At 50.2% G+C, this 143,621-nt stretch overlaps 1 protein-coding gene across 1 annotated transcript; it reads right to left on the minus strand.

The window, feature by feature from the left end:
• Positions 1–30,884: 30,884 nt before the first annotated feature.
• Positions 30,885–107,967, minus strand: RTN4R (reticulon 4 receptor). Its single transcript, XM_086761504.1, has 2 exons — positions 107,727–107,967; positions 30,885–32,927 (listed from the first exon to the last, which is right to left on the minus strand). The coding sequence occupies exons 1-2, from the start codon at positions 107,746–107,748 to the stop codon at positions 31,498–31,500; spliced, it is 1,452 nt and encodes a 483-aa protein (XP_086617630.1). The 5' UTR covers positions 107,749–107,967; the 3' UTR covers positions 30,885–31,497.
• Between the last annotated feature and the right edge of the window lie 35,654 nt (positions 107,968–143,621).

Raw genomic sequence — 143,621 nt, forward strand, 5'->3', positions numbered from 1 at the left:
TCTCCATCAAAATATTGCTTAACTGGGGAAATACTAACCAGCTGTAACAATATTGGATCAGGAGGGAAATAGCTGCAGATAGAATCTTATTTCTTGGAGCTGACTTTTCATCAAAACTCTCAATTTTTTTCCGCCTAAAAATTTCAATTGAAAATGTGATTTTGTATCCTCACAGGAATCAGGTACTTTCTGAAATCATTTGGTTTAGTCAAGAATACAACTTTCCATCCAGAAACAGTTTGGGCGTAAAATGCTTGCCTTTCTATCCACATTTCAAGTGACACACTCTTCCCCTCCCCCCTGGTTTCTTCTGCACATCACAGAAATTGCTCTTGAATTTGTTCTGAAATACCTGTAGTCCCTGAAGAGGTCATTAAGTAGTTCTCGGTCTTTATCCCCTCCTAGCTGTTGTTTTTTTTTTTTTCCCCTCCTTTTAATTTTTTTTTTTCCTTTTTTTTTTTTTTTTCCCCTGAGCACAGTGAAAGTCTTACCTGGGTGGACTGCAGTTAGGCACATGGACTTCCCATATTTACTCAGACTTGGAGCCATAATGAGTATAATAGTCTCTCTCAAATATTGATCGTTATCAAATTAGTTGCATATTAATGGAACAGGCCTGAAGGAACTGGGTTTTTTGCTATAAACCTTTGGGCACTGTTCTGTGTATGGAATAATTGATGGCATGTTATAAATGTTTGATTGGCATGACTTTGCAATGGTGCATTACAATGCATGAGCTGTGCTAGTTATTCCAAGTGAGTTCCTGTTAAACACCAGACCACTTTACTACGGACACCATCAAGAGAGCTGCATAAACAGGTTTTGGGCTTTTCAGAGGTTCCCTGATCCCTGCATCTGAGTCTGTCCCGATTCTCATAATACCCAGGCTGAGTTCCCAAGACACCAAGGTAATGGACAAGGATGCCCTTAGCAGTCCCTAGGAAGAACACACATGGATGCACCACATGCGGCATTTCAGGTTTCCTTAACATCAAAGGGACTGTTTGCTCATTTCTTAATTTGACTTTTTCCAAGAGCAAAATCATCCCCACTTTGTGATGAAAAGGGAGGGAGGTGATGCTGAGGAAAATGTTGACGCTTTCATGCTGCCACCAAAGGCTTTACAAAGAAGTCCTGCCCAAGGCAAAGATCTGGTCAGCTGGGAGTTCCTTGCCCTGCGCAGAGGGTTTTGGCCTCAGGCTTTGTGTTCGGGGGATCCAATATAAATTTATAATTGGAGAGTGTGGTGCCGCGTGACCAAAAAGCAAATAGCTAATGCCTATTTCACAAAGTCTTAAAAGCACTGGAGAGGTGGATTCATATAAAAGATAATGAACCATGGTGTATTTGTTACAAAGCTAAGCAGCTAATCTGACATCCCCACGAAGAGACTGCTGTGTTTGCTTCTGCTGCTGACGGGGTAATGTGCTGTGTTTGCTAATGAGATTCCATATCGGGGTGGTTACCAGGAATCCCATTCAGCACAAGTTCAGTTTGAAGGAGTGTCAGTGTCTGCAAGACCCTCACTACTACAGTAAGTAGAAGCAGTAGCAGTAGTACTGTGTGGTGCCTACGTGCCCTGGCCATGCACCAGGACTGTGGTGGTACATGGAGTACAAAGATACTGGCAGTGGAGAGATCACAATCTGAACATCTCAGCACCTCAGTGCTGGGGTTTGCCCACATGCTCTGGCTTTGATTGCACTGATTGCCACAGCTGCCTGGAGGCTTGAAAAGAAAAATGTCTCTTGGATTTGGAAAGTTGCTCCCCTGCCCTGAGCAATGGGCAATGGCCTTTGGGAAACTACCATTTCCAGGTGACCATCACCTCCCACCCAGTACCCTGGGACTGTAAGATGGATATGCCTGTAAGATCTGTTGGTGATGGAGCCAAAGCGAGAACATGTCTAGTACCTGAAAAACTGGAATTTGCTTGCTTTGCCTTGAAGCAACACAGCTATACCCATGCAGCTGGATCACAGAAGGGGTCCTCCCAGACTGCATGGACTCCAGGGTTGCCACATGGCTGTGGCAGCTGATCCTGCCTGAAGGAAGAGCTGGTGACTCATGTGTCAAAGCTACGTGTCTCCCCTGGCTATGAAGAGTGGTCCTGGATGACCCAGAGACATGTACCTTTACTGGAGATGTCTCCAGGTTGTGAGCTGGAGCCCTTCTTCAGTGCTTGTGTCTCCATGGAAGTTTGGATTTGCCATACTTTCCAGCATGAAAACTCCCAGCACCTCTGCTAAAAAAAAAAAAAAAAACAAACCCACAAAATAAAACATTGAGATGATCATATACAATTTGGACTAACCCTGCCCCAAGAACTCCTGGTGGCAATGAATGTTCCCCATTTGACTTCATCCCCGCTCTACACACAGACATCAAATCCCTTCTTTGTGTAGTTGGAGTATTCTCCACCCATGTGAGAGAGGATTTGTAACCCTGTTCATCCTCGCTGCCCTTTTCTAAACCATTTTTTATTTTTATTCTACTCTCAGAGGTTCTACAACCAGAAAGGTATGCAGCCTTCAGGGTACCAATGCTTCCTGGGTGTTTCACTTCATGCTGCTCTGGTTCTGAGCAGCTCACCAAGCGCCCAGTTTGCTGCGGGTCAGAGTGCACTACTGCCTTCATGGCTGTGTCAAACTCTTCTTGACAAGCAAGAGCTTGTGTAGAGCTCACTGTTGTACTACTGTGGATAGCATTGATTTCCCCCCGTGCTTTCTTTTGGCTGTATCGACACCAGTATGTGCCTCGTAACTCCCAGCCCTTCTCTGTTGGGAAATACTGCTCCATTTCTTCACAGCCAGTATCAGATTTGACTGTTCTCAGTAACAGCACATCATATGCAAATGCTGTCTCCTTTTGATTTGCTCCCCTTTCAGACAGTTTAGGAACATTATACAACCCAAATCTCAGCACAGACCTTTGGGGAACTCTGCTGGCAACTAGTTTCATTTATTGCTGCTCTTTATTCCCCTCCTTTAACCTATGATTCGTTCATCCTTATGCCAAGGCAGCCAGGTCTTGAGGAGCTCCTAATGAGAGAGCATGCAGGATGAATTTGGGAAATCCATGTTCGGTGTATCAACCTGGATCACCCTTCTCTACATGCTTGTCAGCTCCTTCAAAGAGCTCAGACGAATGTCTGAAGCATTTCTTCCCGCTATATGTCCTTGACTACTAATTCATTCTGCACTACAGCTTTTTCCAGTTTTCCCAGTGCAGAAGTCAGACTTACTGCTCGGTGCTTCCCCACCTTCCCCAAGAGCTCGTTTTGAAAACTGGCATCTCATTTGCCACCTCCTATTCCTTTGGCACTGAGGGCAATTTAAGCAACAGGTTACAAGCCATAGTGAGCAGCTCAGCAATTTAATATCTGAGCTCCTTTGCAATGCTTGTGTGAATACCAGCTGGTCCTGACAATTTGTCATTACTCACTTTATCAATTCAGTCTAAAATCCTCCTTACTGACACGTCCGTCTGAGGTTGTTCCTCTGACTTGTCTGTCCCACCACCCAAAGGTCGCAGCTAAGGATTGTCTCCATACGTCAATGCAAAGGATGAACGTGGATTTTCTGCTGTCACTTTACCTTAACGAGCACTTTTTCACACTTGTTGGCTCCTTGAGGTCCTCAGCAGGTTTCCTGATGGCCTCTCCTTATCAGGACTGTGAGGTGCTGAGCAGAACTGGGGATTAGAGAAGGCTTTGCCTCTTCCCGCTTCTTTTCCATGTGAACCCGAATGCCCAGCCAGGTAATAGGATGCTGCATGAGGAATTGTATGAAAACAGTTCCTTCAAGCTGGCCTTTGCAGCCAGCTAGGACAGTCTCAGTCAGCCACGCTTGAAAGAAGCAGGCTGTATCATCTGCCTAGATTTCCTACCAGTCCCTGGTGACCAGGCTTGGAAATGAAGCATATAGCAGACAGGCGCTTTTCAAAGACTTCGAGGAGTCCTACGTAATTGTCTTTTAGTTTTGATGTTTTTCCCCATAAATTCAAAAAAGCCTTAGGGGTAAAATGTAATTTTTCCTCTATTCCCCTTGACATCCCTCCCATGACCGGTCCCTTCCAGCAGAGCCTGGAGTTACCTACCAATCCAAACCAGACATTTTCCTGGCCTCAAAATAGTGTATGTCTCACTCAGATCCAGCTTGTCTGAGGGGCACTGAGGAGGGGAGTGAAGTGTGAGTACACCTTTTAAGCACTACATACACAACCCAGTCTCCATGATGCCACAGGATGCTTGGCCCTCCTCTCCATCACGGTATTTCTGAAAACATCCAAAGTCCTTCAAAGGCTTGGAAAACCTCTCCCCTCTGCCAGATTTCATGTAAAACACAAGTCTGAGCTCCTTTTCCACCCGGGACCATGCCTTTCTAGTGCACAGAAGTCTGCAAGCCACAAATAAATATTAGAGGAGCTTTCTGCATCTGTTTATGAGCACTGAGGAGAAATGACCACTGCTCACCACTTGCCACATCTGTGATTTCACCTCCTGTTCCACGTGAGCCCCTCCAACCCGGGCGCTGAGCACGCTAGACAAAGTCCAGGAACAAAGGCTTTGGACTGGCATGAGCTGCAACAGCTGCACCATGCTGGCATCACATGGATAGCCATCACTCAGGCTTCTCATTAATGTTTAATGGAGAGAAATGCTTACTGAATTGCAACTGGAAAGAAACCACCTGGACTATTACAGACACCGTCCTGAGCCTTCAGCCTGCTCCACTTCTAAGGAGAATGCCAGGGTGAGTGGGCTGCAGCAGCACAGGTAAACCAGGGAGAACCTCCCCACCTTGCAATCACACACATGCACACATCCATGTTCCCAGACACATCCCTCTGGATATGCTTGAACAGCAAAGCTAGGAGCTTGTGGAAGGCCCTGTGGCATGCAGGCAGCACCACGCAGAGACCCAGCATCGTGACGATGTGCAGGCACCAGGATGCTGTCAGTGGACACCACAGCCTGAAGGTCTGGCCATAAAACCTTTGCAGAATGATGCTGAGGAACCTGTGCCTCAGAAGTCAGTGCCTCCCATCTCCTGGGTTTCCAAAGTCATGTCTTTTGCTACCATATCAATTTATTTGTGGGGATGAACTTCCCTTCCTGAGTTATACAACACCACCACCTCTCCCCACAGCATTTGTTCCTTCAGAGGAATTTGCCATCCCTGGCTTAATAAAAGAAACAGTCGGAGCGTTAAATGCAGCCCCAGCAGCATAAGAACCTCCACACAAATTTTAAAATGTCACTTTGGAAGTTAGCACTTCATCTTTTTTAGCTGCGAAGGGTAAAGATCCTCCTCAATGCAAATTAGCACTGCAGCAAAGATGCCAAACCTTCTCTTCCTCCCCCAGTCATGGTAAGATTCAAGATTGCCGCATGATTAAACCCTGGCAGCTTTCCCTCCCCTCCTTTTTCTAAAACAAACATTAAATTATGAAAATACATGTTAAAAATCCCTTATGCTACTGAAATCTGGATGTTACGGATCAAATGGACCGAAGTCAGAATATAGAAAATTAAAAGGTTACAGAGAAATATCAGCTCTTCATCCTTCATTTCACAGACTTTATATCAGTATTAAATGATTGCATTAAGAACGCAGAATATTAGAGAGAGAATTGGCTGAAATTTTGTAGGAATACTTGTACTCAGTGAAAATGCAAATGTGTTAACAACAAAATATTTTGCAAATCCGTGTTTGTTTTGCAGCTTGTGCATTTATTAAAGACACTTGGGCAATGTCATATTCTTTGGTTTCCAATCATTGTGCTTTTTATAGTTCAGGGTTAATTAAAAAAAAAAAAAAAAAAAAAAAAGGGTGTTCCTATTTTAAATTGAAATGTTTGCAGTTTGTCAAACAATTTTTCATTTAATCCAAACCAAATTCTTCTTAGACTTCCTGGTTTTCAAAAAAAAATCATTTTCAGTTTTGCTTTAGCTTGGAATTAAATTGCCTGATTCTATGAAAAAATCTGGGTCTATACATAAACTGGTACAGAGTTAAGGTTTTCACCAGAATCTCTCCTTTTGAATTTCCTAGCTCTTCAATTTGCATCTTAACTTTGGGGAGTTTTTTACTTTTATTACTGCAATCTATTTTAGTAAATATTTAGTCAACAAATTAGGCAAAATCCCTTCTTCTTCCTTTCTTCTTCCTTTCAAGTGCAACGTCCTTTCGTGATGAAATCTACAGTAGTCAGTGCTGGGAACTAAGGGACACATCTAGGGATGTTCTACATACTCAACTACTTAGTCCTGTTTTAAAAGCCTTTGCCAGACTGGAAAATTGCCATGTTTAATATTTTATCATCTGCTACCAATGGACCTCTACATTGCTCTCATTAAGTTCCCAGCATGTTAGTGCTTTCTTAATGGTCACGTTGCTGTCCTCCCTCCCTAAATACATTCGCTGTCTCCATGTGCTTGGGATGGTTGCGATGGACCAGCACTCCACTGGGATGTCCTTGATGAAACCCTTCTTCTGAGATTCATGGGTGCGAAAGGAAGTCCCGGTGGAAAACAGGAGAAATCAGAGATCTTTAAGGACAAAGCCAAATGTGCTGAAGGACACAGAAGGGAATGGACACTGTGAGCCAAAAATACATGGAAGTACTATGCTGTGTGCTGTATACTGACGGAGACCACTGCAACCAGTGTGAAGTTCATGGAAGAAAGGCAGTGGACATCACCACTGGCACTGCTTACTGCATCCCTCACTCCTCTCTCATGGGCAGCTGAGCATCTTGGGTAGGAAGGAGAGACCCCAAACTGTGGAAGACAGTCCCCAAGCAGATGCCTTTACAGTACAGTACAAATCTCATCTCTTCCTATAAGATTTCCATCACACAGGAAGAGTGTTTCCATTTCCTGGACAAATGATAATTTAAAAGAAGGAAGGAAGAGACTAATGATGGATTGGCTAAGCAAAGCTTCTGGAGCTAGTCCTACTTTTATTGTGGGAAGAGGCTAAAACAAATATTTCTGTTCCCCAGGAGCAGACAACCTTATTCATGCTTCCAGTTCTCCTGAAGATCAGGGCTTTCAGGCAGAAAAGCTAACAGCCACAGTGGGATTCAGTGAATCAGTCACCAAGTGGCAGAGGAAGAAGAGGAGCTTCCCAACCATGCCTACAAGTGGGATGTGTTTTGGGACTACAGCTGTCCAGTGCCTTTGCTCTGAATGCCCCACTCCTCTGTCGACCTCGGCTTCACTTTGCACAGCAGAGACAAAGCACAGCCTGCGGGAAGGTGAGATTTCTCACTGTTGACCATAATGGTACTTCTGATGATTACTTGGCTGGAGACATCTCTACCGTGCATCAGCATCCGGGCAGATGAACCCTGCCAGGGTCCCCATCACTCTGACACATGCCCATACACCAGGAGAGAGCACTCTGCCTCACATGATTAATGGTTCAGCATATTGGACGAGTTCAGGAGGATAAAGTCATCTCCTTCTTGCCCCACAGCCTAGCATAGGTTGTGTCCATCAGCCTATAGGTCTCTCTCGAGTCACAGGAGCACTGGGTTTCCATTCCAGCTCCAATGCAAGCCAGGTGAGCATCTGTGGAGTGAAACTCCCTCCTCCTGAAAATCAGATTAAAAACAACTCCCCCAAGATAAAACAATTCACTTCTTGTCAGAGGAAGTGTTTCTTTTGGCATTTTAACCCAATATGAACTCTTTCACTTTACCAAAAACTCTATAAAGTTGTAGTTTCGGATCAACCTCAAACAATTATTTTTTTCTAGATCACTGACCAAATCAAGAAAACAATTACCTGCATATCTCTGCTCATGACAACCAGACAAGGCAGTCTTGCCCTCCATTTGCAAAAACAGCAGAAGCAGGTGAAAGATCTGAGCCATCACGAATGTACATGCAATGTTGCCAGCTCCTGCCTTCCAGGGCCCAGAAAAACAAGTGATTTTACAGGAAGCAGTAAAGTTAATTATTTCTTGAGCTCCTTTCCCTGGAGCAGTGAGGAAGGGATGGAGCTGTGATTCATAGAACGCACGTAGCTTGGAGATTCACAGAAAAGTGTGCTTTGGTGCAGAGAGTAGCGAAGAAAAATGAAATGCAAGCAAAGCCACCCTTCACAACCATCATTGATGTTTCTAGGAAAGTAAGCATAGCCCTCAGAGTAGGCATAAGCTGAATGAGAGCCCAGCACTTCTATCAAGGGTTGTTCCCAATTAGACTTATTATAGAGATGATATAATAATGACTGATTCTAGCCCAAAGCTGTTGATGATTAAATATTTGCCGTTTCTCAGAAATGTCCTAGTGATTTTTTTTAGTATATGCACTGGAGGTCAGCTCAGCTCTTGTTGCTGCCATTTCTTTCAGTAAATGAGTGCACATAAATCACAGAAATTCAGAAAACAGGAAGCAAATGCATTGCAAGTTCAGCCTGCTAAAGGAAAAAATGATTTCCAAGGCTGTTTGCTGCAGGCTCATATCTTCTTCTTCTTCCTAGCAAACCTTCCTGCAAGGGGGTTCATAATTGCAGACAGCACAGAGGATGCACTGTGTCTCTTCAAGCCACTGATCACTTGCAAAGTGCTGATGGAGGATGCCAGGCAGGATGCACGAGAAGTGTGTTTTCTTGGTCACTTGTCGGTGTTAGGATGATTTCCACTGTGGATTCCGCTATGTCCCCTGTTGTCTTTGGTGCATTTTCCTGCTCCATGGAAAGGGACAATCTGTGGAAGAAAATTACCTATGAAAGGCAGGACCGAGACCAGCAATCTTGATCTTCGTTTGCCCTTGACTTTTATATCTAGGGTCAGGAACTGATTTCTCACAGTTTGTGAAATGATGTACAGCAGGCTGCACCCAGTGAGCAGGCAATATTTGGGATTCAGAGTAAGAGAAGCACACCCATACGGGCCAGCCTGACATCCCACACAGCTTGACCTTGCTATTTCTGCCTGAAATGTGAACTTACGGCTTAGCATTTCCTCCTTCTTTGAGCAGACTGAAGGATTAGGGTCCACCAAGGCAACACCCAAGAAAATGTTGGTGTTGGACACACCTCTGGGTGTAATATCGGAGGAGGCATTCTACATTTCAGTCCTAAAATGCCATCTTAGGCTGCTGCCTAAAAAAATATCTGCTACTTTGGACTTTGTGCAGACACGGGGCTCTGGACTTCTGTGCAAGACCCAGCCCTTCCAACCTGGACCCCACAGTGCACAGCTTCAGTGTGTCTAATTTTTTAGTGGTTCTAGCAAAAAGTCCAGCTGTTCTCAAATAGCTAACATTATCATAAATTGCAATCTGTGCGTCATTTTCAGACACAGTCTTCCATGCCTGCAATTTCCTACCACTGGCTCTTGATCTGCCCTTATCTGCAAAATTAGGCGCTGTTTTGCTATCAGTGATCTCCTGCCTATGGGTGGATTTTTATGCTCTGGCTGTTATTCATGAACTTCACTTTAATAAACTGAACGACGGAGCTCCCTCTGTTTGCTACACTCAGGCAGGTTTTCCAAACCTTGACTCATCCTTGCAAGTCTTTGTCTACCTTTTCCGGCTTGACAATATATTTTGACAATGTGAATATCAGATACAGATCCAGCAGTTTATCTTGCTCTCCCTAATATTGTATGCAGAGCTCACACAACCTCTTTCCATCCAGTTAACATTTCCCTATGAATGAATTTTTGGCTCATGTTCACCATCCCCATTTCCTTATCTCAGAGTGAGTTTCCATTAGGTGGTTTTCTCAAATGATGCCCAAGCCATTTGTGGGGTCATGGCTTTACCATTTCTCATATAGCAAATGTGATCTGTGCTGTCTGTGCCTTGATTTAACTCCTTGTGTCCCATGGGTTAAGGTGCACATCATTCACTTGAGCCTGCCTTACCATGCAAACAGGACCGGCCCTTTACTTGCCATCTCTCAGTTTTTCTTTTATTATCATTTATGATTTACACCCAGCTCTTGCTGCTGCAATCTGTCCCCATGGTGCTCACAGAGAGCAACTCTCTTCCTATAGTAAAGTTGTCAGACCCCCAGTGTGGGCTCTCTCTGCTTTCCACCCAAACCAATGTGGATGGGGCCGTTGTGTTTCCCACACCGCCGTGCAGGCGTGAGATTTGGACGCTGTACAGAAAATGTGTTGCACAGCTGGAGAAAGATGCACCAGACGAATTTCTAGCTTTGCTTCGAGATCAGAAACAAGCTTGGATAGTAATTTAATCAAAATTCAATCGCATTAGGAAAGAAATATGCTTTTAAGACAAATACCAACCACAGAGGGAAACAGAAGCTAACTGATTTGCAAAAGACCCCATGGTCAAGACCAAGAACACAACACATGCCCCTGACGGGTCAAGCAGCCGCTATAGGCACAATCCCAGCGGTTTGCTGTTCATCGAATGGGCTCCTCCCGCCTGCAATTTGCCAGTGAATGAAGCGGTTGTACTTCCCTGTTACAAATTCATAACCAGAGGGGACAGTTAGGCTGATCTTTTCTGATCTCCCGCTGCTCACTGAGCAATAGCCATCCAGCCCCTTTTTTATGGCTAAAGAAGAACAGATGCTCCAGGAAGACGTTAAATCTTCACCTAAGTGCTGTATCTGCACAGCATCCCCCGTGTTTAAAGGCTGTGGGATAAACCTTGTACTTTGCTGGAGGGAGCTGCTCCCCTCCTGCCCCTTTCTGCTTTGGGGGCCCTTGCTGTGCCCCCGCAGAGCCCCGCGGAGCTCCACCAGTGCCGGCTTTGCACTGTGCTCTACCACGCAGGGCAAAGATGCCCCAACACCCCCATGGTTTGTGCGGCCAGGCGTATTCTGTGGTGTGCAGGGTACGCAGTGTGATGCCATTCACACTGGGATTTTCTCATGGCCCATGATTTCGAAGTGCTCTTTCTCAAAAAAAAAAAGAAAAAAAAATAAAAGGCAAAAAAAAGTGTTAAGGTGCTACCATAGCTTTCTGCTACCCACCCCTCCCAACACAAATAATACAAGTATCACAAGCGTGTCTAACTCACATTAATAATTTATGCAAAGTAGTAAGTTTCTGACACCAATAAACAGAATAAATACAACTCCCAGAGACCACATTATGAACCAGAATTCATTTTTACACAGAAATAAAACTGTTATGATCAAGTAAGGGGAGAAATAATCTCCATCAATAACACTTCCTTATTTCTTCGTTATTTTATTTGCGCAGTGCTACACCTCTGTACGGGTACAATCCATCCAGCTGTCCTGGGGACACCTGCGAAGCCATTCCAGCAGGTATTGTGTTAATCATTTCTCGTCACCAGACAGACATTGTTGGAGGCTTTTCTTGTTTAGCTTGTAACATTAGATCACTTTCAGCAACAAGCAGAGCAGGATCTAAACGTATTTTCTCCTGCAGATATTGAGACACTGTTTTATTTGCAAAATACATATTTTCTCTGTTAATTTCATGCTGGCATTCACTGCACAAGACATAAAATGCCTTTATCGGACACCAGTAGCATGTCTGAATTCAGGAGCTGAAAGTCAGTGAAAACACTCCGTGCCACTGGCTGTTTATTTTGATTTTTGCAGATCTTTTTTTCCATTCAGGTCCAAGTCATCTTTTCCCATTATTTCCCAGCTTCTACCATTTCGTCATTCACTACAGGATTTGAAAGCTCAACAGAAACATTTTGATGCACCACCTACTTAGCAGCGTTACTTCTATGACTATGTTCTGCAAACAACTCTAATATCCTACCTTTCAAGTAGCCACACTTTCCTTAAAATGGATGGGTGGAAAAATACCTTTACTGGGTAACTACTGCTTTTCCTCACTGCTTACCTTCTTTTCTGAACTGCTTAGCAGCTCTAAAGAGCAGAGGCAGTGCAACAACCACCTAAAATTCCTGTACCTCATTTCTGACAGCAATTTGGGTTGTTCAGTAAATAGGTTAAAATCCTGATTTTAGACTTTTACCTCCAATTTATCCAGCCAGATTACAGCAAGGGCAATATTCATCTGCATTTCCTCAGCAGCACAAATTAGCTCCCTCAGTGGGAATCTCTCTCATGCTCAGCACGGAAAACATCAGGTCCCTTTGGAGGGGAAACACCTACCTCTGCAACTCTTAATTGCAACTGTTAATTATCGGGCTGGAAGTGCTGGCTGGCTTCAAACAGGAGCTGTAGATGATAAAGGGAGGGTGAGAAGGGAAGAAAGGCAGCAGCTAAGTGCAAACCCTGTGTGCTTTGAGGGACAAAGCCGTGGGGACGGGCAGCCTGGGGACACAGCAGGTCGCTGGCAGAAGGGCCAGTCCCAGCAGAATTTGGAAAGGCAGCAGGTTACGTGTGGAAGGACGAGTTTGGAGAAAGAGGGTTGTGTCGGCCGGGGAATGAGCCCAAAGAATCGGTGGGGCTGCGCTTCTTCGACTGCCTGGAACACTCGTGCTTTCGTCTCTTCTCAGACCTCCAAGCTGCAAGCCAAGTCTGGAATCTGCCACAGGCTGAGAGAGCTGGGGCTGTTGAGCCTGGAGAAGAGGAGGCTCCGGGGAGACCTGAGAGCGGCCTCCCAGTGCCTAAAGGGGGCTGCAGGAAAGATGGGGAGGGACTTTTAACAAGGGCATGTAGTGATGGGACAAGAGATAATGGCTTTAAACTGGAGGAGGGTAGATTCAGATTCAACATAAGGAAAATTTTTTTTTATGCTGAGAGTGGTGGAACACTGGAACAGGTTGCCCAGAGAGGTGGTGATGCCCCATCCCTGGAAACGTTCCAGGCCAGGTTGGCCAGGGCTCTGAGCAACCTGATGTGGTTGGAGATGTCCCTGCTCCTGGCAGGGGGGTTGGACTGGGTGGGCTTGAAAGGTCCCTTCCCACCCAAACCCTTCTGTGATTCTATGAAAAGGGTGTTGTGGGAAGGTGAGGAAGAAGCTTGTGGTCTAGCCCAGCTGTCTCAGATACCAGGAGGAATGGTCTGGGGCATGCGTGGAGCTGTAGGCTCAGTCCTGGCAGAGCTGCCGGCACTGCCTGGCCATGTGTGCAGTCAGGTTCTGCTGCACAGGTTACACTCAGGCCACCTTTCCAAGGGTTTAATCGCACCAAGAGAGATAAACGTGTTTTAATGATGAAAGCTGCTGTACCAGGGCAGGCTTTTACTGAAAAGAAAGGATGACATAGCAATTATCTCGGACACCTATCAGAGCACCTACAGCTCTGCCACATTGTGCAGGTGTTGGAAATAAATTTAACTTGGTTTGTCTCCATCACTAGCCTGAGGAAAATCTCCCAATTACCTATTGCTCAGGGTAATAGTTATGCTAAAACAGCTACGAAAACAGAGGATTTTTCTGATTGTTTTTCAATTACTGTATTTTCAGGAAGAGAAATAAAATAAAGTCTTTAGAATTACTTCTTTAGGAAGTATGAGGAAATTCCAGTTTCCCACACAGAGTTTGGGATTTTCCCTCTCATTTGATCTTTGACCAATTCAAAAACATGGGCAAGTGGAGAAGACCTCCTCAGTTTTAAAAGGCAAATCTTTGTTTTTAATTATTCATTATTTCAGAGAGAAGACGACCCTTGGAAAAGGTTTGATTTTATCAGGTGGCATGAGCTGAGAAGTTGAGTTTTCTCCATTCTCACAGGTTTTCCAGTGGTCAAAGAGAAGCAAAATCCACATGCTCAACTAAATGCACTTCCAAGGTCTTGTAAAGAAGCTTTATTTCTCAAACATTTTGATTAAAAATAGAAGCAAGGAATGAAAAAGTAATTGAAAATTAGTGTCACTCCTTCAAAAGCAATTTCCTTCAGAGAAATGCTGTTTCCTGAGTGAAAAAAAGAGATACTTATTTTTGGATTTTTTTCATGCTACTCCAATTAACACCATCTAGACAAATACACTTGTTTCTGAGTATAGGACAAATCTAGACAAATCCACACGTATTTTTTCTTATCACATTCCTATGGCTTTAGGTATGGATCTTTTCTGACCTCTAGCAGATCTAATGTCACAATTTTAAAATCCCAATGGCATTTTCCTGGCTGAAGCATATTTATGACCCACCTCAACACAGAATCCTCTTAGACACTTGCTGGTGCCACTACTTTTCTCTGCATGCTTAGCAGAAATAGGTTTAACAGCTCCTGCCGTGAATCTACCCTCCCTTTATATTTCCTTCTCAGGCCACAGTGAGGACCTTATCTGGTCGGTGACTCTACCACACAGCCCCAGAAGCACAACTGGATGAAGCCTTGGTCCTTACAACATCAGATGGTATTCGTAGTTTGATCTTGGGTTCCTCTATGCTAACTTTGGCATCTGGATACACACTGCCTGAAATCAGTTCTTTTAATCTTAAAATAGGTACTAAGATGGTTTGTATGGGTTGTCCTCTGGAAGTCCCTGGTGCTCTAGGTTCCTCTACAGGGAGCAGCTCAGGTTTGGGTAGCTATCTTTAATTTCGCAGCTGGTCAGCAGCACTGTGAGGCTATCGGTGCTCTGTGTCCCATGCATACCTATTTTAAGTGCAGGATGTGAAGAGGGGACAGTCACTGCCTCTGGACAGTCCTGTCATCTGAACAGGGGTCTCTGCACCCCTGTGAACATCACGCATGCAGTTCCTCCTGGGATTTGGTTTGTGCCAAAATTCAAAGCAGCTTTTCTTGCTCCACAAAAGCACGATCAAAGCCTCCCTCCCTTGAGCTGATTCCAGCAATATTCCTCATGAAAAAGCAAGAGCAAAAAAACCCCATATTTGCCTGTGGTTGTCTTCTAAATAAATTCCCCTATCTCAGGAGGCTTGAGGCTGCTTTCTCACCCCCAATGAGCTTCAGTGCTGCTGGTAAGATTCTTCTTTTCTCTTCATCACCTTTGGAAAAAATCCCCCTATTGTAGGAATTTGAGATGTTTACATCTGCTTACCTTCCTTCTGATCTCAGGATTTGTATAACATTTCAACTCCCTCTTTAGCTGTATCATTAGTTCTGCACAGATCACTGGGAAAAGCCTTCTTGCACATTTTTGCCTCTGAAGCCAGCCCAGCACCAGTGCCCAGTGAGAGCATGTCCACCTTCCTCTCCTCAACTCCCTTTATTTATCTTGATAGCTAGCTCTGTTCCTCCTGCGTCTCTGTGCCTAAGGGAGGTTGCATTGCCCCTAAGGTCTGCATGGGCTGCTCCTGTAAAACACAACGTTTCTACTGCAGTTTCCCCTTCTGAGGCATTTCAACATTTCCTTTCCAGGCAGCCACTTGGCACCTGCCTGTGCTGAAGACCTGCATCCATGACAGTAAATGGCAGGTTTTTTTCCATCCATGTGCTGATCAGGTGGAGATCCATTTCCAACCTCAAAGCTAAGCAAGTTGTGCCTGATAGCACACAAACTCCCTCACGGAACATTTAAAACCTCCCCTGGAGCACAGAGGGACATTTCTAGAGTTGGCTTCATCTACACCATCACACTGGATCATTCCCAACTCCTGCTTGTCCTCACTGATCCCATACTGTTGTCCACTTGGGTCTTGCCCTGATACACACTGTCTTGGGAAAAAAACTCAAATGCAGCTGAGAAACTGTTGTACGTTTGACTTCTGTCTCTTCACCCCATGAGGTCCTGGCACACTAGTAATGACTCCTACAGCTGAGACTGTGTGTCAGACCCAGAGATGGGACGAATGCCCATGGCAGTGTGAGGCTGAGCGCGGTCCTGGTGTGCCCAAAACTGATGGAAGCATGCTTCAGTGGTCCCATGCAAGGCAAGGCCTACCATGGGCATCGCCCTCTGCTTTGTCCAGAGGACAAACACCCATCACCAAACACCCCCTCCATGTCCATCTGGCAAGAATTCAGGGATTGAAGCCACCCTATAATCTCCTGCTTAAGGAGGGCTGCATAACTCTTATAGCATGTGGCCATTGCCTGCCCAGCAGTAACACCAGTTGTGATGCTCAAGGAGACGCCAGTAATCCCACAGCATCGATACTCCTTGGGACTCACTAAGCAGAGAGTATCAAAGGGAGAGCATCTTTCTGCCAGTCCTATCAGTGTCTTATATAAAAGTTAAAATTACCTTCTCTACCCTGTCCTCAATCCTCTTAAATCCCACCCGAATTTGCCAGCCCAGGAATGACAGCCGGCACATTCACCTTCTGCAGATCCCTGCTGGAGCTGGTGCCTTCAACAGTTCGCGTCTGCCCTGCACCAAAACAGCTAACACTCATCTGCCTGTGTGAAAACACATTTTAATTGAGCAGCCCTGCTTACCCAGGAATCTAGCTAAGTCTGTAAAGCTCCTTGCTTTTATCTGTATGCGCCATTCTGCCAGTCTTGATTTTGTCTGCAAATTTTAGATTTATTTTTAGATAATTGATAGAAATGTTGAAAAGTACAAAGGCTTCACTGCTTCCTTGAGATCCCAACAGCAACGTCCCCATTCAGTGACAGTTTTGTGTTGATTACTAGTGTTTTGTAGTCTGTTGTCACTTCCCGACCCATTTAACACGGATTAGGTAATGCCTGATACTAATGTTTAAAAGCAGACTATGATGTCAGATCCCTTGCAAAAGCCTTTTATGGGTTATATCTGTCAGCTCCATGCTGAGGGAGACTTCAGTGCCTTGAAGCCCAGCTATTTTGTCAGCATGACCTGCTTTATTCAATGCTATACACAAAGATCCTTGAGCCTCATGACCAAACAGCACAGAAGCAAAATTCAGACTTCAAGGTCCAGGAACCTGAGTCCAAACAGGAATTTGCTCTGCCCTGAGGACTGGCCGTGATGAAGCAGAGCTCCTGTATTCTCAGCCACTGCTCCTCTTGAAGGCAGTCTTGTGGTACTTCAGCAGCAGCACAGCCTTTCTGCAACTGTTTTCTATGGCGCTGTAGGCACAGTGGGTTATCCATAGGGAGAGAGGAAAGGAGGGATCATGCTCAGCACATCAGCTATTACCTTGCTTCCCAGAGTCACCCTGGCTCTGACTCCCAGAGCGCTGCAGCGTCAAGTGATGCCGGATGCATTCCTGCATCCTGCTGGCCCTACAGTGCCCTGCCCGGTCCCCTGCCGCGGCGCAGCCCGCTTAGAGGGAGCCCAGCAGCTCTGGCTGGCCTGCCCACCCACCAGGATGGAGGGATGAAGGCAGCTCTGACAGGCTCATCTGGCCTCCTTGCAATTAATTCTCCCTGCTGTCCACTGGCTCTTTAAAGGTGCAAACGCTGGGCTGTACCAGTGCTTGGCAGCAGTTCAGGAGCAGCTCGACATGTCAGGATGCAGTACGCACTTGCAGTGGGGATCTTTATTTTGTTTTGTTTTTATTTTTTTTATCATCAAGCTCAGCTACAAACAAACCTTTAATTAATTCCTCCACAAAGTTCTGCTGAATTGGCCTCCAATTCTTCTGGGAGGCTAATTAACCTGATCCTCTCTCTCCATGCTCCTTTCTCAAGATTGTCAGTTTTTACTTGTTGAATCTTAATGCCTTTCGCTGGTGTAACAATCTGCTCTTGTTCACCAGACGCCTCTCACCCCCAGCGCGCAGGCTATATTTCTTTTTTGCCTATATGAGCTCATGCTACAGCTGCTTGAAAAACAGCACAGCTCACACTTCTCTGCAGGAAAAATTGACTTTTTGCAAAATTTCCCCTTAGCATTGAAAAGGAAACCACCCAGGAATTTCAGTTTTCCACTAAAATTTTCAGTTTTCAAAAACTGTTGTTTTTTTTTTTTTTTTCTGTGAAAGCTAAAGTGCTGTGGAATATGTCCCTGTTTCAACACTTTCAGTGAAAATGTGAAAAGAAGAAACCAAACTGATATCTGCACAGATACAGATGTACGCAGGCATTTTGGGCAAAAGCCCATTTTTGGGTGGGAACTATTTCACTCAGCTCTATCTTGATCAAAAGCCCATTGATTTCAGGTGTGAGGCACCCAAGCTGTTTTCGACACGCATCTCCAGCCTTGAAAAACATTCCCTGAAGCTGAGAAAGAGAAGCTCGTAAAAGTAACCGGGATGTTTTGGAGACTGTGCTTTTAGTTGTCTTGTGACTCAGTTCCCTGAGAGGGATGTGGGAGCACTGAGCTTTCCAGAGAGCCCTGGGGAGTGACACTGGGGGCAAAAATGCTTGTGAAGCTTCAAGACACTGATGTGCACCACAGCCAGTGAGCGTGGAAATGCTTAACCATAGAATCATGGAACCATGGCATGGTTTGGGTGGGAAGGGACCATCCAGTCCAACCCCCCTGCAAGGAGCAGGGACATCTCCAACCAGATCAGGTTGCTCAGAGCCTCATCCAACCTGGCCTGGAATGTTTCCAGGGATGGGGCATCCACCGCCTCTCTGGGCAACCTGCTTCAGTGTTCCACCACACTCAGCATAAAAAAATTTTCCTAATGTCTAATCTGAATCCATCTCCCTCTATTTTAAAACCATTACCCCTCATCCTATTACAACAGAAGAGTGGTGAAGAGTTTCTCCCCATCTTTCCTGTAGGCCCCCTTTAGGTACTGGAAGGCTGCTATAGAAGGAGCAGGGGAGATGCCCTGGGACCTTTCTTCCCCTCCAGCATCCTATTCTCCTGCCTGGCCACTGGTGAGATCACTCTCCTTAGGGACAGAAGCAGAGGAGGGATCAGACCAGTGCTCCTTGTCCTCGCCAGCACAACCAGGGCTGGGCTAGTGGGAGAGGAGACAGCCTCCACCGACAGATTCAGTGAGCAGAGCACAGGCTGCTGTTTCCAAGCTTTTGCTTCCACTGTAGAAACCTGAAATATAATCAGTTTAACTGATGGTTTGTTTTTTTTGTTGAACACACAGTTTTCCTCTTTTCAGCCTCCTGAGGGGGGAAAAAAAAAAAAAAAGTGGAAGACACTGACATTTTTGTTGAGTCCAAACTCTTTTGGCCACATAATGCCTCAAAGAATATTTGCATGTTGGGACCATTTATACCACTTCTCATTGGAGATGGCTAGAAATGCTGCCTGGTAGCTAAATGTTTGGGAAGGAAAATAATAGAAATATAACAATTTGGGGCTTTTTGGTTTAGTTTTTGGTTTTTAACCAATGTGGCATCCTCAAAGCAGTCAAATCACAGAAAATTTGCTTGCTAAAAGGGAGGAGGCTGGGAGTGACTTTCTGGCAGTTTGCTGCTCTGACAAGCGAAACGCCATGCGTGTTTTGGGTGGATGAGAGGGCACCAGCACCAAATTCTGCTCTCCAAATGCCCTCCTCTCCAAGCACCTGGAAAGCGCTGTGTTAAAATAATCTCCCTGTTTTACAACAGCCTTGAAAACATCCAGGACCGGCTGGGAAGCACTCAGATACCATAGCAATAAGCACCAGGCCATTTATAGTGCTATATTCAGAGCAGGGCTGGGTGGAAAAGGCCACCGTGAAGCGGTGCCTGGGGAAAGGAGAAGAGAGCAGTCGTTCCACCTCGAGTGCTCTCCAGGCTGAGTGAGGTAAGGCTGTGTGGGAAAACGCTGAGATCATTTAGCATCATCCGAAGGCGTGCTTGCAAGGAGTCTGCACTAAGGCTGCATGGGGAGGCAGCCCTGGTCCTTCCTGCTTCTACAGCTTCTGATTGAGCATCACTCCACCACAAGGTCGCTCTTCAGGCTAGGCTTTCCAGCTACAGCTGTCTATCTTGTGAGGGGGAAATACGCACCTCCGAAATTGACTCAGACCTGCTGAATTCCACTGCTAGTGAAACATGAGACTAAATGCGAAGAAGAACCCATACGTAAGTGAATATCAGTTTTCAGCCGTATTAAGGAAAGATGTTGATTGTTGCTCAGTTAAGGATATAAATTCTCTGCATCATATTTGATGGGGCCTGGATGAAAATGCAGCAGTTTGTGCACAAATCTCACTTCTGCTATCACCCTTCCAAGGGCACCTGGGGCATTTTACCCACTCAGAGCCCCCGTTTCTCCCATCAGTAATCACAACACAGGGCTGAGCCCTTCCTAGAGAGACTGAGGGCTGGGAGAGAAAAGTACTGCATAGGAGCTCTGCCCTTCTGCACAACTCTTGTGACACAGAGGGTCTAGAGACTCCCCTAACCTCTCTGCCTCTGCTAGGTTCTGCTGTTACAGGCTGGGGCAAAGGATGGAGAAGCTCCCAGGCATCCTAACGTAACAGCCTGCTAGCCCAGCAGCGTGGCCCTGGGTCTCAGGGACTGGTCCCTGTTCCCCGGTGAACCTCCTATGGCCAGCACAGGGCCAGGACTTTGTTCCAGCAGATACTCCTCCGGCAGATACTCCTCCTCAGGGCAGGAGCAGCCAAATGGTCCCCCCAGGTACCCTGCACCCCCTCAAAAACAGGAGACAAGCATCTCTGAGTGCTAACATGAGGCAAAACAGACCTGGAGGAGGGAAGAGGGGGTGGACAAACTTAAAATAAGATTGTTAGGGAAAGCAAAAAAAAAAAAAGCCACTACACACCCTCTCAAACTCGCATGCTTTGAAAATGTGTGAGTTTCTCTGAGGCTGCAGAGACAACGAAGGAGCTCCAGGGAACGGGTCTAGGGAGGGGGGCCTCCGTGGAAATAAGAAAGCCCAGTATAACAGCACCGCTTTGCAAAGGCCCCGCAGGGGTGGAGAGGGATGCCAGTTATCCCATCACAGCATATTAGCACACTTTGTTTCTATATTATTATCCTCCTGTTGCTGCAGCCATTAAAAACTGTCTCTAAATAGCGCGGCGTGGTGATGTACTAATTGAGTTAACTTGGCTGCAGTGGCTCTGGTGCTGAAGGATGCGGTTTGTGATTAGATAAGACCCCTTTCAAAATGAAAAACACATTAAGAGGGTTTTCTAGGTCACACGAGACTGCTCAGCACAGCACTCTGCCAAGCGCTGCGCAGCTCGGGGCCCGTGGCCCCAGACCAGGACAGACAGTCATTACAGCTAATGAAGGTCTGTGCTTTCCCTCTCCTTGGAGGAGGCACGGAGCCCAGGAAAAACCCAGGAGCATCTTCAAGCTGGAATCAGTCTCTTCTGCCTCAACGTCCAGGGAAGGCCAGGTGAGGATGCTTGGACTTTCCAGGTCCTGCTGCACAGGTGGTGAGTGAGGGGTCCCGGTGCTGCCAGGGGAGGAACATGCTCAGACCTCCCCACAAGATGAAACCATGATTGTCGACCTCAGTTCAGGGCAGAACAATGCTCTGATGGTCTTTCAGGGCAAAACCCACTGGTCCCTCTCCTGCATTTTTCATACTGTTCTCCCCCAGGCCTGCCAGCACCATGCTGACCCTGGCCCAACCACTTCTTCCAGGAGCAGTAAATGCCAGGTCAGGCTTTTCCTCACTAGGACATACCTCAGATGCATCTCCCAAGTTGTCGAGAGACAGCACCACGGAGGACCTGGCAGTTCCAGTCTGTCCCAGCTTTGCAGCGCCTGAAGAACAGAGGTCCTGGGCTGAGAGCTGATTGAGTTGATGGATCTCATTGCTCTTCCATGCACGTGCCAGTAGTGTTAGATGAGCTAGTTCTTGAGTTCACATCAGGGCCAGCCTCCTTGGTTGTCCACACTCGTCAGCACTGGTGAGCACTTTGCTCAGCTTTGCTGAGTGTTCCCATGGCAGGAAGACACAAGGCTGCATGGGGGTCCATCACAGCAGCCAGTAGCATAACCTAGAAGCAAGTTGTGTGATGCTGAGGTCCCACCAAATCTCAAGAGCTGTATCACTCCATAGAAAGAGTCAGACCAAGGGGTCAATAAGGTGACACCTTACCAGTATGTTCATTTAGGTCTGCCCCAGTGTTTCTCAGAGCCTTATGTCCTCCAGTTCAGTCTGACAAAGAGTCTGAGGCAAACCCTACATTTCTAACATCGCAGAACTCATGACAAAAGGATTCTTCTTCCCTTACACCTTTGCCTGCACCATCGTCCCAAAGGAGCAGCCACCGGGACTACAGGGGACAGGCATGGGGGAAGCAAAGCTGGAAAAGGTCTGGGGACACAACATCAAGAAAAGACTCCTGCAGCCTGGAGCTGTCAGATCTGTGCTGCACGTTTTCCTTGCCACCACAGTGGCCTCAGTGGTGGTCATGCTCCCACCAGTGAGCAGCTCCTGTGTCACACCTGCCTGCACCTGCATCGCTCCACGGCAGTGGCTGAATCTGCCCGGTTCCAAGCACGGAAGGGAGCTGCCACACATCAGAGGAGTCAAGCTGTCCTTGCAGCTCAGGCACTGGCCAGGCGGGTGTACCGGAACACAAAATAAAACCCCATTTAACAAGAAGCCTGAAACTTTTTAAAAAGTGCAGTCATCTCAGATGGAGCCTAGTTCCCCCGTCAGCCAAGAGCTTCAATTGGCAGCCAGAGGAGCACCTGTCAGGGCTGGGCTGGAGTCATTAGCAAGATCAGAGTCCTGGCAGAACAGCAGGAGGCTGGACTCGATGACCTAATTTGTGTCCCTTCTAGCTCAAAAAAGCCTGTGATGTATTTTTAATGAAGCACACACAATAAACTGCTAACATAATATTAGAGGCTCACTTCAAAGCTCAAATAGGCAGTGAAATCAAGGTGAAAGTTTCTGAATTCATCATTATTATGTGTCACTCAGCTTCACTATGACAACCCCTGGGCACACCAGATGCTTCATTTCCAGTTTTTGGTAGATGGTTCAGAACTCACCCTCCTCCTGATTTTTTTTTCAAGCAAACTAAAAAGAACCTGGAAATTACAAAGCTTGACTTGACACCAATTGTACATATATGCATTGTTCCAGCCCCACAAAAGGTTTTGCAAGCAGGAAAAATTAGTGACTTTGGAGAAGGTTAGGGTCATAACTTAGACAAGCTTCAAGCCACCTGGGTTGCCTTTTGTTCTGCTGACCCCTTCTCATCATGGTGTCTGCAAGGTTTATGATTTCATGACATGTGTCAGGGAGCAGCAAGAGCCAACTGCTCCCTCAGGGAAGGCAAGCCATGAGCTAAGCAGGATCCCACAGCTGGAAGGGGCCCAAGCAGCAACAGCCTGTCCTACAGGACCTGAGGGAGGAAACAAGACCAAGAGATAGTGGCCAGGTTCAGCCAAGAGTCTACATCATAAGACAATACGACAGCAGTGAGGCAGGTCCAAGGTGAAGCCAGGAAGTCAATCCACAGGTCATGACCAGGTCCAGTGACCATCAAGCAGGTTCATAGTGATGAGGCAGTTCAAGGTCAAGCCATGAAATCAGCCCATAGCTGGGGTCCAGACCAGCAGAGCTCTGTAACCAGGCAGGAACATGACTATGCTGTAGAGCAGCGCTCCTCTGGCATGGCTCTGGCAGGGACTGAAGGCACCAGGCTGAACTTAAATAGAGCTCCTGGGCCCATGGTTTGGGTGGAGACCCCAAACAAGGATGCTTAGGACCATGAGGACCTATTAGTTAACTCAGGGCCCTGGCAAGATGTATGAGCTGCACCAGTCATATGGAAGCACACAATAGGAAATGGGATGTCCACATGTCCCACTGTTCTCCTTCGCAGAACTATTAACTCACTTTGGCAGGGGAAAACTAATTTTTTCCCCACAAGCCCCCATTGTGTCACTTTCTGGGATGACTCCTGTTTCACCCAGCGGTTGGAACTAATCTCTCCGTTTGTTTAAAGACCACAACTCTGGTGGAAGTAAGTAATATATTCCAAGCCTGGAAACAAACCAGAAGCCAAATGCTCCTCTGACTGCACCTAAATATTCCTGACCTCTCCAGGTTACAAAATTGTCCAAGAATAATCTGGTCAGAAGCCAAAGCACCTCCCAGGTCCAACCAAACCAACAGTGCTGCAAGAACTTACCGACATGGAGTCTGGAGGACCTTGGCATCCAACCCCTCTGGTGAGGTGCCGTTGCTGGAAACACTCCTAGAAGTGACATACAACCTCAAAACATACACAGGAAAATTAAACATCCCAGTGTACTTTCCATCCCCACTCCTAACTCATAGAGATTAGGTGTGCATATGAATGCATTCCCAGACCTCCTTGTTTGGGGACTTCAAGTTGCTTTCCCTTCAACACCCTTCATCCCCACAGTCCCAGCAAGGTCAGTCTGATAGAAAGGGAGGGGCAGTAAAAAGCATTTAGCAAAATACAGAGAATTTAATAGTCTCGGTGGGAAACCTTATTAAAATTTCAACTTTTACTACTCAAAGAAAATGGGAACATTTAGTCCCAACATCTTGAAGTCAACTGGAAATTTGTGCGAACGTCTGACATTGCCAGGTGAGGAGCGTGCCTGCTATCCAGCCTTGCTGCATCGTATTTGAGTTCAGTCTCTAATTGTCATGCAGAGAGGGACTGAGCTTTCCAGGTAACTCGGCGTTAATTTCACTGCGTGGCGGAGGGGAGGATGGAAACAGCTGATGAACGAGCAGAAGTGATTGATTCCTGTCTCAGTGTCAGGACGCTGAACGGCTGTTTGTCAAGAAACAAGAAAATGTCACTGGGATTTGTAAGCGCTTGTAACTATTACATAAAGCACTTTGACTAAGAATGGCTAAGATAACTTTCCGAGACTGCTGCTCTGAGAGTGTGTTAATACAACCACTGGCTCTTCTTGACATTTCTGCAAACAACTTATAAATATTCCATGGGAGCGGCTGCTCCTGCTGCCGCCGTTGTTGCGGTTTGAATGGAAATGTCGAGGGAGAAAAGAGCAGGTCTGCCCTTATTTAGCAAGTGTGCAGCTAAATAAGAGCCCTCAGTCAGCCCACTCCAGGGCTTTGCTCCAGCGAAAACAAAAAGCAGTTGAGGATCCCGCCCTTCTCCTGCTGAAGGAGAAGCTTGGATGTGTGTGAAGACTCAGCCCTGTCTTCAGACCAGCCCCTCCACACCCAGATGGGAGATGGGAAGGAGGTTAAATGACTCACCCATGGTCTCATATTGTGCTTGTGACACTGCTGGAAGCTTTACCCCAAGACTCAGAGGCCAAACACAGAGTTCCTCAAGCAGGACAACGCAGTGATGGGGAGGCTGATGTCCAGGTCTGGGAGAGGCAGCTCCATATGGATTTGGGGACTGTCCATCATGGGTACTGTTAAAGAAAGATGCCATGCCACTCCTCCCAGATACAGACACTTTGGTCCATAACGTGCCTTTCTGCTCACGGGTAGCAGGGACGATCCCCAGCCCACCGGGACGATGGGAGGGATGGTGCAGCAGATCCCTGTTTTGAGGTTGTGTGTCACTTTTAGGAGCGTTTCCAGACCTGATGAGAGATGCTGCTGCGCTCCTGCCTCAGGGACAGGCAGGACCACGTCGTCTGTCCATGCCATGAAGCTCCTGGTCCTTCTCTAGCGATGCAGGATCAAACTGCACTGGAGAGGCTTGTGCAGAAAGCAGAGCAGGGTCTCGCAGCTCAGGCAGCAGCAGCCTCCCATGCAGTGAGCTGCAGTCCACTGACCACAACCAGCCCAATAGGTGCAGCGTCACTGTTTTAAAATGTTATCTGCCCAGTCACATGGAGAAGTCCAGCGCTCTGTCCCCATACCAGCTTTTGCAGTCGTTCCCTTTCTGCTTTAATTCCAAGTGATAACACTCAAAACCAGCCTCAGAACAACACACACAAGTGGGAGCCAGACGCAACCACGCCACCACGAAGGAGCTGAGCCATGAGCAAACCACTGCCAACAGACCCGACCCACAAATAAACCACTGCAGGTGGACCCTGACACAAGTAAACCACTGCAGATGGAGCCACCCACCAGCGAAACGCTGCAACGCAGCCCAGCCTGTGACTCATCCCAGCCTTGCCTGGGATGTCAGTGCTGTGTGGAGCATGGCAGCCTATCAAAAGGTATGATTTCATCCCACGAGACGGTACTGTTTTTATGCTTGATGACAGCTGGGCCGTTTTGGTACCTGCTGACCTAGAACAAGTCTCTCAAACAGTGCTGAAGGTGGGTCATTTCAAGATTTGGAGTGCCTCATCGTTTAGTGCGTGGGCAGCGTATACCTTTGTTTTCATCGTGTCTCTCCTTTGCCAAGTCTACATTATCCCTATTTATAGATGTCCTGGGAAGAAATTTCGTTAAGTCTCACCTGCCTCAGCATTTCCCTGTGTGCTGCCCTAGTTATGGCACAAATCACGGGGTCTCTAATAAGTATTTCTGTCCCCAGCCAGAGTCAAATGTTTGGGCTTGGCTTTATAGGGAAGATCTCTGCACCATTTCACAGATTCCTTACCCTCACCATGGTTGTACCCGGAGTTCATGCTATCTCCAGAGCTCTCCGTCGGCAATCATGACACTGTGGTCCAATATCATCCCTAAGAAATCCTTACCTCTCCTGCCTGTTCTCCTGCCCACTCCCATCTCTCAATGACTTTGGGGTTTTTTATTCTCTTCTGATTTTGAGAAGGAGGCAGAATGACAATAGCTCTTCTCCTCCCTGTCTAATGATAGGGAACTAATCCAGAAATACGGCTTTGAGTTAGAAAACCTTCCAGCCTTTATTATTTCTATGCATCATGTTTGTTTGTAGCAAAACCCAGCAGCTCAGAGAACCTTCTCTGTGTCAGAGCAGAGAGATGAGGAAACACCACTTGGTCACAAGGTTTAGGAGATCCTGTTTAGGAGCAGAGGTCTCAGCCCTGTGCAGTCACCGGCAGCTGGGCGTTTGCCCCATGAGCTAGTGGGGAAGGATGGGGCAGAGACGCCATCTGCCTGCAGCCCTGGGCCAGGGTTACAAGCAAGTCCTTGCCCTCACAGAGTGGTAACTCAGCTCTCAGCACTGTCCTGAGCCTTGCAAGATTTGGTGTTTCTCTGATGATTCCCCAGCTCAGAGGAGGAGTGGGGAGACTTCAGCCTCAGACAAGAAAAGCTTAGAAACATCATCTCCAAAACCAGCACACAGCTAAGCAGAGCTCAGATGAGCTTCATTAAGAAGCCCCATTTCAGCTTGGGGACCTCAGTGATCTCTTTTAGCAGTTGGGGAGTCACAATGCTGCTGTCGGGAGGACCACCTTGGAAACGGGAGTCCCCTGTCTTAGAGGAAGGGCAGGAGAGGCAAAGGCAACTTGCATGAAGTCTGAAGCCAAGAGAGACCACTAGCTCTGCCTGAGCTTGTCTTCCAGATCCCCTGTGTGCAGCAGTGACTGCTCCTGCAGCCCTGTTGGGAACGTGACCTACTGCGTGCAGCGGACAGAGGACAAAGCTGCCAAGGTGCAGTGCCTGGCCGTGGTCAGCTTTGGCTGCTCTTGTCCTGCTCCCAGCCTCCTCTGGTCTTCTGATGGAGTGCTTCCAGCAAGGGTGATCTGGGGGCTATAGTGATGAGGTTTAGACTCAGGCCTGTGAGGGACTTTCAATGCACAGACTGAGACAATTTCATCTTTTGAGGTCTTGGAGAGGAAAGTAAGAAATCCTCAGGACACCACAGCTTACACTAGAACTGCTTGAGCTACAGATGTCAAAGCATCTAAGTCCATTCCAATCAACATCTACGATTTCTTATGAACCACGGGGTTTCTTTCACACTGCATTACCCCTCTCTTCCTCCCTGGCTTTGATCAAAAAGTTTGTATCTATCTCAATGAATCACATTTATCCATTAAAAAAGAAAAAGAAAGCTTTCAAAACCAATTTGATTAAATCACTTTTACATAAGATGTGCCCATGGCAGATGTTGCAACTTGACAGCATGGTAGAGAGATATGGGGAGCTCTGGAGTGAGGTTCACCACACCTGTGTCAGGTACCTCGTTTAGGATGGGACACGTGACCACCTTGGGACACGTGCTTCTGTACTCCGCTTCCCTATCAGTAGGCAGAGGCACAGTCCCATCTCCCTGCCCTCTGCAGGAGGGTGGGAAGATGGAGGGAAGGGGCAGAAGGTAAACACACTTCATGTGTCACCATGACAAGAGGGGGCAGAATTGTCTCCTTGGCTAGCTTGGAGCCCAGCAGTGCTTACAGATGGATCTGAAAACCTGGGAAAAGTGTGACTATTTTGGCACTCTTCCTGCTTGTTGAAAGGACAAGCGTGGAGCTGGCAGCAAAGGACAAGTGTGGCTCTGTGGAGGCAAATTCTGTCAGAGAAGCAAGCATGAACATGATGTCTTTCCACCACCACTGAAGGTCTGTGTTTTTACTGCATCTTCGATAGCGGGCACTGCATTACCAAGGGTGACAGTGCGTAGGGGACACTATGTGCTGAATTGTGCAGCTCTGCGCTCTGTGACGGGGAGCTCAGTCTTCCCAGAGTAGCCTGGACCACATCCCTCATCCATCCAGAGCCATTCTGGCCCCTCGCTGTTGACTTTATTTGATTCCATTCCTGGCATCAAAGACGTGAGCAGAAAATTGACTGTGACTTGCAGAGCGAGAAAGGAAGAGAGAGAAAGTATCATGAAACAAGGAACAGTCAACAAGGTCCTGAGCCCTGCTGGGTGAATCCCACTTAACTGAGTGACACCTGGTCTAAGAATATCTGGAAGACTTGTGCCAACCCCAGTAAAGCACAAAGCAGGAGAAACCACCTTCCTTTGAAGTCCTCAAACCCTCCCTACCCTCACCAACACCAGAGCTCACCCTTTGCCTCTTCCCACCTCCTACCAGTGTTCCTACGGTACACTGCATCCCCTTCCTCCATCATTTATCGTTCAAGTGGCCTTCTAATGCCTGCAAACACAGACATTGGCATCTGGACAGCAGGAAATCTAGGAAATTAGCACAAGGGACTCTTCTGGGCTTATGGCCAATACACAGTCCTAGAAGCCACTGAAAGGGCAGCAGAGTCAAGCTCTAGAAAGCAGGAACAGTGTCACTGAGTTGGCACAGGGTGACCTAGTCCGTTCAGGATAAGTGACAGTGATGCGCTAGTCTGCTTTGTGTTAACCGCAGGGATCCTCAAAGCCAAACTCCCTGGGATACTGATTTAGGAACAGATCTCAGCTCTGTTCAGAGCCCATTTAGTTGCTGTGGGGAAACATCACAACATGTATCTGTTCTCTTTCTTCTTTTTCCTTTATTTTTTTCCAAGTTCATCCCGACTTTTGCCACCTATTCTGGTTTCCTCATGCCCGTAGAGCTATGGGCACTAGTCCAAGCATTTTGACCACAAGATTCACCAACTTCTCTACAAAGGAGGACTGCAGGTCCTTGGAAAATCCTTCAGTGCTGTCACGAAGGGGACAAATCCTAGCAAGTACGGCAGAAAGTAGCTGGTAATGTTCTGATGACTCACCTGTGTGTGTGGATAAGTATGCACACAACCTGGTCGTGCATGCAGGCACCAGGATTGCCAAGGCTGTCTAGCTCACCGAGGCACTGAGGAATCCCAGTGCAGGACACTGACTTCTTGCTTCATGCTTGGGGCCGGACAATGTGTTTGCACTGAAACATGCCTGGCGCCTCTGCAGAAGCTGATGCTGGTCATGGAGCTGGGATGGCAGCAGTCAGATGTGCTGGGACCCCAGGGCCTTGCTGCACAGCATCTGCTGCCCAGTGATACAGCTGGTACTGGCAGATCAGTCCCCAACTCAGTGCTAAGAGTGAGCTGTTTGCTAGTACAGGTCTATGTCACATCATTTTGGCAGCCCCAGTGATTAATTTGGAGGAGACAGATCACAAATGCAGCATTTGGGCATTACCCTCCCTGTCATTCACACAGGCTGTGGCAGAGGTAGAAAGTACCCACCAACACTCCATGAAGTTGTTGCAGGTGGCCCTCAGGTGCTGCCACACTGGCTGCCCAACTTGCAGCATCACAGTCTCTCTGGCCATGAGCCATCCAAGCATCCTCCCCTGCTTCCTCCTGTGGTCACTGGTCCCTTCTCACGAGCCATCAAGCCAAGAGCAAGGCTGGCACCAAGTCATGGCCCTGCTGATGTCCTTCACTCCTGGCTTGCGATGGTCCCTCCCTCCCCACGTGTGGTTGTTCTGTGATGCTGAGCACCAGTCCCAGCGCTGGGAATCCCAACAGTGGCCGGTGCAGCCTGGAGACCCTCGGCCTGACCTGCACGCACAGTCCTCTAGTGCATGTTCTGAGGCCCTTGGTATACCCATGACGCTGCTCTTGCTCTTCTCTGGCCCGCACTACATGCCACCTGTGAGTGACAGCCTGGTCTTGCATGCATAGACCTCAATACCTCAACAGCCTTCCTGAAGAGAGGAGCACAGAAGAAAATCTACAGTTTAATAAGGAAAAGCAACCTCCCGGCAAGCTCTCTGCACAGCCCTGCCATAAGCTGGAGAACATGGAGTGCACAGCGGTCTGTCTGCAGTACAGGGAATACACCGCTAGATTTAGCCAGGTGCTTTACGGCCCACTGTGTGATATGAGGGCACCCAGACACCAATGGTTTTATTTTCATAGCATCCCGAGGTCGAAGATGGGGGTCGTACAGAAGATGAAGCCGCTTGCACAGTGACCCCATGAAGCACTGGTGGCACAGCCAGGAACGGACACCAGCTCTCCAGCACCATCAGCCTTGCCTCAGCCGCAGGGCCAGGAGCTGCGTGTTTGGGGAGATATCCTCTGTTTCATAAATCCAAGCCTGGGACTACCTTCTGGTTCGTTAATCACAGAGCTGAGTCTAGTTATCTGTGCACATGAGAAGAAAAATGGCTCTGCCCGACTTTGTGGGATCACTTACCGACATTTCTCCACCTGCAGCCTGGATCCTCAGCTCCAAGGGGCTGGGCTAACATTTCCTGCTATTCTGAGCATCCTGAAATATGAATTATATTGGGCGAGCGCGTGAGACAGTTTGGAGGGAAACGTGAGCATTAACAGAGTGTGTTTCGTGCAAGGAAACCCTTTGTTGGCACCACTTAAAGACTGCGTAACCACGCCGCGTATGTCTTATTTATTACTGTCGTGTTAAATGCTCAGCCTGCCTTCAGATCAGGGATTACTCAACACTCTTTTAATTTTTCAGCTTTTTAGCTGGTTAGCATTCTTCATCCCTTGCAGACGACAACCATTTAGGAAAAAGAACTTTTTATTTTATATTTTTTTTTGTATACTTGTACACAAGTAAAATAAAATGCATATCTATATATACTGCAATCTTGTGAAGGAAAAGGCAGCATTCTTTAACAAATACTGCCCGTAAACATGGTGTGATGGAATGAATACGGAAAAAATGCAATATTCATAAACATAGGATTAAAACAGCATCAAATTCATTACCTCTGCAGATGGGAACCTGCAATATTGTTCAATGTGATGTCAAGTTACAAACAGATTTTAGACATTCTTTTCAGAGCATTTCTTACACTTTTTTTTTTTTCCTGTAAATAAACCATATTTCTTTACCATTTGCTGTAGCAAAAGCTGCTTTGTGGGCAAGTGCAGTTCCAAAGACCAAAGGTATAGTTCACAGGTTTCAGGACAAATAAATTATGTACATCCTGGTGTTTGTCTTTTTTGTTTTTTGTTTTTGTTTTTTTTTTTTTTAATAAAGGCATCCAGTTAACTTTTGTGTAACAAAGCTTTCTCAGGGTGGATGGTAGTTTTGCTTTTGTTTGCAACATTTATGGAGGTCAGCAAAAGTCTAGTATTAAAGTGTCATCAACCCAGGAAAAAAGTTAATTTCAGCAGAATAACAGTAAGCTCCACACCAAGGGGGGGATCAAAAGGCTTAAGCTGAGTTGTAACGTGGAGCTGTTCCCTTGCTGGGTGAGGCGGCACTGGGCCTTTGATTTGTTCTTTTTAGAGCAGCCCTGCCTCTTTTTGGTTGGGACTGTGGAAGGTTCAATAGGCTCTAGAAATTCTGGTTTCAACTTGGTCAATGGAGGGTCTACAATGCTGGGGAAGGTCCCAAAGGGGGAATCGTTTATCTGCTTGTTGCTGCCATTTTTGGAACGGTCTGTCTCAACGTACTTGGTTTTGGACATGTTCTCCTTATCCTTGAGAGGGTTGTTGGAGGACGGCCGGCTGCTGTGGGAGGAAGGACCTGACTTGCCTTTAGCTTCATAAATAAAAGATTTATCTGTTTCTGGCTGGCAGCACTTCGGGGAGCCGTTGTGGGAACCGAGAGGGGGGATCCCAGTTGGCAGTTTACCGGATCTGGTCTTAGTGCTAAATACACTTGTTCGTATCTGGTTGAAGGAGTCAACGCATCCTTCCAAGTCAGCGCTCTGCAGCCTTTTGAGGTCTCTCCCTGCCAAACGAGGGGGAAGATGGCACTCTAGCTCTGAAGATGATCCTTTAAACTGCTTAAACCAATTCCAGAGAGACCGAGCCTGGCAGTCACAGATCCATTGGTTGCCATTCAAGCGCAGGTACTGGAGGGACACCAGGGGAGCCATGGTCTCCCCTGTGAGCACTGTCAGGTTGTTGTTAAACAGATACAGGGTCATAACTTTCCCAAGGTCGTGAAAAGACCGGCGGTGAACCAGGCTGACTCTGTTCTGATGCAGAAGCAGCCGGTCAAGGTTGATTAGCCCGCGAAAGACGTTCTCTGACAAGCTCTTGATTTTGTTACCATGCAAAAACAGGTAGGTGAGGTTTGCGAGATCTATGAAGGTGTCATCCAGCAGGTTCTGTAGATTATTATCCTGAAGGTAGAGGTATTGCAAGGAGAACAACCCTCGAAAAAGCCCTGTGGAGAGCTCTAGGAGCCCACAGCGATCCAGGTGTAAGGTGTGGAGGTGAACAAGACCCCGGAAAGTGACAGGGTTGATAGATTTCAGGTTTGTGTTGTCGCTGAGATCTAACTCCTCCAGTTTGTTGAGCCCATAGAAGGCTCCTGGCTCAATGAGGCTGATGTTGTTGGAGTGGATCCAAAGAATCGTCATGTTGCGGCAGGAGGTGAAGCTGGTGGACCTCACAAGGGTTATCCTGTTGTTGTGCAAGAAGATGCGCTGGCTCTGGATGGGTATCTCAGTGGGGATTGCTGTCAGTCCTTGCTGCTGACAACTTATGGTAATCTTCGGCTCACTGTAGCATACACACGCCCCGGGGCAAGACTCCACTTCCGACTGGATGTTCAAGCAAAGCACCAAAATCAGCAGTTTGCTTCCTAAAGAATAACAAAAATAGTATGCAAATTAGCCAGGGTCATGGGAGAGCGCTTTTCTTTGCAACTAATAGATGAGCCTGAAAATCACCCTTCTAAGCGCGGTGCCACTAACCACAAACAACACATGCCAGGGGAGCCAAACAATTAAAATGAAGAATTAAAAATGCTCTACCACTCAACACAATAGCTGAAATCAATATACACTCGTAGTGACGGAGTCTGAGCACCTCCTCAGCCTTTCACACTGCAGTGGCGAAGGAGAGTGATCGTTAAATGTATTTGCACCGTGGGTCCTGGATGCAGATCTGACATGAGCCCTGTTCCACAGAGCTTACCTCTGAGCAAAGGGGCTGTCTCCTGGGGGTCGGGGTGGGGGGATTTGTCTCTGCCACAGGCACATTTCCCCCAGTTCAGCCTGTGGAAAAACATCTGCCCAGCTGTAGCTGATGCTTGCGTCCCATTCCGGCCGTGCCACCAGCTCCTTGCTTTTTGGGATCATTGAACACCTCTCCAAAACAAGCAGATGTCCCCACATTACATCCAAAATGTAAGACAGAGATGTGGCTTTTGTGACTTGCCATGAACACTTCGGACTGATCTGGTCTTCCCGTAAGAAATAACTGTGGCGGATTCCCAGAATGACTTACAGGTCAGACCTGCCCCTGTAGAGGTCTTGGGGCCAAGAACATCCATGCCTTCACTATGTCAAGCCTTTGCACCGTATCTTCTTGCTTCCCTTCCTCTCTTCCCTTTTTCCCTTTGACTCTGTGCAGCCACTGAGGAAGAGGAGAATACAGCATGTTTTTCTGCAGAGGGTAGTACTGTTGTTGGAGGAAATGGTGTGCAATGCTTGATTCAAGGAGCCCTCGAATTTTGCAAGGCAGAGGTAGGTTTTGTGTCTCCAAAGCATGCAGGCAGCCCACTGGGGTTGAAGAGCCCCTGAGAGGAACATTTTTTCATGGTGATGACCACCTGCTCCTTCCGGAGCTGGGCTGCACAGGAACGGCAAGGAAGCATTTCGATTCCCTGAATTCACCAGCCCCAGCTGGGCTGCTGGGAAGGAGCCAGGAGGATGGGCAGAGATGGGCAGAGGCTGCGCAGCCAGCGTCATCTTCTCAAAGGGGACCTGGAAGGGAGGGTCAGCTTGAACCTCCAGCTGAGAGACCTGCTGTTTCCTACCCACGGTGGGGAAGATGGGGAGGACAGGCAGTTTCAGCAGTGCTGTTACCAGCAATTAGCAGCAAGTAACGAGATGGCTTCCTCTAAACCACACACCAGAACTAAAATGAACAGGCAGCAGCTGCAGCAGTGGGAGGCTCTGTTTGAGAGATACCATGTGCGAGGGGGGACACGTGTGTCTGCTTCCACCACGGCACCTCTGGCAAAAAACCCAGGATCCTCCCCATCGCTGGGGATCCCCACCCCAGGGACAAACAGCAGCTTTCCCTCTTTGTTCTTGTGGCAGGTTTTTTTCTTCCTTGAGAGGCTGAAAAAGTTCTACAGGCATGCTGATGCCTCATTACACCTTAAGGTAAAATAGCAGAGTTCAAAAAGCCAGGCAGAAAGAGACAGCAATGCAGAATGGGGCAAGCTGGGGAGACTGGGGAGAGTCTGGTCGCTTCCAGCCACGCGTGCACACTGGGTCCCACAGGGAAACATCCTGGAGACAGCAGCTGCATCTCACAGAAAAGCCTGAAAGGCAGTCATGGAGCTAATGAAATCACATCATCTCTGCGTCGAAGCAGCAACTTCAAACCATGATGCTAAAGGAGTAAATCGTATGGAAATCTCACCAAACTGTTTACTGAAGCAATAACAAAGGTTTTGGAGAAGCCGAAGTGGGAACGTTGCTTTTCTGCAATAAGAGGCTGGGATCCTGGGCCTGAGTTTCACTCTAGTCAAAATAATTCACCGTGCACAGCTAATAAATCTGTGGTGATCCAACAGTCCAATATAGGCAGGAGACTCCTATATATCATAGTCCACACGGGAGAAAAAATAACAGCTCAGCATGCAGAGATAATTCGAGTCTGATATTATTAGCCGCTGAGCATCCCTGGAAGGCAGTGTGCTTAGTGCAGTATTATGACACATTCTGGCTGGCTTGTCATGTTTTGACATATCACGTCCCATTGTATGGAGCAAAGTAACATGAGACAACTGAAATCCCCCGCTGGAAACATGTCACACCAGGAGGAGCCTCCTGGGAAATTAAAACAATGCTGGCGACAATCTGACCAGCACGATTCCTCTCCAGCTGACAGTGAAAATCTCTAGTCAGACTTTCTGAATATATATATTTATATATATAAATAAAAAGACAACTTTCTGGAGCCTCCTTCTTCAGTTTTGTGATGAAGGTGACGGGGGCTGAGGTGGCACTGGAGCAACGGGATTCACCTTGCTACGCAACACCACTCGCTGCAGCCAAACAGCCCTCAGTCTGCAGACCCCACTGTAAGGTCCTTGGCTCTTCCAGCCATTCCTCCTGCTTTGGCAGCCTACTTGGGAAAACCCAGCCACCACCCAGATGCATCCCACACGCCTTATAACGCAGTGAGATGCCGACAGCGGAGGGAATGCAAAGAGCCATTCCTGTGGGAGCGGAATCACAATGACAGCACGCTGGTTCTAGCTCCAGCCCGGGGAGGCGAGTGCGTCATAAATACATGTATACATGGGAGAGAAAGAGAGAACATGAAGCAATCAGCAGAAAACAAGCCATGCATATGAATACACCACCCTGCCCTGTGCTATCCCCTCGTGACAGCCGTGTTCCCGCATCCTCTGGATCCCTTGATTGCTTGTGCTGGAGCATGCATTACCAGCCCGTTCCTACGCAGAGAGCTGCCGGGGCCGGGCAGCATGGTCCTGTCCCAGCCTCCAGGTGCGTGCAGAGCTGGAGGCACGCTACAACATCTGCCCAGAGGAGCAGAAAGGAAGGGGCAAATCCTGTTCTACTCTAAGCTTTTCTGCTCCCACTGCCGCTGCCTCCGAGGCTGCCAGGAGCTGTGAGTCAGTGGCACCGATAGCTGGCTGCCAGCAGAGCAGCATGCGGAAATTAATTACAGGCAGGGCTAGCCTGTGTGCTTTAATTAGGGACCTGGTGTTCATGAGCTGGTCGGATTAGCTCCTTCCACCAGAGACAGTTACTGTCAATCATCCCCCACAGCTTTTTTTCCAGTTAGTTTCCTGCCATGCAGCTCAACCAGATCCTGACTGATCCACGACAAAGCTCAGCACCCAGCAGTCCTCAGAGAGTCCCCGGCCAGTGCAGGAGTGGGTGCACTCCACAGACAGCCTTGGGAAGTCAAGGTGATGCTGCAGGCCCTTTCTTCCCAGACTGGGGTGTCCATGGCAGAGACCAGAGGGACCATGCCTTGGCCTTCCCCTGCTTCTCCATCACCGGTGTTCAGACAGTAACTGTGCCCTGTGCTCAGTGTGTCCCAGACCACACCAGCCACCAAGCATCACAAGCCACCCAGACCTCAGAATCATTGAATCATTTAGGTTGGAAAAGACCTTTAAGATGATGGAGTCCAACTGTAAACGTAACACTGCAAGTCCACCACTGAACCATGCCCCTAAGTGTCCATTGCACCAGGATAGTTTCACCCATCCAATTCCTGGTAAATATTATCTTGCTTTTTCTGCCCAGGTGCCAAGTGACCACTTTAGGACAGGGATGAGCACAAGGCAGCGTCCTGGGATAGGAACACGGCTAAGACTTGGCATCAAGCCACATTAATGCAGCCATACAGATTTAGGATGGTTCAAAGCACAGCAGAGTTTGTTTTTGTCTGCTTCAAATATACCCATATACTTCCAGATCATGTCTTAGTCTAGATCAAGTCCTGCAGGATTGAGACACACCAACGGTATCACTGCTCTGTGCCCCTCAGGGCTGAAGCCCATCATTTGGATGGGGCCCGAGGTCATGACGCAAAGCACAGACCAAAACCCCTTCACGCTGAGCTGAGCACTGCAGCACGGTGTGGAGCATCACTTCACTGAGCCTCGTGCTCTAGCATGGAGCTGGAGCCCTAACGATGAGGAGGGAGCTGGAGCCCTGCTCTGGGGACTGTATTGCAGAGGTGGGCAAAGGAACCAGGCACCCCAACACCCATCAGCTGGGTACCCTGGCACCAAACCAGGTTCTCCACCTTCTTCTGTCCTTCCCTCCACGTGCCCTTGTTCCTCCCCCTTTCTGATGACCTTCTCCTTCCCATCCTCCTTCCCTTGGCACAAAGCAGAGGGGAAGGATGAAGACTTTTAGAGGGTGGCCAGACAAAGATCACACAGACACAGCTTAAAACTTGCCAGGAATACTGTGAGTGTCCAGGCTTCTGCTGCTCTTGGGAGGCACCAAGTATCTGTGATGCTGAAGGGTCCCGGTGGGTGCTGCCCTGAGCAGAAAGGTCAAAGCCCTGGTTGTGGGCAGATGACAAGAAGAATCCAGAGGAACTGGGCAGAAAGAGCCCAGCTACTCTGAAGCCTGGCTAGCACAGGGATATGCCATAGTTTGTTTTCCTGGAGCACTGGGTTCAGCTCTGGCTGTGGGCTCCTTTCTTTTCCAGGAGAAATGCACCCTGCCCTTAGGCCAGAAGTACAAGAGATGTTCACTCGTGTCACAAGGAGGAGGAAGGTCAGAAGTCCACTGTGTGCTCATGCTCAGAAATACCTGTCAAGCTCAGCTCCCAGTGGGGAGCTACAGCCTCCTTCCCTCGACCTGCCAAATAAATCCATCCCGAGCTCTGCGTACGCAGCATGCTCCCAGCACCACTGCTGACCGACTGAAGCAGGACCCTCTGCCACTTACTGGACTCTTCGACCTGCAGGACTCAACGTTAGTACCCATCCCTGAAGAAAAGGGTCTTGGCACAACACCCATTCCCTCGTGTCTCAGATCAGAAGCCATTCCCACCCCTTCCAGAACATGATTAAAACTTAACTGGATAGTTCCAGTCAAAAGCAAAAGATGAAAGAAAATCCAGTACCTGGAACCTCCAGTTCCTCCAAGACTTTGGCTTTGAGTTTAGCATTTATTCCTCCAGAGCTTTCTTAAAAGCCAGAAACCTCCTTCAGTCAAACTGCCGCACTTCCCCTTTGCCATCTCAAAAGTGTTATGACTCATGGAACTGGGAAGCAATTAAAGTGGGTCCATTATCTGTCTTTCCGCTAGTCCCCTGCGCGATCACATTGTCAAACATGGCAATTAGAAAGAAAAGGCTCCGGGGGCCTCTAATAGATGCTTTGCAAACTTTTTAAGAGGCCAAAGCAAAACGCAATTTTCTGCAGTTTGCAGAGCCGTGGCCTTTCTCTGCTGCTCTGCACTTGTCTCTATTGATTTGGAGATATTATAATGCGGCTTTCCTACAGCGGAAGGTCAATAATAATTTGAATTCTCTCCTGGTTGGACATAAAGGGAGTACTTTACAATACAAAGCCTTTTGCTGATGCACACAGCATTTTGCCTTTGTTTATAGCACGAAGACACTATAGCTGCTTAATTCCCTGTTCTGAGCTGATATTTTTTGAAATTCGGCACATGGCTTTGAAAGACACTCTGCAAAGCCACTTCGGTGTCTCCTGCTTTGTCCTGTGACCAAAGATGGGTCTGTGTGTGTATGCCAAAAGGAAGAGGTCAGCACTTTCACGCATTTCAAGGCGAATTGAGAGGTGAATGAAGGAGAATTGGTTTGGACTGGAGTTTCCCTCCCTTCTGCTGCCTCAACACCCCGCTGTGGAGAGCAAGGCTGGTTCATAATGGTGCAGCTGGAGTGGCTTTTGGGTGAGGAGGAGAGGAGTGATGCTCTGCCACCACGCAAGCACCTGGAAGAAGCAACCAGAGTTACAGCTCTGGGGACTGATGACCCGCAGCGGGTACGAACAGAGCAGGTCTCAGCACAGCGGGGCCCATCACCATGCAAGCATCCTCAGGCAGACACCTAGCAGCCAGTTGCAGCAGAAAATGTTGGGGCTGCTGCAGATCCTGTGGCACATCTGCAGCTCTGTGGGGATGCTGGCGTATCAGGCACCCCTGTCAAGGCAAATAGTCAGTGGGGTCACTGGAGCAAGCTGATCGCAGCTTCGTGTCTGCTCTGGAGCACGGAATTGCCCTCCTGGCAGTCAGCAGACTGGGTCAGCTCCATCTCCACAGGCTGTTGCTGGAGCTCAGAGTCCCAGCTTGCACCAAAACACCTACGCCTTGTTCCAGTGCCGAATGACAGCTGCCTAAAAATAGGTGTCTAATTCCCTTTAGACACGTCTGAGATGCCAACACAAGTGCTGCCAGGTTTGAGACGGCTGCTCCAGATCGGTGCTCTTCCAGCGGCTGGAGCTGGGCATGGTATAAATGGCACCAGGAACCTGAACCCCACCCCTAACTTCTATAGGTACAGATCCCATGAGCTCTGGGACTGCATCCAGATCCATTAGCCTTTGGGACTGTAGTGCTCTCCATGACCTTTGGCAGTACGGCCTCAGTCCTGCTCTTTGGCATATCCAGCCTCTATCCAGCTCGAGACAGGATTTCAGCAGAAGAAACATCATATGTGGTCAGAAATGAAAGGTCATTTCTGTAATGCATCCAGGCAGGGGATGGAGGCAATAGATGTGCCATTTCCTAACTTCTAGGTGTTCATCTCTTCCACCTAAATCATACTCCCTTAATGTGATTTTTGGACTTAATATTTCAGGGACATTTTTAAGGGAAGAAGGTAAAAATGATGTGCAATTCTTAGAACCTGTCCTCACAAATCTCCAGAGGGGCTTGAATGCTGATTCTTCAGCATGGCTTAGGGCTGAACTACACAAATCGTTACGTGAGCTGAGTGCAGCACAAACCTGAACCAGGGCAGCTCCATCCATTCACGGGCGTTTGCCAAAGCAGCTCCCAGCCGGCACTGATCCCCGTCCCTGTCAGGGGCTCTCCAGCCCTCCCAGCATTTTGGCAGCAGCACCGGTTTAGCCTAACAACATTTGGGCAGGGTTATACCTTTGGTGGTTTGCCAGCACTTCCCTTAGCAACATCAAGGAGAGAAAGGAAAAGGCGATAGTTAACAGTTTATATTCGAATATGAATTTGATGAGGAGCAAAAGAAAAAAAAAGAAAAAAAAAAGGAAAAAAAGACCCTCTTCTCCAGCCAGAGGGTTTTCCTCCTGCTGAATTTCAAAGGCTTTCTGGAAGCCACAGAGGTATGAAAGAATCTCAGAGAAAAGGTCATGAGAATCCTTCATAGGGGAAAATATCAAGGCATTTAAATACAGGAGCCATTAGGTCCCCATATAACAATAACACTAATATCAATTCTTATAGCCCAGTAACGCCCTGCAAGGCCAGGAAATGAGGAAGAGAAAAGCCCTCGCTATAACAGAAGAGCGTGAGAAGAGCTGCACTGTGTCAGACAAGGGCCCGTCTGGGCCGGCTGGACACTGTGGTCAGGAGCAGATGCGGATGGAAAGGCAATACTAAACGGCGTGAGCATCTTGGCATCTTCTCCAGCCTCGGGCAAACAGTGGCCCAGGGCCTGCCTGAGGCAAAATTTCCCTGTCTCCTTAACAGATTATGAAACCTTCTTTCCACTCTCTCAGGTTTTCTCCAAGCCCTAGGTCACTGCATGAATGCTGCTCTGGACATTTTTGCTGTACCTCTCAGCATCTTTTCCAGGTCCTCTCCACTGCTAGGATGGGAGGATGATGCTTGGGATGCAACTGCAGCATGGACTTGGGCAGAGGTTTAGATGTCCTGCTCTGTCCCCTCCTGCACCCTGCCTGCCATCGTTCCGCATCAAGCCAAGCTTTTCAGAGAGCCTTCCACAAAGTCCCTGAGATCACTTTGCTGAGTGGCAACAGCTCATTTAGAGCCCATCATTGTGTTTGTTTAGGTAAGGGTGTGGGCTGTTTGCCAGTGTACATTACTTTGTGTTTATAAATGCTGAATTGCATCTGCCATCTAGTCTGTGGTTATGAATTTTACTGTGAAACCCCTTGCTGCAACAAATCATGTGCCCAAATATCCACTTTCCTTCACGCAGAAATATTATCACAGTTCAATGTTGTGACCAAATCTTAAAATGTAAGCTGGTTGTAGCCGTGACATCTTCCCGATCCAGCGGCCAAGCTGTGGCAGCAGTTCACAGAAATAAGGACTCGGTCATCCCTACCTATCAACAGAGGTTAAAGGTGCTCCTTGAAATGGTTTACATAGAATCATAGAATCATACAATGGTTAGGGTTGGAAGGGACCTTCAAAGGTCATCTAGTCCAACCCCCCTGCAAGGAGCAGGGACATCTCCAACCAGATCAGGTTGCTCAGAGCCCTGGCCAACCTGGCCTGGAATGTTTCCAGGGATGGGGCATCCACCGCCTCTGTGTAGTGCTCTACAACTCTCATTGTAAAAATTTTTTTTCCTAATATCCAATCTAAATCTGCTTCCCTCTATTTTAAAACCATCACCCCTCGTCCTATCACAACAGGCCCTGCTGAAGAGTCTGTCCCCACCTTTCCTGCAGCCCCCTTTAGGCACTGGGAGGCCGCTCTCAGGTCTCCCCAGAGCCTCCTCTTCTCCAGGCTGAACAGCCCCAGCTCTCTCAGCCTGGCCTCACAGCAGAGCTGCTCCAGCCCTCTGAGCATCTGCGTGGCCTCCTCTGGACCCTCTCCAACAGCTCCACGTCCTTCTGATGTTGGGGGCTCCAGAACTGGATGCAGTGCTGCAGGTGGGGTCTCACCAGGGCAGAGTAGAGGGGGAGAATCACCTCCCTCAACCTGCTGGCCATGGGAGGTGATTGGAGGACACAAAAAGAGGAATAAATTTTGCTCGCATCTTTGATATGAGGTTATTCTCTAAGGCATAAAAAGCTGACCTAGTTATCAGTTTCCTATGGATAGGCACAGGAAAATCCTATGGATATCCTAGGCCATGCTCTACTGACTGCTCTTGGCACCTCCGTGCTCTGCCACCTCACCTGGTGGGACTAAGCCTCTGCCAATTCTATCAGCAAAGGCAGAATTTTCAGCTGTTCTTGTGTATGATGTAACTAATCTGCCTGTTTTCCATCTGTCCTGTTTCCAACTATCCCGTGTCTGGAAGGGAAAAGTTTATGACCTTTTAAAGGGAAAAGCTTATGATCTTAAAGTAAAAACACGGAGAAATCCTGTAGAAAAGGCCTCTTATGTGGGTTTATACCATTTAGCCCTGAGCCTCATACTGTTCAACCCTGGTCCTTTCCATGCAGATAGTTAAGGTCCCAGATGCTGCTGGCCCATCCCAGCCCTCCCACTATCCCCTTTTTCCTCCTCAGAGGTGAGCTGGTTTCCCCACTGTATGCGGAATTGTGTCTGACTGTGTATTGGGTGCTTCACACTGGAATAACAATGGCCATGTTCAGCTCTCCTAAAGACATAACGCGAAGTCTTGGTGTTGCCCTGCTCCTGGCCCTCTCTAGTGCCCCCTCCACCGGCCTAACACCACAAAGGTCCCCACACCACAGCTTCCCCCAGCCCATCCTTGGCATCAGCCTCTGGACCCAGTAGAGCACATGGGACTTGTAGGGACCTGGCTCTGAGCAGGTGAGTTTGGCACGATGCCGTGCCTTTTACCAAATACTATGGCAACAGCTGGAGGAGAGGCAAAAATCTCATGCAGATATCCAACGCAAGGGACTGTGTGATAAAGGCAGAAGTCCAGGACTGATGAGAAGCATGAGGTCTGGGCAGAAAATGCCCAGTGTCCAAAGGGAAGGTGAAAGCACGTGGCCTGGAATAAGCATTTGGAACACATGAGGCATCCCTGGGAAAAATGAGCCCAAAGGAGGGAAAAGGAAGAGGATGGGCAGGAAGGCTGTAGGTTTGCTGCAGGAGATCCAGTACAACAAGGGTAGACAGACACCCATGAAAACCTGCAGGTACAGGTTGAGCTCTCCAGATCCACCTGCCATGAATTCACCTTGGATAATCACTCTGAATAACTGTCCTGATCCTGATCCACCACACAGAGCCACATCCACCAACGGCCACGAAATTATCGTAGCTGTCCCTGCCACACTGCTTTTTGCAATGTGTCATATGACTAAAATGCATATCCAGCCCAGTAAATCCTAGCAGATCCCAGATTGCCTATGAAACCAGACCGAAAGAAGCTGTGACTAGTCCCAGCAGAGTGGGTGCGGGCACCATAAACGGTTACGGTCCTCATTTCCATCTTATCCGGATGGGATGCACCCAGTACCTTGCATGAACAGGATCATCTATGATATTGCCACCATTCGATCCTTACAGTGTGAAGAACGAAGTGAGAAAATACGCGTTGTGAATCACAACTAGCTCCTACAGAAGTTAGTATTATCTGTGCCATGTTTGTAAAACAAATCAGGGACAAACAGGTGTCTGAAGGAAGTAAACTCTAGTTCTTGGGATGACTTAGATCTCCCATGGAGCCCCAAATATCTCAGGAATGCTTCAAAACATTATTATTAAGAAGCAGAGTTTCCTGTGTACCCAAACCTGGCACTTGCGAAAGCTCTGTGTGCGAGTGACTCACGGAAAGGAGAGGTAAAGCTCCAGATGGTTTTCACACCTGCTCTCCCCCAGCCATCTGGGACTGCACCCCACCTGGCAGCTGCGAGACCCACCCCCACGTTGTCAGCACTGGAAGTGCCCCATTGCGCAAGGCGGCATTTTTTCTCGGTTTTCTTCTAAAATGTCACTTATCTCAGCTTTTGCTTACAGACCCGGCATCTGCAGATGATGTGGAGTGGAGGAATGAAGTCTAGGCAAGAGCTGGGAAGGAAAAGCTGCTCCAAAAATTTCCCATATCTATTGAAGCAGCTGAAGAAACAGCTCGGGAGTTAATGGCAACACAAATGGGATGGAGAGAGGAGGAGCATTTTGATTTTGACTTTAGAAACAACCATTTTTTTGAAGAACAGCCAGAAATGAAAACATGAGAGCAGACGCTTGCAGGTGACTGAAGATCACATTTCTCCACCCTGCTCACAACCTGATGCTCTCCTTTCTGAGTCTGCATGACCAGCGGTCTCCACGCCACTCCGTGAGCTGTTGACTCGAATGGTGGAGTGGCAGAGCCACACAATGAGATGTAAGGTCCCTACCGTGAAGCTGCCTTACAAGCTGTGTGGTGAGGCAGGGCATTTCTCAGCACTGCCCCGGACACCCGGTCCCTCCATCCACGCTGTGGGGCAAAAGCCTGGTTCAGCCGTGCTCCCCACTCTGCCTCCTCTCCCCTCTCTTGGCATCCCTCCCAGCTCCCTGGCACGCATCCCCGCTACGTTCACGTGGCTCATTCTTTCATAACCAGATAAAAGCTGGGACTGATTTTTAATAAGTGTGCAAATTCAGCTTCTGCTGTCTTTATCGAGTGTCGGCTTTGTCTCCTTTGCAGTCTCGGCATTAGACATGCTTGCCTGCCCTTCTGCAGCTCTCTCATCCACTCTCAACAGATAAGAAACACAACATCCACAACTCCATAAACATTTCTCTGAGATGTGCAGGCTCTGTGAAGCCAAGCTACACAAGAATACAACAGGGCGCTAATGATACACCTTCCCGTTTGCGCGGAAATCGGGATGCGAGCAACAGGGAAAGGATCCCAGCCCGCAGCGGAGGCAAGGCTGGAAGGCAGCAGCCGCTGGTGCCTGGCTGAGCTGCCCACATCTCTCACAACAGCTATCTCCCCATCCAGAGTTTGGACATCCCATAGTATAACACCGGGAATTTGCACCAGATTTCCATGCTGAAAGATCTTGGTTCAACTTCCAACCCATGGGTCTCATTGCAGCGACAGTACCTTACAGCACCTTCCTGCTTTTTAATCAAGGTGGATAAAAACTCCCTGCTCAGACTTCAGCCTCCTCTCTTTATCCAGAGATCATGTTCATCCATTTCACCACTACAGGGCATTAAATGTTCATAATCACCTGTTACCCAATATGGCCATTAAATCAATTTTAGAGTTGCTGCCCTCAAGCAGGCTGATGGAGTGGCTTACATTCTGCGCTCGGAGATGGATGACCGAGCATTTCGCTGTATTAAAATTCATGTTGTTTCACTGCTGCCAGTCTACCAAGCAATTGCAATTGCTCTGCATTAGAGACTTGCCTTCATCATTATTTATCATGGCAAAACTTGAGTCAGCTGCAAACTTTACAGGCAACTAATTTATATATATTTTCCGGATCATTCATGAAAATAGTGAAATACACCAGGGTGAAAGCTGAATCCTGCAAAGCGACTGTGTGAGACGCTTGTTCAGGAATGATCCTCCAACAACAATCACATTTTGAGAGCTTTTAACTGCCCGTTTCTTAATCCATTTAATAACTGTCCATTGATTCCATAGAGAGTGTATTTTTGACCAAGTAAATAAAGTGCCTGATGTAAGTCTAAATATAACATGAAAATCCAGACACATGAGCAGAGACTGGGTTTTTTTTGTCCCCATCTAATACAGCAGGAGACTAGTCCATGCCTGGGGCTTGTTGGCGTTGTGGCGATATGATTAATAAATAATAGTGACAGCAATATCTTTAAAAACAATATCAGAAAAAATTGAGAACTCGACTGGGTTTAAGAACACTTTGCGGGAAATCTACCAGTTGAAATTAACGGTATTTCTATGTGTTTGATCTTTAGCTATGTTAGCATTTCCTCCTTCTCCTGCAGCACTGAGATCAAACCGACCAGTCTCTCCTTACCTCCTGGGCTTTCCCAGTTGCTGCTTTAAACCAGAGGTGTGGCACTGGCCTTCCCTGCTACTAGGACTCCCCTGGTTTGCTGATATTTATAAGGAATTAGACCTAGGACCTCGTCAGCTAATTTTGACAGTGCTCCCACACACGCTCCTTCGGAAGAGGCTTGCACATCCATCCATGGCTGGATTACTGTCGCTCTCCATAAACCACTCCTGATGGATGGTGTCTCACCTCAGCTGGGCGTGCCTCCCCAGAGATGCTCCTTCACAGACTCCACAGGCAAGTTTGTTAAGCACTCAGGATCATTTCAGGGAAAACAAGATTTCCCTAGCACTGATTCTTTTTCCATGAGACTCGTTTTTCTCCAGGACATGGGTATTCATGCCACTCTGCCACCAACCTGTCAAACCAATAAACTTTCCCAACTCCTCCACAGCAGGCAAGATAGGCATTGCTCCCCCACTGCTGGACTTGTCTGAGAAGGCGATGTTGTAGCAACACATTTTGCTTCAGCCCCTGAAGCACAGTACTTAATTAAAAGAACCAAACCATGAACCTCATTGAAGGCAATCTCCGTCCTATAGCCAGGACCTGCACATCTCCACGGGGACACAGACTCCACACTCTGCAGTTCAGTCACTCCATGCAGAGCAGTTTTAGCGCAGCAAGACTAATTTTCCCTAATAGCAAGGGACTATTAATATTTCATGATACTAAGTGAACTTTTCTTACATTTCATTTGCCATCTTTATTTGTTTAATTCACCTCCCTCAGCACTGGGAGGGAGACTAAGGACCTGATTTGGGGGAATGTGAATCATGTCATCAATGGAATTAACTGAAGTGAAAAAAAAAAGGCAGAAATTGGTCAAATTATGAATAGAAATTACATCAGAATCACAAAAATGCACCTGGGAAACTCAATGCTGCAGGATACACCTGAGGTTAAGATCAGTAACATCAGGCACAAAAATGGCACCTGATAGGGAAGATATCCATTTACAAGCAGAATATCTCATATCCTACAGCCTGGAAAAAGCTCATCCCGGCATATTCACTGTTACTTTTTTGGGGATTTCTCACACCTGATGCAAGCCAAGGCAGGACAGAAGAGTAAATCTGAAGACAGAGAAAAATGACTCCTCATTTTCCCCTGCTCCCTTTCCCTGCAAAGTGGAAGCAAACTCTCCTTTCTCTGGGGAAATAGCTTGTGCAAATTCTGACAGGAGCAAGGGCAAGGAAAGCAAACCTTGCTGGTTCCAGTCAGTGCTATCCAGACAACATATTTCTAAAAAGTGTGTTTTGTGCTGCCTCTGCATACCTCCCTCTTCAGTACTCCCACCTCCCGAAAACAAAGTCCACAAAAACTGCCCAGCAAACCACCTCAGCCCAGCACACCTTCTCCAGCCGTGCGCAGGGCATCACGCCAGGGATGTCACAGAGGGAAATCACAAATACTTCAGATTAAAGCTAGGAGTTTTGGATTGTCCTCTTGTTCTGGCATCTCTGTCTCTGCCTTCCCTCTAGCATTTTTGTCAGAGATGTAGTATTAAGCAAGCTCGGACAATCTCACCTCAATCACAGAGAGACAGAAAGGCTCTTGAGTTACTATTTACATCCTCATGAATATCTATTTCTACCCAGGATTTACACACTGGCATTTCTGTTTCACCGCCCTTGATCTCTGCCTTGCTATTTTCCTTCTAAAATGTTATTTGGGGTGACATCCCCTTCACCCCACCTTTGGCTGAGGAAACAGTTCTAAACAGCTTCCCTTGTGGGACAGCTTGGTCAAACCGGCACCATGAGGTACCATCATGTAAAAAGCAGCAGCAGCCTGACACGCCAAGCAGTGGGGGAAGGCACACAGAGCAAATCAGGCAGAGAATAGAGGAAAATATGGGCAAATTCTGCACTGACTGGTAAAATGTCACCTCAAGGAAGGGTGTCTTCCCAGTGTTTGGAGAACCAAGACTGCTGTATCCAAAGGAGAGCAATCTCTTCTCGACTTTGTACCACTTTTATCCTGGTCTCTGCTGATGTTTCCTGCCTGCATCCCTCTCCTAGTCACCAACACGGAGTAGCCTTTCTTCACACTGCCACAAACCTAAGTCTTCCTCTGCCCTGAGCCAAGCCTGGTGCTTCCCTTCGCTCACTATTTCATACTTCTGCAGGGTCCGGCTGCTAGGGATGTCTGTGTCCTGTCCTGGAGCCGTCCATGCTCCCGATGTCCCCAGGCATGTGCGCTGCTGGGCTCAGCTGGTGGCTCCACATGAGTCTTGCATCGATAAAGTATCTTCTGGATCTTTATTCTTCCCAGGTGATAGCATCCTTTGCTGATGCCACCACGTGTCACTCATCATTCAGGTAATGCTTTCCGAATCCCTATATCCCCTTTATTATCAGAATATTCCAGCTCTTTTCCCAGCACTCTAGAGGTCACCTTACATTTTTTCTATTCCCAAATGTATGGTTTGACATTTGCTAATGTTAAAATCCAGCAGCTATTTCTTTCTGTCTCCTCTTACGTGCTTAAATCCTGCTGAAGGTGACGCATGCCTCTTAGCCCTCGTGGTAGCTGCTGCTGCCCAGAGGCTATTATCAGGGAACCGGCTAATCCTGGATTTGGAAGGTCCCTCGGGGGTTTCCTGTGACTGGGAAGGGGGTGGAGGTGTCTGATGACTGGGTTTGTTCAAAATTTCTGCCTGAAATGAAATCAAACAAGTTCAGTGTCCTCCTGTTCATCTTTCCCAGGACTCTGGCTGGTTCCCACAGAGCAGGATCCCTTCATCTCCAGCTGACCGGAGAGCAGCAAGGTGAGCGAAACAGCAACAGTGGCTGGTCACTGGGACAAGGGCAGGTCTTACAGAGTGGCAAACCTCCCCAACAGCTGCCAGCACCCAAAATGCAACTGCCACAGCAGTTCTCAAACTCATCTCAGCTGCCTGCGAAGCTGATGGCACACAAATTTTCTTGCCACCTACCAGCATGACGGTGTGTGCATCCATCTCCACATCTTGATGGACCTCAGAGTGCAGGGGTTCGCATGGCCAACTGAATATGCAGAGGCTTGCAGGGGTGCCCACTGGTGTATAAGCATTTCATCCGTAATCCCAGCGTGGCGAGAGACCTGGTTGTCATATCCCCCCCAACCCCTGACTGGAGGCAGAGACCTGCGCCTTCATCTCCAGTTGGCTGGGCAAAGCAGGCAGATGGACGACGCACACTACAGCATCAACCAGTTCACTCCTGATATGTGACACAAAACCGCAATTGTACTGGATTGGAGGAACGACTACTACCAGCTGGAAGATCCCAGCTGAAGCGTAATGTTAACCGGTTGATATATCGAGAGGAGGACGTGTGCTGTGATAGGCCATTGGGACCCCCATTAGACCAAGACTCATTAGGCACTCTCATTAATGATCTAGATGAGAATGGGAGGAAATAGCAGGTTAATTAAATTTGCCCCTACTGAGCGGGAGAAGCTTTCAGCATTAGTGGGGATAGATAAATGACGGGGAGGAGTGTGGAAGAAAAATGGCAGATTGATATAGGCTAGAAAAATGCAGCTACTTCTGGGGAAAATGATCAGCCTTCCAACTAATCAGTGTGAAGGCAAAAGGCTATAGATAAAAGAGCCATATCTGAGGAGCTGCCAGAGAGCTGCAGGATGATGGCTGATAATGAGTGAAGGGAAGGTGGTTTACTTGGGAGTGAATTTTTGCTCTGTGCTTGCCTTGCCAAATGATAGCTCTTGCCTGGGGCTCCTACAGACTACCAGAAAGCACGCAATTGTTATTATTGATCGTCGTTACAAAAGCTCTTAGGGGCTGATGTTCTTGCTTAACCAAAACACCAAGAAACTTATGGAAGTGGCGAGAGAAAGAGTATTATCCACAGGTGAACTTGAAGGACCAGCTCTGTGCACAGGTTGAAATGTCTTAATTGTGTGCCCTAAGGGCTGCAGAATCCTGGGAAAAATAAAGCAGGAAGCAGTGTAGCACAGGAAATTAATTGAGCAGAAGGAAGAGCAATTGCCCAAGCAAGCAATATGGAAAGACCACAGGGAAAAACATGTTGCCCATCCTCTCTATTTCAACTTTGAACCTCAGAAATGAGCTGTACAATGGCAGGCTACGCCACGTCAGGTTGGTACCCACAGGAAGACAGAGCTGCAGGGAGCCAGTGAACCAAATACACGCCAGGTCAACCCTAGGCAGGTTTTCTGAAAAGAGTTGGAAAAAAATGAAACCAGAAAGTTTTGGACAAAATAGTCCCAGCTCAATTTCTGCATTAGATTGGAACAAAACATCTGGATGTAAAACCACCACTCAGACCAGCACAGCACCACAGGTCAAGGTTATTACGTCTCTGTTTTGCCATCCTTATGCAAGGGAAGGGAAGGTGATTTGGTGCTCCACAAAAAGAGATTTTTCAGGAGAAAATGTTTTGAGAGAAAGGGACATCAAAATGTCACCTTTTAGAGGTATAAATACTCCCAGGCCATGACAAATGGTTATAAAAGCCTCCTCCCAGCTCTGCTCCACGCATGAGTCAGAACTCCACCGAAATCCACCAACTTAAACCAGCTGCAGCCTGAGCGGTCGGTGAAATGACAGCAACGAAAGCCAGGTACTGTGACAGACAGGAAATTTCTCTCCAGAAGGGAAGCAAACGTGAGACAAAACTCTTTGAGAAGGAGGGAGACTACATGTACTTAAAACCATTTCTAAAGGGAGCAACTTCAAAAGAGAGAGAGAAGATTTTTAAGGCAAATGTGGAAGTTACTTTAAAAAGCTACGTAAGAGCAGAGACAAGGCAACATAGCAATCTCTGGGAAAAAAAAACACAAAAACATTAAAGCTTGATAGTAGAATTAATGCACAAAACTGAAGCAATTTCTCTAATGCTGGCAAAATAATTTCTGCGTGTTAGGAGGAGCAGACCCACAGCTTCCAGAACCACGGGAGCCCTCATGCCTGGAGAGGATTTCAGCCACTCCTGATAATCACAACAATACCAGGGAAGCCCATGGCTGACAGACATTGACCAGAGACTGAGAAGAAAATCTAAATGAGAAAGAGACAAATGAAAAGCACTTGCAACAAGGGATGCATAAGGTTTCTGCTAAAATGCTTGTAAGCTTTGGTGCATCTGAGACTTGCACAGCCTTGCAGAAATTAATAAATGGGTGATGTAGAGCATTGATTTACAAAAAAAAAAAAAAAAAAACAAAAACAATCAAGCCATATATATAAATAAATGGTTGTCAGCTTCAGACCAATCATCTGAATACAGATTCTGTAACAACTGATCAGATCACATCCAGACACAAATAATTCAGCAGAAGAGACAAATGAAATACAAGAGGCATGAAATCAGCATTTTTAACTTATGAACTAGCTATAAACTACCTAATCAGAGAGAAGAGACCCTCAGGATAATAGGGATAGGCCAAAAGGCCTCAGTTTAGTTCAGTGTTGGTGGATATGGACAATATTGTGAATGTGTGGTACTTTAAAGGATATACTGAACTGGCTTTGATGGAGTGGAAGATCCACCCCATCTTCCACACCAGTGATGTATCCTCTAACGGGGCACATCAGCATCTCTGTCTCTTCTGCATTTGCTTCACCCACCCTTCTTGTAACAGCTTAGCTGGACCCAGGGTGAATTTACCACCAACCACCCTGTCTCTGTGCACTATCTGAAATAACATGCAAGGTCGAAGAAAGGTACCACCACTTTGTCTGAGATAATTCAGAACATTTCAAATAGTATTTGCATGAAATTTGAACTAACGAATGCACTGATGTAACATCGAGGAGGATCAGTCTTTAAGATAAGTCTTAAGTGGTCTGAGCTGAACACCAGACGAAGTCACTGACCTGTTATCCCCAAAAGAAAGTACAAATAGTCTGACATTTTAGAGCATGGCCTCTCCAGTGACTCTGACATTAGAAGGAGAAAACAACAGGAGACTACAAGAAGAGTTTACATCAGCTCCAGAAATCCAGGCTGACTGGAAACAACCAAGACACTGCTACCAGTGCCACCCTAGTCAAATTCACAGCACTGGTGTGCCAACCTGGGCTCTGGGAGAACTGAGTTAGAGAGGGTGGCCAAACACAACACTTCCCAAGCAAAAGCAGATGTTGATGGACTGCCTAGTTAAGAAAAAATGAAGAAGTGAATTGAGACATTCTTGCACATAAGGAGTACCGTGTATTTTTAGACACCTTTAACACTAAAGAATTAGTGGACAAAGCATAAGAGAGAGATCCTAGGAAAATGAAAAGACTATTTAAAAGGGTGGAAAGCAAAGCCCCTGTGTAAAAATTGTGATCTTTTAATAACCAGGAACATCCCTTTAAGATGAACAGCTGAAGTTCTCATTACAGTGCCACAAGATGATGCTTTTCACAAACTATCTAACCTGGCCATGCTCTGAAAACTGGTGAGATCCCAGGGCAAAGAGGTGGCCCCACAGATCTACCCAGAGAGAAGGGCCATTCCTCAGCAGCTGCTCAAGGATGGTCCAAGGTAGATTTAGATTGGATATTAGGAAAAAAAAATTTACAATGAGGGTTGTAGAACACTGGCCCAGGTTGCCCAGAGAGGTGGTGGATGCCCCATCCCTGGAAACGTTCAAGGCCAGGTTGGATGGGGCTCTGAGCAACCTGATCTGGTTGGAGAAGTCCCTGCTCCTTGCAGGCTCCTTCCAACCCTAACCATTCTATGATTCTATGATATCCTGGGAACAGAGCTGTCAGATCCCATGTGCAGGTTAAAAATTATCAGTTTCTAAGCAAAAGACACCAGTGGCATCAACTCATAATGATGACAGTGATGTAGGAGCATCATAGCACAACGAGAACTTGTTCCTTCACAGAACTGGTGCCCTGTGTAACTTGAACGTCTCTACCTGCACCTCACTGGCAAATTCACAAGCTTAAAGCTGCTGTACCTGTGCATCACTAAGCAGAATTTCAGCGGCTGGTGGGAGACTCCAGAGAAAGAGGGGGCAACTTCAGTCATCTGAACTCCCAGAATCATCACCACATTCAATAAGAACCAATCAGCAGGCTGAAGGGCTTAGCAGGAAGGACTGGAAAATGAAATGTGTTGAGCATGGGTCTGCCATGACAAATAAAACAAAAGCTTGCAAAGAAGGAGGCAGGAGATGAACCTGAGACCGGGACAGAGCACAGAAGGGAGAAGGTCTATTTCAGTCCCTGCTCAGGGGACTGCTTTTATATGTGACATGACACATCTGGGAATTAGAAACCAGAAATGCTCCACCGAGGAGGGATGAGGACACAGGGCTCCCTCCCCTGCCGTGCACTCAGGCAATAAGCTCGTGCTGTCCCCTCCTTGCTCCCTGGGGACCCTTGCACTGCTGGCTGCATCTGGGCTCAGAAATAGAAAGCACAGAGCACCTCCCACCCCCAAAATAGTACATCACCTAGGGGTGGCCATCGAAAACCAGGAAAACAGGCAGCATGGACCACGGTCTTTCTGACTCAGCCTTGGCTCCCAAATCTCTCTTTCACCTCTGATGGCAGAAGCATAGGCAGGCTTCACCCTCAAGCCACCATGAATTATTTGGAGTTCATTCCTTGCTGGCCAGATTGTCAAAGGTATCCCAATCCCACAGCTGCAGGTGGGTGCCAGTGGGATTGAGAGAGGTGATGAAGCTCGTTTATGTCTGCTCTTGCAGTCAGAGCTGTAGGCTAGCGGAGCATCCTGCACAAGGATGCCTCAAATACCCCACAGCAGCCCTGCACGCCTCTGCGCCGTGGGAGCACATCCTCCCTCATCCAAGATGGAGGAAAGTTATGGGATTCACTAACTTCAGGACTCTTCGTGTTCACCAGATACCTAAGAAGCTGAAGGTCTTAGCAGGAAGGACTGGAAAATGAAATGTGTGTGCAGCATGTGGATGCCACATCCCCTAAGCAGCGGGGATAGCTGCTCTGCCCTATTATAAAGCGGAGGCAATTGATGTTCGTAGAGCGACCAGGGCCAGAGAAGTATCTTCAAGGTTAGGCACCAGGCTTCACATTAAGAAATAATTAATAAATGCTGGAGTGAAAAGATGTCAGGTCCTGGAGAGAGGGAGGTCATCAAAGGTTTCCCATCCTTTTCTCTTAAGACATCGTTTCCCAAACAGCTGCCGCACAACTGTGCACTATGACAGCTATTGCAACGTCTCCCCCATGCTCAACTCCAGTCTTTGTTCCACTTTCTGCACCCAAAAATGGCCTAGCCTTACTCAGAAAACAAAACACCTCTCACCTGCAAGCAAAATATCTAGGGGGAGGGATGAGATTTTATCGCAACCCCCTTGACACTAACATTGCAGACAAAATGAGAGGGAACTCTGAAATGCTTTAAAACTAGGGGAATTCAAAGAAGCAAGTAAAAACATCACCTGCAGTTTCCTTGACAGAATATGACCCACATGATGACTTCCCCGAGCGAGATTATAGAGCTGTCACTCACTGCCACTGCACAACACGGAAATTAGCGGATCAGGCTGATGATGAATGTCTTGCCTTCATGTTAAACGTCGGCTGCTCTCTCACTGCTACAGCTGGGGAAAGGCAAGGGGAGGGTGGGAAGGGACAGGAGCGCCACCTGAGCCTCATCGCTGCCGCCAAAGGCAGGGAGATGTGCAGGCATCTCAGGTCCTGCAGGTCTTGCTAACTTTCAGGATTTTATCACTAACCTTAAGATATTTAGCAAATTTTTTGAAGTCTCAGCTTCTGGATTCAGAAGTTCATCACAGCTTTCTTTCTAATGCTATTTTTTTTTTCCCAGCAAAGAAGATGAAAATGCTAACTCATCTATCTCCCCAAACCTCAGAAAGAATAAGGTGAATGAAATGTTCCACACTGTGTGTTTTCTGAGAATTTCCTTCCATTTGCAAACAGAGTGAATAAGGAAAGGCTCAATGACAGGCTCACAAATAGCAGCACTCCCCTGAAGAAAGTGACACCCCTTTTCCTGAGAAACAGGCTTTTCTGATTTTAGCCTGTCTCCCTGTGGCTCCAAGGTAGTGTGGAAAGAGCTTGAAAAGGTCTCAAACCCAGCTGAGTAAACACTGTCCTCAGACCAAAAAACAGTGGGTTTGAAAAGAGGGGGTAGAACATACAGGGATGGTATTGAAGAGGATGGCTTGAAAGGACAGCGGGGAAGGAGGAAGATGCTAATGACCCGCCAGTGCAGACTCTGCTCACGGAAGCGCAGAAGAGACAATGCTTAGTCCAACCTGTGGGTTTTGATTTAAAGGGTTGTGCCTTCTGGAGTCCAGATGACCAATAAGTGCTCACCACTTTAAAAAAAAAAGCCCTTGTGCATGCAATAATTCACCACTGATTGCTTACATTTCCTTAAAAGAGCTCATTTAGAGTTGATTTAAGTACTCCTGGGGTGGCCAGGCAGGCGAGAGGGGATGCGGTGATTTACGGAGCTGGTGTCTGCTGCAGAAGCAGCAGTGGCTCTCCTGCCTGCAGCAGCGACGCTGGGCACTGGCTGGAGGGATGCTGTGGAGAATGAGAGGGCCAGGGACCCCCCAGAAAACGGTCCTGGAGACAATCCATGGCAGCTATAAATCTTACAAGATCCTGTTTCCCCCCGTTCTTTAAGGGCCAGCTCTGATCCAAGCATGGCTTTGCTGCGTATCACAGACCCCAGAGATTAGATTTGCAGTTGCATCTGACTATTCTAATTTGGGGGAGGGGATCGGATCCGTATGGGCTGCAGACTCTGGGACACCATTCAGCCGAGCAAGTGCAGGTGTTTGGAAAGAGAACTGCCATGCTCTGGACTGCATTGACTGTAAAGGGTGGAAAGACAGCTTGCTTAGCTGTAGACATTCAGGTTTGGTCAAATTGATGTCACCGGACAACCAGTGCGGACGTACACATCCATACTGGGCTGATCTTTTTTGAAGTGACACTTCCTGCAAAGGCCTTTGGTGGGATCTTGTGTGGACCCTGAGCGTAGTAGGTCTTGCCTTACTACATAGAATCACAGAATGGTTTGGGTGGAAGGGACCCTCAAGAGTCATCTAGTCCAACGCTCCTGCCAGGAGCAGGGACATCTCCAACCAGATCAGGTTGCTCAGAGCCCTGGCCAACCTGGCCTTGAATGTTTCCAGGGATGGGGCATCCACCGCCTCTCTGGGCAACTTGGGCCAGTGTTCCACCACCCTCAGTATAAAAATTTTTTTCCTAATATCTAATCTAGATCTACCTCCCTCTATTTTGAAACTGTGTCTTGCTTTTGAAAACATGTCTTGCTGGTTCACAGACCTTCCTCTCTGATGTCTTCTGCCTCTGCAATAGCTGCTTGGCTATGGAAGCAGAGGCAGGGGCTCCATATTGCGTGTAGCCAACCCCCCGATGGCTTCCTCCGTTCCTGATCACGGCATGGCACCTCTGCTGAGCATCACGACTGTGACAGAGGTGTCTGAGAATGAGAGGCCGGTGCCCTCCAGGACTGTCCTGCTCTTCATTGTCCTCCACAACCCGCTGCGGAGCACAGCCCCCCTCCCCAGGAGCCGGCTGGCAGGTCCCTGCAAAGCTCTGTCTCCTGACGAGAAGTAGAAAAGCAGGAATAATCCAAAGGAGCGCAAACTTTTAACTGCATATATCCTTGTTTTGTAAGTGTCCTGCCTCTTTAAACCAGTGTGGCTTATATTTCTATACATTCCTATCTGGAAGGACTGAAAAAGAAGAAGAATAGAGAATAGGAATAGCAAGGAAGAAAAGGACCGGTTTACAAATGAGCAGAATGAGCTTTCTGCTGCCTTCCCTCCCCGTGTTGAGTCCCCTCTCCATTACTGTCCTCACAAACTGAGAGCAAGCCCAGCCAAGCCGTGAGTCACTCCATGCTTGCCCCAGCGAGGTGCAGAACAGCATCGATGCCTCTCTGGTCTGCACTGTTTGCAACCCAGGAGCCTTGTCTCCGATTCCTCTCTGGATGAGGACTGGAAAGCTGTCATAGAGGCACTGGTTTCCATAGCAAAGCCAGCATTTTCAGATGGAGAGGCTCAGCCCTGCATTCACTAGAGCTGAAAAGAAAAGCATTTATTCCCCCATAAGCACGAAGGACAGGGAGAAGTCTAATTCCACATGTGGTTTATATTTCATGAGCTTCTTCAGAGCAGAAATAGCCTGCCAGTGAGAGCCTGCTGGCAGCTTTTCTCTCTCTAACTCAATACACGAGTTGAAGTCTTTGCGATTCAGAGCTGAGCCTTGCTCCCCATTTATCAGTTTGTTGGTTTCACGTGGCGTCTGAGGGTCAGTGGTGGGCCACGCTGTGCGCAGAGGGAGGGCGTGCTGCTCTCGGCCCACGTGCCTTGCTGAGAAGCAGAAACCAGCACAAGGGGAAAACTGAACTGAAGGCTCCGTAACCTCAACAGCAGGCATGGAAGCATGAGACAGAGGGGCAGCCAGCGGATGTGAGATGGAGATGACCAAGAGTGCTGCATACAACAGAAGGCAGGAAAACAGAAAGCAAGGGTCAGGGACACATGGGATTAAGAGCCAGATTCTGGAAAGCACCCTGGGGGAGGGTGGGGTTGGGCACTGCCAAGGCCCAAAAAGATAAGAGCCCATGGATTAAGAACGGTGGAGAACCTTCATCACCAGAGTTATTCTCAGCTCTGCTCTGCAGCACCCTGCCTGACAGCGGCTCTAGCTCCGTGCTCCCAGGGAAGCTGAGACCAGACTGTCAATGCTTTACCATCCTCCAGCAACCACGAAAGCAGCACATCTACATGTTCTCCAGGTTCAGTCCCTCCCTTGCAGCGTTAGCAGCGGGTGTGCAAGGATGTGGACCCCCAGGGACGGTGGGGCAGCCCCTCTGCTTCTCAGTCCAAGCCGCTTGCACAGCCCATGTTTTGGGCTCTGGCTGCAGAGCTGCATGGAAAACGGTGGATCGGACACCTTCCACATCCAGCTCCCCGTGCACGAGCCCATGCGATGCACAAGCACTAAAACAGCATTCGGCATTTCTTCCAGCTAATCAGTGTTGTGGATCCACTGATTTGTATGAATCCCAATAGGCAAGTTATTTAATCTTTTTCCACAACCATCATGTTATAAACCACTTTAAAATGTAAACCCCTGCTCCCAGAAGCTAGGGTTTTCAACAAAGGCTTGCTGTTACAGATGGCTAGGAGGGAAAACTTGTTTAGCCAACAAAGGAGAGTGAGAGGAATGCATTGCCAAGGCCATAAAGGGATAGAGAAAGCACAGAAAATTATTTCTCTCCCAGGAGCACCCCAGGAGAATAGGGATCACCCATCCAGCCCTGGCCCAGAGCAGTGAGGACGTTCGCCCATAGCAGCCATCCTGTCCCCAGTACCCTTTGGCAGGGCTCGTGGAAGTGCTGCGCAGAGCGATGCGGCCCTGCCCGCCAGGATGAGTTATCACGTCAACGCAGAGCAGACAGCGCAGGCGTTTATCCCTCCTCCAGATGGAGAGATCTGCATTCACAGTGGACATCAAATTTCTAGCAAAGAAAGAAAGAAAACCTGTGCTGCAGACACAAACCTCCTTTCCTTAGCCAAAGAGCAAAGAGTGCTTGTGGGGCGGTAGAAGGGACATTGTCCAGCCCATGAGAGACAGGATGGGAGAAAGGGATTGTCATCTGAAAGGTCTCACCTTTCTCATAGCAACACCAAGGGGTGGACAAGCATTTAGCTCTTCCTGCGCCTGACATCCTTGTGCAGAAAATGTGTCAAAGCATTTTTAAATGGCTGGCAAGCATCGCCTCAGCCTCCCATCGCTTTTCCTGGCTATGAAATGAACATCTTCAGTCACCGATTGGGCCTGAGCGTTTTGCAGGTAGAAGGGAACACTCTGTTTCCCAGCTTGGCGTTGGCAGCACATGGTGTTGCCCCTGTGCCTAGCTGCATTTTGGGGACGGCCTGCTTCCTCCTCTCCTCTGCCCCATGACATTCCCTTTCCTGTGGGAGGCAAGAACAGCCCATACTGCAGCCCTGTGCCCAAAGCCTCTTCCACGGCTGGGAACAAATCCCCATGCCCTGGTGCAAGAAAAACTTCCAAACCCATTTACAAACACCCATCGGTTAAGGAAAGGTGGTAAATGAGAGAAGATGCTCTTCAACATATTAATTACATGTCAACTCATTTGCTCTAGAAGTACATTGGGAGCACGTGAAGAGTTACTGCACTAATTGGAGAATGAATGACCCCTAAATCATAACAGTGGTCTCCCAGCCTCGGCAGCCAGTTGTTAATCACAATGAAAAGCTCTAGATTTCGTTACAGAACACAACAATGAGAGACCACGCATTTGGGGCTTCGGTATTCCCCACCGGCGCAGGAGGATGTTATTTGTCCCACTGAAATCAGCAAGAGCTGCTGTATATAATGCTCCCAGCATTTCGTGCGTTTGATTTTTGAGACCAAGCTTTCTTTCCTCCAGCTGCAATGTCTGTAGTGTGCCGCCGATGCACACATCAGAGCAATGACCAGGGGCAGCTTTCACTCCTCTGCGGCTCTTCCCAAGCCAGAGAACCAGCAGCCTGTGCATTCTTAATTGACGGAATTAGGAAGCTTATTTGAAGAATACTTGAGTCCTCAGAGTCTAATTTCCTGCTGTATAAATAATACATCAGCAATAGCAGTCTCCAGGAAAAGAAAAATAAATAAATAAAAAAAAATAAAAACTAAGGCACTCAGATGAATATTCCAGCTTCCATCACACTGTGAAAATCCTTTGCAGAGGTTTCTCACAATAGCCCCCAACTGCATTGTACCATTTCTCGCCTCATCTGATTTGACAGAGGGGATAGGCGCTGAAAATCACACACGCGGGCTTTGCCACGGCAGGCGCGATTGTGCCTTTTGATGAGCACGAGGAGACCTCTCCGGAACAAACGCTCCAGCCTCCCAGTATCACCCAGTGAAGACCACTGCCAGCATCGCCTGGAGCCCCACTCGGCGGGCGGTACAAGGGGCCACGGTGGGAAAGCACCGCAGACCTCCTGCCTGATGCCAACTCCAGTGCTCCCGGTTCAGCCCCCACCATCGCGCCGTGGTCTCTCCCTCCCGTGGCTCAGCTCCAGGAGATCTAATAGCAAGCAATTATGTTATTAAAAGCCACGTCACTGTACATACATATTCATGGGTGGGAAGAGGAGGAGAACTGCACAGGCATCCATAATTTCGGCAGTTTGCAACTTTTTAGGGCTGCATTTGGAACTGCAAACTCCCTGACCAGGTCCAGGTCCAGGGTGAAACGCCACTGTGGCCTATCAGACTGGAAAGTGCAGTGCTGGTCTCGCTGGACCACTCCTTGCCTCAGCACCGCCCCACACTCACCTGCTCCATCCTCAGATCACTTTGCTATACACAGTGGCTGACATCCACACTTTGGTTTCATTCTTGCTTCGGCCCCACTCTGCTCTGCAGACAGGGCTGAGAGATGCGGGGACAGCAGCAGCACCGTTGCCCACCTTTGCTGGGCAGCACTGAGCTCCTGGTGCTGTGGATGCTGCCGGTGGGGCAGTCGCAGCCAGGGGAGGTGGAAGGAGCTGCAGCGTTCAGGTGTTCAGGGGTTCTCCTGCTAGAGACAGGCTGTCTGCAGGACTCCCACGGATTGAGAAGCAAAAAGGCCTCCGAAAGGCTAAAATGAATTGAGAAGGGGATCTCCAGGACATCATCGGAAGGGTTTCCGCAGCACAAATATTTGTACTCCGCTGATGTGGGATTTACAAGCACGCGCTCGACTCCGGCAGGAAGAGCCTGCAAACATGAGCAAGGTCTCTGTGTACCCACCACTTGCTCCTGCCTTCCCCTGTCTCTCTGTCTCTCTCTCCTGTGTTATCTGTTATTTTTTGTGTGCCTGAAACAGGGAAACGCGGTTCCTGGCAAGCGAGACAGATAATGGATGCTCTCAGCAGAGGAGAAGCAGCCTGGGAGAAGGGGAGCACTGGGTGCCCAGCTGCAGTCTGACTGCTCACAGACTGCCCCTCTGCTTCCCTCCAGCGCACGGGGCGGGAGAGGTACGGCAGCCTGTCCCATGCAGAGCTCTAGCAGGAGAAGCGGGCACGCACACCCGCTACCCTGAGACCCTGCTGAGGATGCACCCGGAGGTATGAAGCAGCGCAGGGACCGCAGCCCCGGCTGTAGGCTGCAGCTGTCGGCAGCTCTGCGGGCATCTCTGCCGCCTGCGCAGCCATTTCGCTCTCCATAGGCAGCCCCACAGTTTCAAGGGAGTTCCCTGCTTGGCACCTGATGGTCAGAGTAAAAGGAAGGGCTGTGGCAAATGGAGCTGCTCCTTTCCCTACGCTCTGCCTCAGAGGACCACAAGAGTTGCCTCCGGAGAGACGAAATCCGGAGCAAACACAGCAGACAAAGGGGCCCGTTCAAAACCGCACTGACAATAAATAATTCATGGCAGAGAAGTGGTGAGTCTCTGGGGAGCCAGCGCAGGGATCTGTGAATCTGGATGAGTTTGCAGTGCTTTAATTATGCAAATTGACAAATGTCGCTACAGTAAGAAATTCTGCTAGTCCTGCAAAAGAGCAAGAGCTGGAAAATGGCAAGGATTTCCCAAGACCGCATGCCTAGCCAGCTGCCAGCCACAGCTGGAAGGGTGAATCTCGCCGAGGCCTCTCCAGAGCGAGCTCTGCTCCTTCGAAGAGCAGCCAGCAGCGTTGCCCAAGCCATGAACACAGCACAGTGCCTTGACAGCTTCACCTGCTCTACACAGCCATGGCCTCGGCTCCAACCCCCTCTTGCACTAGCACCCTTAGCCAGCTCGGGGAGCGGGAACAAACAGCCAGCTCAGGGCTCTTGTGGGATCACAGATTACAAATTAACATCAGATAACTTCAGCAAGGACAACTAGGGATGCCCCAAAGACCCATCCCACTGATTCACTCAGCTGTGATAAAGGCAAAGGATTGTGAGATGCTGTCCCTGCCCTCCTAAAACTCCTGGGTGGGAATGTGGGACATTTTCTTCTGCACATCTCAGAATTTGCTGCTCCATCCTCTGTTGCTGTCTCATGGCTGCAGCCCAGGCACTGGGCTCCCCTGTGCTGGCCCCAAACCCTGCATCAGCAGAGCCAAAGGACGGAGGACCCACAGTCGCCTGCTGAGGGATGTTCACTTGTGTTCGAGCAGATACAGGGGCCGTCCATCACGGCTTAATGAGGCAAAGCCTTGACTTCTGCAAGAGAATTTTGTCACACAGAGCTTTTGGAAAGCCGAGCCTTCCTCAGCCTGTCAACGGGCCAGGCAGAAGTAGGACAGAAGGAAGCCGAATCTAGGGCATGGGGGGGCTGGCCGTCTCCCCAGCAGCAGCTAGCCCACGTGGGGAGGGTTGAAATCAGTTTCATTGCAGCGCAGGGGTCCCCCGGGACTTCAGACACTGCCTCCTTGTCCCTGTGCCCAAGATGCTGTTTGTCACCAGAGGAGATTAATTTGGTGCCTTATCCAGCCTCCTTAGGATTGAAAGAAACTGGGCACGGCCCACTGAGAGGAGGAGGATGGTGGTGGTGAGTCCTGTCATGGAGAAGGGAACCTTGGGCTTTCGACCATGAGCAAGAGGAGGGACCCAAGGCCACCGATGCTGTTGTCTCCGTGGTTCTGCATGGTCAGGGCTGTGGGGGGGGCTGGGTGGGACACAGCACCCCACTCCTGCGCTGCAAGCTGGCCAGTCACAGCCCCCAAACTGTTCACCAAGTAGTTATCATTTCCCTACTACATTGAAAGTTGTTGGTTTCACATCGGAAAACTGACTTTTTTTCTGTTTTGATGAAAAATATTTGATTTTCTTTAAAAATATGCAGTCCTCTGTTACCCAAACCCAGACACTTTCACTGAAAAATTAACACTGCTTCTGAATTATTTTTGTGCTTGTCTCTTTGGAAGAGGGTGGGAGAAGAAAGGAAGGGAACTGTATCATTGAAAAAAAAAAGGAAAATGTCAATGCAAACATGATTTTATGCAGAAATGTCTGGTTTGATTGAAAATCCATTTTCTCACAAAATAAATTTTTCATGAAAACTATGTCAGAGACAAATCCAAACAGGGACAACCTGGAGTGGAGACAAGCCACCTTGTTCCACTGATGCTGATTGATGCCAGACTATCTGGAAGCAGGAGCTGATGGCAGCTATCTTGATCTGTCAGATGCAGAAAAAAAAGTGGCTGAATCTCCCAATCCCAACACAAAGCAGGGAAACATGTGGCTCTGGTTTTCGCTCAGGTTCTTCCCAGCACCTTGGCAGCCAGAGCATCATGTTGCTGGCTGTCCTGCTACCTCCTGAAGCAAGCCACCCTCTCTCCTCACATTTTTGTCAAATTGAGGGTGAGGGCAATGGTTGAGGTGAAATGTAAGGTCTATTCTGGGGTGATCTGCTTGGCTACAACCCAAGCTGACGCAGCTCCAAGCAGGAACAGTGGGGCACAGCCCAGTACCATGTGGTGCCCAGGAACCTGCTGTTTCTCCATCACCAGAAGAGATGGGAAAGGTGGCACTCCAGAAGTATCGTACTCCACTCTAGGGCTGCAGAGCAACTTGTATGAGGTTTGACCCTTTCCCAACACACTCATCACTCTGTGGATGGAAAAAGCTGCTCGTGACTGCCAGCCTTCAGGGCTGCATCAGCAGCATGTGACGCATCCTGGTCTGCAAACACCTGCAGAGCTGTTCAATGCAAGCAGGACAAGCAATTGGCCCTTCAGGGGACTCGGGTGCCAGAATATCCCATTCTGGCACCAGCGCTGTGCTGGACGGGGGATGCTGGCAGCTGGGCAGGGTGCCCAGATGCCCTCTGTTTCTCAGTCTCCCTCAGGCATTTGCTAAATGAGCCGCTGGTGTGTTAGACTCATCACTCACTGCAGGCTCGGTGCTCACATCAGTCACCGGGTCAGAAGCTGGTGTCTTGGAGGCGCGGGGTCTGCCGGTTGTCTGCCCCGCACATCACACGTGTGGATCCATGTCAGGAACAGAGCCCAGCAAGAGCACGCAAGTCCCAGCAGCCCAGGTGCAGTCACTGGAGCTGCTGCTCACATGAAGAACGAGGAATGGAGACCAAGAACTATGCATGAGAAATGTGTTCTGGCCACAATCCCTGGCACACAGCTCCCACACACAGTGGGTTCTCCCCTGCATCTCCAAGCAAAGGTTTGGATATCGTGCTGTGCCGACAGCCCCAGGGTAGCTTGCAGTGTGCAGCAGCCTTGGCTGGGTTTGGGTAATTATTGAGCAGATTTCTTGGTATGTCTTCAGGTCTCTCTCTCACATTCATCTGCCACATTGATCAGCTCTGGGAACACATCAACTCCAGCCACCTTTCCAGCTGCCCTTGCTGTCATAGTCGTGCTCCAAGGTAAGAGCTGAGACCTCCCCTGTGCCAGCAAGATCCATGTTCCAATGTGCAGAGAGCAGCAGAGAACACAAAGGGGCCAAGAGCTTCTCAACAGAGCACATCCAGCCTCAGCTCTGCTATGGAGTAGACCGTACCTCTGCCATGGTACGGTCCTACTGCAGAGCCAGCATCTGCCAGGCACATCAGCTCCTTTGCCCTGACACCAGGTAGAGATGCACTGTTTCTGGCAGGCTGCAACTATGTGCTTCCACCCCCACAACCTGACCACTTTTCCCGTAACCCTGCTCAGGTGATGACCACCATTGGACAGATGTGCCTGATCCTGATGGTGATGCAGGCATCTGGCTTAAGGTGGATTTGGGGGACACAGAGAACAATATGATACCCAAGGGATGGTGATGCACCCCCCCCAAACACAGTCCTGGTTAATGTCCAACTCAGGCCAAATTTGGCCAAAAATAACATCTACCATCAGTGTGCAAATATGACTATTAGTGAATTATCTTACTCCATAAATAGCAAGCTGTCCAAGAGCCCTTGCAGCTCTCCTGCACGGCAGTGGGCTGCACGTCGGAATCTCCCCTTGGGCAGGGACGCCTCTCAGGGTGACTCCTCAAGGTTGAGAGATGCCTTGCCACAACAGATCCTTGTTAAGTGACTAACAGCATGCTAAACTGAAATCTTAGCTAAGTGATAGAAAGGATTGATTGTGCACATAGAATCCTTTAGACGTAAAGTGCTGCTCAAGCCTGGGACTAGGATTGGATCCAGCCTCCTCTCTGAGAAGGAGCTGAGAAAGCAAGGGGCTCCGCTCTGAATCTCGTGACTCAACGGGAGATTTGTCTGATGGTTTGGTCTGACCCTGTCATCTCTGCAGTAAATAATCCAGCGTACCTTGCTACCAAATCTTGTTAAATCGCTGTCACATTTACCATTTACTATCAAACTTTGATAAATCACTATTTTATATCAATAAAGTACATTGTTGCTTCTCTCTTAGGAGTGTGAGGTCTTCGAGTACCTCAAGGGGGCCTACAAGAAAGACAGAGAGAGGCTGTTCAGTAGGGCCTGTTGTGACAGGACGAGGGGCAATGGTTTTAAAATAGAGGGAGGTAGATTTAGATTAGATATTAGGAAAAAATTTTTTACAATGAGAGTGGTGGAACACTGGAACAGGTTGCCCAGAGAGGCGGTGGATGCCCCATCCCTGGAAACGTTCAAGGCCAGGATTGGATGAGGCTCTGAGCAACCTGATCTAGTCAGGGATGTCCCTGCTCCTTGCAGGGGGGTTGGACTGGATGGCCATTAAAGGTCCCTTCCAACACAAACCATTCTATGATTCTCTGATTCTATGATTCTAAGTGCATCCTCTCCCACTCACAACACAGGCTGGAGCCACGCTTTCAATGCCTTCAGGACCACCAAACATTGCCGGGTTGCACTGCAAGATCCGGCTCCCCCGCAGCGCAGCCGGTGAGTCTGTCCCCCTCCTCCTCCTCCCTCGGGGAGAGGCCGTAACGATCGCTGCCAGGTCCTTGGGTGAGCACAGCCTGATTTCACAGTTCTCTTTTTGGGGCAGCTTGGCCAGGTGGAGAGAGAAAGCTGCGTCTGACCTTGAGTGGGGATGGGAGGTTGGTGCAAAGTCACGTCATTCTGCACGGCCCGAAGAGGCAACGGCCCCGTTATTTTCTGCCTCAGCACTGGAGACATTCAGCAGCGTCTTAAAACAGGATTCTCTCATCAATCATTTATTGGATTTATGCAGCTTCACTTAGGAACCTGATTTATATTTCCTCTCAATTTACTGCATTTGAATTGTTTGCAAATAGGCACGTGAATCATTGGTTGGAGCAGAAAAAAAGCTATTTTCAAGCTTCATTTAGGCCGCTAGAAGCATTAATTTTTAGTTGCAAGGGCTATTTTTTGCTAAATTGGTTTTTAGATCTTGTCTTCCTTGTGCTGGGTTATAAATTTAGTGCTGCTGGAGCAAAAATGATCAGAATTGGATTTTTCAGCCTTGCGAGGCAGGTGCAAGGGCCCCATTCTGTGCTGGGTTGCACTGCGGCACCAGAGAAGATAATTTGGCTCTTGCTGTCGAGACAGAAATACGCGTCCTCCCCTCCCCTGGCACAACTCAGCACGAGCTCTTGAGGACAAACCGAAGCCCTGCGCACACTTTCCCATCCTTCTTTGGCATCAGGACCAGATTTTTCCTTCAAGCACATTCTGAATCTGTAAGCCACCCCGCAAGGCCATCTTTGGACTTGGAAAATCACCTTTGCGTCTAGCACGGGAAGACATTTCCACTCAGCTGCTTTAAAGGTGAACTTGTTTCAGGGCCACGGCATCCCAGCAGCGTGTGTGGGTGGCTGGTGGATGATGTTTTATTTAAACACAAAGGCATGAGATTCCAGCTCACTTCAAACAAACCCTTCGGTGGGAAAACACGCATATATTTTTGACACAAATCTGTGCGTGGCTCCATTAATTCTCTGCCAAAGAGCTTTACCTGCTGGAGCAGATGATAATTCAGCAATGTAAACAGAGCCTTTTAATTTCATTTTGGGATCACGAATGGAAACAAACTGATTAACAAAAGCAGGGTAAACAATGGTTCTGCCTTCTCCCGTGAGGATTAATATTTGCCTGGTACTGATGCTGTTCTCCCGGGAGCCTTTGTCAACACCGCGAGCTGGGTGCCTGCGCGTTGGGCTGAGCCGTTCACATCCAAGGACAAGGTTCGGTGCCAGGAGGATGGCTTTTGTGGCATGTGGACAGGGAGAGTGCCTTCTCCACAGCGAGACACGCCAGCAGAGAGGGGAGTGCATCCCCTTGGCTCCCAGCTCCAGGGGCTGCCCCACCATCCCCGGGGTCCACATCCATGCACGCCCAGTGCTAACGCTGCAAGGGAGGGACCATCCCTGGAGGGGTTCGAAGAACGCGTAGACGTGGCACTTCAGGACATGGTTTAGTGGACATGCTGGTGTTAGGTTGACGGTTGGACTTCATGATTTGGAGGTGTTTTCCGACCTTAAAGATTCTATGATTCTATGCGGCGTGATGTGACGCTGCCCAGCAGATGAGCCTCTCGGGGGGTGAGTTTTACTCAAGGGCAAGGGGAAGGGATGAACCTGTGACACCACGAAGTCCCTGAGAGCAGCCCAGGGTAGCAACCCACGTGCTGAGGCGCGTGCTTTGCAATGCTTTGGCACCGTGGAACACAAGCAGTGTTTGGGAAGTGACATAGTGCATACAAATGTGTCAGTAATCTTCTGTAAATGATTGAAGCGCAAGCATGGGGGAGTGCAAAAATGTTATCCCAGCTTGAGCAAGGGCAGAGGGAAGTGTTTGGAGCTCTTTGTTGGGACACCTCCACCCACGCTGCAAACCCAGGGGAGCCCGTGCACCCACCACCCACAGAAGCACGTGGCAGAGCTGGCTCTTTCCCTCTCACCCAGGGCTGGCAGGGCACACACTGGGACGGGGGACTGGGGAACATTACAGCTGCTCCTTCTCCACACCACCTGATACAACAAATGCATGTTCAAGGAGAAAAAAAAATAGCCAAGATGTGGCTCCTGCCTGGACAACAACGCCATTACATCCACCTAGCTGGAATCTGGTCCACGCTGAGATGCACACGGGGTTGACAGATGGCACTGGCTCCTGGAAAAGGGGAAGGGCTGCAGGACAAGCTACAAAGACCATGCTCAAGCCACAGGCTGAATTAAATCTTGATGATCTGGTTTGTGCGCCGTTCCAGCTGCCAGAGAAGAGAAACCTAGAAGGCAGCAAAGTTTCAGTGCTAGCAACACAGCTGCTTCTTGCTTTAGCGTTGTGCTGAACACAGGAGCTGCTGTTTTACTCTTTGCTTTGGAGAATGATCAGCCAGACCTCTGCAAGGGGCTGGCACACGTAGGCCATGAGCATCGTTTAGCACATCTCTCAGCCCAGTATGAGTCATGAGCACAATGACGCGAGAGCTGGTTTGGGGAATGCAGGCACTGGCACCAGAGGATGCCATCTCCGATGGCAAGTGGCACCTCAGGAAGCCCTGACGGAAGCATTCGTGCCCAGCTTGGTGTGTCTGGGGACAAGAAAGAGAACAAAAAGAGAACCTTGCAGGTCTCGTAGTGAGGTAGTAGCTGCTCACAGGAGATCAGGGAGGTGAGAGGAAGGCCCAGTATCATGTGATGTCCAGACCAAGAGCTCACTGGGATCACCTATACCGATATCTACACACATAACCTAAAGCCCATGACACTTTGGATCCAAAAAACAGATTTCACTGGCTTTTGTAGACCAGTTACTTAATCGTGGGGCACTCCAAGATGTTGCCCATGTCAAGCTATTTGCTGACCTGGGTCAGAAACCTGGGAGAGATCAGCATGCCACCGTCCTGCTCAAACTGTGGCAAGGCAAGGCCAGAGGACACCTTACATTCCTGCTAGAGGGACTACGGAAATGGGTGGAAGTAAATTCAGGGTGAGTGATGAAGGACAGAGCTGTAAGGCAACATCAGAGCTTTGCAACAAGGGGACTACAAAAATGGAAAGGACTCCAGAGTCCCCAGGACATCTTTAGGTCCTGGATTTGAGCTCTGTGTTTCCCCCTGCCAAGGACACATCCAAGCAGTCAGCCAGCCCAGACAGGCACCTGGTGTCTCCACTCTCACTTTGTCCAGGAGGACACATTTTTATTCTTTTAACCCTGTCAGGAGGTAGGTGTGATCTCCAGGCCAAGCCATCACACGTGGCCCCACGGTGGCAGCATCTTGCTAAAGGTGGCTGGTGGTCCAGCCAGAGCGACTCCCACCCCAGCGCACACACTGTGAGCCTGGAAAGCTGGGGCAGACACTTCTTACTGTCTGCATTTGTGGACCATTAACATCAGACGTGCTGACTACAGAAAAACCTCCTTGGGAGGAGACGGCCAGGCCCCTCCAGCCCAGGGCTGGCTTGGGGAAGACGAGTGGCTGTTCCCATCACACTCATGGTAAAGCTTCTATCTGATAGATCAATAAACTAGGAAAGCCAATACAACTATTATTTGGGAGCATTTGTTTAAAAATCAGATTGTTTCAGGACATCTGCAATGTTTTCCACTACTTATGTTCGCCGGGTGATTTATACACTTTTTACTAAGCAGCTGCGTGGTCTGCCCGTCTGTGGAAACTAAGCGGGTTAGCACCGACGTGTTGTGGATTTTCACACACACACACACAGAATAAACCAACCAGAAAAAAACAAATCCGTGGGATGCTTTACTGTGATTTTAGAAAACTGTTAACAAAAAGACAGATGAGAGATAGAAAGAAATCTCAGGCTTCTAGAAGTTAAATCCCTGTTCCCGCAACACTTAAGCAGCTCTGAATTTAGGTCTTAGCTGCTCCTATGAACCTTTTTTTTTAAATTCTTTTTTTTTTTATACAAGAACTGGCATATTGAACCAGAACAAAGATCATCAGAGCTTTCATCCTGTCTCCAACACAGCCAGCAGCCTCCGCTTAGGTAGGAGTTGGAAAAACAGGGCAGGAATGTGATAGCCCTTCCCCTGACACTCTGTCAAAGCTCAAAGTCAGCAGTTTGGAGCCTTCCAAAACTGGGATCGCACACCAACCATCGGCTTTATGGCCACCAATGCATGCCGGGAAGCGAGTTCGCCTTTCCTCTCTTTAAACTCGCTCTCTCTTTTGGCTGCCACAGCATCCCAGGGCAAAGATTTCCAGAAGTGATGGATGTGCTGTGGGACTCTGGCCTCGCCATTTCACCAAGTGTTAAAAATAGCAGCTAATTACTCTCTGCTCCTCTGCCCTGCCCCACGCACTGCTGAGGAGACCTTGGTGCAAAAGGTCTCCAAAAGTGTAAAAACCTCTGCGTGGGTCCTTCCCTGTCTGACACCCATTTTGTACCTCGGATCACCCCGGCTGCCTCTCTCACAGGCTTTTCCTTTATGACAGCATCTTTTCTGAGGCAGGGCCGTACGAAAGCCATGGATTATTCAAAACATGGACAACACCATGGGCTTATTATAAATATATTAAAAAAGCTTCTCTCTTAGTGGCAGAAAATCTTTGCGCACTCCAAACAAATTGATTCTTTGTTAACATTAAAAAGTGATCTCAGTTTTCAACGCACGAACAAAGTTGCTGTAAAATTCTTGTACACATAAGCTGACATTTCCAAACAAAGCAGTGTAAAATTAGCCTCATACTCCCAGCCGCAGGGAATTAGGAAGGCTTTTCTAAAGCATTTAACTGCTTAAGGAGCCAAAGTCCAAATAAATTCAACCGGCAAACCCTAGTGATGGGACAGTCAAACCAAAGACCCTCGGCGGGGAGACTCCTCAGTGCATCAGGCAGCGGAGTTTGCTCCTCAGCAGATGTGTCTGTATCGTTCCCACAACAAAGATTTTCCCTGGGCTTTGGCACTGCCTTTCGGTATGGATGAGCATTTTAAGGACTAACCTTAAGAAATAAACTTCTTCGGAAGAAAAAGTCTCTGTGGAAAAGCTGGGAAACTGCTAAGAAACTAATTAAAGAAACAAGTGTAAAGCAACCACTTTAGCAGCACAAGCCTGTAAGAGGAAAAGAAAACGCAGACCCACAACATGAAAAGAAATAAAACTAATTTAAATTTAAAACCCCTCTTTCCCCCCCCCCCCAGTTGCTTTGTGCTTACCCTGATTTCTCTGCACATAACAGCCCCTGGCCACAGCTCAGGCATTGCCGTTGTCAGTGCTCTCTGCAAAGCTGGATTTGAAGCAGATCTGTGCTCGTTCAGACCACCAGATCCCGCGGCGGGGTCAGGAACAGCGTCAGGGCAATGTATGTGCCTTCATGGAGGATCTGCCTTCTCTTACCATGCAGCCTGCTGCAATCCTCTGCAGGGCAAGGGACGGAGCCCCCAACATGGTCGCTGAGTCGCTGCCTGTGCCGTGGGGCGAGCAGGGGGGTCCGGCCATGCAGGAGATGGGTCAGGGAGCTGAAGGGAGAATAAACCTGTTCCTACAGCAGCATCCCTGCCTGGTCCACCGGCACTGGCTGGAAAGCCCTAGGAGACCACAATGTTCTCTGACCCCCTGCACCGTAGAGACAGTAAGACTATCTGGATTTAATTCTGCTTCAAGCTCACAGCTGAACAAGAGAGAAATGCAAAATCTGCCCACTGAACCTGACAGCAGACCCACCATCCCCCTTGGCGCAGCAGCCAGCTCCTGTCCTTGCTAAAGCACATGCTTTAGCTCCAGCTCCCGACAGCAACCCTTGGCTAACCTTCACCACTCCGAAGAGCCCTTTTCCCTCAGGTGTCATCTCCTGTGTGGGCCATGGCAGCCGTGAGCGGCTCCAACAGGCAGCCAACTCAAAGACAGGTATCTGAGATGAGGTTGGCGGGGGATCTGAGATGGGGGTGGGACCCACAGTTCTGAGCCTTCTGCTTCCTCCAGCTCGCACTGTCTGCACTTCTGGTGCCACTTGGCTCAGCTGACTTCAGCCAGAGGAACTTAGACCCGACATTTAAAACAGCAGCATGCCCCAATGAGCCCCATCACACTCTGTCTTCCCCGAGGAAGAGCAGCACAAGCACAGCTCGCGTGGTAGAAACCACACCTCGAGGCTGAGGTCTGACAGCCCTCTCCAGGAGCACGGCACCTTTCACCACCATCCGTGCAAAGGGTGGTGCAGGTCTCCGTGAGCCCCATCGCAAGCACCAGTTGCAGATGCCAGGGTAGATCCCTCGGGAAACAGCTGCGGCTCTGGTCTCTGCCAAGGAGACCAGGCTGCTTGGGGTCAGCAGTGCTTCCAGCCACTTCACAGCCTGAGCCACACGCTCAGAAACTGCAGTAGGATGGGAAAGGTCAAGCACCGAGACTCCTTGATGCAATTCTTTGCAAAACCACTCAACATGGAGAGCTGAGCATGAGACCATCCACGTAGAGACACGGACAACAGGGCAAGGAAAGCTCAGAGTCACCATATGCCTCAGGAAGGAGACACCAAGGAGCCTGGCACAGGATGGCAGGACCAGGCTGCTCTGGGTGGACCAGGGGTGCGTGGGTGTCGTCCCTTCCAGGACAGAGGTTTTGTAGGATCTGAGCCCATTGTGTCTGAAGTCAAACAACACTGCCCAGCTGCCCGAGTTTTGTCTCCGTTCAGACACCTGCAAAGCCATCACGTCTGCACCTTTGTGCCTCTGCTCGCCCTTTTCAGACGTGAAATGGCAGCCCAGCCTGTCTGCTGGGGCCAGTGAGGACAGTGGCAGCAGAAGATGGGTCAGGTCACACGCAGGGGTCCCGGCTGTCCCAGGAGCCCAAAGGAAAGCCATGCCCCCACCCAGCTCTGCCACGGGCAGTGCTTGCAGTGCCAGGAAAGGTCCTGAGCCAAAGAAGAGGTGCTGAGCTCCATTAGCAAGGCTTCTGGTCCACCCCCAGCCCTTCTCATACACTCACCCCCTGCCCCGAGTGCTGTGAAAATGCTGATTTTTTTCACTTTGCCTGTGCTTTTTGCAGTGAAAGGGAGTATTTCTGCAAAACTCACGGAGCTCAGTGTGAGGAGTCAGCAGAACCAGAGGGATTTCCACGAGGTAGATTTGCAGGGCCGGGAAAGACGCGGGAGAAACTTCTGTGCACATGTACCCCTCCCGTGGCCACACACCACGCATGCCTGCTGTGCACACACGCCTGCAGTTCCTACCATGTCCCTGCAATTTCGGCACCAATCAATTTTACCCTCAAACTTAAAACTGGCAATTAAAACTGTCACTGCCCTGAAGGCAGGTCCACTTAATGACTCTGACGGTTCTAGGTCAGCATCCCAGGGTAACCACGACCAGCAGGCTCCTGGGAATTTCTCATGGATCTACCACAGCTCCCAGTGATGGAGCAAAACAGGGGGACCTGCTAACCCACAGATCTGATCCTGGCGGCAGTCCACATGGCAGAGAAAAGGACAGCCAGGCTCTGAGAGCAAAACTGAGGAATGATGTCCAGCTTGGGAGGGTGCAGCAGGTGGCTGAGTGTGCACCAGGACAATGCCTGGTCCCTGCAAGTTGGAGACGCAACCCAGGCCAATTCTGGTCCAAGGCTTGGTGCTGCTCTCCTTTGCCGTTCTTATCCTAGCCTCAACTGCCTTTGCTCTGCCCGCAGGAGAAATGAGCTGGGATGCTGGGCTAAAAGCACCAGATCCAACTCTTCCTGCTCCCCAGGTCTGTGAATCTGCTTGCTCATGTCCAAAAACAACAACTGCTCATCTAAAACGCAGCATCCAGCCAGCGTCATAGCTCAAGTCACAGCGCTGGGATTAAACGCCAGCAATAAACGTGATCACACATCGGTGGCCTTCTGCAAGGCCATGGTGCCACAAAAGGCAGGCAGGATTACAGTATTGCTCCAGTGCAAAACCATCCCAGGTGGGCTCAGAGAAAGTCACATGGCGGAAGAGGAGGACCAGTTGTACAGAAGAGCCTAAAATGATACCAACAGCCAGGGAAAATGGTGTAAGGTTGAAGACACGTGATCTCCCTCTCCTCTGAAGAGAAGCTAAAAGAGGTGACCTGGTAACAGCACCTAAGCACTTTCAGGGAAGAAAAGCACAGGGCACTCAAAGGCTCTTTAATCTAGCAGAGAATGACAAAGCAAGATCCAGTGGCTTAAGGTTACAGCCAGAGAACTCAAATCAGGAATGAGAGGAGTCACAGCGATTAACCACAGCCACAACGGTGGAGGGACGCAGCAGCTCCTCCATCTCCTGGTGCCTTCAAAGCCACTGTCCAAAACATAACCCGCATTGCTGAAATTCTGAAACCGTGTGCGGTCAGCGAGGCAAGCTGATGCAGATGCACAACAACCTCCCCCTTGCTCGAGGAGGGTTTTGCAGGATGTGCACCCTGTGGCAAATGAAACCTGCCACCCAACCTCCCGAGCACGACCGTGCCTTGGTCTTCATCGCTGTTTCCTCGCCAGGTTTGCCCTCAGCTGTCTCTCTCCTGGGCCGTTTCCTCGTGAACTGAGCATCACCCCACTGCGCCCGATTCCCCAGCCTCTCCCAGCGCTCCGCACCGCTCTGCAACACCTCCTGGTTTGGCACCATCCGCGCCTTTCATTACCATGCTGCCTCTGCCTGCCTCCAGCTCGCTAATTAAGCTGTTAAATGAGAAACACCAATGGCCGCCTGCACTCCCCGCGCCCCACTCCGCGCTCCGCCGTTCCCCATCCTTGCCCTCCGTTTACAACCCTCCGAGGCAACCTCTGCGCTTTACGACAGCACTCACAACCCCGGCTGTTACAACTCAGCCCAAGACAAAGATTTCATGTGAATCTGCACCAAATGCTTTAGTAAAACCCGGTCTTGCACAGTCTCTTCACGTTGTAATTCCAGTATAAAGGGGAGAGCAAGCTGAGATGCTTTTGACAGAGCACATTAGAAAACGCAGCGCTCCTGAAAGGGACCACCTTGAGGAGTCACAGCTGTTTTGCCTGAGCTCCCCGAACAAACACCTCACCACAATTTGCTTTAATTTCCTTGTTTCCTGAACACTCCAACTTCAATTCCAAAATGGATCCTGTAGCTTCATTTTTATTGGTGAAAAGAGTATCTATTACTCTACTTAGGAATTACAGAAAACAAGATGTTTGCAAAGCAGTTGGGATTGTATTTCCATGGGAAAACTTAAAGAGTTATTTTTGTTCTTCCTTGGGAAATCTTGGGTGGGGAGAAGAGGGCACTAAGACTGAAATCTCCCACAGAATACAAATGCTGTTTCTTCAGCATTTCTCCTGAATAGTAATCCAGTTTTCTTAGCAGGATTAATTCCTCATAATCCTCGGGTCCGGTTTGCCCTTGTGTCAGCTCTTTCCTCAGCCCTTGTTCCTGAGCTTAGCAGTGTCAGAGCGGCATTGCCATGGGTTGCCCCTGCAGCAAGACCGGGTCCCAGGTTGTCGAGGGGTCTTTTTCTCCAGTTACCCCTTCTTACTGGGGATAACTGTCGGGAGGTACACACCCAGTACCCGCACAGGTTTGCTGAGGTCCGGTTGCTGTGTGCCCAGTCCCATTAAACTGGGCACATCATGCTTCCCTCCGGCACAAAACTCCAGTACAGGGATGCTCCGGTTACGGAGCTGAACCTACCAACCGCTTCCAACGGAGCGTGCATCCAGTGCGGCTAAGGGACTAAGCAGCCCTGTTTGTGGCACCAGGCCAGGCCCCTGTTTCAAGGACAAAGGCCTCTCCTTCCACGCCCAGGGAATCATTTAGGGAGTCTGGGTCTCAGCTTCAGCTGTGGCTTCTCCAGAGTGGGCCACAGGTTGCCCACAGGTTGGGCCACAAGTTGCATTGGAGGAAACCGTCCTCTGAGACCTCATGCCACCACCCAATGTTTCTCATGGGCGTCTCGTGGCTCAGCAGCAGTTCTGCGCTCATAACCAGCTGAGACACAGCTGAATTTGGCCCAGGACACCCAATTTCTTCCCCTGTTTCCTGCTTCAGCAGGGGTAAGAGTTGGCATCCAGGCATTCACTGCTGCCGTGGGTCATCCTGGCTGCCCAGCCAGAGCAGCACCTACTTTTTCCTGCCCCAGCCTAGAGGAGATCTCTCCATCAGAAAAAGTGCATTGTCTTCACCCGAAGACAGCAAAGTTAAAATGCGAGGAGAAAACACAGCTGGGGCTGAAGAAACCACCCTGGCTCCATGCTGGGCATGAAAGGATGGGATGATCCTACAGTCGCCTCCGTGTCCAGGTGAGCACGGGCTCGGCAGCATTACGGATAGGAAGGTGGTCCAGGACTAGCCATGGCCAGTGTGGATTCCCAGTGCGGGAGAGCTCCAAGACACGACCAGAGAGGATCCCTCGGTCTGGAGAGGGAACGCACAGCTCAACAGAACACAACAGGCATCTAATTGGCTACAGCACATCTCCTGTTAGTCAAAATAAAATGTAGACACTTAATTATTCATCAGCTCATATGCAAAATAGGTATCATAGCAGAATGGGGGAAGGGGGAATGCATTGTTCCTTGAGAATAAATATTTAACATGATACAGAACAGCATGAATTTTTAAAGAGAAGTTTTTGTAACTGCTGAAGCTTTTGAACTGCTAAAGAAGCAGAATATCTTCTAGCAGCAATGCCAGCTTCTAGAGTGGGCAACAGCCATTTCCACACGGGGACTGCAGAGGAGGAGGGAGGATGAGAGAGCCCGGGCCCCAGGAATAGCAGCTTTGCAAGCATCATCCTCCTACGCCCACAGCACAGCAGCTCGAAAAGCACAGCTCCAGTTGGTGGGGTCAGCCGAGCCGCAAAGGGCCCAGCCTGCCCTGCTGTGTCCACAAAGAAAACCCAAGCAATTCCTCCTGGTTTCAGGGGCCTGCACAGTGAGAGCAAAGGCTCAGGGAGCTACGATGCTCCAGCCATTTATGCTTTTTGGGAGGTGTGAGGGAGGCTCATGCTCTCTATCCCGCGTGGGGCTGGCAATGCTGATGGACCTGTGACCCTGCTTACACCCACCCACGCTCTCGCCCTTCCCTTTCCCGGCTCCTTCCAGTGCCTCAGCACCCATCAGCCGTTTCGGGCCCAGCCTGCAGCCTGAGGAATGACTCAGAAAGGGAGTTATTCTGCCGGTCCCCCAGCGGGGAACACAGCCTGCGCCAGCCCAGCTCAGTCCAGGCAGCTCTCCCGGCCCCAGCACTGAACCCAGAGGAGCCCTCTCATCCTGGTGCTGCTCCGGGCTGGTCCAGCAGCTCCTGCTGGGATGCTGCAGTGATCCCCAACTCCCAGACAAACCTCCAGCTATGAGTATCAGGTGTGTGCTAGACGGGGCTGACACCCAGGACCCCGTGTTCTCGCTAGGTAAAGCAAACGGAGCCCAAGGGATTGCACCCCCCACCAGCTCAGCTCCCTCCTGCCTCGGGCTCCTTCACAGCCAGAGCATCACATGGGGCAATGGGGCACTGCACCACGGGGCAGAGAGGAGGAAAGGGCTTGTGCAGCAGAAATCAGGCCCCACAGCTCTATCCCCACCCTCCCTCGGGCTCACAGGCTGCTTAGGAGAGCTGTGGGGAGCAAAATGGGAGCTAACCTGCCCATTCAGCTTTCTGCTTGTCAGACAACCCAAGGGACACTGAAGCCATTTTCAAAGGTAGGAGCACCAAGAAATGATGCTGGCTGAAGGGACACCTTGGGGTACGTCCCCCGTGCTGGGCCAAGGGACAGAGAGAGCCCAGCAGCAGCAGTACCAGCTCTGGGTACGGACGCAGAGAGGGTCTGGAAGGTCAAACACGACCATGGTGGGGAGCATGAGGATGGGGAAAAGGTGTGCATGGGACAGGGCATCTGCAGGAAGGCCCCCCAGGCAGGACAGGGAGTCTGACGGCAATCGGCAACATCTCTGGCCCCACATGCTGCATTGGATGAGCTTTAGGAGATCTCCGCTTCTTAAGTTTCCCATCCCAGAAGCCAAGGGCTTTGGATACCACCTCCAGCGTCCTCCCAACAGACTCAACATGTACTTGCAAGCTGCAACAGCACTGTGAGGCAGTGGCAGGATTGTCTCTTCCCTCCTCCTGAAGTGAAAGGGTTAAAGCAGCTACACTGGTGAATGATCCGAAAGCTGTCCCTGCTCCCAGCAACTCCAGGATGGTCCCCTCTCTCCTGATGGGCCACATGAAAGCTATTACACTCTCCTCTCCCTTGATATATACTTCCCATAAATCCAGGGACTATAAATTAGGGTAACCTTCTGCTTTAAGGGCTGTCTGAGCTCTGCAAAGACATCCCAAAGTCAGGCAGATCCTCACCGAAGATACGGGTACCCTGTCCTCCCCTCCCTGGGGAGCCACAGCCCTGGGACAAGGAGCAAATGCGCCCCAGAGCCGGGGCACAGAGCTGCCGTGCCAACTGCTGTATTTGCTCAGGGCTTGGAGAAAACCCCAACTTCTGTCCTAAGAGGGGAGGGAAGACCAAAGCTGGTCTCTGTTCCTAGGACCTGTCACCCCTCCATGCCATGCACCCCCTCCTCTGCCACCGTCCCCATGCCGCTGGCTCGGAGGAGTGAACGTCTCACTGTGGAACAAACTGCCGCTGAGCTAAATGCAGGGGAACAAGCATCGAGTCCTCACCATTGCCTCTCAGAGGTCAAGGAACGGGGCCGTAAAAAAGATGCAGCACTTCCCTGCTCATCTTTGAAAGCACGTTACCCTGTAATGACTCTGCACTGTGCCCTGGCAGCAGTGGAGACAGCTCTGGGCTAGCGCAGAGCCCATTCGTCCCCTCCTCCATCAGACAGGAGTGCGTCGCTGTGGCCTTACACCATGTGTCCGTGCTCAGGCTCCAGCCCCAGAGCTGACCCTCGCTCCACCAAGTCTGCCCAAGCTCACTCTGCCCTGTCTCATCCTCCCCACCCACCACCCCCATGTCCCAAACAACGTCCCCGCTGCCTGCACCAACGCGAGGGAGCCCCTGGGTCACAGGAGGTGGAAACAGAGAGACCAGACTGAGATTTACCTCCCTGGATCCAGCTCCAGGCTGCTGGCAGGGGCAACACTGCTGCAGCCCCATGGAAACAGGATCCAGGGCAGCAGAAACCCCTCATGGAGTTACACCCCTTCTACTTTCGCCTGCTTCCTTCTCACTTTGCTCTTTGCTTCCCCTGGGGCATCTCTCCTGCCTGCCAGGCACTGAGTCAAGCTGTGGGCAGCGGCGTGAGAGCCAGATCGTTTTAAGAGCCCCTCTCAGCTACCTGAGCCCGAGCCTGTGGGAACACAGCCAAGGGAGCCCTCCGAGCACACGGCACATGGTAAGGTCGATTTGCCCACCCTGGGAGGTTGGACTCGCCAGGCTGCGGGGGTGCACACACATGGTCTGGGGGGCTGCGCCGTAATGGGTCTGAAGCTGCCACCCCAGCAGAGATGAAGGTTTCGGCGGCGTGAGGGCTCCCAGGCTGTGGCAAAGCCAGCTCGGGCAAGAGCAACAAGCCACATATCTGCAGACAGCTGGGGTCCCAGGCGATCCGCCAACGCACAGGTGACAGATACCTGCAGGACTAGGGGGTGGCCTGTGTCTGGCAGGACTGCACTGCCCTGCACGGCAGCTGGACCAGCCATCACCTCGTAGTCGTGGAGGATGCAGGAGTTGGAAGGTGACAGCTGAGAGCATGAAGGCATTGCCATGGGCAAGCTGCATGGGGCAACACTTGCCAGCCGTGATCCATCTTTCTGCCTTGAGAAGGTCTGGTTCTCACAGCACCAGCCACATACATGCATGAGCTTAAAACACACAAGACCACATGCAGGGCCTGACAGAGCAGATTCCCATCGCCACGCTGCCACGGGCTGCCATAAACTCAGAGGGTTCAAGGCAAGCCTGCCCAGATCCACGTGGGATTGATGCCTGCTCTTTCCCGAGCCATAGGCAGGTGGCACCAGGGGTGAGGAGGACAGGACCCAGATCTAGAGCTGGAGCATCTGGGTGTGAAGCCACTGCATGCTCGCCGATGAGTAGCCTCTGGTGCTGCCACCCAGCACGTCTCACAGCCTGATCTGTGCAGAGCATTAGCACACACCAAAATTTAAAGTTGAAGCTAAGCAGATCAGCTTCCCAACAGAAAACACCCCCAAGAACCCAGCCTGCTCATCTGCTTCTGGATGAGAAATCTAATAAAGTCATTGAGGTGAGTTAGGGCTGGGCACCATTATTCTCCCCCGATTTGTGCTGTCAGCCCCTTGTAAAACATGACATATGACTCCGAAAATTCATCTTGGGCACCAAACAGAATTTATTCTGCTGTAAAAAAGAAATGTGCAGAAAGAGACGGTGAACAGTGGCCCAGGGATCTCCATGCCGCTGAAAACACACACGCACTGATCTCAGCAAACAATTGATTTTATTCCCCACCGCCGCCATCCGTCTCTGCTCCATCCATTGCCTGATCTGGCTGGCAGGAGAATATGAGTTTTAAAGGTCACCACTTAATGATGTTAAGGAGCCATCCTCCTTCCCAGATAAAATACCAATCAATCTGTAGTATTTCTAACTGGACTCTGCTCATGGAGAAGATACAGGGGGATTCTGTTCCCCTTTACGTTTCAAGTATACTTAAACCCTTGTCTAAAATCAAGCTGATAACTCACGCTGAGGACAGACACGGGCTGGAACTGACACGTCATGCATCCAGTTTGCAGGCAGGAGGCCAGCAGAAGGGGTGACGAAGTGCAGTTTGGATTGCTCTACAACATAAAGTGCTATTCTATTCTTACATAACTTAATGTATGAACATTCGGCTATTGCCTCTCCTGTCGCCTGTGGAGAATTAGAGCAGTTAGAGCAGCCCTGGACCCGCTTTTCTCCAGGCATTTCACGCTCCTGGGCTCCCAGAAGGCCCAGAAGGTGCTGATGCTGCAGCTCTGCTGGTGTATGGCACCGCTGCTCGATGCTCAACAAACCCACAGAGCTGGAGCATCACCTCCCCGTACCGCTCTGGGAGGCCCAGGACCCTGAGCAGCGTCGCATCCTTGGGACTTTTTGTCACTGAGGCGGCGCTGGGCTGTGAAACATCCCTCCAGTGAGGTTCTTTGTGGACCACTCTGGCAAGGCCTGCCCAGTGCTTTGCTGAGCCGTTTCCAGGCTGCCCTCAAAGCGCAGCAGCCAAGAAGAGCTTGTTTAACGAGCCTGGCTCCCTCCAGCGAAATCCCTCTCCGAGGAGACCCAGCAGCACCTCTGTGCCCCATCATCGCCTTGCAAGGGAAGCCTTCCCACAGCCCAAGCGTGGGATTTGTGTTCTCCTGGCTTTAAAAAGCAGCATGATTTAAACATTTGCCCCCTGAGCCCTCTCCAACCACAGGCAGCCCAAGGCACTCAGCGACGCATCGAGCACAGAGCCGGAGCAGCACACCCCGTCCCACACCGCCATCTCCCTCCAGCCCGCTCCGCATCCAGGCTCTCAGCCAGACAGAGCCCCCTCCTAAGCAGCCCGAGAAAAAGGTAAATAATATGAATACACAACCTTCAAAATGAAGCAAACAGCTCCATTTGAAATTACACGGAGAAGTATTTAATTTGCTTTTGGATGTGCAGCCTGAAACAAGCGCTCTACCAGAGGAAGTGTGTTTATAATTTATTCAGCAACCAGCACATTTCAGAGTCTTTCAGAAGTCCTCACAAAGAGACCACAGATGGGGGGGAAAGGGTATTTTATTTATTTTTTCTTTTTTTCAAACAAAGTGAGCAGGGTCAGGTCTGAATTTCTAAAGCATCTCAGAGGTGCTCAGACTTTTAAAGCTCTCCAGAGATTCCAGAGATAGCATTCACGTATTTTCTTCCATTCTTGCTCATTTTGCTCTGCAAAGCAGATCCCTCCAACTTTGTTTTGAAAACAAAACAACACAAACCTACCTGCCTTGCTCACAGAGCAACCAGGCTCCAAAACTCCTTGGTTCTTTCAGCAACAACAAAGAGCAAATTAACATCCCAGACCTGTCTTTATTCCCAAACAATTCCACGTGAAAATGATCTCTTACTAATCTAGGCCAGGCACTTAAAGCAGCTGAGGAGCCTGGATTGTGCGCACAGGCAAACAAAAACAGGTCAATATTTTTTTTCCCCTTTTCCCTCTAGCTGGATTTCAAATGAGCTCCCAGGGGCGGATGCCGTTTCAGCTGAGGCTGAACAAAGCTGCAGCGCAGAGCGCTGGGAAGACCCTCAGCCCACAGGAGCCTCTGGATGCATCACAGAGGGTGGGATGTGGCATGGCCTCCTGGACCCATCGCCCCCCATATGTCCTTGTTTCCCCAGGGCATCCAGAAGCACCTCGGGGACAGGGCTGCAGCCAAACCTCCAAGCTGCGGCTTTTCTCCTTCCCTAGCAGAGGAGCAAAAAAGAGACAAAGCGTTTTGGAGATCCCTGAATTCAGAGCTACCCCACAAGGCTTTTCCCAGAAATGCCTGGCAGGGATACTGCATGACCAGGACTTGTGCAAGGCATTTGGCACTGTCCCGCATGACATCCTTCTCTCTAAACTAGAGAGACATGGGTTTGATGGACAGACCTCTCGGTGGATAAGGAGTTGGCTGGATGGCCGCACTCAGAGAGTGGTGGTCAACGGCTCAATGTCCATGTGGAGACCGGTCACGAGTGGCGTCCCTCAGGGGTCCGTGTTGGGCCCAGCCCTGTTCAACGTCTTTGTCGGCGACATGGACAGTGGGATAGAGTGCACCCGCAGCTCTGAGCAACCGAACTGGTTGGAGATGTCCCTGCTCCTTGCAGGGGGGTTGGACTGGGTGGCCTTTAAAGGTCCCTTCACAACCAAACCATTCCATAATTCTACGATCATTTCAACCTCTGAAATTTTTGACAAAGCTGAGCAGGGTTTCAACTCCCTTAGTCATTGACAGGGGCTCCCTGTTTAAATTCCACCTGCATTTTACAAGCAGTCAGAGTCCCAGACCAAAGTCAGGCCCCCATCACGTCCAACGCTCCAACGGACACAATCCTGATCAAAACCAGCTGAAATCCAGGGAAAGGGGTACGGAGAAAGCCTGGCAAGAACTGCACCACACTGGCAAGACGGGAAGAGCTCCCGGGGCAGCCGTCGTAGCTCAGTGGCAAACGGGTGAGACTGCCAACTTACCCAGCTATCAAAGGCGCAGGAGGAAAACGGCATGTGGTTTAGTGATAAACATGACCTGTAATTCATGTTTATTTTACCATCTTCTGGCGAACAGTCTCCAGTGTTATCACCACGATTTTGGCCCTTTGCTGAACAGTCAGCCCACTGCTCTCCTGCAAGCAATGCACACAAAACTACACCAGCCACTGTTTCCAACAGATCTGGGCATCCGCAACCCAGGGTGAGATCACAGGGGTCTGCTTGTGATGGGGATGCTCTTGTGATGGGCAAAAAACCCTCCCCTTTAACTCCCCGACCCAAACCGCAAGCAGTGGGGAGAAAACATGCAACAGCACGAATAAATGCCAGCTGTGCCACGGGTATCAGCCTGCCAGAGCAGTCTCCTCGCTAGACACGCAGCCTGCTGAGCCTTCAGAGAAGCAGGATTCACACAGCTGGGCCCTCTACAACTGCTTGCCAGCAAGGATTTGTAACTCAGGGCAGGAAAAGGCCCCTGTGAAGGTGAGACAGTCACGGCCACTCCTGCCACATCGGGGAAAGCAGAAAAACAGAAAAATCCAGGTGTTTCCCCAGAATTCTCCCCAGGCTCACGGGCCAGATCCCACTGGCTGCATCTCAGGCTTTAAATAATCAAGAACAACCATGTTTTGGTTCCTGAAGTCAGCTTACGCTCACAGACCTCTGCACAGGCATAGAGCATCTTCCCGCTCAGGAAGAGCAAGCAGAAATATTGCTGCTGTCCACCTGACCTCGGAAAGCAGCTTAGGGGTAAGCACAGAGATGAGAGCAGCGGGGAAGGGGCCAGCACACCAGAATTAGCTGCCCAGTGAAAAGGGGATTACACGCTCCGGGGGCAAGCCAGCAGCCAGGGCTGGCAGGCAAAAGCTAGCCAAGGATGGGGAGAATAAAGAAGTCAGGGCTGGGCTGGCCAGCCACGGGGCTGGGGGTGACAGGGCTCTGCAGCATCATCTCAGCTCGGATGCTGCTGGCAGGCAGCAGCTGCTACCCAGGGATCGGTGCGAAGGGGAGGAAGCAGGCCACACAGGGAGCACGGCGCAGCTAGGGCATCTGCAATTGTCAGGGGAAGTGATCACCATTAATTACGATATCCAGAGGTTGGCAGGGTGCTTGGGGGGCTCAGAAGGACATGGGAGGGTTTGCAACTTGGAGACACAGTTGCATGCACAGTGATGACATTCTGCCACCAAGCAGCAGGGCAGCAGAGATGCCAGGATGTGAGCAAATTAGGCTTTGCCAGAGGTTTCTGAGATGTGGGTTCTTCACCTGCTTATCCCTCCTATTGTCCACCCAGACCATGTCCACCCTCCCAGCACACCAGCTCCATGTGTGACGGTGTCATGAAGCTGCACCCCCTCTCCTCAGGAAGGTCTGTGCTCTCTGCTGATGGTGCTCCCACCCCAAGCATCGGTCCCAGGTCTGCTGCAGAATGGCTCCCAGTGAGGCAGAGGCAAAGTGACAAGCTATGCTGAGAAGCCATGCTCCATTCTCCTCAAAAAACTCACAGAACTTTTTTGGTGGGAAGGGAGCGTTAAAGCCCATCCAGTCCAACCCCTCTGCAAGGAGGAGGGACATCTCCAACCAGATCAGGTCGCTTGTGATACTGAGCACGGGATCTGAAGAGGAGAAGGTGCTCATACCCATGGCACAGAGGAGGAGCACCCAACTGAAGAGGAGCTAGAGGCCAACGTGGAAGAGCTGCATCTACCAGCGATATCCCAACTCTGAAGCAGTGTGGATAGAAAAGAAATACAGGCAAGAAATGTGACAGATTAATGGTCTAGGGCTGAAATATGAGATTAGAAATTTCAGAATATGCCTCCATATTCCAGGTGCTCTTTAAATTTGTACGATCTAGTTACTCTATTATGTTGAATTTAATTGCCTACGAAATCCATATAGCTTCACACTCCCAGCAGCCAGAGCGAGGCTTTCTTATTTTTGCAATCTTTATTCAGGTTGGTTTTAAAGATTGAATTATGAGCTCCCCTGGGTAAAGGGAGTTTACTAAATCAAGCACCACTGTTGGGCTGGGAGCGCAGAAGGACATGGCCAAGGAGCAGATGCAGGTGCTTCTGCATGGCCAGGCTGCCTTCCTGTCGCTTTGCACGGAGCCTGATGCCGGAGGGTCCACGAGACGGCTGTGCAGGGTGCAGGGCAGGCTGCCCAGACAGTCCTTTTGGTTGGGATAATCCACCCCAAAACACCTACATGGCTGACATTCAGCATGTCAAGACACGCAGGTACAAGGAAGAGCTGCTCTGCTTTGCCCCGTGCTGAGCAGGCGCTTAGGGAGCACGGTCCTGACCCACAGACCACCGAGGACGGCCAGCACCACCTCACTGCTCTATCCCTCTCTCCTTGGGCAGCCTGCATGGAGGGATGGCGAGGGGGCAGGCGAGGGGGCAGCGTGATTACAAGAGACTCAACGACACTCGCTTTGAGCTCTGGCAGCACTTTCTGAGAAAAGCCCATCTCTTCTGACGGATCTGCAAGGATGAGAGGATCAGGGCTGATCCCGTGCTAGGCAGCGAGCCCACTTGGATGGGAAGGAACTCAGCACGCATCTCGCTCAGAGCCTCCCTTCTGCCTATCCCGATGCTGGTGCCTCCAGACCTGGACCTGCCAGACCTGAGGGCAGACAACCAGCTTCTGCAACGCAGCAGAGACCAAGGAGAGAGAAATGAGGCAGCAATGGGTGGTTTGTGAGCCCAGCCCTCGCAGGCAACCACGGGGTCCCTGCACAGCCTCTCCAGGTAGAGCAGAGCTGCTCTTCCATCTTGCCCCAAACACAGTCCCGGCAAGCATCCGATGGGCCGTGGAATATCCAGCCGCTGAAAGGCAAGCCCTGAGCTGTGCTGCTCAGGAAATCTCGCCTGCAAAGCCACTCACGCCCCCCTCAAAGCTGTCAGGCAGAGCTGGGCATCCCGTGGAGTGATAGCAGTGAGTAATCCCCTCAGCAGACACTCAGCCTTGCAGAAGCAAAGCAACCAACAAAGGGATATTTAAGGTTGCTACTGAGCACTTAATATAGTTTATATTTACAGCTTAATGGCTTTTCAGCATCACTAACTTCCATTCCAACAAAAAGACTTCTACTGTATTGCCTCAGCTTAAGTGCTAACTGCATCTTCACATTAATAAATATTTTAAAACAGTGGAACTCTAAACTCCTCTGGCACAGAGCCGGCATCTGCTCAGCTGGAGTTTGCACTTGCATATGAAAGAAAACAGATGGAAAAACACCTTCCGGATCCCCAGGACCACATTAGCGAGGAACCTCTCCAGACCTGCACCAGAGCCCCTTTGCCTGGGGGAGAGACGCCTTCCTCTCCTCTCCCCTCCTCCATCTCCCCAAGCAGTGGCCACAGGGGCTCCCACGGCCCCCGCAAGCCAGCTCCTCCTCTGAGGTCTGTATCCGGATGCCAGGCTCACACGGAGGGCAAACTCTGCTGGCACATCCCTTCCTAGTGATGCTTCCTGGGACTCACTGCTGGGCTGATGGGGCTCCATCCCCTAGGTGCTCCTCAAAATTCCTCTTCCCCCGTGTTGCACCCAGGCCTTTCACCTGTGAGTGCTGGGCGCTAGTACCTGTGGGGGGGGGGGTGGCTTTTATGTAACCCCCAACCCTCACACACACTCCAAATTCTCCTTCCCCTCGCTACTGAGTCCAGCAGATTCAGGCTATAGGGCAGCCGCCTGGGCACAGCAAGTAAACGACAGGCTTTGCACAGAAGATGGGCGGCATTGGCTCCAGAAAAAAAAAAAAAAAAGATTTAGCTCCCTCTTTGCTCAAGCTTGAAGCGGGTCACGAAATAAGCAGGAGACAGAGACACTGGGGGATTTGGTGGAACGGACCTTCATGGGGTTAGGGACCCTCTCAGACCTTCCACCTTCTGACCACAGCACATGGCGAGTCCAGAGGAGGCCACGCAGATGCTCAGAGGGCTGGAGCAGCTCTGCTGTGAGGCCAGGCTGAGAGAGCTGGGGCTGTTCAGCCTGGAGAAGAGGAGGCTCCGGGGAGACCTGAGAGCGGCCTCCCAGTGCCCAAAGGGGGCTGCAGGAAAGGTGGGGAGAGACTCTTCAGCAGGGCCTGGTGTGACAGGATGAGGGGTGATGGGTCTAAACTAGAAGGAAGCAAATTCAGACTGGACATAAGGAAAAATTTTTTACACTGAGGGTGGTGGAGCACTGGCCCAGGTTGCCCAGAGAGGCGGTGGATGCCCCATCCCTGGAAACATTCCAGGCCAGGTTGGCCGGGGCTCTGAGCAACCTGATCTGGTTGGAGATGTCCCTGCTCCTGGCAGGGGGGTTGGGCTGGATGGCTGTTAAAGGTCCCTTCCTACCCAAACCATTCTGTGATTCCATGCCCTAAAATCAACCTCATTAGCACGAATTCACAATGTGCAAGAAGCAAATCACATCACAGAGAGCCATGCCCACACAAACTGCTGTCCACACGGAGCAGAGGGAGATGAGCAGGCTCTAGGAAGATCTGCACATCATCCAATGGAGAACGTGTTGAGCAGAGGACCTGAACCACAGTCTTTAGAGTATCTGTCTCGCAAGCCTCTGTCCAGGGCTTTCCCATAGGCACTGCTCCACACAGTCTGGGTTTTCCCACAGAAAGGTCTCAGTGTGCAGAGTTAGCACTGGTTTAGCAGGTGGGCTGCGCTGGGAGCATTGGCCCAGTCTGGCCCACCACAGGCTGCACTGGAAGGGTTGGGACAGGGGTACGGGCAGGAACATGGTCCCACTTGCCAAACCACAACCCTCAGAGAGGTCCAGCATGCACTGCCCCACCTGCAAGGCTTGACAAGGCTTGGCTTGGTCCTCAGCTGAGCACAGTTCTCCTCTGCAGACAAGTGCTATGACTTCAAAAGCCTGAGAAATGCAAGGAGTAAGCTGAAAAGCCAGTCATAGTCTAAAGGCCGTTTAGGCTCAGGAAATAACTGCTAACAAGCCAGGGGAACATTAGCAATGGGCCACCACTGTTTAGAAGGACTGACAAGCACGACCTGCTCAGCCATCCCAGCTGCATGGGCCAAAGGACTTGAGGGCCTTGGCCTCATCACCAGAGACGTTCACCAAGCCTTCTGCTGCCAGCCACAACACCCAGCTGCTGGCCTCTACCATGGGCTGTCTGCAGCAAGGCTTCCTGGAACCATCTCCAAGCTAGCTAAGATACTAACGGAGCCGTCGGGAAGGGCACAATGTCCAGCCTGGCTTAACTGAGACCACAACTGGCCTGAGCTCAGCCATTTCCAGTAGGTCTTGTGAACCACACCAGAGGGTGGTTCTCCCACACTGAGAAAGCTGCCAAGGAACAGCACCAGTGGGACATGGAGGAGGAAGGGCTCCTGGCACAGGCTCTGCTGCTCTGCAGACGTCCTCTCCACCTTGTGAGACAGAGATGCTCTGCTCCTCCAGAGACCCCACATCACACAGGCAAAACAACCTCTCCCAGGTCAAGGTCCTGTGGACCACAGAGCTGGGCCACGCTGAGAAGATCGCTCTCTCCCTGCTGTAAAACACAAATTCCTGCACAGTCTCCCCAGCCAGCAATGAGGCTGCCCCACCCTAACCACGTCAGCCTCTTCAAATTTAAAGCTCTTGCCGCGAACTTGTCCTTTGGCTCGCAGTGGGGGATGGCTGCGGGGAAAGGAAGCAGCTATGAAAGTAGGCAGAGGTACCACCTTCAGGTGCAGCAATAAGATGGGGTCTGTGTCCCTTCCGAGGGACTGCATCGCACGAGAGCCACGCGCACTCCTCTGTGAATCCAGCAAGTGAGTCCATAGCTGAGAATAGCAAACATATATCAAGCACAAGCTGGGTCATCTCTGCTTCTAATTGCCTGGATGGTTTGCTACAGGAGGAAGGGAAAAAAGAAAACCCACCACACTTTGCTCTCAAGGATCCAGGTCTGTACACGGCATTGTGCCTCGGCTTGTATGGGAAATTTTACAAAGCGCAGTTGAAGGAAAACCTTGACTTGTACAGCGAGAGATAAAAATACTTAGCGTTCACAAATGAATGTACCCATCTGCTGTGCACTGTATTATCTCTCTCAAAAAGGAAAAAAAAAAAAAAAGGAAAGAAAGGAAAAAAAAAGAAAAAAAGTGAATTGAACTTTGGATGCTTTTCATTTCCCCACAATGTGCAGCAAACTGTGATTCCTATTCATTAAGAGAGAAGATTGACATTCATTATAGTGTGCATTAAATCCCTCATTCTTCTTCTACCCTCAAAATTAGTCTACAGAGGGTAGTAACTAGTAATTTCTATATTGAATTTCTAGTAACTACAGTGGGTTTCTTCTTCCAAATAAGCAAAGCAATTATACTAAGACACACTTCTTCCTGAAATGGTAAAACAGGCAGTGCCATTTGAAATCTCTGTTGCTTCCCCTTACAGCTGCAGTTAGACATGTGCACAAGCAGCTCACATATTTGCTCCTGAATGCATTTTGGGAGAAATGCCTGTACCGCAGAGCGCAGGCGGCTCTGCCGTTGTTGCAGCTCTCACCCCAAATGTCTTCCAGCTCTGGATGCACGCAACCGCAATACATTGTCAAGTACAGGAGACCCATCAGCCTGCATGTGGCAGGGAAGCCACAAACGTGCCCATACCCGCACCGCAGGATGCAACACACGCAAGAACGCAGCAGCCGAGCTCCCTGCAACGGTGCCTCTGCACAGAAGAGCCAGGAGTTGCCTCCCCCATCACCTCTTCTTCCCCAAGTGAACTCCAGAAGAATCCATCCATCCATCCACGATGCCTTTGCTGTTCCTCTCCCCCCAGCTCCCACGTACAACAGCAGACACAGCACAGCGCTCTGCTCCCAGGCATGGCCCAGTGCCGGGGGGCAGGGTGCTTGCAGGGACCCCCAGACTCACGGTCCAAACCCAGCTCCAGTCACCATCTCCTCGGCTGCACACGGGTTACCCCGCTCTCTCCCCAGGACTGGATAGTCTCACGTGTGAGGTCCCTTGTCTCTGGGGATGCAGGAGAGGTCAGATGAACATGGTTTTAGCAGTGCCATAAGGATAAGTAATCAGCGTTTGTGGTTTTAACTAAGCAGCCCCACCTCTCCTCAGACAGCAGAGACCTGCAGACATCACACACAGATCAGGTATCACACAGCAGACGTGGAAAAGCAGACTATCTCTGGATAGTCTAGAGCTGGAGACAAGCAAAGCAGTGTGAGGAAAACGAGAACACGGAGAGACACCCCTTCATCCCTGCAGCCCACAGCTTCTGATGCTGGATGCACGTCCAAGGAACCACCTTGGCTTGTACAGGCTGCCCTGGTGGCATGGCCAGCCTTCGAGGGCAAATGGAGTGCCCTCCACCTTCTAGGCAGAGCTTTCATCTGGCCAGGGGAGCAAAACACGTGGGATGGAGAGCCTCTGGTCCAGGTTTGATGGCACAGCTCTGCTGCGCCAGCCCTCCTCAAACAGCGCCTAGATTGCAGCTGGGGCACGTTCCCACGTGCCTGGCCATAACCTTCCCAAATAATTTCTTAGACATCAGGGCAGACCGCATGGAAGCATTATGGAGTAATCTGTGAAGCACGTGCAGCTCCTATGCAAAGCCCCCATACAGCCCTTTGATGCTGCTGGGGGTGCACCAAGGCCACAGCACGGCTCTCAGCAGAGCCGGCACCCCAATCTCGGGTCACTGAAACTGGACGTGTCACCCTCCCTGGAGAGGGAGTTACAATAGACAGTGGTGCCTGGGAGCCTTGAGGTGTCGGCACCCAAGGAGGTAGGCTGGGTGACCTCCGAGGAGAAGGGACATGGCCACTTACCGTGGCACACCTGCTTCGGAAACAGCTGGAGACAGCCCAGTCAGCACAGCTGGAGAGCTACACCTGAGCGCCGTCACCACACAAACCCCCTGTTCCTTTCCCACTCTGTCCAGACAGCGAAGCCTGAAACCAGGCAGACTTTTTTTTTACAGAGAGACAGCAATTGTATGTATTTTGCTATTTTCAGGCCAGACTCCACGGTCCCAACCTCTGTCCCTCAGGTACAAACCCACGGCCGTGAGAGCTGCCCTGCAAGGTGCCGTGGGGCCAGGAGCCCTGGCAGCACAACTGGGACAGGGAATGGGCAGGAGAGGGTGCGGGTGCCAGGAACAGACACTGAAGGACACGACGGGTTTCTGAGGGGCTGAGCAGTCTGCCAGCCCAGCCAGGAGAAGACAGATCAGTATTTCTGCCCCAGGGCAGGTGGAGAATAGAGTCTGCTATGGAAACCACCTGTCTGGAGCCTGTCAGGCCTTTAAGATGATATCTGAGAATTATTTAGATTTTGCATCTTTGCCTGGCGAGCTCTCCTTTAGCCCTGCTGATTTGTGAGCGCAGCACCCAGATGCTTGTCACACACATCGCCTCATCAACCCTCCACTGACAGAAATTGGGAGTACCGCAGGAAGGGAAAGGCAGTTTGGACAAGGCGTGCTTCACAACGGGCTCGATCGTCACGTTATCAGGATCAGCCAAGTAATATACCTTGTCAGGGACATTCAGACCTCTGAACCCACCAAGCAAGGGACACAACTGCCTTCTCGCTCCTGAAGAAACCGCAGCATCAGTGCCAACACATGAATTGAGATAGCTTGAGTAAAAGCAGGCTGCCTCCTTGTACTGCCTTCATTCCCACCCAGGAGTAATGCTGTGTCCCTCTTCGCTATTGCCCTTGATGTCCTCAAGGCAGTGGAGACCAGGAAAGCTCAGCCCATCAGGTAGAAGAGCTACATGGAGAAGAGGGGCAGCGGAGTAGGTTTGTCTTGGTGTGACACTTCTCCCCAGGGTACCTGCCCAGTAATGTGCTGTGTCCCCAGAGGCAGCATATCGCAGAAGTGGGTGACACCAGCACAGCATCCAAATCTGGGAGAGGAAATGCTTCCTGAAATGGAAATTTTCCTCAGTGAGCTGTTGCAAAAAGATGTAGGGACAAACAAAAGGAAACTGCTACATGTCACTCAGAAAGCCTGTGGACTTTCCTTGCCAGCTCCCAGAGGACAAGTGGATGATAAAGCCCCTGTTCTTAGGACCTAAGGTTCTCTGAAAGGACAACCCACGGGATTTCCTTCAACTGTTACATCTGCCAGTAGGGCAGTCCTCTGCATAGCTTTCCAAGGACACAAACCCGCCACAACTCAAGAACCCGAGTTCCTCATCCAGGAACCCACCTCCTCCTTGTATCTCTGTATTCAGCACACCTGCAGCTCAAACCCCAGCTTCCTTCCTCTTTAGGCAAGCGAGGACTCCCCTTCTGAGAGGTGATTTTTCATCAGAAAATGTGAACATGATGTAAGCTCCATATATCAGTGCTAGTTTCAAGCAAACTTGATGAGAAAGGAGTGTCTCTGGACCAGGTAGGCACCTCTGGTTATGGGGCACACAAAGTCCAAAGTTGTCCTAATGCTTAAGGCTGTCACCCAGGCTTCGGGCCAGTTCAGATCCCAGTTTGCCAGTGGGGTCAGAAACATGCCCTGCGAGGTGATAATACTCTGATCCCCAACTCGATGTGGAGTTGTTCTTCTTTATGTAAATAATCCATCATCTTTCAGCCCAGAATGCCTGCGTAGCCTTGGGGCGGGCAGTCTCTTCCAGCTATGTCTGGTAAAGGGCCCTCTCCTTGCCGCGGGGGCTTGAACCAGTGTCCCTCGGGTGACACTCGCCACTTGGCCATACGCTCTCGTGGCACAGGACAGGGAAACCCATCCCTTTCCACCCACATTGCCAAGATAAAGGCTGTGATGCCTTTTCGGTCCCCAAGCAGCCACAGGGAAACATCTGGCAAAACCAAGGTCTCTTCAGCCCTCACCAATCAGCTGTGAGACCAGCAGCTTTCCCGTGCGGAGCCTGCCACAATTCCCTTGGCTACGCTCGCTTGCTCCTGGGGCATGAGGACAGAGTGGGCAGCATCCTCCCCACCTCGCCTCATTGCTTCACGACTTGGTGTCCATCCCTCTCCTGCGTTCCTCTCCAGTGCTCACAGCCGTTCTCCCAGAGATTACTGTGTTTATTGCTTATTAATTAAGGAGATTTTAATACACCTTGTGATGGATTTGTAATGGTTCTTATCTGAATTTACAGAGAGTTGCAGAATACACAGCAGAGCTTCGACATTCTCTTAATTAGCACCCAAGCAATGGGTAGATCTGGAGATGTTCAGGGCCTCATGCTTTTCTTCTCAGAGCCACTGGAGATGTGAGTGTACTTTCAAACAGTTACGGCTCCTTGGAAGGGCACCTCCAAGGTATTTGTCATCACTTTCAAAACCCTTATTTACTCTCTGCTGTTTCCAAAAACCCCTCTGGGAGCTGGGAAATGAATCTGTTTCCCTGTTGAAGCCCATCAGATGGACATCCTGCCATGCTATTTTTAGGGATGCTTGTGAAGGCAGGCTGCACTCTGCTGTGTTATTTCAGGGTCTTGCTAGCCCGGAGCTGCCCACGCTGGCTGTTATCGGAGGGTCCTGGAGGAGAGCCCAGCTGCACACCTTGGCTTGTTCTCTGAGCGTTCCTCTTCTGCTGACCCCGAAGCATTTGTCCTAAACAAAGACAGATCTCTACTGGCAGCTGTAATAACTCTGCAAGAAGCTGCAGGGAACGCTCTGCAGCAGGCCACACAACCCGAGCCATTCACAGTGCTCTTCAGGTATGTTCCACCTCCCCAAAGCTGCACTTGAAGCTGGCACAGCCCACCAAGCTACGGCACGAACGCTGCAAAGACAGGCATATCCACGCTGGCAGGAGCTTATAAAAACAATAGAGCCAATGTGGCACGAAAGGCTTCGGCATGGACGGTCCAGCAAGCAGGGCAAAGCCCTCCAGGGACGTGATACAGTCGTTGGTTATTCACCTGTGCTGAAATCCATCTTCTCTGCACAGTCACTCCTGCCTGCACTGTAATCACACTGGGTTTTTGGCTCCATAGGTACCTCCCAGGGGCAGCCTGTAAACTCAATTCTTCATCTTAGTCTCCAGCCTGAGCTAGGATGGTCCTATTGGTCACTGCTGGCTTTGACAGCTGGGATTCCCTTCAGCTCCTCATCTCCTGCACATCCAGCCAAGCGGGGGGATCCCTCCTGGTGCTGACCCTGCAAGCTGACCCCTCCTCGAGGCAGCGGAGCCCTCTCCCGTGCTGGCTCCCACGAGCCGCTCTCGCCGCTGTGAGACATGTCACCACCTGACAGCTCCCACACCCAGCACCCGGCGACAGGGACGTAATCCTCCTCACGTCACCCAGGAGCCCGCTCAAGTCACCAGAACATGTTCCACCTGTCGCATCACATCGTTTTGGGGAGGCTTCTGCTGACAGCAAAGCAGAGCACGTCAGCGACCAGAGCTTCCAGAGCACGGGAGCTCCTGCTTGCAGGGAGCACCTAAGGACTCCCCGGAGGACCCAGCTCCCCAAGCTGCGGGCCGGCCAGATGCGTCCCCAGAGGCACAGCATACGCCACGGATGTCCACTCCCCTCTGAGACCAGGCAATCCCAGCTTGATGCTCTGAGTGACATTTCCCAGGAAAAGAATAGCACGGTAAATTCAAAGGTTAAATTTGCATATTTCCTGGTGCTGCTCTGAAGAGCCAGACAGTTGTTGAGGATGAACTGCTGTCAGGGAGCACAAACACCCTGAGCCCACCGGGGCTGCGGGACCCTTTTGGGTGGCACCATGCCCCTTCTCCACCGTGGCCTCTAGTTCTGAGAGGGAGCAAACCAAAGGACCAGAAGCAGTGGAGGGGACGGAACTTTGGCCAGGCACCTGTAGAGGAAGCCAGCATTACCTTCATTCCCCCAGCCCAGCACTGGATGCATCCTGGGAAGAACCAATGTATTTACCTGCATGACATCTGCTTTCAGCAGTGTGCCTGGGAGCATACTGCTCCAATAATGTGTCCAGGGAGGCCACAAAGAGTCTCCACAAAAAGCTCCAAAGGCTACAGGCTCAGCAAAACACTGCACATTAAATACTCTTTACAGCGTGTGCAGACGGACGGTTACAAGTTCAGATGAACAAGCCGCGAGTGAATCACCCGACGGGGAAGGGGTGGCTTCAGCCGATGAGCAAAGCAGCAGTCAGGGAGGGCTCTCAGTGGCTCAGCCACAAGCTCCTAAAGCACAGGCAGAAGCTCTTTGGCAGCACACGCGGTGGGAGAACAGAGGGCACAGGACCACCCTGCCCCACCAGTCTTCCCGTTCAGCGATGCCACATAGCTCAGCGTCAGTCCTTCGGTAACACAGAGCCATGCATCTCCACCACTGCTAAATGTGCTTTCATTGTTCATCTCTATGGACCATCTTTTGTTTCCCAAGTCTTGTTTCTGCTCCTCAGGATGTCTGTGTTGTGCTTTGAAAAATAACCCACTCCCTCATCTGCTTAGCCAGCTCCTCTGAAGCAAGAAACCAAGGTGGCAACGCTTGAGAGGGAGCAGGTCACAAGGATGCACCAACATCCAGGGTCCAATGAGGGGTAGTGCCCAGGCTGGAGGCACCAGCTGATGGTTTTCCAGAAGGAGTTGCTCTGGCTGGCACTAGGGATGACCCGTCTCCGCGTTCCCACAGGCAGGTCTGTCTCGTACCCTCAGCTCTTCTCCATCCCTGCCCAAAGCGGGAGAACCTGCAGGGTGGCATTGCTGGATGTTTTCCTGAAAATATAAATACACGGCCCTAGCTGCGCCTTCTGTGGACCTTCAGCAGGACCTTGTGGGAGGCAGCTCTGGAGGACTCTCCTGCAAGCGAAATACTCTCCTCCTATGCTTTTCAGCGTGTTGCCATCTGGCTGCTGTATCAGAAGCAGCAGCCAAGCTATCCTCCTGTGCCATTTCTTCCCGCGCTGCCTCCTCTATACTGGCCCATCCTTTCCATCTCCCTTCGACATCAAGTAGCTCCAGCCCCTCTGAGTGCTCTTCATGTCAAACTCTCTTTGTGTCCTCAGTAATTTAGGGGTTTTTTTTGAGAGAAGGGGGTGGAAGGAACGATGATTCTCCAAGGGAGGAGATTTACACACTGACCTGCCATTTTCTCCTCATCCAGTTTTTATCCCCATTCCCACACACTCCCATTCTGGCCCACTGAGACATGCCCCAGGCTCCCCGCTCCCTGGAGCCCAGCATGCAGTGAGGACGAGGAGCATCGCTACGCTCTTCTCAGTGCTGAGCCTCTTGTCTCATCAGCTCCGAAACCGCCAGATCACTCAGGGCTCAGCCCCTGCAACAGGCAGCGATGCTTGGCAGAGTCTGTCATTAGCCTGTACTCAGTGCAGCCATTTGTTTAATTATTTTGTTCCATGTCTCTGATTTTCCTGTCTTTTTTGGGTGACAAGCAGGCTGCAGCCCCTTCTTCACAAGCTGTGTGCCCATTCCATGATCATTTTCACCCCTTTTCCACGGTGGAGACAGAGGCAGCCCCTCGTGCGGCACTCACTGTGCCCTGCTTGCATGACTGAACACATGTATGGCCTCTGCTCACATAGCCCCACGTGCACGCACATGTTAGCGTGCATCCAGGCACATCCACACTGCGATGGGCATTTTGGTCTTACAGCCTCACCATCCAGAAATGTCTGGGGAGGGGGGCCCTGCAAGGCTGCACTTGGCCAGAACAATTACGCCCATCACCTCATCCTCCCTGACCATGAGAGGTTTGGGGGAAGCAGGAGGAGGGAGCTGGGGGCCTGGCTCCAGCCTGATCCGGAGGTGGGTCAAGGCCCGTTCACAGGAGCTGTTGGGGTGCGCTCGCACACCCTGTTCGTCTCCTTTCCCTCTCTGTCGATTTTGACACTCACAACGAGGTGCAATTTTCCTTAACGTGTCATTTAGCTCCCATCATCCTGAGAGATTCCTGTGCCATTACAGCCCTGTCTCCCATTATCACTTCCCACGTCTCCTGGTGCCAAGTGTCAGGCTCGTTCCTTCAATTCACAGGATCTCTCCGTTTTGGAGAGAGCGGTAAACGCCTGCTCCACTCCAGCCCCACGTGTTTTTTGCAGCAGTCCAGCGCGGCGTTCCCCAGGTCCAGAGCAACGGGACCCGGTGTCTGCAGCACTGCCGGCCGTCGCTCTGCCCTGTATCCCTGGGGATGTTCAGTCTGCATGCCGTCTCTTCTGAGCTCAGGGGATGTGGGGACAGGCGGGGGGAAGGCAGATTGACGACTGTCACCCTCCTCTCCAGATAGAAGGACAACGACATGCTGACCAGGATTTACCAGGAGGGGCTGCGCGCCTCGGTCACGCAGAGGGGCGGTGGGAGCCGCTGGCCCACGGCCTATGTCGCACACGAAATATCATTCGCCTGACAGCGGGTCACTGGCAGAGCTGGACCTCGTGCCCCGGCCAGGCGGCCCCGCGCTCACTCACTGGCCCGTACGGCATCTGCATTGCAGCAGGCGACAGCAGACACCTAAGCTCAACTATGCCAGTCTCCCACCGGGTTTTTTCAGGAGTTTTGACACCAGCGGTTTCTCCGCATTGGGCCTACGTCTTGCGGGGTGGCTTTATGACTGCAAAAAGCACAGCAAAGGAGTCATGCCCAGATGAGCAGTGGTGAAGCTTTCATTTTAGGAAGAAGCTAGAAAGGCTCAGGAGCCCAGCCCGAACACTTCCAGAGGGGCCGTCTCAGCTACAGCGAGAGGAGGGGAGAGGGTGCAGGCAGGGCAACGAGCCTACGGCACACAGAGAGCCACCTTTGCTGGCACCCCACCGGGTTTTTGCCAAGAAAACAAGCCCAAAAGGTGGTGCTGGGTACATCAGAGGGCTGGGATCCCCCTCCAGCACCGCAGGCAGAGACCACGCAGTGCAGGGAGTCCCGGGGAGCTCCCGTCAGAGCCTGCCCGTCCTGCAGCCCGTCCAGCACAGCGCAACCCCAAGGTGTTTCACACAACACTACGCAGGTGGCCAGGCTGGAGCAGGCAAAGTCTGCTCTGGGGGATGCTCATGGTAATAAAAACATGCAAGTGCACCTGGGTGAGCAGGAAGCCCAGCTCTAACACCCATGCAACACGCACTGTGCCAGCTTGCCACCGACTCACGCACGCAGTGACACACAGTTGGTCCCGTCCTCACATCCCAGCGCCCAGCCAGCAACACACCAGCTGCCCAAGGCAGAGCAAATTCCCTGTCCATCTGACAGGATAGCGCCAGTGGCTTCTCCACCACTTCCCCGTGCAGGCTGCAGCCCCAAGACCTCTTCCCCACCAACACCAGCGTGCGCGCAAGCCCCAGGTGGACCCAGGCCAAGATCTCCCAAGCTCCTAGTGAACCCCAGGTCCTCAGGAAACAACCAAGCAAACTGCTCTGAAGAAGACTTTGTCCCCGCAGCCCAGCTGGCCACCCAGAAGCTTAGGATTAATTGTAAGCCTAGCAAAACTCTAGGAAAGCCAAAAATAAACACCGCGAAAGAAGAGCATTTCCCACTGGAAAGCCATGGCCAAGGAAAGTCAGTCTCTTCTGGGCTGGTTCCCAGGAGGCAGCTCAGATGCGTTTATTGTGCCGTTCACATAAACATCTCTCTTTGGCTGTGCTGCTCCCTCAGTGCTGCCTTCCAGCCTGGAGAGAAAAGGGCCCATTATTCCAATGCAACGCCGTTCCCGGAGCAGGAGAGCCTGGGGCAGATGGCTCCTGCGCCAGCAGCAATCCCAGCCCCACACAGACCCCCTTCCCAGGGTTCGGGACCCCCCTCTGCTGAATGCAGGAGAGGAGGCGGCCTTGGGAAAGCTGGAATAGTGCTCGCTGACCTGGGGACACCGCTTAAACAACCTCTACCTGATTTCCAGACACCACATTCCCCTCGGAGCACAGCCAGCGCCCTGGCAGCAAACAGCGGGTCGTGTGAGAAGCGGCTCTTCCTAAAAAGAGTGGGAGAGATGGCTCGTCTGCCTTGTGGGGAACGTCAGACCCAAAGACGTTACCTCCCCAGGTTTAGGGGCAAGGCGGAGGGCCTCGGCCAGGCTCTGCCTGCCAGTCCCAGCTGAAGTGTCACTCCACCCTACGATGTGAGAAATTGAGACCTCAGGAGGACATGTCCGAGCCTGCAAGGGCTGACACCTCCACGCTGCCCAGGCAGGCCTGGCTGGCAGAACCCCTCTGCTCTCTGCTAACGCTGCCTCACCCAGAGGGCCCAAAATTAATTTTGTGGATTGAAATTGAAGCAGCTGAGCGAGGGATTCGGCAACTGTTGGTCTCCACAGAGGAGTGCAGATGTGGGGGGAGCAGGGGCTGGGGTGGGGGATGCAGCTCCCCAGGGACTTCCCAAACTGCCCTGCACACCAGCCTGGCTAGGAACGCTCCATGGAGACCCCAGGGCAGGTCTGCAGGGCGGGGTTAAACAGAGGAGCACGGCCAGAGCAAAAAGGCAAGGCAGGTGTGTAACATCGAGAGCCGGGCAATGCCCTCTTGCCTGCTGGCTGCTCCCGGCTCCGGCAGCAGGGAATGGGGCCAGGAGCAGAGACAGTGAGGGTTGCCTGCAGCAGGTGAGGCCCAAGCAGCCAACGGGCTCATCGCCGATGCTCAGCCCAGGGACATCCCTGCCCTGCGTTCAGGTGACGGCAGATCTCAGCCCGCTCCCGCTGCCGATCCCCTCCTGCCTCACATCTGGCAGCAGCTGCTGTCCCAGCCCACGGGTGGTGGTGGATGGAGAGCAGCAGGTCCAACTGGCCATCTCCACCCCCAGCTTCCTCACGGCAGAGCAGTCTCCCGCCATCCATCACTACACATGCAGCTGATGCTTCCGCTCAGGATGGTGAGCTGCTGTAATTACTGTTATTAATTCCCCCCTCCCTTCAGGACATGTGAGCTGCGAACTGAGAAAAGAGGGAGGGAGAGAAATCCCTGGACCTGATAAATCAGCTGCTGACAAAGAACCAACATCTGTGCTTCAGCATGTGCGAGATGCAGCCCCAAAGCATGTCCAGCACTGTGCTCCCTCCCACCAGTGCCCTCCTGTCCCTCCCCGCCTTCACAGCATCCCCCCCACCTCCAGCCCTGCTCACTGATGCAGCCCCTTGCTAGCAAAAGCCAAAGGACCACGCTGCTCTCGATTAATACCGCTTCTGTCCAAACCAAGCCCAAACATCGACGGCACGGGCATCCAGGAACGGAAACAAACGCCCTGATGCACCTGGACGTCACTGAGGGGCTCGTGTTTGCAGTTGCATCTCTCCAGACAAAGGTCTCAATTCAAACCAAGTTTGTTAAGCGAAGGCAAACCTCAGCTGGTTTCACCTTCACTGGAGTTAAAGCCAGTCTAGAGGAAGATGAGCGGGAACAGACTTAAACAAACCTGTGATACGAGTGCCCGCATGGACCCGAAGCAATCAGCTCTCGTGGTGGCCAAGGTTCCCACAAAGGTGCCAGCCCCTCTCTGAGCAGAAGAGCCAGAGGAAGCCATCCCACCTGAACTTAGGGAACCAAAGCTGCCAAAATCCCCTTCATCCCTCGGACACTGAAGACCATCCTCCTGCCCTCAGGAGGGGCAAGATATTTTCCAAAATACCTGCTGCCCGGGTGCACTCCACAGCCTGCAGAAGCCCTGTCCCAATACCCAGTGCTCTGACACCTGTCAGCAACAGTGCCCTGAGCCAATGGGAGGGGAACGCTGCCGCCAGCACGAAGGCTGCTGGTTCTTGCGGAAAAAAAGGCTGCTGACCTGTGCAGGAGGACAGCACCTGGCCATAAAACCTTCATGTCACTCGAGACAAACCGCTTCAAAGCGCCCTCCGGACCAGGGCACGGATGTTCTTGTGCAGCACGAAGAGAGGCGGTGAGCGGTAAACAGAAGACCGCATCGCACGAGCCGCCTGACAAAAGGGGCTGCTGTCGAATTTTGTGGATCCTGTGAGCAACAAGAGCGTTTGCAGCGCACAGGCTCCTGCCTTTTCTCGGGAGGAAAAGGGACAGACAGCCCTCTAGTGTAAAGCCAACGTGAACCATGTTTGCACAGGCACGGAAAGCATTCATCACAGTTGGATGTGTGCGCTTGGGAAGGGACCCATGCCCGGGGAGAGGGTTTCGCTCCCCAGCTGCCGGCGCTGCAACGTCCCACCGCCCCTCAAAACACACGGATGCCGTGGAGATGTGCAGGCGCTGAGGGTCCCAGTGGCTTTCAGGCGATCATTTGTCTCTTCAGAGACAATGTCAACAAACTCGGTATTTGCTCTTAGGATTTCAAAAGATGTCTTTTGTCAGAGGAGGGCACGTAGCCTTCGCTGACACCAGCCCTCGCAAAAGGCTTCTGAAATCCCCACTTGCCCGGCAGCTGATGGCATGTCTCTGACAGAGCCCCCCCACGGTGCCTGGAAGCAGGGAAAGCTGAATTCGGGGCCTCCGAAGATTTTTCCTTTCCTCCTCCTGCTCCCTTCTGCTTAAGAAGTTCACATCTCTTCCCTGTGCACGTTGTTGTCTTATGCACTTGGGGTATTGCACACAGCTCTGATCATCACTCACAGCCCGAAGAAAGACGCGCAATTAAAATCAATATTTAAAGTCATCAAACAAGCACACGCAAATTTTAACAGCCACACAACTCACTCTGACATAACGGCGCAGGGTAAAGAGTCGAGAGCTGTGCTGGAGCGCCGAGAGCATAGTTCTGCCCACAGTCTTCAAAATTTAATGGAAACACACCAGTTTTAAACACTTTCCCAAATCCAGCTCACAAAATCTGTCACTTTGATGTGAATGGTCGCAGTCTTAGACTAATCAGTCACTTTTACTTTCTCTTTAGTAGCTAAACACGCAAATGAACTCCCAGCAAACTGCACAGCTTCAGGAGAAGAATTTAGCAGCCAGATGGCTCTTGCAAAGGATTTGTTCTTAACAGAAGAAAAAAAAAAAAAAAAAGTTAACCAGTTTTCCCCAATGAGCAGTACACAGGAGATCATCTGACACATCAGCAAGCAATTCTGAACTGTCATCTTTGAACATCATTTCTACCAGAGAAGTGCCCCTTCTTCCTAACCCATCATGTAAATTATAATTATCATTAATAACTGATCAATTAGTACCAGTCCATGCAAGGCACTGTAATTATCCCGTGCACTCAAGGAAGAAAAGAAAGCATTAAGTCTGAATGCAAACATTCCTTTGTTTCTAGCGGAAGGTGCAACACAGAGAGATAAAAGACAGCACAACCGTTAAAAAAAGGCAACAAGATTCAAAGAGCCATTCGAGGGAATGTGTCGAACTCCCACAAGATGGGGCAAAGCTGTGACCGGCTGGAAACTCCCATTCAGGCAGTCAACCTCATTCTACTGGTGTATTTGCATTTGCTTTCTCTAGGCCTTTTTTTCTTCTCCATGTGCAATTGCAGCTGCGGATGGGGATCAAAGCAGAGCTGATAATAAAGGTTCTGCAGACCTTCATGGAGACCTCCTTGGATAAAGAAGAGAAACACAGGAGGAAGTAAGCAGCGAAACAAGCATCATTTGATCACCTAAAGATGTTGATGGTGGAAGGAAGAAGGTAACTTGTGTCAAGGACTAGCTTCTCCTTAGCTGTCTGGACTGGAACTTGGGCAGCAGCACAGGGAACCAACCATTCAGCAGGGTGATTTGGAGAAGCCACAGGCAGGATAGGAACCCTGGACTTCTTCAGATTTCTCTAACCCACTGCTAAATAACACCTCAGTACAGTAAAGACATAAAATTCATATGCAGGCAGGCATCTGTTTACCTAAATGTTCAAGTTTGTTGAATGAGTGAAAGAGGAACAGTATTAAGAAGTACTCACTTGGTCCAAAAGCTGCATGAAGGTCTGCACCTGGGGCAGAATAACTCCATGCATCACTACCAGCCTGCAAACCCCCAGCAGCAATCTGCTGTAAATAGCCTGCGAGCTGTGGTGGACAAGGTGAATACAAGCAAACGGTTGCTCCTACTGCCGACATGGCAACTACATCCCGGGCTGTGCTAAGAGGAGCGTGGGCAGAGTGGTGGAAGTTACTGTCCCTCTCTGCCCAGGACTGAGGAGGTTGCATCTCGAACACCATGTGCAGCTGTGGGTCCCTGAGTCCAAAATTAACATGGGGAAACCAAAAAGGTCCAGGGGCGGGTGAGGTAGCTGGTCAGAACCCTACAGCGTATGTCCTACAAGGTCAGGCAGAGGCAGTTAGGATGGTGGGTCTGGCAAAGAGGACCCAGCAACGGGTGGGTCTAACAAAGAGGACCCAGGGAAGGAGCAATCTAATTGCAGCTGACTCGAAGGCAGTTATAAGGATGATGGAGCCAAGAGGTCAGATGACACAGCAAGGAGCCATGGCCAAGAACTGCAGTTTGGGAGGTTCAGTTCCAACATCAGGAAAAGCTGTGCAATCAGCTCCAGCCCTGGGAAAGGCCAGCAAGTCTGGGAAGTACCAGGTACTCAAGAACTTTTCTAATCTCCTGACTCCAGGAGCAGAGACTTGAGAGATCGTAGAATCTGCTGGTGCTATTGCTCAGCTCCAAGCTACAACACAAAGGCTGTGAGAAAGGCAGGCCAGACCAGAGCGACAAACCTGCTGCTGATGCAGCAACAACCCTAAGGAGACTATCATTGGTGTCATCGCTTGGCGCTGTGTCACTGCTAAAGAAGCAATGGGCAATTGGACAGACCTGCACGGTTTGGCGCTGGACTGACCTTTAAGCACATTCTTGGCTCCCTGGGAGATAACTCAGCATCGCTCTTCCAGTGCTAGAGCTGGAAAAGCTGAAACTACATCACAGAAAGGCTCGTTGACCTGGTCAAGGATACGATGAAGTCAGGAGTCAAGACCAGACTCCAGAAGCCCTGTCTTCCAGGAGCAAAGTAAATACCGACAGAGCCTGTGCAATACCAGGTGCAGATGTGTCCTTCCTTACACCCAGGCAGGGGCCTTTCCATGCTGCACACACGCCGTGGGAAATATCCGCGTCACTTTGACACTGCTCTGCTGTCAGCCTACCGAACACCACCGTCACGGATAACGACCCACCCAAAACTCACGCTTCTGTGCGTCCCGACAGTCACACCAGGACAGCAGCGCGGGCTGAGGTGAGCTGGCACGTTTTAGCAAAATGGCTGTACAAATGGCTTGGGCATCTCCGTGCAAACATGGGAGGATCCACCACTGCTTCGTTTGGCTGACTATGACTTTTCCATACAACTGTCTCCCTTTTCCCTCCGTCTCTGGAAACCTCCAGGAATTGCACCCACAAGCACGAAAGGGGAGGAAAGGCTGGGCTTTGCAGATCACCAGCCTCCCTCCTCCCTCCCACACCTCTGCGTGTGTCTGTAATGGAGAAGCCCTGAAACCCTGTTACAAATCCCAGACGGACCCGGATTTCTGCGTGGACAGGAGCGAGAAGCCCTAGTGCAATTCCCAGCCTTTGCAGGCACCATACTGTGAAGCTGCCTCTTTGCAGAGCTACAGGACACTCCTCTTCCACTGTGTGCGTGCCCCCTGCATTAAAAAAACCCTCTTTAGGAACATCAAAAGAGGAGCTTGGCACTCAGAGATATGTCTTAATGAAGGTGACAGCAGCAGAAAGCATTGCAAATCCAAGGGGAAGAGAACGCACACCTAATTAGACCGACTCCTTTCTTCTCCCTTCGGTTCCGCTTCCAGCTGGGTGCGCGGGGTGAATCCTGTGCTGGGACCGCAGCGCCAGCCTCTCCTCCGGGATGCACCCCGCAGCACAGCGGGGCTGAGCGGCGCGGGCGACTGGCACCGTGCAGGCTCAGAGTGGAGATCAGAGCTCAGCTCTTTGCAATCGTCCTGCTTTGTGCTGAGGCTCTGGCTCAACCGATTTTCCCTCTCCCTCCAGGCTCAGGAGGATGGGAAGGGAAAGAAGATGCTGCGCTTTCCAGAGGAGGCAGCAACTTTCCACACCCAGGATCACCGTGCAGGCAGGGTGTGCAGCAGTCTGCCTGAGACCTGGCCTCCGGAGCATCCTTCCCCTTCCCTGCCCCCATCTCACAGTCTCCCTCGCTGTTTCTGAGCCAAAAAAGGCGGAAAATTCACATGGGCACTGCTGTATTTTGCAGATTTTGCTTATTCCTTTGGCAGGCTTAATGGCCAAAGTCGTTGTTGGCGTCAGAAGAAGATTACACAGGCACAAGGCCTTCATTACTAGCACACTGATTGTCACGGAGTCATCAAGACATCCGTGGGGATGTCAGTTGTGGACCCCCACATCCCCCTGCCAGCTCCTAACTTCGTGGGAAGGCAGTGGGCCAAGAGTACAGACAGACAGCCATTCCCCTGCCCTCTCCCTCCAAGTCCCCTGAGCGGGGCAGGCAGCAGACGAAAGCAGAGGGCCTAGCAAACCGCCCTTTTCCTCCCCTTCTCCTTCCCACCATCGTCTCCTTCGTGCTCACTAACAGCCTTCTGCACAGGCTCCCAGGAGTTTTTTACTCAAGCGAACCCCAGAGCATCCGGACACAGGATGGAGGTAATTACTGACAGACGTGGCTCGTTAAGAGAGGACTGCCATGCTCCCTGCGCTGGTGGTGAGCTGCACGGGCACATGCTGCCCACAAGCCACAGCAGCGGCGAGAGCAGCGGCGTCTTTCTCACCGTTTCTAATCCTCTCATTTTCTGGACCAGCCTTCTCTAGCGCTCTTAGTGGGGAAAACGTCACAGAACTAGCAGGGACACAAAGACATCCACACTGACACAGCGCCCGGGCACGAAGCACTGCCACGGCACCTCCACCTTTTTGCCCTGATGTTCCTGTTTAGAAAACTGCTCCAAACACACCCTTCGATGGTCCCACAGAATGCAGGTCTGAGGTACGTGCTGCCTGGTGGGGAAGGGGGGACTAAGCTCAGGAAATGCTGCAGCCCCTCAGTACAAATGAACATTACACAGAAAGGAAATACAAAATAAAACGCAGATGAACGGTGTCTTTTCTCAAGAAAAAGAAAGAGCTGCTCTCACGTCAGCGAATATGTAGTCTCTGAGGTTGGTGATGGTTCTCATATTACAGGGTTTTGCACTTGGGGGTTTTTTTAAACAATTTTTGTAAAAGAATAAGCACGGAAAGACCTCTTGCGATACAAATAAACTGTGTTAATAAGGCGGTAAGTGCCGAGAACACCAGGCGAAAGCTCTGCCAGTGGAACTGCCCCTGGTGGCTATTTCTGGCTTGCAAGGCACTCCAAGCATCCTGGCAGCCCACGGAGGGAGACGCAGTCCAGAAACAGAAGGATGGTCACTCATCTAAACATAATCTCCCAAGGTTCATAAGGACTTTGCACTCATACCGACCAGCAAGCCAGGCTACCCAGCCTCTCACAGGAGCAATTCATAAACTGCAGGAAAAAAAAAAAAATAATTTGAACACAAACCCCTCAAAGCCCTGTTCTATAAATACAGCCATTGTAACACAGTTTTTATATTTCATTGTCTTCTGTGTTGTTTCACATGATGCTGGTAGCAAGCCAGGGATGTCACAGCGTAGAGAAAGTGCTGTGCTGCTGCAGGATCGCAACCAGCGTGGGAGAGGCTGTCCAGTACCACACCCATCACCTGGATGCTGCTCCCCACAGCTGATGGCTGTCCTGCAGCATCACGGTAGACAAACCGCCCGCACCACCAGCCTGGCACTGTCAGCCTGTGCGCAGGCACACAACCACCAGGTCCAAACCCACGGGCAACCCCCACACCGGGCTACGGTGCAGCACAGAGCAAATGGATGCTGAAATAATCAGGATCCCCCAAGGGCCCGCAGGGAGAGGCAGTCACTGCAACCCGCTCCCACGGTGTTTCCCAAACAGGAATAAATTGGCCGTTTCAGAATTAAAAACGATACAAACTCTCTAAAGGAGGCAGTGTGCCGTTTGGATCAGAGCTTGGAAATGTCCTTTGATTGTCACAAGTAAATCAGCCAGTGTCCTCCAAAAAAAAAAAAAACCACAAACAAAAAGAAAGGAAAAGAAAAGATTATATTTGTGTCACTAATGGAGAGAGGAAGCAAGCTGGGGATGGCACACACGGGAGGAGACTTGGTGCAGCGAGAGGCTCTGCGTGCCAAGCGCTCCTTGACCAGCAGCCTGGACATCAGTGGGGCTCCTACAGTGGGTTGATGGCTCCAGTTAAAAATAAGGCTGGGTTTCCAGCAAACACACCTGGGTGGCACCCGCTTCTCCAAGTGGTCCGAACCTGCAGCGTGACAGCGCGTGTCCCTCCAAATGTCGGTCTTTATTTCAGGGTTTCACCCGGAGCGACGGCAAACGGCCAAGCCACGACCCTACAGCGAGGCAGCTCTAACAGCAGCCCCATCCCTCCACACTGGGAACCACAGAAAATCGCCAGGGCTACCAAAGCAGCGGAGGGGGGGTGGGGAGGAAACGGCTGTTTTTTAAAAAAGGGCTATTTTCAGCCCGAGGAGGCTCTGGCCGGCTGTGTCCCTCTCCCTCGGTATGGGTGTCCCCCCCGCATCCCCTTAAGTTCTGAATAAAGGAGAACCAGACTGCGAGGATGCAGGGGACCCTGAGGGAGGGGCTCACCCGCCGCACCCCGCTAATCGCCGTCCCTCCGGGGCGACCGGAGCCTCCGCAAACTTCCTCGGCCGGAGGCAGCCGTAGGCCCGGCGGTGGGGGGCAGGGGGGCCGAGCTGTTCCCCCCCCCATCCCCTCTCGCTCCCCGCGGGCACTGGGGATCCGGCTCCCTCGTGCCCTCGCGGGATGCGGGACTGAGAGGGCGGGACGTCGCTTCCCCCCCTCCCGCTTCCAACTTTGGGGCGGGGGCACCCCAAGGCCGAGCCGAAGCAGGGAACAGCCGACCGGTCCCCCATGGGGCTGGCGGAGGGTCGGCCTGCTGGTCTCCAACCGGCGCTCGCTCTCGTTCCGCCACCCCCCCCCAGCCCCCCCCACGGCTCCCCCCGTGCCCCGCTCAACCCAACCCAGCCCCCCGCGGGGTCCGGCCCCTCATCCGTGGCCGACTCCGCCGAAAATAAAAGTTGCAGCGAGGGAAGTTGCCGGTGCGGTGCGAAGTTGGGGACATGGCCGCTTCACCGTGCCCCGCCGCCCCCCCGGGAAGTGGGGTGTGGGGAAGACGGGGGAGGGGGGGCGCACAGGGACCACGACGGGGCCGGACCTACCTTCAGCTATCGCCCTCTTCATCTTAGGGGTCGGGGAAGGCACAAAGGGCAGCGGTACAATCCTTGCGAAAGCAGGGGGGCAGAATCCTCGTGGAAAAAAAAAATAAAAACGAAAAAAAAAAAACAAAAAACTTCAGCCCGAGCGCGAAGCGGCAGCGGCGCACGGGGAGAGGGCTCTCCCGGTACCGGTGCCCTCGTTCATCGGGGGAATGAGCAGCCCCCGAGCCGGAGTCAGCATCCAGGCGAGGCTCCCCCTCCCTTCCCTGCCTCCTCCCTCCGTCCTCCCGTCCTCCCTCCCGCCCGCCGCCCGCACGGGGCCGGGGCTGCGGCGGATCCCGCGGCGGGGGAGAGCGCGGAGCCCGCTGCGCTGCGATCGCGGGGCGCGGGGCTGGGAGAGGCGATGAATGTTTTATGGGATCATGTGGTTTGACGTGAGAGGGAATCAGCCTAGATCGGCTTTACTGGCTGGGAGGGAGCGGGAGGACGGGGGAGACGGGGACGGGATGGAGGGAGGGGCCGCTCCGGGGGCAGACCCGACGGCGGGCGATCCGCGGCCGAGCCCCCCGGGCTGCCCGGGCAGGGCTGCGAGAGGCCGGGAGGCTCATTCCTGGAGGAGAGGTGCCACCTAAAGGAAGATCGAGGACAGGGACACCCAGGGGCGGCCCGCTCCCCTCCGCTTCCCGGCTTCAGGGGTCCCGGGGGCTCGGGGCCGGCAGCCCCTGCGGGAGGCAGCGGAGCCGCGGGGGCTGGAGGCCTCGGCGGGGAGTTTTTAACCCTGCTAGGGCCGGGCTGCTCTCCGGGGGGGAGGCGAGAGACACCCCAAACCGCAGAGCCTCTTCCCACTGTGCTGGCAGGGACCCTTCGCCAGGTTTTGCTTCTTCTGACCCCATTTTCTCCCCATTCTCTGGGGGAACCCTGTTAAAGACAGGCCCTTGGGCACAGCGCTCTTCCTGAGCCCTCTCACCACATCCCATCCCTGCTCTTTTGGGATCACTCTCCTGTGTACAGGAAGGACAACAGCTTACCTCAGTTTATCCAAAAAGCGCAAAGTTAAGAGTGACCACCTCTAGAGCCGCTTGCACTCCGGGTTTGTGTCATCACCGCATCTCCGGAAGGCCTACCCAGTTTGCATCTTTCTGCGTAGGCATCATTCCAAGACAAGCCAGGAAGCCTTTTCTCCTGTGTACAATAACCCACCTCATCTGACCCAAAAATCTGTGGGGTGCTTCATGCTGACACCACAATCATCTGTGGAAAAAAAAAAAAAATGCAACCAAAGGAAGGCCTGGCTGGACATTTGAGCCAGATGGAGGTAGTTTACCAAGTGTGGGCTTTAATTATGCAAACAGCCTCAGCTGTCCAAGGATACCAGGGAGGTACAGCTTCCAGATGTCTTGGAGATATCTTGCTGACATTTTATTGGTCACCCGCAACCAAAGTGTAAGAGCAGAGCAGGGCAAAGGCTGCCGTTGGGATATATGGGCAGGTGGATCAGAGCAGCGTGCTGGAGCAGGACTGAGACGCAGAGCTTGCAGGACCGGAGCAGGAGGGCAGCAGCTGGCAGAGCCCTGTAATGGGCCCCAGGATGGGACTGGGGGGGAGTCAGAGCAGGATCTACCTCATCTGTAGGTCTTTCAGGACCTTCAGTGCTACCAGCGGAATGGAGATGAATCTGGCTTTTCTTAGGACAGGGGAAAAGCCTGACAAACATAAATGCAGCCACGTTCTCACACAATGACACTCATCTTTGGAGGCCTATGTTGGGTTTCGAGGAATGCCCTCACCACATCTTTGCACAAGCGCTGGTGCCAGGACAAGGCGTGCGGGAGGTCTGGGGACAGCTGGCTCCAGAGCTTGGCTCAGAGTCAGGCAGTGTGGCTCCAGGAGCCAGGCTGGAGAAGCGGCTAAGCTCTGTGGCTTCAGATCACAAAGAGGGGTGCTAATAAGCCTGTCCAATGATGCTTCACCTAGTTGTGTTGCTTTACATACCGTGTAAACCTTTTGCCCTGGGTCAGGCAGGGCCCCTTCCCCTCAGTCTCCTCAGCCACCGACCGTTCCTGTTCCCCCTTCTCCTGCAAGAGTTTTTCACTTGTAGTTGTCCATCTTTGAAATCCCACCGAAAAAAAAAAAATGATCCAGGAGGACTGTAGCCACCCAGACACCCTCTAACAGGGTCCAGATATGAAGTTACAGCCTAATGCCTCAAGTCCTTCTCCTCCATTCTCCTGGAGATGGGAGATGACATCCAGGGAGGGCAGGTGGGCTGCCTGGCCCTATGAGCGCTGTTTTTCTGCCCCTCCAGAATGCAAGGGTGCTGGGATGACTCCCTATCTCTCTTCCTTCCCACACCTCCAGCCTGCATGCCTAACTGCATCCCAGCTTAGGGATACACTTACCTCCTGTACTCCTTTTGCCTTGCATTGATCTTTGCCAGTATTGGGACCAGCCCTGTTCAACATCTCTGTCGGCAACATGGACAGTGGGATAGAGTGCACCCTCAGCAAGTTCGCCAACGACACTGAGCTGTGTGGTGCCGTTGACACGCTGGAGGGGAGGGATGCCATCCAGAGGGACCTTGACAGGCTGGAGAGGTGGGCCTGTGCCAACCTCATGAAGTTCAACCAGGCCAAGGGCAAGGTCCTGCACCTGGGTCATGGCAATCCCAGGCACAAATTCTGCAGTCTGCTGGCAGCATGCCTTGTTGATTTGCGGACATCTTCTGGGGAGCGAGGATGATCCTGCCCTGCCCTGCTCTTTCTGCATTGACCATCCAGCTACCACGGGTTAGGAACATGCTGCTCCTCACTTTTAAACACACCTTCAGGAACTCATGTTTCAGTAGTGCCCTCTAACTTTGCCATCCCAAGCGGTGAATCAGGAGAGAGGGGTCACCTACGTGCAGAGCATCAAAATCGCTGCAGATAAAAGGACCCTGGAGCTGGACCTGGCTGGGAGAGGACTGGAAGGTGAACGCACATGCTGAAGGAGTTAACTGAAGCTATAGTCACACGGCCGAAAATTACAAGTTCTACCAGGAAGGCAGCCGGCTGCGTGTGGCTGTTTGGCTGACATTTCTGAAAGGTTAATCTTGAAACGGGGAGAGCACGTCTGTAGAGGGCTGGGACTGACTTTTTTTTTCTTTTTTTTTTTTTTTTCAGATTCCTGCACCCCTTTGGGCTGGTTTGAGACCCAACAGTTTGTTACACGCAGGTCACCGTGAAGTGACATGGTGGCCATGACCCCGGCGTGCGAAGTGGTGCTCTGCAGCGTGGCGGGTGTTCTGGTGCCAGCTTGCTTTCCAAGCTCGAGGTGCAGAAGATTGGCTCTCCCTCTGCGCCTGTGTGTCGGACATCTGCACTTTCCACTTCCCAACATGTCTGAGTGTTTCCTGGCAAGGACTGGATGAAGGAGAAGGAGTCTCCCAAGTAGGAGATCTCCTGGGGGAACAGGGAGCGGCTTGCAGTTACAGTGTGAGTAATTCCCTGCAGCTCATTTGCAGCTTGGAAAGGAGCCAATGTGCACCAACATCACGAGACACCTTGCTTTGACTGTGTAATTACATGTTCATCTTTACCTAATGCTTAATCGCACTTAGATCGATTCTCTTCCTTTGGATTGAGTCTTGTTTGCCAAGTGCCAGCCGTTAACCTGCTCTCTTTAACCCACGTCTGCAAGCAGGGTGGTTCTAACCTGTGTTTGGGACACATTCCGGGGTCTAAGGGTGCTGAGGAGAAGGTGGAAGAGAGAGGTCGATGTAGAGAAATAGAGAGGGCACACAAAATGGGAAGCCGTTGCCCTTTGCCGTGCTCACACCCACCTCTTTTTTGGAACAGGACCTAGTGAAGTTGATTCCCAAATCCCAATATTAAATACAGAGTAGCTTTTACCCTTGCGCTGATCTGGGAAAAGCTTTTAACTTTTCTTCCCCACTGCCTTGTGGCTGCACCTGTCCTCTCTCTGCTGTGGATGTGAGCATCTGGACACACCTCTTACAGGAACAAGGAGGCAGAAAAAGGGCAGTAAAAGATCTGTTTGTTTGCTGTTGTGCCTCGGCCAAGTTCTGGAGCTGCCTCTGCTTGCAGCAGGCAAGAGCAGAAACGAGCACATGGTGTATAACACAGTATGAGCAACCAGCAGGTCAGGGGATATTTCTTTTTCCGCTAGATAATGATCCCTCTGGCCCATGGACAAGTCATCCTTCTGGAGATCCAAGAAGACCTTGTCTTGAAGTAGTTTTCACCTGCTCTGAGGACAGGCATAGGCAAACTGTGGGTCAGACTCCTGAATACAAATTTGAAAGGGCTCCTCAGACCCAGCAACACTGGGACTATTGGCATAGTTTATGTATTATACCCTCTGCCTGTTGTCTTATATGAAGGGCATGTAGATCAGGACATGGTTTCAGGACATGGTTTAGTAGGCATGGTGGTGTTAGATTGATGATCTTGGAGGTCTTTTCCAACCTTAAAGATTCTATAATTCTATGACCTCTCTCCTGGACACTTGCAGCAGCCAAAACACATACCCTGCATATTGGCCAAGCGTGGAGGCACAGGGAGGCTCTGCAATCAGCCAGGCTCCTTGGCCAGGTTTGCACATGCGAGGATGAACTTTGCTGACATGACTTATCCAGACACCCAGCATAGTTACTGCTCCCTTTTCGAGACCTGAACTGGCGCATGCCGGTGGGCAGGTAGGTTGTATGCTGACAGAGTGACTTCCAGCAGACCAGACTACCGTGAATGCAGTACTGGATCATCCTATCTGCTCACCAAATATATGTACACGCACGCATACAGCGATATAAACAGTCCCGGGTTACACATCAGATCTGATTTCTTTCGTACCCCACTAAGCACTGAGTCCTGGGTACCAGAAAGCCTCAGATGGCTGCGCAACCAAACAGTACGCTTCAGGGAGAGCCCAGTAACCAGAAGACTGAAGCATGGCTGGCCACTCCTGGACTTCTTTCCAGGGAGAGGTGTCATGCCAAAGACGTGCTGATTGAGTCCTGGGCCCTGGTGCGAGCTTTGCCTGGCTTGAACCATCCACCCCCACTACGGCGGGCACGACACTCCGTCTCTGTCAACTGTCTCAGCTCATTACCATCTCACATTAGTTCAGGAAAAAGCACTGAATATCTGTGTTGTTCTTATGTGCTCTTTTGCTTCTTTTGCCATGAAAAACCTACTCCAGAGCCTTGCAAAGCCTGGATGGGTAAGGCAGAGTGAGAAAAGCTTCCACTCCTTCAGTGCAGCCAGCCATTCCCCATGGATGCTACCTCTCCCAGAAAGGTGAATTATGAGCCTCATAGCCTCTGCTTCGTGATTTCTCTCAGATTTCAGACCTCTTCTGCCTGACCAATAGGGTTGGCTTGGACGAGTTGTTCCTGTAAATCATCTCAGCATTCGCTTCAGCCTGACACATCAATACCCTCTCATCACACCATAAAAATGTTCCCACCTGGTCCTGGCAGTGCCACTGGGCTTGGGATGTGCCAGGAATCCTTCAGAGCATCATAGGACCGTGCAGGAAGGGCCACAGGTTTATTCAGGCTTCTCTTGGAGAAAGCTGCTCTGTTTCAAGCCTTAGGGGTTACTTAGCTGGATGAGAGCTCGCACGTGGCTTGGAGCTGCCCTGAGCTTGCTCTGCACTGACTGTGAAGCAGCTGGGAACAGTCAGAGATGCTAAATGGATTTTGAAGAAGGGGGAACACAATGCCCTAAGAGGTTTCTTCAGTGACTTCCTGGCCAGATTCTTGATTCAAAGGAGAGTCCTCTGTGGTGGACCTGGGTACTTTGTGGGGTCTGCTGAGAAAGGCTCCACATCCTGAGTGCCTGGCCTTATTAGTGGCTCAAGGGGTAGATCAGTCCCATGGATTTATGAGCAGGATGGAGTTTTTTTCCTTCCAAAAACTGGATAGGATTCATGACTGCATATGAGGGTAGGAGATTCTCATCAGCATGTACAGAGGGAGCCAAGGGGAGCGGGGAGATAGGCAGCCAAAGTCCAAGCATGGACCAAGGGTAAAACCTGCTCCTACATGGAGCTGAACCAGAAGAAGCCTGTGCACTCCATGTGCGTTGACCACAGAGTGAATGAGGGCTGGGTTGAACTGGCATGGCTGTGCATCTCACAGTGACCTGGTGTCATAGTTCAGCCCCGACGGGGACCAGACTACGCAGTCTGGTGTAGAGCACATTTCTTACCTCTTGCCCTGTCCGGACTGGCCCAAGAGCCACCGCGTGAACAATTTCTTGTTTAATTTGTTGCGCCCAACGTGGGGCTCGAAGGGTTGAGATAATAACAGATCTGACTTTTTTTTTTTTTTGCTTAAAACAAATTTGTTTATACATGCTCGTTGTATTGGTTGTCAGTTATTAGTCATGATATTGCAGTGGTTGGTTATGTTGTTGTATTGTCTACGCTCTTATATGTACTATGTGTTCCCAGTGGTGGTGTTTATCACCTCAGGGAAAATGATGAGAATTATCTTTCTGTTATACTATGCCATCTATGACATGGTGACATCAATGGCCTTAGAGATAAATTGGTATTCCTATGTGGACAGCTTCCCGAATTCTTTCACTTCCAGGGTAGTTAAACCACTTTTTGAGAACTTTAAAGATCTGGGGGATATTCAAGCCACTATGATGTTGTTGTTATGTATTTTGAATGTGTGCCAAGTCGTGTCTAGGGCTGCAAACCCACTTTTTGGGAATCTCCTCCCGAGATTTACCCTAAGGCAAGGTACTAATATGTGGCATGGTATGAGGGAGAACAAACTGACCTGCAATGTAGGTACTCAAACCCCAGCAACAGGCATTGCAGCTGAATCAGAGGGTGAACCCATGCTGGTTTCAGTTGCCCCTGTATACAAGAAGACTTGGAAGCGGAAGTCAGCTCGTTTAGTGAGGGATGAAGAAGCCCCTTCTAGGACTGAGCAGGAGGAAGAAGAGGAAGGTTTATTTGCTTCATGCCCAGGAAGAACTCGGCAGGCAGGCTCTTCCTCAGAGGAAGAACTCCTAAAGGAGACAGTGAGCACCCGATTTCTATCCCTGAGCGAGCTGCGAGACATGCGAAAAGATTTTAGCCGTCATCCTGGGGAGCACATTATCAGCTGGCTGCTGCGGTGCTGGGATAATGGGGCCAATAGCTTGGAATGAGAAGGCAGAGAAGCTAGGCAACTGGGATCTATTTCTAGAGAAGCAAGCATTGACAAAGCAGTTGGAAAAGGGACACAAGCCCTCAGCCTCTGGAGGCGACTCCTGTCAGGTGTGAAGGAGAGGTATCCTTTCAAGGAGGATATAATGTGTCATCCAGGCAAGTGGGCTACCATGGAGAAGGGTATCCAGTACCTGAGGGAATTAGCTGTGCTGGAGATTATTTATGATGACCTGGACAATGATCAGTTACCTAAGGATCCAGATGAAGTCAGGTGCACACGACAAATGTGGCGGAAGTTTGTTCAAAGTGCACCATCATCATATGCCAACTCATTGGCAGTTATGACCTGGAAAGATGGAGAGGAAGAAACAGTGGATGAACTGGCTGGCCGACTCTGGCAGTACGAGGAAAGCCTGTCTTCCTCCCTACGGGCCTGTGTCTCGGCTGTGGAGAAACTATCCCAGGAGTTTCAGCAATTCAAAGCAGATATGTCCCATTCCCCACTGGTACGGGCCAATATTTCAGCTATTAGGAGTAAAAGTTTCCCTGCTACTTGGAAGAGACTGGATGTGGAGATCTGTTGTGAGCTATTGTACTGTATTTGTGTTCCATCACTGTTTTGTTTTCTTCTGTCATTACTGTTAAATTTACTTTTTGTTCAATCTCAACCCACGTGTTTGGTTTTTTTCTTCTGGTTTTCTTTTGTTTGTCAAATCTCCTCCTATTCTCTCAGAGAGTGGGGGGAGTGAGAGAGAGACTGCGTAGTCTGGTCCCCGTCGGGGCTGAACTATGACACCTGGTCCAGAGGAGCCCAGCAGAGTCATGGCCTCTCCATTTCTGCACTGCTGCTCTCATCTCCACGGCTGTGTGGATGACAGATCTCCAGAAGAACAAAGCATCCAAAACGAGCAGGTATCTGGGGTGGAAAGCCCTCCCCGTGCCCCTTCAGTAAGACCTGGTGACCAGATCCTGCACATACTCCATGGCTATCCCTGGACCACCAGGATGTGTGTTGGACACAGTGCCTGGCTAGAAGCAGGAAGAGTCCCAAGAGCAGCAGTTCAAGAACAGCTGCTCCGTCACAGCCACACCAGTATGATTCCATTGGGGTCACCTTCCAGGTCCTGTAACTGCTCACAGTTCTGCGTTTCAGGAGCTCTGCTGTTCCCAGGTGCAGCACACTCATGGTGTGGGCTGTAGCTTGTATGTTCTTTAAAGGAGTCAGGGTTTTGTTTTCCTCCAAGCTGACAGTGTCTCCACTGTGACGGTGCCAATCCTGGATGGACGTTGCTGTATATTTTTTCTCTGCCTTGAGTTACTGGCACATGGTTTCTCCTACTTGGGTTGGTTTGTTTTGTGTTTGTTTGTTTTCCAGTTTAAGATGAGAAAGGGTTACTAATTTTTTTTTAAAGGCTGACTCCTACTCCCTTAATGTTGTTGGGTGTCCTGGCAGGGGCAGTTGGAGGGACATGCAGAAGGGCTACTGGGGGACTCTGGCAGAAAAAGAACATCTAATTCGTGACTAGGAGCATCTGCCCTCAGAATCTGGTTCTAAACGTCAGATATATTTCATGGAGGAATGGGAGCATGGCAGTACCACATGACCAATCAAACCAGCTCTGATTTCAGATCTGCAGTACTCCCAGCAGAGTTAGCAAATGAATTGCAGACCGGGAACTATCTGCAAATAGTTTCCAATAATGAATTGAGGTGCGAAAGCTGCAATCTGCTCCTAGACAATCTGTAAACAGAGGGAAGGAAAATTCACCAAAATAAATTATTCATTTCAGATTACTCTCCTAGCTCATGTCTTAACTTGAAACCCTCCAGGGCCTGTAGAGATTTCCAGGGATGCTCGTGTACCTTGAGCAGTGCTGTGCTGGGGGCAGGCACAGTGACAATGAGGCAGGTAAGGGTGTCCTGCCACCGCCTGGCCAGCACTTATCCCTCCCAGCTGATATGGATTTGCTACCAAACATGAACCAGCTCCATGGGTTGTCCAGAGACAGTGAAGACAAGGCTATTCCAGGCCAAAAATTGGAATGGGAAGGGGAAAGGAGAGCACACAGCTAAGGAATTGAGAGGAACAGGGCAGGCTGGAGGCAAATTATAACTGCAAGCTGGACCAAACCCTGTGGGACATACAGATGTGTCCCAACCTCAATAGCTTGAGGTTTCCTGAGGGCACATCCGACCGGCCAAACATCGCTGACCTCAGGCAGACTGTCCAGGAGATGGAAACTATGAGCAGGCTGTGTTTGAATAATGTGAGGGATTCAGTATACCATGCCCATGCACTCTTTTTGAGTTTGGGACTTGGCATGGCTTGATGCATGAGAAACTGGCTAAAGAGCAGAAAAACTGTACATGGTAAAGAGAAACATATGGAGCTGGAGGAAGGTGCAAGATAGGAAGCTGGGATATGGCAGTGATTATTTGTTAGTCATCTGCAAAGATTGCTCCCTCTGAAGTGGCTCGAGCTGTTTATGGGTCCTCCTATGTAGGACCTTCAGCTGGGACAGATTATGTTTAAGCAGCTTTGTCATTTTGACCGATGGTACCCCATGGATCTCCAGATGCCACGGTCTGGGTCTTTTCTTTTCCAAAAGCTGTAGTGCAGTGACAAGTCTTCAAAATTCAATATATAAGACAGCGACTGGACTGGAGTGTATTAAGGTGTTTCACAGAAAGGTGTGAGGCACTATTATCATCTTTTATTAGAATTAAACAATTAAACAAAATTCTTGTGCATGTTTTCCTGAAAGCATAGAGTGGGGGACATTGAGCTGACATATAGAAGTGTGAAGTTCAGAGCAGAATTTTCCATCCCTGATCATGCCAAGCTGGGCAGAAGATTTGAGGAATAATGTATTGCTCCCAATATAAGAAGGTTTTAGATTAAATGTGACCCCAAATGTCACCTGGAGAGAATCTGTGCCAAGGTGGACTTTTTCAAAGCTTATTTTTTGTCCTAAAACTTGCTCTGCGTTCAGGGGAGTACAGTAATACTTGAACAGTGAGCTCAAATCTAGTGGATTTGTCCTCAATCCATTTTGGCAATTATTGTCCCAAACTACCGTCATCTCCCCAAATGCCAGTGTTTGGCCTTTTGGAGCTGCCTGTCTTACAGCTCAGCTAACACTAAGCACCGAGCCATAGGATTACTGTTGTATTATTGCTGCTCTGGACCAGAGTGATTTTTCGGGAAGATGTGTCCCGAAACTATTGAGGCTTTACAAAGACTATTCCAGCTTTAAGAAATAACCCAGAGAAAACATTGGCAACGTTGTTCAACCAGCTCTTAATGAAGACTTTGCAAATATCACTGTCAAGGCAATGGCTTTGCTCTGTTGACAAAAGGCAGGAGAACATCTGGGCACCTGATTCACAGGGGTAAACTCGGAAGTGGTGAGAGGAACTCAAGGAAGTGAGCATTTTGGCAAAAAATACTGCCATGTGTAGTGAGAGGAAGGTGGTGGTCTTGGCAGTGGCCTGAGCCTAGAAAACCTCCTGGGCTTAGACCATCTCATGAACCCCACTGATCTGGTGGCCACTCGGTCAACCATTCTTTCATATTTCAGCTAGTGGGCTGAAGAGATGACTAAAAGCCTGTTCTTGCATAGTGTGTCCCCAGGGAAAACGAAGTGCCCACGTAGTTTCCTAAAGAAAGTGGTTTTCAGGAAAAGACAGAAGGCTGGAGGTAAACATAATGCTTCTCTGTGGGAAGACTCAACGTCCCATGGAAATCACTTCTTTTCATTGAAAATTTGACTCTCTGAAAACCAACTGCTCGATTTAGAGACCTAACAGCTCAGTAACAACTGTGAGCTCAGTGTCTCTTGTTCCCATCTCCTATAAAACCAGGACTCCTCAAGGCCATGCTGACCAGTTCTTGACCAGGTGAGGACACGCAGGGCCACTCATGTCATGCTAGCCACTCTCAAGGTAAATGTCACACTGCATAGAATCATAGAATGGTTTGGGTTGAAAGGGACCTTCAAAGGTCATCTAGTCCAACCCCCGTGCAAGGAGCAGGGACATCTCCAACCAGATCAGGTTGCTCAGAGCCCCATCCAGCCTGGCCTTGAACGTTTCCAGGGGTGGGGCATCCACCACCTCTCTGGGCATCATAGGAGGCGGTGTCTAACCATGAATGCTGGAGGATGCTGTGAGAATGAGACACGAAAACCTCATCTCCAGCAAACCCCTGCCACAACATTTCTGAACTGAAGGGTCTCCACAGTTGCCTTCATGACATTCTTCCTTGCCATGACTCCTAGGTGCTGATGTTTGTGCTGCCCCTTGGCTACGCATCATAAAATGGGCAACTCAAGGATGCTGATTTGGGTTTTTTTGTTCCAGAGATCTCAAAGCACTAGAGGGCACCTTACAGTTTCCCAGGGGGGAGCTGGTGCAGCTGTTACGGCTCTGCCTTGATGTGAGCTTGGGGCTTCTCGCTTTTCCTCAGATGCAAGTCACCCTGCTTTGGCATTGCAGGTGCTCTCCTTGGACTGTGAACAATGGTGCCCTGCTGCTGCCTTGCTGAGGAAAATGTCTCGTTAGAGGAAAATGTCTCGTTAGATGAATGCCCCTGAATCAAGTGGAAAAGTGCTTGCCAAGGGCTGTGTTCAGGTGGCCAGACTGGATCATGTTTGAACTAGGGTGCCATACTGCACGGAGACTGTCCATTACTTTGCAATGAAATAATACTTTAGTTTACAATTGTTTGCAATTAGCCTCCCGCAGCAGATGAATAAGCTGTTCTTGTTGATTGGACAGAGACATTGTTTGAAAAGGGGACAAATAGCATGTTCCGCCTCACCCAGCAACCACAGGCATTACAAGAGAGAAATACGGACACACCAAAAATTCCCAGCAACAACTCCGGTAAAATTAGTGATGCTGGCACAAAGCAAGCAGTGAATGCAGCAAACAGTGATTGGAGGAGCCACACAACCTGCTGCCACAAGGCAGATCTGACACCGCTTGAGCACGGCTGGAGAGAGGGGTCAGGGAGGGGAACGGGGCAGACCCCTGCCCCAGGCTGCTCAGCTCTGAAGTGCGACAGCCAACAGCACCGCAACCCCCGTGGGAGAGATGCTTTCTCGCAGTCAGAAAATATAAGCCATTTTCAGAAGGCAAACAGATTTCGGTTGGGAGGTGAGGGAAGCAGAGGGCCAAGAATAGAAGGGAACAGTGGGCGTAATTCTGACTCCCTGCTGCATTCAAAGTAAAGTACAGGACAAGTTTCAAGGAAACCTGGGGGGAGCTGGTGGAGAAAATGGAGCCTGGCAGGGTGTTGGTGATCTGACCGTGCTGCCCCAGGGGAAGCAGAGAGCATCAGTGAGATGGATCACCGCACTTGTCTCAAGCAGGGTGCAGAGGTAAGAATGACAGCCCCCTTATTGGGGACTACAAAGGAGAGATGTGAGGCAGAGACGATCCCGGGTGTCGGCGCTGAAGGGGATGTTAAGCACAGCAGAGCTGAGCATGAAATGAGAGAAATCATTCATGTCATCGACAGCTGATCACTATCAAACTGTAACATTTTCAAATACGTGTATCTGGCCTTACCAATCCATGCACACACGGCCGTGCTGCTAAGCACACTGGTGCACAGCGACCCGCTGAGCACAGCTTAACGCCATCTACGCGGCAAGAGTGGGAATTGCATTAGGCCTTCCCAGAGCAGAAGGGATGGCAGGATGAGGGGAGGACATGGCTTTCTGCTCCGTCGTTTGCCTCTCTTCCTTCAAACAGCAGCATTTTCAGTAGCTTGGCGTGGTGCTGCCAGGTGCAGCATGGACCACGCGCGTGTGTGTTGACCCGTGCAATGATGGGGACTTCAGGGAAAGCCAGCAGCCGCGGGGCACATGACTGAGAGACAGCTGCAGATGCCAGGCAAGACAGCCCTGAGCATTTCCATGCTGCCGAAGCTGCAGCTTTGGCTTCTTTTCTCCGTGAGTGGTACCTGCAGGGCAGGGGGCTTTGCCTGCAGTCTACGGGAAATAACCACTTTTGCTGTGTTTGCTCAGCACTGCAGCTTTGGCTTGGGCACAAGCTGAAGCAGCGGTAGACAGGCTGGAGGCAGAAGGCAGCGTTAAAAATGTGCTGGTGTCCTGAGCATCTCGGGGATGATGGGCATGGCTGAAGGGGGCTTCCCTGTGAGTTGCTGTGGAGTGGAGGAACCATGGTGCCGAGGCTGTCCACAGATGGAGCTGTCTCTGACAGCGAGCAGGCGTGATGCTCAAGGAGCAGGGCACGACCAGGGCAGATAGGGAGAGGACCAGCCCCCGTCAGTCCCTGGACACCCCTGTGGCATGCCAAGTAGAGCCGTGAGGGACGGGAGTGCAGTTCAGAAGCAGAAGGAAGCTCCTTCCCTGAGCGATGGGAAGATGACCTGACTCCACTCCTGCACATCACATCTGGCAAAAGGAGATGCCCCGGGGCCATGAGCCCTCATACTGGATACATGGGGGACATGGTGTTGGAGGTCTTACCCCCGATACTGCCCCGTGCTCTGGGAGCAGGGCAGGACTCACCGCTGATTCCTCGTTCCTCCGCCTCAGGTTTTTCCAAAGCCCAGAGCCCATCTGGCCGCTTTGGTTAACGCACTCACCTCAGTGCCTTTCCTGCACTTCACAGTCCTGCCTCTTCCTTTTGTGGCACTCAGTTCCGTTTTCACCTCTGCTGCAGTCTCATCTCTGCAAGCAGCCAAGGAACAGCAACTGCACCCATGAAGGAGCCCATGTGAACATGCATCTTACCGAACTTCAGCTCCTCTTATGCAATTAAGCTCATCAAAATTGGAAGAGGACAGGTCTGCAGGACTAAGCAGGTACCCCAGCAGCTGGTCTGGGTGTCTTGTTGGTTGTCTCACCTATGCTAACCCTGGCTGAGCTCCCACCAAAGAACCAGAGGAAGGTCTCGTGAACATTTCTCTGTCTTCTACAGCTGTTTTCATGGCAAACATCTCTGATCTGCTGCTTTGTGGAGAAGGGCTGTCAGACACGTGCACTGGAAAACTGCAGGCTGGGAAGCCTTTGCACTGCTGCTTGGGTGTGGAAGGACCTTCGATGTCTGGACAGACCTTGGGGCTGCTCTCTTCCTCAGGCTCCAGAGGGTCTGTGAATCACACAGATGACTTACTGTCACCTAAAGGAACAGAGAAGCCATCTCTGAAGGGCACCTTCCTACGTATGTGTGACAATGTGCTCTGAAATACATAAAATCATTTCAGATTGAGGCATATCACTGATAGGGTTACCAAAAATTACTTGAAAAATGGTTTTGAAGCATTACAAATGTAGCTTGCAAATATCTGGACGTGTTTGCTGTTCTCTGAGAGGAGTGGGTGGTGGGTGCCTTTCTGCAGTGCTCCCAAGGAGCTGCTGTGAATAGCAGAGCTTTGCAAAACCACAACAGCACTTATGCAGTATCCCTGAAACAACAGCCCTGCATCCTGCAAGGCACTGGAGAAGGAAGATGAGCTCCAGGAGGACAGGAAAGTCTTTGTAAGTCAGACTGAGTATTATCCCACTAGCCCTTAAACTCATGGTCACAAGAGCATTTTTTCCCCTTTAAATTGCATAGAGTATCTGATGAGCTGCTGCAGGGCTCACGGCTGGGTTGTCCCCCAGACCAGGGATGGTGATGCCTCGGAAAATAGAAAACCAGGAGAGGGGACCTCCCTCAGCATCCACTGTCAGTGTCTTGTGGCAGCTCCCTGGGCCAATTCCACTTTACAGGGAGGTAAGAAGGACCGGGTGGGTTTGTCTTTTGAAACAGGGCTCAGGCAGAGCTGAAAGCACACGTGAAAGAGGAGTGGGGCTCAGGGAAGTTCCCAAAATTGCTGACAACTCATGGTGGCTACCACCCAGATGTGAAGTATCCCCCAGTGGGGTTTCCCAGGCAGGCTGGTCGGGGTGTCCAGGCTGTAGGCAGGTAATGCAAGTGGGGTCTGATAATCTGGGCCCTGAGGGATGTCTGCAGCCAAATCCCAGAGCCAGGCTTTGTCCGTTCTCTGTACCACATGGGTGACAAGCAGCCTGTCTGGCTCATGGCCCCTGACAAAAACAGCTCCCCATTCACTGTTAATAACATCAAGCAGAAAAGGACCAACGGAAATGGATTTTTTTTTCCCCCTTCCTTTTTCAGGAAACCTGGCAAGATGTCAAAATGCTCCGCTGCGCTCTGTGCATGGAGAGTTTTGCCCAGCTCTTCCTAGTGCTCCTTTGCCTGGCCTGGAGCGATTGCAGATCTTATTTTCAGCAGCTGAACTGGCAGCGTAAGCAGGAGGAGAAAGCTTGACTATCAGTCATCAGGAGATCCTAATCAGTCCCACGGAGGTGTTTACTGGAGGGGCATATGTGTGTGCGTGCGGGTGTCTGTGAGATGGGAGATGAACTGCCATTAGCATTGCAGATCGTGCACTTGTTAGCAAAGTGCCTAGATCCTGCTTTAGAATTTGCTAATAATAAAGCGTTTGTTCCCAGGAAACAAATGCCCAGATTTATGTCTTACTCACAAAGGACTCCAATAGATCTATTGATACCTTGTGAATCTGCAGCAGGGAGAGATATTGAAAAGCGTCTGTTTACTTGACTCCGTCAAGTTCCTCTATTGATAACTGGGAGGCATTTATTTCACTATGGATAGACCACTTAGACTTGCTAACTCTCTGTTGCCAATACGTCCCATATTTAGGGTTATTATATCACCATAAAATAGCTTTATGGCGCTATGAATATAGGCACACGTCGATACCCGCAGCTGCAGCCACTGCTGTTTCATTCGTCTGGCAGTGCTGGGAGAGCCCAGGCAGCCCTGACACCCAGAGGACAGGGAACAGAGGTTTCAAAATAGGCAAAGGAAGAGCTCTCGGTTCCTTTCACCCACCTTGGTGTAGAGCCCGGTAACATATCCTCCCTGGAGAGCAGTGTGCAGACAGTCTTGCTTTGGCACTGGTGCCTCAGTTTACCTGTGCATCTAGACACTGCAGTATCATTGATGCTCTTGGGCTGTCCGGGAAGCTGCCAGGCACCAAAAAACAAGTGCAGGGGCTCCAGCCTTCCTCCACAGCCATGGCTACACAGCCATGGACAGGGTGCTAGCTGGAGCCTGTGGGGATGGAGGCTATTCGTGGTCCTTCCAGGTGAGCATGGATAGGACATGTTGGAGAGCTGTCATTTGTTTGGCAGGTGCTACTTCGCTCTGGGATCGTTTTCCAGAAGACCTCACCTCCCAAGGGAAGCACAGCATGGAGAGAAGGACCTTAGGTGTCAGCAGGAGGAGTTTCTTCTACATGGGGAGATTCAGATGCGGGAAGGATGGACAGACAATGCTGCTGGGACCACACTGAGGGTTTTGTCCCATCTATAGCTAAAACCTTACACACCCAAAATACCTGTGTAGGTCTGGGCTCTCCCTTCCTACTGCATTCACACATTCAAAATCCCTAACCACATGCTCAGGCGTGCCCTTATTTCTCGGTGATTCATCAAATCTGGAGCAAGCTCTGCAGGTGGCAGGTCTGCGTGCACAGCACCGAAACTGCTGCCAGAATGGGCCTCTCTGAGGCTGTGCCGGGCATTGCAGCTTACACCCGCTGTTACGTTCTAGCTGCTGAATAATGCACTAATGGAAGAGGAAACCTTAGCCAGGGCATCTAGATTAAGATGCAGAGCAACCACAGCTTTTAGCTTTAGTTTTCTGACTCCAAGTGATGTATTTCTTAGCTTTATTTCTACATGTGTATGTTGGGTTTGGTGATTTGTTGGTTTGTTTTTTTTTTTGCATGAGCTTTCCAAGAATAGAGGAAATAGATTTTGGCTATAGCTATTAACATTCTCCCTTGCAATAATTTTTCGTTCATACGGAAGCTGCTGGGTTTAAGAAACCGAATGCAGATGGTACCCAAAGCACAGAAAGGGCTGAGACGTGCCTTCAGCCTTTTCAAAAACTCTGTTAAGATGGCAGAGCTCTTTGATGATATATTAGCTCTATCAATCTATTTATCCTTCTGCTTACTGCTGTATTCACCTTCGAGGGGGAGTGGCCTTTCTCTTTATGGCCTGAGGGATTTTTTTTATTCTGACTATTAAATTAATAATTAGCGCTTCATTTACCCGCGATGTCCAGTGCCCAGACAGTATTGATTTATCAAAGATGGTACAGTGGAAGGATGGTGCCTCTTTCACTGAAGTTTTGGGCAGAGACTCAACATAGTTTCTTAGCTGTTAGAAGGTACTTTTCCTGTGCAGCAGTCCAGAGAACAAGTGGTCTGGGAGAGGGGAGCCAAGGAGGGCACATTGCTGCCCAAAGCCCTCCCGCTGAACTGCCTCTGGGCATCCCGTTCCCAGCATGGCACCCTCACCCCTGCTTCTGCTGCTTCTCTGATCCCCAGAGACAGCCCATGCCGAGGACCCTTGAGGCAGAAAACACCTTTCCTGCAAAGCTGTGCTATCTGTGGGAGATTCCAGGCTCAAGACTCTGCCCATGGATGGGCAAGGGATAGTCGAAGTCACCTGTTTGTTTTAACATGAGCTTGTGATTCCTCTGGAGAGTTCTCAGCTGCTTCGGGAAAGATAAATAAGTGTAGGAATTTGGCTAGGGAAAGTAATCTTTTGTATGTCATAATTACCCTTCTTTCACCTGATTTTCAAACCAGAACATAACTCATCACCACCACCCAAAAGCTGGCTGGTCTAATCCCAAGCATTCAGCAACTCTTTTAACTGAAGCAGCTGTTTATGAACTAGTAAAGCATCACGGCAAACTTAATTTAAGAGACTGCCAGTCACCAAAGCAACAGGCAAGAGGTTATCCAACTCGACACCAGCATCTGCATCCCAGCACAGGGTATCTCCTGAACCCAGCACAGGGTGTCTCCTGTTGATTCCTTTCAGAGTCAGGTTGCAGAATACACCCAGGACCTGGTGCACCCAGAGTACACCCAGAGTTCAAGCCCGTGGGAGTGTGCTGAGGGCATGAGAACAGGCAAGGCTTGGCAGGAGGCGCGGCTCATTCCAGTTCGAGCTGAAACATGGGAAGGAGGATTCTCTGAGCATCTGAGAATGAGCTGCCATAGATACATCGAGAAGCAAAAGCAGCACATTGGCTCAAACAGCTGTGCAGAGGATAAGCAGACTTAGCGAGGATTTTGCCCACAGCTGTCCAGCACAAGGGAAAACATATGTTAAAAAAATCTTCACAAATAATCTTAATCTAATCTGTAGCTACAAACTCTCTACGCTTAACCACAATCACACGCCACATGCAGTGACACTGTGTTACAGTGCCACGTGCCATTCACGTTTACAGTGCCACATGGCATGTCCTCTCTGGGTTATTGTCACACTGGGCATCTGCGTCTCACCTGCAGCATCACCCCGCCACTGCCAGAGAGGTCAGTGAGGATCCAAATTGCACACGTTTACAACATGCCATGTTGAGATAAAGGCTGGAAGCATTTAAGGGATTAACGGACTTAATTTATCCACAACAGCTGATCAGCTTTCCATGGGAGAGCAGTTTCCAGTACAGCGTGGTCCCTCCAGTGGAGTGGAGAGAGGTTAGAAACTGCTCTGGCCTCTCCAGGTATGTTTTTTAACCTTCTCCCACCGGTCTCTCCCCACGATGCCCAGCAGCAGACACTCCACTCTCTAAAGGCTTCTCGTGTGCTGTCATGTCCACCAGCAGTGGATCAGATGTCTGCATTTTGCCTTCTGCATCTCAGGGATGCCTTGTGAGGGCATCCCTGCTGGGACAGCATCCTCTTCTTCCCTGCTGGGCTCCCTGGCTTCACCAGGCGCCAGCCCTGTGCTGGCAGTCGAGTTCTGTACACAAGCCTGACCAGCTGGGACACCCTGAGGAGGGGAACAGGAGGGACCAAGCTGGCTCTGAGGAAAAACAACCCAGCCCAACCAAGTGAGGTCACCCAGAGCCTCCAGCAGCACCCAGAGCACATAGCAGGAATAGCAGTGGGTTTGGGGCCGTTCCAGGGACTGGAGTCAAGGGATACCAGCTGTATCTCTTCTAAAACTTCTGGGGGTTTGATCTGTACAGCAAGGATTAAAACCATGAAGACCTGACCGTCAAATGTCCTAATGGCAGGAGGCAAGAGCCCCAGATGAGTGAAAGCAAGCACTGCCTCCCCCTGCGCACGTGATGTTGAGGCCCTTTGGACTGCTGGCATCTGACGGTGTGATGCTAGGAGCAGAGAGCTGCAGGAAGAGTCAAAGCCAAGAAACGCTGGTGGTACTGCAGCCGTTGTCCATCAGACATGGACAGCACATGCCCATCCAGCTCAGAAGACCACGTGCCCAAGGGAGGGGAGCACTTGGCTGGCAAAAGGGGACCTGAGCAGCATCCAGGATGGTCTCCAAATAGGAAGCTTTTTACATTCTGGCCTCGTCATCCCAGATGGACTCAGGACCTCCACAGTCTTACGCAGAAGCTAGTCCCCAGCTGGTGCGTGGTGCAGACACGCTGCTCATTTTCTGCTTCAGGGGCCCTGGTTGCTGCCATCAGGAGGGTCAACACACGTCCTACAAATAGCCCAAACAGCTTGGAGTTAAATTTACAAATGTTTGTGGCTACTGGGGAGTTGCTTTATCTTTTATCAAGGCAGCAGGGCTCAGTCACAGGAAAGGAAGGAGGAAAATAAGACATTAAAAAAAAATCTATAAAATTCAAGGATATTTGGAACAGTCTCTGAAAAAAAAAATTAAGTTAGTTTCTTCATTTTTGAGGATTTTTTTAAAAAAAGTTTTTGAACTCTCACATTGCCTGGGCTTTTACATGGGAAACAGAAAAACCCTTGGCATTCTGGGTAAGTAGCAAAGAAAAATGTGATTTACCCATCCAAATCTCTGCATCTTCCATTGCTGTGCAAGCATCTAAAAGTAGGTTCCACAGCAAAGCAATCCTACTGTCGTAAATACCAATGAAATGTTCAGGGTAATGCTAAAGTTGACAAAAACCAGTTCTGTAAGTACTGGAGGACCATTTCATTTTTAGAAGCGTACACTAAGTTTGGAAATTCCTATGCAAGTTGGAGTCCCTGCACTCTGGCAGGGCCACACGATTCGCCCTGCTCCTCCCTGGGAGGGATGCTGGCTGCATGACCAAGCCTGCCAGCAGCCAAAGTGAAACAAATGACACCAATAATTCAGACCACTGCCTCTCTGCTGTGTTGCAGAGAAACCACCAAACACCATCATTTTTTGTTACAGAGCAGCACAGCCAGCTGAGCAGTCTGTCGGCTTGCTGGACCATCAGCAGCCATGTATAGCAAAGCAGCTCAATCCACGAGAACTGGGGTAAGGAGCACTGGAGCAGGGCATCCATCCCCCAGAGATATTAGAATAAACATTTCCTGTGTGGTCAGTTCTGGTTTGGGGGAACAGAGGTGTTCTCGGTCAACAGGGTCAACATTGGAATCCTTGTCACTGGAGAAAAGTGACCAGCACCATACCAGAGCTTGGAAGGACCTGCACATCCTAGAGGTGCACACCCACCTACAGAGTACGTGGACCACCCTGTCCAGGGGATGAGAAGAGAAAGGGAAATCCATAATTTCTAAAACTGACCCCCTGCTCCATCTGTGAGGACCCAAGAGAATCAACATGGAGCATTTTAATCACTGCTGTTCCTCATAATCTACTTTTTCCTCTTATCTCTGCAGAGTATAGGAAGGGGAAAAGGAGGAAGGTGGGGATCCCTTCTCTGTGATGTTGTCAGTGTTTATGTGGAAAAAGAGTTTTGAGCACTGAAGCCACTCAAGAAGGAGGAACAAATGTGCTTGAAAAGATAAACCTGGCTTCCAGAAAAGTTTCAGAGAAGAAGTCAGGATATGTCCTGACTATCAACTGCAAAGAACTGCTTCATGTTTCATTATTTGAATTTCTTGTTTTCTTGTATCATTTTCCCCATTTCCATTGTCATCAATCGATCCTTTTTACAAATATTTTGCAGCTGAATTTTTTCCCCTTTCACCTTTCTTATTGGTTTTCCCTCCTTTTAATACATATTTCCCTATTTCCAGTTCCTCTACTGTGCTGTCATGGATTCGGCTTTCAGGCTGACAAGTCTAACTCCTCCTTTCCTCCTTTTCTTTCTGTTTCTTATCATGGGTTTTTTGTTCCTTCTCCCAGCTTTCTCTCCCCTTAGGCCAGGTCTGTGCTGAGGCTGCTGTGGCTCTTCTCACTCAGAGGGACCAAAATAAACTTGATGGGGTGGGGAGGGCTTTTTAAGAAAAAAAAAAAGAAAAAGTGGTCTGTGGGGGTCAGCCTGGCATGAGCACTCCAGGGCAGTTCACTGGGCTGCTGTTTAAAGACAGAGTTCAGCGAGGAATAGATTATGATTATCTAGCAGATGTGTGGGATGTAATTGAGCACGAGCGCTCAGGGACAGCACCACGGGACATGAGTTTGAAGTTAGCAGAGGGTGGGCAGCAGTAGACTGACCACAGCAGATTTACATCTGAGCTCTCCTTTGAGGAGCAGGATGGGAAAGCTTCGGGGCTGAGTTTGAGGAGCAATAAGGTTTAGGGTCAGCCATCATGGTAGGGTGGGCTTTAGTGATGAGGATGAGGGGTGAGCGTGGCCCAGGCTTTCATAGGAAGGGTTGTAGGGTGGGAATATCTGATGGTGAGCCAGCCCTTGCTGGACAATGTCTTGGGGTGAGTTCATGGGTTGGAGGTTTTAATGCACCCACGTGGCAAAGAGCCTCGGCAGTCCTGCAGGCTGGAAAGCACTTGAGAGCTTGCACCTACTGGGGCTTGGGTGGCTACCATGGCTTCACATTTTAGGATTACTCCTCTGTCTATAACAGCAGTAGAGATTCATTGACCTCAACAGGGATCTAGGTTGATTCCACCACCAGGAAAAGTCTTCTTAAAATCAATGGGCAGCAGGAACCCAAGCTATTCACTGCCACCACCTAGGGGGAAATTGTGAGTGAATTTGGAGACATGATCTGATGTGTAATGCAACAAGAAAGTAGTCCAGGATGAGGGAGTTTGAACAAAGAGCAGGGCAGTATGGTGGCTGAAGCCTAGTCTAGGCTGAGAGCTCACTTTGGGGTCAGTTGAACAAGCTGCATGACATCTGACTCCGCTTGAAGACAAGAGGAAGGTCCTAGGGACATTGTGGGCAAAGCAAAAGCACATTGTCAGTGCCACGATACAGGAGCAAAGATGGGGTCTGGAGGCCACACAGTTGCCAGGCTGTGTTGAGTGTTGGTAGCAGGTGTAGAAAGAGAATGGTTCTCTGGCTTGGGCATCTACAATACAATGCTCTGCAAAACCATATCTAAATATTGCCGAAAACTCAGGCTTTAAAGCCAAGTCATTTTTTTACAATTAAATTCCTCAGATGTCTCTGGCATTAGCCTTTCCCTCCTGGCTAGTCTCAGGACGTTGGGTGTTCAAGGAACAAGTTGGAGGAAATCCAGGCACCTCCCAGAGTTTGGGGCTGAGCTTTTCTTAGCCGAGCTCTGGCTTGGCTACAAGGCTTATGTACCAGTGGCTCTGCAGAGTGACTCACAGCTACGGCAGGTTTCCAGTGGTTTGCAGGCAAAACAGAAAGATTTGGCCCATTCAGATTAATTCTTGGAACGTTTTCATGAGATCCCAGGAAGAAAAGCTGCAGAAAAACACCAGCCTGGAGCAGGTGAGTGTTACTGTCAGTGCTCTGGGAAATGAGGCAGTCAAGGACATTCAGAATAAATGTCAAGAAATTGCAAAGAGAGTCACCTGCTCATTATTTTTATAAGTTCTTGCTGAAAGAATGCTTCTTTAGGTAGCAAATGATAGTGTCATGAGAAGCATAAATGTCATGTCTTTTTTTTTTTTAAATTCACACTAGGCAGAGTCATCTGCCTGTTACAAGTTTCTGATAATGAAGGGCATGTAATAGTGACCCCACATAGCATAAGCGAGCCCTGTTTAACATGCTCATGCTTCCCTAGATGTTCATTACGAAGCATTCTGTGCCTCATGCAAACTCATCCATCCCATTATTGCTCTGCTCTTTATTTGGGGATCACTTAAGCAAGCTGAGAGCTTTGGTCTTTGAGGAAATACGTTTACACTTGAAGCACTTGTGCATTTATTGTAAGTGGTGTTCGGGGCAGGAGGGTCATGGCTTCAATCAATGTGATGCAGCTGGACTTACGAAACAGGAGGAAAGAGCATCACATGTACTCAGTTCTCTCTGTCATGAAGACAGGACATTTCTGAAGATGTGAAATTTGTTTGCTCCAGGTATTACTGGCAGAGAACAGACTGATCTCCATGCTTCAAGTCACCAAGTCCATGTTTGCCCCTGGATGACTTATGGACATGTCAACTTCTAGAGGAGTCGGAGCCAAAAATTTCCCTTGCCCCAGGGTGGGTTGCAGAAGTGGCATGGCAGGTCCCGGGTCTATAGGGTGTCTATACAGTGCTCCTGGGTCTGGGTCTGCACAGGGGCAATGGAGGAGGCAAAGCAGAGCTGGTGGGGAAGGCCAGAGGAGGAAAAAAAGGAGGCTGCTGTGATATTCAAGGGCAGGGATGGGGAGGTGGAAGGGACATCTCTCTACTCCGTCTGCTAGAAACTTGCCTAGAATTCAGGTCTGTGAATCGGAAGGCACTGATGGAGATCACCGTACAGATGTGCACCTCAGAGGGTTGCTCCCCACCCGCTCCCAAGTACAAGGAGAAGGCTTTGATCGTGCTCATCTGCTGCCTCAGGACCAGAGGCAACAGTCAAAGGAGGGAGGAGAAATGGGAGTGCGCCATTTGCCCATCCAGAGAGGAGCAAACACGTGGCCATGAGCACTGTGCAGCGGGGTCACAGGCCTGGGGATTTCATGTTGCTCTGAGCTCACAACTACCCAGTGTGACTGCACCAACTTTCTTCTGTATCAGTGCCAGGGGATGTTTGTCCCTAATATTACATTTCCAAGACATAAGACTGGAGAGTTTAGCAGAGAAGAGACCTGGAGAGAAGCCAGCTGGTTTGAGTGTGAGCTGGACATGAGAGAAACAGCAAAGCTTGGAAGAAGTTCAGCTAGCTCTGGAGATGACAACCAGACTCTTCACTGTCTACACCCACCACTACTTATTTTGTCTGTGCTTCAAGGGCTCTGCAGGACACAGACCTGCTAGGTGTGAGATCCTCAATAAAGCGTTTCACCTAGAGCAATAAGAGTCAGATGCTTTTGAAAATGGTCCCATTCCCCTCTGTGCCTTCCTTCTCTTCTTTGTCCTTGAATAAAATATCTTTCTACGCATTTAAGTGTTTTGAGGCACCAGCTCATCCTCAGCGGGAGTTGTACGCCAAGTAGGTGTACAAAACCTAGCACAAGGCATTGGTATTGGTGAATACCCTTTGTCTTTCACAAAATGAGCCCAAGGCTTTCCTGAAAGCTGGCTAGCTTCCACAAAGCCTAACGTGCCCCTGCACCATGCAGCTGCTCACGGGCTGCAGCATGCCTTCCTCTGCAGTCAGGCTCTGAGATCTTCCCCAGCTTGGATTGAGGGACATGCAAAGGTTTTCCCTGCAACGGGTGCTGGAACTGGTATGGTGTGGGAGCCGTCCAAGCACCTTGCTGGTCGCCACCAAAATGAAGTTATCAATGAAAGCTTCGCCGCAAGAGGGGGGTGAGCCAGTTCCCCCAGTCTGGTCCCAGGGTGCCTATTCCCCCAGCACCTCCGAAAGCAAAGCACAACCCTCTGCTTTGCTGCAAGAGGATACTTCTGCAGGCAAGAAGTGACGGGAGCCCTGAGATGCCATTTGCGTGGGCTGCTGCTCCCCGTCTCGCTGCCACCCCCTCCCCTCTTCCTTCAAAGCTTTTGATTTGTTTTCTTCTCATCTTAGAGCAACTGGGATTCCCAGTCCTGGATGGTGATTAAAGCGCCTGCGAAGCTGCCTGATGGGTGTATGGAAGCATTTGATCTCTGTGCACATTTGTGCGCATGTGTGAGGAGATGTCGCTGAGGGATCTGCAGACACCTCTGGAAGCCCCCCATCGCTGCAGGGGGGCAGCCTGGTTTTCAGACAACGCCTGTTTGTTTTATTCCTCCCTTTGACAGTGAGCTGTGATGGCTGCCTTAGTCTTGGCCTTATGCTAATCGGCCCATGCTGAGGAAGGAGTGGAACCACTCCCCACCTTTTCAAAACAAAAATTTGTTTGCTTTGTCTGCTCTGCTGCTGCATCTGGAGACGGCTGAAGCTGTGAAATGGCACTGCAGCCATTGTCTGTTCTGGTTCTGCTGGATCCTACACCAGACCCTTCCAGCAGTGCACTAAGCAACGTGAAATGCATCAGGTTTGGTCTTGCCCTCCTGTACCAAAGCAGAAGCGCGTGCAGCCTGGTATTCCAAGGAGAAGCTGTCTGTGCTTCCAAACTACGTGTACAGTTTTCTCAGAGGGAGCAAAGCACAGAAATGTGCCATGTGCTTGGAGCAGAAAGCAGGACAGCCCATGCTGCTGCAGGTCACAACACCTTTGGCAGCTCCAAGGAAAGCTCCATCAACCATCCAGTGCTCCCACATGAGACTGGGACGGCTAAACAATGTTCCCTGAGACAAGGAAACAGTGGAAAATATTTTCAGGGGAAAAAATGTCAAAACCATTCTGATAAAATTAAAGATGTTTGGAAGATGTTATTTTCCTTGTAGTTTTCATTCAAACATTTCCTAATTTTCTTCTAATTCCACTGCATTTCTCAGTCAGCTCATCCTTCCCAGCTTTCCGACTCGGTGTTATGGTCTGTGGTTTTCCTTTTGGACCTGTGAGAGCAACTGTCCTGCCGCTGGTTGTACAGAGCCTCCTGCTCTCCCACCCAGGGAAAGGGCTTCTGGCTGCTTCCAGGCAGCTTGTGGTAGCCACATTGGAAGTCAGCCTTCCCGCGGCTGGCAGTGGATATGGCAGTAGGGCCACCAACGCGGAAGGTCGTATTTTCAGCAAGAAAAACACAGGTGACTTTTGGAGTTGGCCTGCCCACATAACGACAGGCATGCACATCCTTTTTCCTCTACTTGCACTACCAGATGGTTATTTAAGAAAGAAGAGTTTTGGGGTTTTTTTCTATGCTCCAAGTCTGCCCCTTCCCCAGCCCCTTTTGAGAGTGTTACAGCAAGCAGCACACTGTCTCGGCCCCTTCCGAGAAAGAGGATGATTTTCCTTGTTGGGGCCAGTGGACCCCCCAGTCCCATCAGTTTTTGTCAGGATTCTGTCCCACAAGCAGCTCTCTCCACGGGGAGGGAGAAGAAAGCTGCCCATCGCCCATCTCCTTCTGGAGGCTGTATGTGCAGATGCTCCAGTGCCAGTTCTGGGGAACTCTGGTCCCCAGGAGATGGGGAAGGGAAAGGACAGGCAGCGTTTTCCCGTGGCAGACAGCTCCAGGGAAGAGACCTGATGTCTCGCTGTCACTTCCAAGCAGAAGTTGTCTCTCTTGGGGATGACAGCAGCGTGGAAGCCAACAGGGTGTTTCCTGTTAATCCAGCTCTGCATGGGGCTCCTTCTCTTGGAGCAGCAGAGACTCGAGGGAGCAATGTGTCACTGCCTGCATCTCTGCGATGTAGCCTGTAGGTGGGAAAACATGTTCTGTAGGTAGGAAAACTCCCACAGTGTGTTTTATTCAGCAGAAAACATCAACAACTGCAGCTCTGCTGCCTCCTGACACAGTCGGGCAGGGGCTGCCTTGCTTTCAGACCTCTTTCTGATTTGATAGCTGGAGAGATTCACTGACAGTTGCCACCTGTGTCCACAAAAACGTCTCCTAGGCTGTGACTCGGGGCAAGAGTCAGGACACTTGAAAAAACGCGTGGCACACAGTCAGCTTGAAGATGCCCCAATGGATCAGCTCCAGAGAAACTCAGACTTGGTTTCCAGCAACCCAGGGCCTGATGCCACCAGGACACTGTGCTGCCCACGATTACTTCAGCAGCAGCAATCGGCAGAGGTTTCTGGAGCTCACTCACCAGAGGTGAAATTGGGCCAGCAGCCAGTCCCCTCTCTGCCCTATGGAGGATGGGGGGGGAGTTGTACCCCTCTCCCACTGCCGGGCTTGTGGGGTGCATATAATACAGTGTGAATCAGCAGCGGAGACAACTCCAGCTCCCCCGTCTGCTCCCTTATTTTGTCAGCCCCCTCAGGCATGCTCTGTGCAGAGAAGTGGTGCCCCCTCCCCAACCCCACGGAGGACCCTGCGCTGAGCAGGCAGCCGGGGGGGATCTGGGGAGCTCACGCCTCCCATCAGCTCCAGCTCAGGCAGGGAGCCAGGCTGCTGCGGTGACCCCTCTCATCAGCGCTGATTTCCTTAGGGTCCCTCTGAACACACATTTCCTTTCCCAGCTCCCTAATTCCCCCTCTGTGGCTGATGTGGAGGAGGCTGCACTCGCTGGCACGCCCCGGGACCCCCGGCATCTGGGTCAGCATCACTCCCAGACCCGGTCCCTGCCAGCGCATCCAGGGAGGCACGGCTAAAAATTTAATGAAATCGCTGGCGCTCCGCACCAGGCCGGAGCCTTCCCGATGGCACTCAAGTAGATGGAAATGTAACATTTGGATGAATGGCCCTTTAATTACGCTTTATCTGCCCTGCTCTTTCCCTTCCTGCTGCAGAAAGCCAAGTGAATGTTAATGGGAAGCAGCTCTGCAGGGCGGCTCACAACCTCACACCTGCTTGCTTTCATGCTGTTGGATGCCTGTGCAGAGTATTAATTAAGCAATTAAGGCAAAGGAGGTGTCTGCTGGCCTGCAGCCCCTGGAAGTGCTCCCTTCAAGGACTCTGGGCTCTCGCAGCACCTGCCATCAGTAGCGATCCACTGTAAGCTCCTGGGACCGACGGAGCGGTTGTTTCTCAGTCAGGCAAAGGCAGCATTTGAGCTGCACAATGAAACCAGCTCTTCCAGGGGTTTCATCTGTGCAGAGGCTTGGCCTGACCTTTCCTTTCCTTTCCTTTCCTTTTTTTTTTTTTTTTTTCTTTTTTAATGGAGGAGGGGGAACTTGCTCTGAGCTGAGAAAAGCACCATTTGAGCAGAATACAAACACTTTAGAAAAACTCCCATAGCAAAACCTTTTTAAGACTATTTTGTAATCTGCAGTTCGGAAATGAACGCCGCTGTACTCCAGCCCAGCTGAGCTGACTTGGAGAGCCCCGGTGAGGGGCAGCTTGCACCAGCTCTCCTTGGGCCAGGACAGCATCTCTGCAGCCCCTGGAGAATATGGGAGCTGCTATGTGAGGCTAGGATTTATCTCACCGCTGTTAAGTGGGGGAAGGAAATGACAGAATCATGAAACAGTTTGGGTTGGAAGGGACTTTTCAAGCCCACCCAGTCCAACCGCCCTGCAATGAGCAGGGACATCTCCAACCAGATCAGGTCACTCAGAGCCCCATCCAGCCTGGCCTGCACTGTGGAAAAAAAAAAAAAAAAGATACCTGTCCATTACTGATAATTTCTCTGCTTAATCCCAGGGAGAAACATAACTGGGGAGAGAATTTTTGCTGTCCAGCCGTGTGCAGCCTGAGAGAAGAGAAATCTAGGGCTGCAGCTGGGCATCTCAAAAAACTTTATGATATTTGTCATGCAGATAGGCTAAAGAGCTTAAAAGAGTTATAGGTGTGAAAACCAGGAACAGTGGCCTAGAAAACGTCTCCTAATGGGTTAACAAATTCATTTACATCTCGTTGCCTTCCAAATGAGAGGTGCTATCAGGCATGCTGTGTAAGGGTGGTTAAAAGCAGTGGCCAGGATCACAGCCCTTGGGAGGAAAATTAAAACCTGCAGACAGTCAGCTTGGACTGAAGGATTGTCCCTTTTCAGATGCCCTTGTGTTTCCTCTCTTAGCTTCTCTGAAGATGCTTTGACTTTTAGACATCTCATCTTCTCTTTCTCCCCTGAGCTTCTCAGAATGTCAATCACTACTTTGGCTCAGAATGGCTAATATTGGCAAATGACTAGCTAAGCTATTGTCATAGACTAATAGAAAGAGTTAGGTTGTGAGGGACCTCTGGAGATGTCTACTCGCCTCTTCAGCTCCAAGCAGGGCTAACTCCTACCCTGGACCAGGTTTCTCGGTGCCTCACCCAGATATGTTTTGAAAATTTCCAGAGATGGAGATCCTCCCCACCTCCCTAGTCCTGAAGGTAAAGAATATTTCCCTTGTGTTCAATGGGAATTTTCCCAGTTGCAACTCATGCCCACTGTATCTTAATCCTCATTATGCACCTCTGGGAAGAGTTTGGCTCTATCCTCTCCATAACCTCCCCTTTAGGTAACTGTTTTCAGACCATTTCTGCATTTTATCACAGCAACTCTAGTTTTGATTCTGCTGTTCATTCCAGCTGGGATTAATTCCTTATTCTCCAGGGTGGAAACATCCTCTCAATTCTGTCCTGTAAATTGAGAATCAAAACTGAAAAGAGGATCAGTCTCAGGACAGACCTATCTGAAGAGCCCTCCTGGCTTGACAGAGAGCTTGCTAGGAGCTCTCTGAGAACAGTCCTTCACCTCCTTCCACCCCCATCCTCTTCAGAAATCTAGACTGTATTTCCCTAGTTTGCTCAGAGAACATCCTGAGCATTGTGTTAAAAGCCTTAAAGTCAATATATTTCACATCTATTGCTTCTCTTTATCCACTGGGCCAGTTACTGTCAAAAAAATTGGTCTGATTTGAAATGATTTGTTTCTGACAAATCCCAGATGGTTCTTTTTCATCACCTAGAGATATCATATGTACTTATAAGCTGAAGGCTTTGTACTTTTTTCTTTCTTCTTTCTGATATCAAAGGCAGGCTGAGTCAGTGACGCCATTTACCCCCTCTTACTGCTGTCTCCACATTGCCCTTCTTCAGTCCCCCTCTGCCTCCTTAACATGAGTTCTGGAAGATACAGCTTGACTCAGAGATGAAAGCAGCTGCTGCAAGCTTCACCAGGCCTTGCCACCCTCTACACGTTCTGCTTCTCTCATCCCGGGGACCAAAGTCAGTCTGACCAGCCTGCAGTTCCCTGGTCCTCCTTCTTCCTCTTCTCTGAAACTGGCTGTGACAGTAGGCTTTCTCTGGTTGTTGGGGACCTCCTCTGTTCTCTGTGATCTTGTAAAGAAGGTAGAGAGCAATCTGACGTTGCCATTAGCCGGCTCTCTGACTCTAGATAGGTCCTGTTTTGTCCCATAGACTCAGATGGGTTGGGGTTGCTCAAGAGATCCTGACTTGATCCCCCTCCGCTACCGGCAGTTCTCCTTGAACCCCTTCTGTGAGCACAAAGCCCTGGGAGACCTTGTCAATGGAAACAGATGCAAAGGAGACACTGATTTCCTCAGCCTCATATGACATCCCCTGTCACCCCACTCATTCAACGATGCGTTCACACACCCCTTGTTTATTCCTTCCCTTTTGATGGTAATGCTAGACATCCCGTGTTGTTTTCAATTCAAGATGAGCTTTGGCTTCCCTAACACCCTGCCTGCATGCTGGAACAGTGCTTCTGTGTTGCTCCTGGGCAGCCTTTCCCACCCCTTCCACCTCTTCTATGTGTCCTTCTTATGGTGGAGCTCAGTCAGGAGTTCCCTTTTTAGGCAAACTAATCTACCGACTTTCTTGAATACTGGTAAGAATTGTTCTCATGCTTGGGAAAGTTGTCCTTAAACACCTGCCAGTTTTCCTGACCTCCATTATCCTTTAGAGCTACCCATCCATGGAATCCCATCTACCAGTTCCCTGAAAAAACAGAAATCTGCTGTCCTCCCCTGCCCTCCTCTGTCTTGCGGTCACTGCAAGCAACATCAGTATCATTATCACATCTCCAGTCAGCTATTCCTTGTTTGAGGAGAAGTTGTGTTAAGAACAAGAAGTTGTGTTAAGAAGTTGTCCCAGATATCTTCCAGACACCTCTTGGAAGGTGTTTATCTCCTGCTCCATTGCCCTTCTGGCAGATATGAGAAAGACTGAAGTCTCTGAAAAGAGTGAGGATCTGCAATCTGGAGACCTTCTTGAGCTGTTTGAAGGAGATGTTGTCTCCTCCCTCACCCTACGATGTCCTGTAGCACACTCCCATCGCAATGCCACTCTTAGTGGCCTCTCCTCTGAGCCTGAAAAGTAGGGTCTCACCCAGCCTGTCACCAGTTCCACAGGAGAAGTTCTATCCACCTCCTCAAACAAAGCACATTCCTCTCCTCTTCTCTGCCTCTCTTCTCTTGACTGCCCGTATCTGCCCATCACAGCAAGCTTTCCCACAACGTATCACTTATTCCAGTAATATTACCTTTTGATGTCTACACATGGAGCTCTGGCTTTTTGCTTCCCATGTGTTTGCATGATATGGGTCCCCTTTGACCCTGCATTATACTTCCCAGGGTCTTCAAGGGGTTTCCTATCTCTATCAGGTTTGTCACAGGTATTTACCATCCCAACCTCCATTCTCTTACACAATTGCCAGCTGTCATCACCATCCCACAACATATTCGGTTTAAGCCCCTCCTCACCAGCTTGGTAAGCCTCTTGGTAAAAATACTTCTGCCCCACTTTGTCAGGTGGATCCCACCCTTGTCCAGCTGTCCTTGCTCACCACAGAGAGACACATGTCATACGAGCCAATGCTGCCTATGACACCACCCAAGTGTTAACTCATGGAGTCAGTTCTTCCTACCCAAGTCTTTCTGGTTTTCCTTGCAGGATTGAAGACAACAGTATCTGGGCTCTCACGCCTGCAGCCCTACAGTCAAGTCATTCTTGATTTCTTACAGGTATCCCGTGGCAGCAGCATTGTGTCTGTATGGATTTGTAATAAGGCATAGCAATCTGAAGGCCAAAAAGCCTTAGCAACATCTTCAGCACATTCAAGGTCCAGGTCACTGGCTGTGATGTAGCTCAGGTCAGCCAACGTGTGCCTCCATCCTGGACAGGAGCAAACCTGTGGTGACCAGCACCAGCTGCTGCCGTCTGCTCCTAATGCTTGGTTCAGGTCTGGCTGAAGCCTCCCTTCATGAGGCTTGGTCCCCTTCCTTGGCTATGAAGGGTTTGCACCAGTTTGCTAACATAGCAGGCAGAAAAAGGTCATTTCCCATGCTGCCTGAAGCCACAAGTGCCCAGTCTTCCCCATCATGGAAGTCTTCATCCAGAAGCCCTTCTAGCCCCATCTCTTGCTGTCCCTCCTCCTTTGCATCACAGAGCTCAAGCTTTTTTGTCTCTTCAAGATCTCTGCAAAGACCCTGTCACTCTTGTGTTCATCCTTCCTGCAAGCGCAGTCTGCTCCTTGCCCCCACAGCTCCTTCATCTGCCAAATCAGCATCTCAACCAGCCCTCACCTCCCACCCAGGAGCCCACCACCACCCCTACCCCCGAGAGAGGCACCAGTTACAGACCATTGGTGCAAGCCCTTTTAATGAGGAACTCATCAGCTGGGAAACAGCCAACAGAAACAGTAGAGCTGGAGAAACCTCTAGATGATACTGGAAGAAAATGGAAGCAACAAACTGTATTTAAGAAAAACAAAACGGATAGAAAAATAGAGGTAAGAAGATAAAAGCTGCTGCCACCCCTCAGCAGTCTCCACAAGAAGGCCTATCTAAATAATTAAGCAATAATTGTTCCACCTTGCCCTGTGGCAGCATGTCGCTCTGATGTACCCTCCGTTTCTTTGCCTAAAGAACAGGCAGCATTCTGGGAAAGGCTGAATATTAGCGACAGGAGCAGGAAAGACTTGCACAGGTCTGTGGTGTGCAAGGGGACATGCTAGGACAGAGAGAAAAATCAGCCCTAGCAGGTCAAAATCCAGCATGCTAAATCCTCCTTTTTGATACCTGGAGCTGCCAGCTGAGACCTATGCAGCACGCTGCACGTGCTGCTAGCCTGCTTGTGCCCCACGTACTGTGCCCATGGAGTGAAAGTGCTGGGGCTGGACAGGGTCCCTCCTCGTTTTCTTGATCGTCTGCAAAATGAGAAGGTGAAGGGAAAGCTTTTTCTGCCCTCATTGAAATAACATATATATGAAACAGAGTTATCATATATACTTCTATATAATTTATGCAAAGTATATATGTATGCATTTATGTATTGTTTACATATATACCTATACGGCCTTTAAGACTTGAGCTGTGATATAAATTGCAGCCTTTTTTGGGTGTAGCCTTGATCTGAAAAACATTTACGTGTTCTTGCATGGCACGCTGCAGCAAGTGGTAGAGCAGCTGTCGGCACCAGCCCTGCCCCGCGACCTGCTGATGCCCGGAGGTGCACCCACAGAAGATTCAGCTGCTCTTTAACGCATGTTTCCCATGCAAATGCATCCTTCTGCAAGGTGTCTGTCAGCTGGTGAGAGGATAACCATTCCTCATCCACCACATCTGGCCTCAGTGTAAAGAAGCAAGATTTAGGGAGTTTATAAACTCTCTGTTTTCCAGCACTGCTTGGTAGAAGACCCCAGACCGAGCGCTTCAGCTCTGGAGAGCTGCCTGCCTTGCGATGGGTTGGCAGGCACCTTGGAAGTCAGCTGGTCTGTCTGTTCTCAGGGTTTTCTTCTCCCAGAGGAAAAGGCTGCCGTATGGGAATTCGCATTACCTGGAAATTATTCTGGCAGTGGGGCAAAGTAAAAGAGGAATAAAAGTGACTTTAATCCATCAAAGCACTGATCAAACCTCGGCTGCACAGTTTGTCAGGGATACGAAACAGGAAACAAATATGTGCACAAATGTTCACGTTTAGTGAAGATCCTCTCCTTTAAGGTCTCTCCTCTAGTGACTGCGGGGAGATTGTGGACTGGATCCAGACCAGGATGAGTCAGACCTGCTGCCGGGGAACGCGCATGTCTGCAGCGGTCCTGTGGCTGGACAGGAGCCCTGAGCCTTGCTGGACACCCTTCCTAATACCTCCGGAAAGCAAGGCTGTCTAGTGACCGCAGCAGCCTCTCATCGTTCCCCAAGCCTGTTTTTTTTCTTGAATGCAAACAAAGAGCACTGGACGCTGGAGACTGTCAGCATGCACAAATTTATTGCTGAAGCCTATCAAACCCTTGATCTCATTTTCCTAAGCTTTCAGAAAAAAATATCAATTCTCTTGTTTAGTTTTTCAGCCAATCTGTCTTATGTGGGGCTGAAGCATGACTAAATTACGTCATTTGGGTTGGTGCACACTCTGGAAGACATTGGACCTGGACACAACACATGACATAAGGGCAACCAGAAGGACAGCTATGGAGCCAGTCCTGTCCTGCTCCTTTGGGGAAATACAGTTTTCACAGCAGCGTTACTGGCATGGTGAGAAAGTGACTTGTCAGATGAAAAAGAGCAAAGGACAAACAGTGAGTGTGAATTTGATGTTATTCACTGGGCAAATATTTGAACTTGATGAAATTCATCAAGCTTTGGGTATCTGTGGTTGTTTGTGCTGTTCCCAAGCACCTACCCAACCCAAGCCCTGCATCACAGCAAAGCAGATTGCCGTGCTTTGCCGTCACAGGCAGAGAAGCCAGTTCCCTCTCTGCAAGGACAGCTATGGCACCCGCAGGTAGGTAGGACCAGTCAGGTCCTCCTGACATCCCCATGAGAGCTTCAAACACTGCTCAGCAAGTCAGTAGAGTGCTCACGCTCTGAACCGGTCCCACCGTGGGGAGGGTTGCCCTGGGATTTTGCTGAGGAGCAAGGAAGGATCATGAATCCCAGAGGTGAAGCATTTACAGGTTAAGTAATTCACTGGTTTCCGAGTCAAAGTCAGTAGTGTTCTTAAGAGCATCCCCATCCCTACTTTACTAGCCTGAAAAGGTTGACCAGGGTTGGCAGCTCTGATGATTCAGTCCTCAGAGAGCTGTTATTTTTCTTACAGCCCCAGCTGCAAGAGTCAGGGGATTGCATGAGACACTCAGTCTTGAATGAAAATTATATCAAAGCCAAACCTGTGACTGCAGAGGAAAGCTGGAAACATGACTCCTAACAGCTCCAAAAAATAGAAGGCAAATAAACAGAGCTGGAATTTATTAATTTTTAAAATCTCATTATTTTTGGACAGCATAATGTTTTCTGAGACCTGAGTCAAGTATTTTGAACGCCAGGAGTTGGTGAGGGAGCTGTGGAGTGTCTCAGTGCTGCGCTGCCCACATTTGTTTCAATCAGATAATGAGTTATAGACAGGCTTGTCTCAGAGCCACCGTCCACGGTGTCTGTTCCCTGACAGTGTTTCTGGTGTGCTGCAGGTGCATATTATTTTTTTTTAGTGTGATAACGTGCTTGATCTCCAAGAAGAGGTTGCAGGAGTTGAATCAAGAAGCGTGGCACATCCGTGCACTCACCTCAGCATCCCAGAAGCTGAAATTAAGTCTTGGAGAAATGAAATTGTTGGCTCATAGCCTGACTGACTTAGTGGCTGGCTGTGCGGTCCCCCATCTCCCCCTGAGCCAGGCGGGGAGCGGGTCAAGACAGGACCTGGAAGACCCCAGCCCAGTGTGAGCAGCAGGGCTGAGCACGGCGCAGAGGCAGAGCAGCAGAGGGTAAATGTCCTCAGGCGAGGGCAATGAGGGGGATGACTCACTGGTTGCCATGCTGGCACAAAATGAGCTTATTCTGCATCTCCATCCCCTCTCTGAAACTCATGCCCTGCTGTGAGCAAGCAGGGTGATGAGGGATTCCTCTTCAGCAGGAATTACCCATGGGGCTGGTGCAGTCTGAGCTCTCCTGTGCTGTGCTGGAGCCCGTTGCTGACAGGTGAATCAAGGTGTTTCACTGGAGAGGATTATTCAGGACACAA

Source organism: Chlamydotis macqueenii, chromosome 17, assembly GCF_036417535.1.
Source record: "Chlamydotis macqueenii isolate bChlMac1 chromosome 17, bChlMac1.mat, whole genome shotgun sequence".
Classification (NCBI taxonomy): domain Eukaryota; kingdom Metazoa; phylum Chordata; class Aves; order Otidiformes; family Otididae; genus Chlamydotis; species Chlamydotis macqueenii.

Excerpts from the sequence above, each read along its gene's own strand:
- RTN4R (XM_086761504.1), bottom strand. The coding sequence starts at position 107,748 with ATGAAGAGGGCGATAGCTGAAG. Across the intron at positions 32,928-107,726 it reads GAAGAGGGCGATAGCTGAAG|GAAGCAAACTGCTGATTTTG; the intron begins GTAGGTCCGGCC and ends GTTATTCTTTAG.